This window comes from Amblyomma mixtum, chromosome 5, assembly GCF_055824585.1.
Source record: "Amblyomma mixtum isolate Tamu chromosome 5, ASM5582458v1, whole genome shotgun sequence".
Taxonomy (NCBI): domain Eukaryota; kingdom Metazoa; phylum Arthropoda; class Arachnida; order Ixodida; family Ixodidae; genus Amblyomma; species Amblyomma mixtum.
This window is the reverse complement of record NC_143016.1, coordinates 35,023,517-35,167,695: the sequence shown is the minus strand read 5'-3', so window position 1 is coordinate 35,167,695 and position 144,179 is coordinate 35,023,517. Positions and strand designations below refer to the sequence as shown.

Below are 144,179 nucleotides of genomic sequence, written 5' to 3'. Positions count from 1 at the left end.
TTTTCTTTTATGCGAAGCATACTAAAATAGCCCAACCCAGCTCCTCGAGCGTGGCGGTGTCGTTACCATTGACCTTTCGTGACCTCCATGTCATACCACGTGATGCGTGACGTCACAGCAGATTAAAAACGGGGGCCCAACTCGCGCCGTCGCGCGAGGCGTCGTGACCAAGGATGACCACGTGGTGCGTGACGTCACAGCAGATGAAAAACGGGGGCCCAACTCGCGCCGTCGCGCGAGGCGTGGTGACCAAGGATGACCACGTGGTGCGTGACGTCACAGCAGATGAGAAACGGGGGCCCAGCTCGCACCGTCGCGCGAGGCGTCGCGACCAAGGAGGACCACGTGATGCGTGACGTAACGACATAGGAGAAACGGGGCCCCAGCTCGCGCCGTCGCGCGAGGCGTCGCGACCGTGGCCGCCGCGATGCCACGTCGCGACCAATGTGTTTCCTGCTTCTGCCGCTAGGTGCGCTGTAGTGAACACGTGATGCTGGAGCGGCGGTATACAAGGGGGTGCGCCTGCCTCTGCTAGGCGTACACGGGATAGAGATGCCTCCTGGAGACAGGGCTGCTCGTTGGAATGAGAAGCAAAAGTTGCGGCGTGCTACAGAGACTGATGAAGAGCGTGAAGAACGTCTAGCCAAGCGGCGTGCTCGATATGCAACTCGGCGACAATATGCTTTGCATCTGACTAGGCTTAACCTAAGCTAAGCCTCAGCCATTTTTTTAGTTTGCTGTCAAATCGCGCTTAGCTAAGCGGTTCGGTACCAAAGGGAATGGAAACTGACATTGAGAGTGTGCCGAAAAGATTGTTGCTCCTTGTACAAGGGATTCGGGATTTAATGAGAAACATTTCTTTGAAGGACTACGAAATGATAAACTATGTGCGCGTCTGTTGCTTGAGTGGAAATCCTGAAAGTTAAAAAAAAAAGTTAGGACAAAAAAGTTTAGCGGCATTGTCGCTTCAGTAATAAGTAAGTGACAAGCTGTTTGATGAGAGTTTATTAGATACCGCCCCAAGGAAACAATTCTGACGCCTCTTAATGATGTGAAACAGCAGTTAAGGAAGCATACTGTAGGGGGAAGAACTGATTTCGCACCAATATAGCATATGTACTCTCAACAGTCAGGTGTGGGTCAATATCTGTTTCACATAGGTTGAAGAACGCTTCTACAGACTTTCACTGCAAGCATTTTACTTTCAATATTCAGAACAGAAAAAAAAAACGAGTTGAGCCCTGTGTTGTGGACTAATTTAAAACTATCGTTGAAAGAAAGCAAGACGTCTAAGCAGCTTACGATTCTAGTGAATTAGTTCGCTGGAATGGTATAACTTTGTTAGGGTTGTGGTTAACAGGTAAAATAGAGGAGGGTACCGCCATTGTACGCCCTCTTTAGCTTGTCGGTCCAAGGCTTAAGTGAACTATCAAATCGGAGCGTTCGCGCAGCGAAATACAAGTTGATCACTGACCTTTTCTCTAACAAATGTTTAGCACTGCCAAATCTTTGGTCTTTCGATAAAGAATGGAAGTCGTTAACTTATATTGGTCAACAAGAAACTTTGCATATTTTGGGTTCACATCCAGTACTCTAGCATTAATAAAGACGTAGTTGCCAATCCCAGCTTACGAATGCAATGGAGTGCTTATCCCCCAGTCCCCGCAGTTGCCGAGAGACTGCAGAGTCCGTGCTGTTCAGGATAATTGCGCGACGTCCTTCTCAACGCTTGTTTGCAACTAGACTGAAAATAAAACAAAATATGCTGTTTATTTTCTCTCGTCTTTAGCAAGAGAAAGAGAAAGAAGTCCGAGGAAGAAATAAACGGGAGAAAATACAAGCACCAAAAGATTTATTTGCAGCACTCTGTTTATCCTTCTTGCAGCATGTTTTAACTTTTTGCTGCTTTTAGCATTTGTTAAGTAGGCTTTGTCACAGTAATAGTGTCTTTGCAAAGAACCAAGCTTTGCAGGAGCTAAGACGATGTTGAAACTAGCATAAAGTCGCCTACAACTAGCTATGATAGTGGGCGAAGAAAACTAAAACGTCATTAAGACAACCGACAGACGCCGGAAGTACTCAGTGTTCGTCTAAGTAGGGCCACTGCTCGCCTTAGCGCAGAAAAAAACACGGCTGAAAGAAGAGGACGGCACACTGGGACGTGAAAGGTCGCAGAGTACTTTCAGCGTCTTTGCGCAGATTCAGAATACAAACAATGAAGGGAAGAAACACAGCAAAGACACAACGAAGCAAGCTACCGACGGTCTTACAAAGGGGACACTCTACCTGAGGCGTCTTAAAGAGGGTAGCTTGTGCTTGCGCAGGAAAACAGGCATTAGCGCTGCTGAAGCTATATCTTTCAAGCAACACTTAAGCGAGCTCTTCTCAGTAGCAGACGCCGTGGAATGACAAGTAATTCGGTGTCAGACAGTTCTTTCCTAACTTCTTGCGCCGCTCTTGAAGCAGCTTCGACAATGTGAGCAAGTGACATGCGAACAGCAGTCGTTTCTCAAACATCATTTAATGTTTGGCAGGATTAAATAGCTTTGCGCCTCAGACTGGATTCATAACTTATTTCCGGTTCCAAAATATGTTCAGCGATCGCTGTCTTACCGGTACAGTGGTATAGCGAATTCCCGAATTACTGCACCAGGTAAGCCAAGCTCGGGATGGGCAAGCCATCTTTTGTAATTTCTCTCCTAACACAAAGTTTCTCAATACCCATCAAGCTGTGTTCACTTTTGCCGACGTCATATGTTCGATGTTCACTGCCCTAAATACTCCTGAGACACCACGAATTTTCTTGCTTACATTTCTTAGGTGTCGCTCATGTAATTATGATAAAATGCTACAGAACGAGCTGTGACAGAAAAAAGACATATTGAAAGAAGTGAGTTATACAGTTATACAGTGGAACCTGGGTAGAAACAAGGAACTCAGTGACGCCACAACGCCTTTATCACATGGTAACGTTGTTACATTTGAGATGAAGAAATGCCGTGTTTTCCCTTGAGAACGCAAGGTCATGTTTTCTAGGTACGTGGTGTGTCAACTTAGCAGCGGGTCATTATAGGGGTACAGTTATCAACGTGAATTATACACACGCATGCACGCACGCACATGCACGCACGCACACATGCACACACACACACATGCACGCACACGCACGCACGCACACAGACACGCGCACGCACGCGCACACACACATGCACGCACACAGACACGCGCACGCACACACACATGTACGCACACACGCACGCACACACACACACACACGCACGCACACATACACACACACACGCACGCACACGCACTATCGCTAATCGGGATAAATATCTCTGAACGGCAGCTTCCACAAACACTGTCCTGAACAGCACCAAGAGCAGGACACTCAGGACAATTTTTCTGTTCAGAGCCGTCCATGTACATCCTCGAAGGACTAATTTGCTTTGCCTTCTGATATTTTTTGCCTGTTCTAAATGTTGGAACTCGTAAAACGGTCCTTAATGCTCCAGTCTGCTGATGGATGTGCTAGAGCCCAAAGGAAGCGCAGGCTGCGCAGCGAGCTCCGAGGTTTGTTCATTCCAAAGCGCAATGCAAAGAAAGCGTGACTTGTGCAACCACCATCCTCGCTAGCTTTTGCTTCAACAATTCAGCCCATATCGATTACGCAGTCATGCCTTCGAGCCTGCTTTTCTTCTTTCGACGCCTACCTTGTTGTTATTCAGTTGCTATGCATTGCATAGTAGTTGTGCAAGTACATCGTTCTTTTTAAACGCGTAATTTGAAGCAGGGATGAAGGCAACAGCGGCAAAATCGGGCATGGGCTTCCAAAGCTCTCGGCTAATTGCTTGTTGCCACGAAGAGACAGAGGCAAAGTTGCTTTGTAGGGCCTCTCTTTAATACGAATTTTGTAAGAGAGGATCTTGCTTTGTTTATTTTTGTTCCAAGCCTTCACTGAATATTTAATGGCATGCAGGCAATATGTGCCCGTATTTTCAGGTTTCTAATTTCCGTATAAACGTGCGGGTAAGCGCCGGTTCTGCGAAACAGAGAATTTCAGATGGGCTTGTCCTTTGTGTACGTGTGCTGCAATACCTGTCTTCGGAACAGCGCGCATGTCACTTGAGCTATGTATCCAACTCTAGGCTTTGCTGCGTTACCCACTTGCGCAGTCTATTTTGATAGACAGACCTTTTTCCTGTGAAGCTGCGGCAATGCCACGTGCCACGCTCCGCCGGAGCTGTGCTCCTTCACGCATGGTGCGTGCTCAAGGCGCTAAGGGCGTGTTATCGGATGCCGGCTGAGTGCGTGGGGTTTTTGTATTTGTTTCTTTGTTGAAAAAAAATATAGGCTTCTATAGCGTACGGTTCTGAAGTTTTTTCGCTCTTGGGGTTCGGGTTCAGATAAATGGAATGACACTGATGTCCACATGTGGTGGTTATGCGGTATCAAGTCGGGTTGGTGCAACGTCAGGACCAATGTGTTCACCGTACTCTTATCGTTTATTAAGCACAAAATGGAGTATCACGTGAAAAATTCGTGTACGTGCTAAAATACAGTATAGTTGTTTTAGGTACAAGACTGTCCTTAAAAACTGCCTACGATCGAAAAAAAAGCTAAAAAAACAAATATTAATAAAGAAGCGCAACTGGAAATGTGAGAAAAATATGTCAAAAGAGACAAAGAATTGAGGTGATTTGTAGGTAACCGCCACACCACCAATAGAAATTCATGTATTGTTCTCCTGAAATAGGCAGAGGGAATTTATACAAGCGTTAGCGGTCACGTATAAAAGCTTGGCAACCCACTGAACTGACCACGTGGTGTCCTGTTATGTGAAAGGGGAACGGCGTTTCTGTGCGATATAACAACACCATGTACGCTGTGGAAAAGGGGAATCTTTTTAAGCGTTTAACGAAACTACAGCGGATGTAGAAAGAAGATTGATTTCGAAAAATGCAGAAAATAGTTTTTTTTTCCTAATATGCGCCACAAATCGTCTTGCACCAGAATCATTAACGATCAGTGGAAAGAGGAACATCTTTCCAGTGATCTTCATGGCACCGGTTCGCAAGGACCTCCATTCTCACGCACATCTGTGCTAACGGAAGTGTGGAACCCGTACAAAATAATTAAAACCTATGCAGCGTTATAAAATTGACAGAAAATTTGTAAAAATTAAAAATAATAAAAGCTTGACCTTAGACGACGTAATGCCGCTGCCATGAGTAATAATTCTGGCTGAGGCACAGCGTTGGGTTTGTTTGGAGGAGTGTAATACGGTCCAGAATTACTGTAAATCATCATTTGCATATTGAATGACCACTTTTATCAATAAAAAGGATAAAGTCATGCTTCCATGAATGTTAGCTTGAACTACTCTACCATTAGCTTTTTTCTAGAGAGAAGCATTGCTGTTTCTTCGTATAGTGGCTGCACTTCTTTGTATAAATGATCGAAGTTCTATTTTGTGGTAGACGGTGCATATGTGTTACAGTAGCAGCGAAAATTGTGCTCGATGGTTTTCGTTAACCTTTCAGCTGCCCTCCAGTGTTTGCAGTGGGAAAGAAATCTGGGACCTACAGAGCACAATGTAGATTAAGAACGTTTCAAATTGGGCTAGTGGATTATTGACATGGTCATACATAATTACGCTTTTGAAATGACAGGAAGAACACAGGAACGACACAAATACTGGTGCGAAAACTGTCAACTTACGTGTGCACACCGCGATAAACTTCAGTTGACAATTTGCGCGCGAGCGTTTGTGTCGTTACTGTGCTGTTCCTGTCATTTCAAAAGCGCAATTATGTATGACCATACAATGTAGGTAAACGGTCTTGACAATTTTGTCGGTGACACGAATAAAAGAAGACAACGCGGGCAGCCGCACTCTTTCTTGAAGGGTCTACAAATAAAAAGCTGCCGATTATAAACGGCTTTCCAGTGGTGTCATTTGCTCCATTTCCCTCTGCAATATTTGGCATCCACTCGAAAGGTCATTATCGCTTGTCGACATCTTGTTTAAGCTTGGATGAGTGCGGTCGACCACCGTCGAACTCCCATTTGGTTTTGACCGATCAATGCTTTGACTCCTTGCTGCCATTCGATATGAAATTTCGAAGGAAGGGAGCTTCTTCAGTATGGACAGCTGAGAGGAATGGCTGCTCCTTCTTTTATTCATACCAGTGATGGTTGTAATTTTCATGCGCTCGATGCTCTTTTTTATGCTATGGACTCCGGGCAAAAGAAAGACGACCTATTTGTCAATGATTTCTTTGTCTTCCAGACTGCGACGATGCAAAGAAGAATCCGTCTGCGTGGTAGCAAAGAGTAGCCGCCCATACTTTATATCCACATATCCATAGCCGCCCATAGTTTTATTCTGATTCTTGTGCAGTATTGATTGACTGTGCCGGTCTCTGGCTTGCTCCATTCTGCCGAGCACTGCCGCACAAGCCCATTGTTGGCTTGGGCAGGCTCGTATTTGTACAATGTTATTTTTCAAATAAATATTTTTTATTATTATTATTATACTGTTTAATGCCCAGGTTGTGCGAGGGGCAAGAACAAGATCCACAGAAAGAAGGAAAAGTACAGTGGTGGAAAGGGAGGGCAAAGAGCAGATGCCTTCTATTTTATTTATTTATTTTATTTGGGAGATACTGCGCTCTCGGAAGACCAAGCAGGTGGGAGCATACAGATACAAAGTTTACAAAGCAGTGCAGTGCCTTGAATGTGATATGAAGTTGCCGAGGTTGCCCGGCGTATCATGCCAGTTACGTTTTTGGCAACACCCATCAGCCCATATTCGCAGTCTTCGAATATCCTAGGAAAGCAATTAGAGAGTTTTAGTATTGCGGGCTTTGCGTAATTGCGTGCATAGCGGAATAACGGGTCCAAAGTGCGCATGCGCAGAACGCTAACGGTAAAATAGCGTTAGCGGACGCACGCAATTTTCAGAAGATAGCGTTGCGGCTTTTGCGCGCTTAGCGTGAAAACATGGCGGCGTCCTCCCAAGCGAGAGCCGCCCGCTTCAGCCGATTCGGCAGTCCTTGCGATTCCGGTCGACATGTTTATCGGCAACTACTGATGTTTTTGCTTTTCGCTACGACTTATCTTGCTTCGACGATAAAGTTTAAGCTGAAATTCAGCCCAGTTATTGAGATACGCTCTCGATTCTGGAGCTTTCAAGCCTAATGGGACCTCAAGCTGCACTGCTACTGTCTGCAACTGCCCGAAACACAGCCGAAAGCTAACACAAACGTCCGGAACGGAACAAAAATAGATTTAGAGCTTTTTCGCGGTTTTTATAGACTTAAATGATGTAACGCGAGTTTATATTAAATTTACAAAAGTTTTTTTAACATTACACGTCATATGATGCCAAATATTCTTGCTTATATATTCTTAACATTGCCCTGACTAGATGGCGGCACTGTTTTATGTTTTTATTTTATTTTTATTTTATTTCAATTTTCGGGTCATTTTGCAGACGAAAATAAGCGCTGCAGTAATAATTCGTTTAAACAACTCGGAAATATTATACTTTTGCAAGTTAGCGGCAGTGGCGACCATGTTAGAAGGACTGTTCGCATCTATGTCAAGCAGATGGCGTTTAACGTTTTCAAAACGCTACACTAAATCTGTCCGTGAGGATAACTTGCTTGCGGCACGCTAACGTTATTTCTTTTAGGTCCACTATCACGTTAACGCTACACTAAAACTCTCTATAATATAACTAAGTGCCAGAATGAACTGGAGTTGAATGTGTGAGTTGGTAAAGGCCAGAAAATATACTTATAACAGCTACACTGGCAGTTCAGTGAACTCATGAACTCAAGTAGCCGCACGAAAATCAAAGCTAACTCTCACGACAACGGGCACACTGATTTGAAAGTCGTAAACGGATTGATCTGACTTCACATCTGTTTGTTTTGAACTTTTCGAGCTCTGTCCTTGACTTCAGATCTTTGTGCGCTCGCTGTCTTGCATAAATATCAGTTGACATCGATATTTTTACATCCTTTGCATAACCTTGAAAAGAGAAACGTACAGCAGAGGACAAGAGTGCTTTCTCCTTTGTGTGTTCCGCTCTACTGGCGTTTCACTGAGGATCTTGATGGAGAGAGTGACTGACCTCTTTTTCCTTTTTTTTTTATCTACGGGCGCAATTGAAAATACCATTCAAACCTTTCGACATGATATGTAGGCCTTCTGTCAATTAAAATTCTTCAAAGAGAAAGGGGCTATGTCAGTACTACAAAAAACCTATTTGACTACTGTAGAGCAGCACAGAGGCACCGGCACGGTTCACAGATGCTCTCGGAGGGTGTCGTATACCGCTTATCCTGAGGCGACCACATGACACATGGGTCTGTTATTTGAAGGTGCTACTCAAAGCTATCTTCCTACAGCAGCGCCTAAAAGCCGGGGGGAAGTCTCGACGCCCACGGTATATTAGATGATAAACGCTTCAAGGTCGATGGCTTCCGTTATCCGTTATCCGGAAAACTGAAAATTGGTTTTCGAGGAAAAGAAATGACGCAGTAATTGCCTCACATCCCGGTGGACACTCGAACCGTGCGGTAAGGGAAGGAAGGAAGGTGGGAGTGAAAGGAGGAGGAGAAAGAGGTGCCGTAGTGGAGGGCTCCGAAGTAATTCCGGCCACCTGGGATCTTTAACGTGCACTTACATTGCACAGCACACAGGCGCCTTTTGCGTTTCGCCTTCATCGAAACGCAGCCTCCGCGGCAAGGTTCGAAGCCGGGAACTACAGCTCAGTAGCCGAGCGCCCAACAACTGAGCCACCGCGGCGGGTTATTCCGTCATCCGGAGAATTAGTTTTTTTTCTCGTAAATGGAAGTCGGCACCACGTGGGGTTTTGTGCACCAATTCAGTTCGGTGATGACCTTCTTGACTCTAAAAGAGTGCTCTGAGGTCTTTCCGCTTCAGGGTACTTTTATTTGCCCTCAGCACACAAACTACTTTCTTCGCTTACTGTTCTTGCAGTTTTTTATGTGTGCTTTGCCCATAGGCGGTATGAACAGCTTGTACGGTTCTGGTGTTTGCCAGCAATCAACTCCAGTGAGTGAGCCCTTACTCACGTTTGTCCATTGGTGGTCCCATTTTTTTCAACGTATTGCATTCTCTGTGGCAAGCGCTTGATGAAAAACAATCAAAGAAGAGATAAGAAGAATAAATGCGCCGCCGCATGAAGCTTGTTGAAATATTGCTCTCACAGGAACAGGCTGCTGCCCGGTTAAACGACGGACGTCTCTGAGGGCTTTTTCATATTTTTTGTAGGCTTGCATCTGATGATCCTTCAAGCATGGATTGCTTTTAGTTTCCGTTCTCGGCAAGTTCAGGCGAGCATCGTCCGGCAACCGCGGAGAACCGAACAACCTGGTGCAGGGTCAACATGACGCCGAACCTGAAGAGAACTTTGCGAAACTTTCCGTTCGCACACTGATGGAACCGGTGTGCCGATTAACGAAGGAAGCCATGTGGCCTTTAGAGTCTGTATAATGACAGAGAGGCGAAGATTCCTCGGGTCACCGGCGCAGTGTATAACTCGAGCAACCCCATCGTTCGAAAGCCACGCTGCCAGGACGACGCACGTGGTTGGGAAAATGTGCACACAAGCTTGGGACTAAACAAAGAACAAATGCGGCGAGTCTATAATCGAGCAATTAGAAGCGCTAAGCGTTCCGTGCAGCAGGTTCATGTCACTTGTATTTGAGCGAAATCTACCGAACGACTCCTGAATCAACGCCCCTGCCTGTGAATGCGTCGAACCAGCGGTGGAACGCGCGCCACCCGAAGCCAACATCTTAAAGAAAAAAAGAAATAGTCGTCCGAGAGTATTCTGCACCTTTCCTGCAATTAATTTCATGCTTGCACCTACTCTCGACTACAAGACCGGCTACAGTTTTATTCTTGGGGTTTCTTCACGCCTATAATCCTAATCCCCTTAGTTCTAATGCTATCTTAAGCGCTTTCCGTGCTCAAAGGTTCCCTAGTTCCTTTTTCTAGACCGACTACTCTGGAATAGGGAGCGAGGTAATAGTTTTTCAGAACCATGTTAGATGCCATTCTTATGTATAAATGTCGCTTTTTATTTTCCCATCCGCGATATATCATCTTCCGCAGCCCCTTGCTGCACAGCATGCGATCGCTGGTCGATTTCTTTTTTGTGTATGCGCTGTGGACCATGGTTAGGTCCAGGCAGGAAGGACACGTTCATAAAAATCAAGATCAGAGCAAAAAATAATACAATACAGCAAAAATTATGCAATAATGTAGTCGTAGAATATATAGCAGAAATATATACATAATATACCAACATGAAACTTGGCGGAAGAACGTACGTTAGATTTTTTGAGATAGATAAGTTTCGTTTAAAGGGAGTATGCAATGAATTAAAAGTCACTTGTAAATGTTTTCAATAGTTAGAAATGATGCTAAGAAGCATTCACACCAAGTATGAGTGTTCGGAACTGAGCCGGCAATTTATTATGAATTTTTAAAAACCGCGTTTTTTAAAATTCGCGGGCCGATTGGTGTCTTCGTAGTGACCGACTGTGAGACTAAAATCGGGAAAATAGACGTCACTAGTCTTGTGACGTCGGCAGGCCACTACACTTTGTCATTCACTGGAGCCACGGCAGCCACGACGTCACGGGCACGCTTCCGGTAGCCATGAAAATCGTCTGCTCGAGCCACCGCGCGACCCCCTCGGGCAAGCGCGAGCCAGGGCATTGCCTTCACGCATATGTTTTCAATTAAGCTCTGCCGTCTCCTTCTGTCGTGAGTTCGGGAACCACTCGCAGTGCCTTTGTCGCGCTGACAAGCAAAGGAATCCGACGTGCGCCGCGATCCAGGAAGGCGAAGAGACACCGGAGAGAAGCTGCCGACGCTGCTACTGGGGTGCTGGGTGCGACAACCGGAAGTCGCAAACCGAAAGTCAGCGATTGACGTATTCATGGGCGGGGCCCAGTCCCGGAGCTGTTTTCTTTATTTTTTTTTGTGCTCCGCGCGTACGAGTTGAGGGAGGAGAGGAGGAGAGTGATTTTTAATCGTCTATAACTTCGTTATTATTGATGCTAGCTCAAAAATTCTTGCGCTGGGGTGACGAGTGATGGAATGCCTATCTCTCGTCTGCTTTACGTAATCGCAATTAATCTACTGCATGGTCCCTTTAATGAGTTCTAGTCGGTTAGGGTGCGTAGACAGACGCGACTGCGTTTCGTTGGAGGTGGAATGCGATAACACCAATGTGGCGATAGTTGGGCACACTTCAAAGAATACCATCTAGTCAAATATTGAGGAGCTTTCCCCTGCAGCACGCAACACAACATGCTGCACATGCTGCATAAAAATCCTGTAACCGTTAGCCATCTTATATTTGAATGTTGAGAGCACGTACATAAGTTGCAGACAGCTGCTTGCTTGCTTTTTGTTTTTTCTCATACATCCGCCTCAACCAGTCCAAAAAAGCGCACACAGAAGTACCGTACGTATTATAAGGCGCGCTATACCTGCACCTGATCGTGGGTTAGGTGCGACTGGCTGTTATATACGAGCCAACTCGGCACTGTGCGGTGGCGCTCCTATGACCAAGTTTGAAAAGAGCAGATTTTTTTTTTAAAGTGGAAAGGAACACAAATAGAATAGATTGCGAAATTGTCAAGCTGTTTTAGATAATCCAAAGGCAGTGCAATCTCGTAAGTCTGGTCTGCCCTCGTTCTTTGTTTCGAAAGAGGTGATTGCTTTTCTCGATGGTCATGGGCTTCCACGTCGACGCGCTGCACCGCTGCAATCTAGCTTTCTTGTCTGTTTCGCGACATTAACAACTCCTTTCTTTGCTCGATTAGACAGTAGTGCCACGATTTTTGTGAGCATTTCTTGTTTTGATATCTCCCCTGTTTTAGAGCTCCCGGGTTTCTGTGTTTACTCGCTGCTTTAGTTTGGCGCTTCGATAGTGCTAGTCAGCTTTTACACTTTTGCTCGATAGGGCTGCTGGCATGGTTGCGCCATACTGCTCACAACTCTGTCTTAATGTTGCCGGCATCTTTCCGTCTCTTTTCAATTCTCACCTTAATCTTTAGGCTGCCTTTTGATTAATGGTTTTTGTGCTTTGCAGCGTCTGCTCTTTCTATGGTTACCGAGTCTCAGTGTCCCTGTTATCACCCGGTGTGATCGTGTCCAGCGCGTTTCTCTATTGGCTCTGCATCTTGCATTTATGATTTTGGGTCCTGGTTTTTTGTTTTCATTCAGAGCGTAGTGCTTCTTTCGAAGTTACTCGTAACCTCTCAAACTCGCTTCGATAGAAGTGCCAGCTTAATTGTGTTTTTGAAGTGGAAGCGCTAACTTTGACAGAACGACACAGAGACAATGAACAGAACGAAGGGAGGGAACGAGGGATTAATTTCAACTGTTTTATATTTCGGACGAAAAAAAAAAGCTTTTGTAGCTTTTTAGTTAACATTTGCATTAAAAAAAAATGCTATACCAACTAGCCCCTATTGTCGGTTTCATGACTGCGTGCTTAGTTGCAGCATATTAACAGCAGTGGTATCCAACGAACGTGCAAATGTGAGCGCTGAGTTCGTCCTAATATACCGGCTGTTGAGCCGCTCATAGAAAGTCGAAGAAAAATTCCCTAAGCTTAAGCGCTGGATTGATCATGCCGAAATTTCACATAGGTGTGATAATTAGCGGAATTGTTTTTGTTTGATACTTGTTTGCTTGGGATAAGTTTCTGAATTAATGAGAATTAAGCTGGCGTTGTGTGCGGTGATGTCAGACCAAACGATACACTTTCACGACCGTGGCAATGGCAGCGAGCGCAGCTCTTGTCGGCGACAGAACGACTAAAGGAGGCAATATCGAAGCGTGAAGCAAAGAGTGGTCCTAACCTTTCGGGAGCGCGAGATGACGCTTGCTGTCACGACTGTTCCGAAATCATTTATTTTGGTCCAGCGTCGCCGCATGCAGTGCAAATTTTCGATTAATTCTCAGCGATTCAAACAAGTACCCGAACGAAAGGTTGTACTACAAAAACTACCACCAGATGCCACCACTAGAAGAAAGTTTAGCGCGATCAAGCCAGCAGTTCAGCGTAGAAAATTTTTCTTCGATTTTTTTTTTTTAGGGACGCAGCAGAATGTACACCTGGAGGGAGTAGCACCCCCAACTCTTTCGTCCACTGCGGAAGTGCGAAATCTGTTATACTCAGGAATGAACCGGACATTTTACTCTTCAGGTAGTTCAGCCGGAGCACGCTGCTTTTGGAGAGAGCAAAACAGCCTGTTCTCTTCTTCCGTGTTGCCCCCCCCCCCCACACACACACACACACACTCCTCCCTTCCGCGTTAAAGTGTGTTTATATGTGATTTCCATGGTTGTGTTTCTGCGCGCTGGTTAACACTGAAATGCTTCATAAACTATTCGATATCAGAGTACTTCGTTTGCTTTTGCAGAGGCTTCACAGATGCGGCCTTTAAAAAACAGAAAGAATCTGTGTACAGGATGAAGTTTGTGATTAACCGAGTCAAATGTGTTCAAGGGAATCCTCAAGGTGGGTTAAATTTGTCGTAAGAGAGTAATTACTCATTGGCATGCACCCAAGCGCTGCTAACGGCTACAAAGGAAGTCAACACCTTTCACATGGACCTCATGTGTGGAGAAAAATTCGTCCTGGTCCGAAGATCAAGCCTGGGACCAGCGCCTGTCCGGAACATTAGCTTTCCCAACTGAGGTAACCAGCACGGCTGGCGTTCAATCACCTTTGCAGCCGTTGGCTGATCTTTGTAGGTGATAATCGGCAATCACCGTCTTATTACATCAGGCACGTGCACCCCATGCGGCTTCATTAAAATTACAGCGTAAGCTTGAACTATTAAACACTATAAAGCCGTCCTGTTGCCATGCCGGTTTTACCTGTTACTTTGTGTTCTAGCTGCAGCAAGCTTCGCCCTTTATTAGAAAGAAAAAGGACTGGCAACGAACACTCAGCCCAACTTCGGTCCAATTCAACTTTTTATGCTCGATACACGTCCCCCTCTCCCCCCCCCCTTTTTTTTTTGAGCGCTGACCGTCCTTGTTCTTCTTTCTCTACACTGAGACTTACAAGACTAGGCGATGAGGAAGAACAATAATCGAGGAGCAAGCGTTCTTTGGAATCATCGGTCTTGGCAAATTGCCCGGCTCCTCTGTCAAAGCCAGCCTGTGTTCTTCAAACAGACAGCAGAATTCTTGTCCCACGCGTTTTCTCTTTTTGTCAAGACGGACACAAAATTTTCATTTTCTTTTGATGTTCATGCTGATGGAATGCTTAGCATTATTACGTTCGTCTTCATTCCGGAAAGTTACACGTGGAAGGCAGTAGTCACGAATGATATTAAGCCAGAAAAAATGCCTTTAGTGACAAAGACATTGTGTAACCATCAGCTAGATCTGATACCTTCTTGTTAAAAATGAATAAATAATTGCGGCTTTTTTATATCCTTTCTTTTTTCCGGAGACTAAAGTTTTTGTAGCTTGAAAGCGATGCTCTTTCCTGGAATAAAATACAAAACATAACTACTGTACCTTACAGCTTTCTCGGCCCTTGGAGATAATGAACGTTGATTCGCGCTCTTCAGAACGCATATGTATCTCGGGTTTTAGCATTACGAAAGTGGCAGAGAAATTAGAGGAAAATTAAAATCCTCCTTTTCCCTGCAGCTTTTCTAAAGTGCCTTAATTTTGCGACGCCAGTCGCAAAGCTTTGCAGGCTTCGTCTCAAATGCTAATCACAGAGCAGTTCTAAGTTCAATGACTCGACTAACTCTAATTTATTCCAGTCTTACAACGACAAATAGAGTGACGCAACCAGAGAACACGAGGCTCCAAAATAAAAGGCATGTAAAAACAAAACAGGCAGAAGCCAAGATCCGAATTGATGGAATTTAAGAAAGCAGCGGCATATAGGAGTTTTCGCTGAAAACATTGCCTCGTGTACCAGCATCTTAAGATCACTGGGAGTGGAAAGTGCGTAGTCTTAGAGGCGTCGAAGAAAGGTACGATACATAGTAAAAGCAAAGCGAACAGCTTCGGGCCATCGCAGTAGTATTCCTCCCGGTATAAACATGTTTGCTGGGCAAAGACAGTGAGAGAAATATGCATTCTGCCTTGCTTGAGGAAGATGCAGGTATTCAAAACAGAAAATTTGCTTCTTCATGGAGACGAGATGTGAACCGTATGATCAATGTCCGCTTACATACAAGCTGCTCGCCAGAGTAACGGCATACGTTCGCAGTTCTGCTACGACAGCTGCGTCGCTTGCTGACGCGAAGACTTTTCAAGGTAAAAAAAAATGAGGAAGAATTTTTGATGTACACTGCGCTGTAAGACATGGAGTCGCGTTGACAGCACAGTACAGCTGACTGCCTCAATATGCTTGACTTGCGACGACACGTACTTTTTCAGTGCTTTTATAATGTGCATTTCAGGTGAACGCCCATCGCGAGAGTTCAAAGCTCCGCACACTCAGGTACTGCGCATGCGCGGAATGTGCAGTGTCATATGCTCTGTGGGATCTCCCGCTTGAATAATGGAGAAAATGTGTTACGGTTGGTGACCGTGAATGTATACCAAGACATGTTTGGCACGTTTAAGAAATTATTAAATTTACCGTCTCCTGAAGAGATAAATGATTACCGTCGTCTGTAGCGTTTCACATAAAACGAATTCATTACGTCTCTCGCGAAGTCATTACGGTTAGCTCAGCTGATAGAGCGACTGCTCCAGTGAAGCGGTGGTCCCGGGTTTGAATTCCGGAGCAGGAAAAATTTCTCTTTAACTGCGAAGTTTGTGTGAAAGCTCTATAGCTTTTTTTTCGTAGCCCTATGGCTGCGCTTGGGTGGATGCCAAAGAATAATTACTCCCTTATTGCAAATCTACTCCACATGGGGGAATCCCCTAAAACATTTGACCAACACTATTCCCACTTCGAGTTATTGGTCAATTCTCTTTCGCCCTACCTTAAGCTAGCCGCTCCGGTTCGCGCGTTTGGAAGAGCGACTGCTGTGGTAAATCGCTGGCCCCGGGTTTGAACCCCGGATCAGGAGGAATTTTTCTTGAACTATTTAGTTTGTTAAAAATCTCTATAGCTTTCTTCCGTAGCCGTATGGCTGCGCTTGGGTGGATGCCAATTAGTAATTACTCCCCTCTTAACTCTTGACGAAAAAAAAGATACTCTGGTTATTTATCGGACATTGACTTTGTAATCAGCAGTCTACATGTAAATATTTCGTTGTGGCACGTCGACTCACTGCTCACGGAAGGCCCATGTAAATACTCTGGCTGTAAAGGCTGCCACAGCGCAAAATTTCATTCAACGAAACCTCAGGATCAACACCTCTTAAATTAAAAAAAAAAAATCTGCCTGTATTACCTTTATTCGAGTAATCGTGGTGTACGCGTGTTGTGTTTCACTTCAACCCCCGAAAATTCTGATTCATCAAAATGAGAAGATCCCGAACAGAGCGGCAAGGTTCGTCCTAGGGCGGTTCCAGCGTGGGGAGGCTGCAATAAAGTGGCAAGTGAGCTTGAATGGGAAGCTCCCTCCTCTCGTCGATAGAAGTTGCGTCTAAAATTGTTATTACGAGTGTTTAACAAGACTTGTATAAAAGTAGTTATAAAAAAAGAACTGTTCCGCATATCTAAACTTCCTGGCCATGACCTCCGAATCTGAGAACACACGACAAAGATGAACCTTTATGCTTACTTATTTTTTGCGCTAGCCATAACGGAGTAAAACGCACTGTGGCAACCAAGTGTGTTGCACGAAGATTTGTTCTTTACTAAGCTGTAACCTCCTTCACCTCCCCCCCCCCCTCCACCCCCACACTCTCCTGTTATTAGCACACAAAGCAGAGTATTTCTAAATAAAGAATAAAAAATTGTCATGGTTCATAAGCTAGAGGTAGAGATTAATGCAGACATTTGCCTACTTTGTGACTTCGGCAGAAATACTGTTTTAGCGAAGGTATAGCTGTTGCCTCATCTACTTTACAGCCACGCCTACTGACCCCTCTTGGATTACATTTACCAAACAAAAAGGCGTGACGGCTACATGAGCCGGGCAGAAATTCCGTCATATAGCATCGAAAGAGACTCTATTAAAGTTTCATCACCTAATCTTCCGCTAAAATTTTCTCTTAACGCATTAGAAATGTCTTCTTTGTGTGCATGCTTAACGGATTGTCATACACAAAAGGACATTTGATCGCAGAACGAATCATTCTTGCATAAAACCGGCTTGAATGATTTTTTTAGGTTGGCTATTAGAGATGCATGTTTTCAATTTTCGTTGAAGACAAGGCAAAAAGCTCGCTCTTCTACGTTTTCACAGAATTCCGAAACTCTAGTTTCGCTTAATGCTGGATTATTCTCAAGTTTCCTGTTTCCGCGTTGTCCCTTTCGCGCTGGCCTCTCGGAAGTAGAGGCTTATTTCGCTGGTTGCTCTAGAATTCTGGGGTATCTGTTTCGTGCCTTTTCTTTGCACTATATACTTTGTGGAACAAGTGTACTCTCCTTGACTTTTTTTCTTCAAGCCATAAAGCCGACATATACCGGAATGCGTATAGGCGCGGTAGCAAGCGCAAAAAAAAAAACAAGAAAGCATAGTCAGAGAAAAAATACATAAAAACTAATACCGCCCACATGTTTTTGTATACCGTTGCCTGAAATCTACTTCAGTGTTGGTTTCGTTTCGCTTTGACGCCGTCACTTGATCAATTGCTCAACCTTGATCGAACTCGTGTCCGCGCCGTCGTGGCGAGCCGCCCGTTCAATGCAGATCTCGCATTTTGCGGCTTCCCTCTGTCATCCCATATTCCACTATTCGCGCCAGCGCCTTGCGATTGCTTGAATGCCGCCATTTTTTTTTCTCCCGTCGTCGGCTCGTTTTAAGCTGTATTGGTCTCTTGGAGCCATCGATCCTGAAAGGAGTGTGCCGTTCGTGACTTACCTCGAGGAATGGAGTGAAAGAAAATCAGGAGCGGAAGGAAAAAAATTCGCTGTGGCTTAGCTTGGTTAAGCCCGGTAATTGCGAAAGCAATATCCGTACCTACGCCATGGTTCAGCTGGTAGTGTAGCTGGTGGTGGTGCTTCTGGTTAGACTTGTGGTGATCCATCGGTTATACAAACCAATCCAATCCAATCCAATCCAATCCAATCCAATCCACTCCTCTCCTCTCCTCTCCTCTCCTCTCCAATCAAATCCAATGTAATGTAATGTAATGTAATCTAATCTAATCTAATCTAATCTAGTCCAATCCAGTCCAATCCAGTCCAATCCAGTCCAATCCAGTCCAATCCAGTCCAATCCAGTCCAATCCAGTCCAATCCAATCCAATCCAATCCTATATAATCCAATCTAATCCAATGCAATGCAATCAAGGTCAAATGAAGGTCAATGGTGGTCACCGCCGCGGCACGGCAAAGGCGTGAAAGTGCAAGTAGTATTGCTTTCGCAATAAAAGAAGTGCGCGTAACAAGGCCGTGAAATAAAAGGAAATAATGGGAGAAAAGCGATCAAGCTGAAACGGTGCGGCCCCCTTCTCCGCTGCCCGCGCGTAACGTGTGCGCATGGAACGTCGCATGGCAGGAAGCTAGTGCGGGTTTCCTCCGCGTCAGACGCGGCGCTCTTCGCGTGCTCTGCATCTGAACGCCCGTTACAAAACCTCTCTGTGCTACCCGCACTTTCGCGGGGTGGTGGGAGCCGACGTTGAGGCACTTTTGGCCGTCTGGGCCTCGCTTACGTTCCCTAAAATGCGGTAGAGAAGAGGCCTTGAGAACCGTAAAGAAGAAAATCGGGTTAACGGCACAGCGATGTGTACCTTGCATCTCAAGAAAGGAGGCTGCGGCAGAGATGGGGGGCCGTAAAAGTGATAAAAAAAGAGGGTGGTTTCACAACCGAGGTTACGGATCAGTGAAGGCTATTTTCTGCTTGACTCTTCGACGCGTTAGAAAAGCAGAGAAGGAATGGTAATGATTTTGAAAAAGAGTTTTAAATAGGGTCAGTGGTTGAAAATTTTGGGGGTAAACACAAAAGTGAGCAGGAACAAGTTAGGGCCTGGGCCAACTCATTTCGACCAATGCGAGTTCAACCGAGTTGGAAGCAAAGAAATGACCCGAGCAAACAAAGCAAGGTTATGCCTAAATTCTTCTCGTGGTACACTTTTGTCTGGCCGTATGAAAAAAAATTGTTTGGATAGTTTTTGCGAGTTGCTTGGTTTAGATGGCTTTTAGCCAGTGAGGTCTTACTTAACTGGACACTTTTAAAAGAGGCTTTACCTAAATGTAACCTTGGTTCTTTGAATGTGGAGATTGGTGTTTCTATTCCAACATTCTGCCTGCTTACATGATGCTTGTGAAAACAGTGGCTGGAGTTCTTGTGCGTGTGTGCGTAACCAAGGTTACATTTATTTGTGTGTGTGTGTGTGCGTGTGTGTGTGCACGTACGGACACACACACGAACGCACGCACATACGTTCCATCGCAGATGCTGAAAAAGAGCACAAAGGCTAGTCGTTGATGCTATGCGCTCTATATTTGCAGCTCCATATGGCGCTTAAAGGTGCCCGCATTCTTTCCATTGCACGAAATGCGCTGCCAGCGTGTGATGGGGTGGGAAAATCTCTTGGCGATAGGGGTCGCCGATTGATAAGCCTGACTGACGTCATTTGGAAGAGGCACGAGTTTTCCCAAGCGTTTACGCGGGATGGGCGCAACCACACGTATAGTGAAGCAATTCTTCGCTCTACAGCGGCCAGCAAGGTAGTCTAAAAAAACATGCCAAGCCCGAGCTTCGATTTTATTCTAAGAATTGTAAGGTGTGTGCTAGGCATTAAAACCAAAGTCAGTTCCGCCCCTGAACCAGCTTTAATCAGGCGACCATATCTAGGCTGTGTTGCACAACTTCAAGAAATAAATGCTTGTTGACGTAGAGCAACAAGAAGGAAACAACAATAAACAAAGCCACCTTGCTGAAATCAAACAGAAGAACCGTTGTGGACAATGCTTGCCCGGCTGCACTGCCTGTTTATTGTTTTCTAGCCTCACACGCAGTGTTTTCTTTCCGAGCTGTGCGTAGACGTGTCAGTAGTGTGATGTTATCCAATCGGCGTCGGCTCCATTTTCTGCCTCACTGATGTTTCTGCGGACTATGTTGGGAAATCGCCATCGAAAGATGCGCTGCTTACCTGTAAAAACGGCGAGTAGTGCTGACAGGGAAACTGGAGATGAAGAGAAATATTTTTTTTTCCTGTTGTGGGAACAAAGAGAACCCTTTAGTAATAAGGGTGACCGAATGGCAGTAGCGTTCGGCGCAAAAAGAAATGTGCAGGCGCCTGCCCGCCATGGCCCGCGAGATGGCCGAGCATCCTACTCAAAAGAGGCGTTGCTGACACCACGACCGTTTTTTTTTTTTTCAGTTTTCGACGAACGGCTGTGTACGATTGCGCCGACGAATTATAAGCGCCGAAGCCTTGCTAGATTTAAGCCTGGCTAGCCATTGGCCTAGAGGCATGCAACGAGCCTCAAGTTGCGAATAAAATTTGGACAACAGGAACGAAGATGTTGGAACATTTCTACTTTGCTTTGCCGCAGCTGTTTTTTATCTGTTTTTTTTTTCCCGAAGGTGACATGAGTCATAAAATATACTTCACTTTTTCGCACAAAGAGCAATTATTTAGTGTTTACTTCTTCTGCACTTGTTCAGATCAGCCGATGCAGCGGTGAAAAGAGCTCGAGTAAAATATCTGGTGGAGCACTTTAGCGAACTCTCCTAGTCCTGGTGGGCGAGAATGCATAAAATTATGTTATAATCCTATTCTATTTTTGTTCATTTCTCCATTCGTCGTTGCGTCGAGCGATGTCACGCTTTCTCCACCGGCACGTCGAATGATAATGTTAGAATATAATCGATGATGATGAAAGGTACTGCAGCCAATCAATCAATCAATCAATCAATCAATCAATCAATCAATCAATCAATCAATCAATCAATCAATCAATCAATCAATCAATCAATCAATCAATCAATCAATCAATCAATCAATCAATCAATCAATCAATCAATAAATCAATCAAATAAATAAATAAATAAATAAATAAATAAATAAATAAATAAATAAATAAATAAATAAATAAATAAATAAATAAATAAATAAATAAATAAATAAATAAATAAATAAATAAATAAATAAATAAATAAATCAAACGTTTTTATTTTCATCACAAATTGATGAGGGTTGGTTCAGGCAAAAAAGTGGAAACAACTTCCACTCGAAACAGTCTGAACCCTCACATGACTTGCAGCGCGGGGGGACACGTGTACAAAACAAAACAAAAAAAGAACACGAATAAGATTTGCGTGTGAAATAAAGCGCAAAACATTAGGCACTTAAGCTGTACATTCTAGTAATTCAAAAAACATGTCAAGCAAAGCGGTCACTAGATCTCAAATATACAAAAAAAAAGTGCGTCAAGTGATCAAAATGCGGTCTCAGGCACAAACAACATAAATAACATTACAATCGTAAACATATGTCCCGTATGTCGCTCTGATTGCAGGCTATCACCGACTGTTGGAATTTCCAAACCCGGATGGGGTATTCTTAGCTTTTTTGGGGGCGTTAGCTACAGTATACACTTTACTAAGGGCCCGCACCCGTATGTGGGCCACTCTCCAAACATGGGAGCCGGTAGTATAGAGAAAAAATTAGAAGACGGACTTGTATATAAACTTCCACTTGTATATAAACTTTTTTTTCCGCGGCCCACTTCCGGAGAAGCTGCTGCATGAAAATAGCTGCTGCTGTTATCAGCATTAACCTCTTTCAAAATGCACTGCTGTGGTGCTGAGATCATTTAAAACAAAATTCACATGTTTTATGAGATTGCAATCGCTGACCATGAAGTGACGCCGACAGGACGGCTGGAAGGAGCATCACTTAAGCTAATCTGATTGTGGATTGTAAATTCATAGCGTACGGCAACCCAACATCGCTGTTTAAGGCTTTAGAAGTACATACATTTCGAACGCAGTGAATGGAACCAAAGAAGACTTCACTTATGAGGGTGGTGAGGATCCGGGCCTCAGTAGCGGGAACAGCTATAATGATGAAGAACCTTAAAGACAGGTGCAACTACGCGCCAGACAAGGTCACAAAGGCGGAGCTCGAATGGGGTCTAGAACCAAGCGCCAGTGACATCAGTAGGCTGCGGAACTGAAGCGCCAGAATGGAGTTGGCGAACAAGTAAAAATAAGAGAAAAATAATTGGCTGCATATTTATGATTTATAAGCTATTAAAACACAATTCTAGATGCCGGTTTTAAAAATGTTCTAATTGCGTGCATTCGCTTGGAAAGTACAACGCTTTTTTGTTAAGAAAATTTACGTTCGACTTGTCTCACAGCAGCGGGTATGTGTCATTCACCCGTGCTGTCCTGCGGATTATTTGCCGCTGGTTGCCGGCCTTGGTCAGCGTGTCTCATCTGCTCGAGACTCGACTGCGTGCGGCTGCTCGCCTTTAATGCACGTTAATTTTAAGTGCTTGGTTACTTTTTGTCCTTGTGCTACGTTCTTGTCGGTTACGTGTGCGTGGTTGTTGTTTGCCATACCCCCCCCCCCCCCCTCTCTCTCTCTCTTCATGTGGTCATCATTCGCATGAAAGGCATGACCTGTCTAACCTCTGGAGCATGAAATCTCTTCCACATCCGCCTCTCCCGTCCTTATAGATGGCACCCACGACCCCCTAACACAAGGCCTTCTTGGCACGCAACTAAGGTTGAAACATTTTTCTACTCGTTTGTTTTCCTGTCTTATACTCTTGTCACACGCGCACAAGAAATAGTAGTAAATGCTTTAGGCCTTAAGCTTGTTGATGCCATTATTTTCGGAGTTGGTGCTACACGTCCACATTTAATGCCATTATCGAAAGTGACGACGTCGATAACGCTTGCAAGGTAGTCAAAAGTTTCATCTGAATATAAAGATTACTAATGAGCACAATATATCGGGTATGTTGTTCAAATGTAATGTAAAAACTATATTCCAGAATATACGGCTGTTGCTGCTTACAAGTCGAAAAAGTAGCCATAAACTCGCATGTCAGCACACAAGTCGAGAGTACCTGTCAATAAGGCTGGTTAAAATGGCGCTCTTCGCATCGAAAATGCGGTATTGATACCTCATGCTAAGAATAACCACTTACTACTGGTTAGGAAGTAGTTAGTAACAAAGCTGCATGCTTTTCTGCGTGTGGAATGAGAACGAGAGTACGCATTGCACGGGCGAATGAGTTGTCGCGAACTCAGTAGGTCGCGAATGGCAGTAAGGGTAATGCCATTAAATTTATGCGTGTTAGGCACCGCACGAATGCCATCAAAACTTAAGGCAGTAAGCACTTAATGACATTAAATCTGTCCGTGTGGCCCGGGTATTACGTAGTTGCTGGGGCAGTTCATAATAAGAAAAGGGCAGTGTAAGATACGTCTCCCGTTCCTCCTTTCCTCGTGTTCCCTTTCTTCGTCCCGAGCTGCAGGCTCCGCAGTTCTGCGCAGAACCGAGCGGTTCGGATAGAGGCAAAAATATTGCGGAGTAGAGGTGTTGATGCAGCGGCTTGCTGACTCCGCGGCCGCGCACTCCTGAGGGTCGCTGCCTGTGTGTACGCTGAGACCGCTGGCAAACACTGGGCGACACGAAAGCCACAGTGTTGCGAGTAGCGAAGAACGGAAGGGCGAGCCGCGGGACCACAGAGGGAAAGCATTAGGCTGCCTTTTTATTTGGTCCTGCTCTCAGCTTACAAGTGTCTCTTTCGTTTGTTGCACGCTGGGTCTAGGGCTTATGGAAGTTGGTCAGTGGGGAAGGAGCTACGCTGACGATGAAATAATCGTCGCTACTTTTGTGGACGAGTGCTCTCCTCTGTTCATTTAAACGTCACGGCTGCCGTTTGCCACACTCCATGTCGTTCTTTTTTTTGTTCTTGGCCTTCTGCATTTCCGTTTTTCTTCTTCTGCCATTTCGGATAAATACCGCTATCATTTTACTTTTGTTTTCTGCCATGATCAAAAACATGTTTTTGCGTGGCAAGATTCCGTGCTTCCGCATTCGGCTCATTTGCCGCGTGGCCGAAATTTGGGCAGACTGCGTCAGCGAAAACACACCAGCTTACTACAGCTATTGATTCTTACTGCAACTGCTGCGCGACGTAATACGACGCTCACTGTCAGCGCTGACACGCACGAACGTGATATGTGTTAGGGCTTCCTCCGAGGCGCTGCTACGAATGTTGTGCGTCGGTACCCTGAATGCGCACGTACAGGGAGGTGAGGTGCAGCGTGCTCATCTAACCTGCTGGGGCTGACATTTCGTTATTGCCAGAAAACATTATTATCATGCCACCGGCGAAATATAGAGAGGGAGTGAGGAAGAGGAAATGCAAGAAGGTTAACCGGAATTATGTGCTGGTTGGCTTCCCTGCACTGAGGAAAAGGGAAGAAGGGATGTAAAAAACTGAAAGATCGGGATGGGGTGAGGACCAAGGAACAAGAATAAGGTCATGCGTGCTCCAAAGTCACAATCTGTCGCACAACCTCGGCGCACTCAGGGATAGAAACCGTGATTTGTACGCCCTGGAAGATGCCGATCGCTATGACCCTAGTGCGAGGATTTTACTCTTCGCAGCACAGCACAGCACAGCACAGCGCAGCACAACATTTTCTTTCGGCGCTAAACATAGGGCAGCCATAAAGCAGATCTTCTGTTGTGTCATCACAGACACATATGAATGTCACAAGCAAGGCTATCGGCCACACCAATGAGGAATTATTACCAGTTTTTGAAAGGAACACCCAGCTACAGATGCAAAAGCAATGTTGTTTCTTGCTGCCGCACATAAAGCGGAAGACGGAGGTGTTGTTGAGAGCCCAATGTACTGAGCCATGGATTGAAAACATGCCTGACTTCCATGCGGAAAGTGTGAGCTCCCGAACTATCCTGCGAAGGCTACCCGCTGCCTCCAACTCTTGATTTAAACTTATCAACCGAAGACCACCGTTGTTAACAAATCACGCGGATTCATGCAGGCGGTGGCTTTTTCTGTCATACCCAAGTGTCCGAGGAGCCGTTAAATAAGTATGTCGACGTAGTTTGCGGGATTGGTGTTGTGATAAAGGTTGCGGATCACTGAGGCGAGATGTTCATGCGATCCGGGGCGTAGAGCAGCTTGCAGGCATTGGCGGAATGTTTATAGCCCTGGAGGAAAAGCAAACAGACCATTGATGCGGGTTTCCTTTCCTAATTCAATGGAAGCCTAAAGTGCAGTGGGCTCCTCACCCGTAGAGGAAGTGTGGCACGTTGTTCTCTCCTTGATTAAAATAGACCGCGCAGAACTGGCGGGATCAACTGAGCTGTCTGTGTAGACGTGTAATTGGGGACTGGGGATGGAATGCATAATTTTGACGGGTCCTGTTTTAGAGTGGTCGGTGGTACCTCTGCTTTCTAACTAATAGCGGCCATTGAAAGGAGCACTAGAAGATTACGCACACTCCATAAGGGGAGTATGGTCTAGAGGCTGGGATAAACAGCGAGGGTTAAAAGACGAGGTGATCATCCAGGACTTAGGAGAAAGCAGTACGTGGCATGGTAACAGGAAACGTTGAAAGATGGTAACAGTGAAGTTAGGCGAAATGTCGAATTTGTGATCTGCTGGTGTCAACCTCTTTGTATGCAGCAAGGGAACGTTCCCGGGAAATGATAACACTTGCCGCCAACGAGGCACCTTTCGGCAGGCCTAAGCACGTACGGAGATCTTGCACATGAACTCTCCTAAGAGTCCAAAAATTTGTCTTCCTAATGTTTTCGGGTATGGGGAAGCTCTGGAGCAGGAAGCTCAAGTATAGCGAATTGTACACTTCTTTAATCGATCTTACTGATGCTCTCCAAGTCGTTCCTTAGAGAAAGGAGAAAGCGTGGACAATCGTACTCTGATCTTCTTTCATTCCCGAGTTATGGGGGCTTCATGCCAAATTTCGGTCAGCGGTTACTCCAGGAAAATACGGCTTCTTCTTTAAGAAACGACTTTACCATTAAAATTTTTTGTTTCCATGTCAATATTTCAGCTTCATATTTAGCTTTCATATTTTTTGTTCCCGTTTCTTTTCTTTTGTTTTGCTCTATGTAATTTTAACCACTGCAGTTGTGCCTTTTCACATTTGACGCTGTAGCCACTCAAGCACATAAGAACTATTACTTCAGCTGCCATCTGCGTTGTTTTTTCCGGAGAGGTAAAGACAGAAGTAATCTGATATACATATTTGGCTTAAGCTGACGTTGTTTTGCGTGTAAAGGCCTGCTTTGTTTAAATCGCCAAAACTTGCAGACGACGGTAAGACGTCAGTATGTAAGCCGCAGGCAGGGTATCTACTTTGGTGACGCGTCACACTCGATGCACAAAAAGAGATACGCTTAAATGGAGAGCTGCTCGATGTGCGGCAGTGGCCGCATTTGTTTTTCCAGTCCCGGACTACTTGCTGGCAGGTCTCGGCTTCCGCTCGGACAGGAAAAGCGTCATGGTCACATGACCTACTTGCCATAGGCTGCTTTCGAACACGGCGCCAGAGCCGGGCTCCCCCTCGGTTACCGTACAAGGACGCTGTCATCTGCTAGCAGACGATGCAAGCCACGGCCACTACGACGCCGAAGCAACGCCGAAGCAACGCCGTGCGCTCGATCATGATACTGAGTCGATTTAAAGACTGTACTGTCAGCTTAGCGTAGGTGCATTACAGAACTCAGCTTCGGAGGTATGCTCGCCGCTACTGCTTGCGGCGAAGTTCGCACAAAGTAGCCCAACTCGTTGCGGAAAGGCGGATAGACGAAAGCCTCCGCGAAAATGTTGACAACAAGCTCTATAGCTGCTCCAGTATACGAGTGGTTCACCTGCGATGCTTTCAGGTAAGCGTACAGACAGCATGTGGCAAAACAAGCGAGCAAGAACCTCTTGACGACACGAGCAAACAATACGCGCTCGCAGCTCCGAACGCGCGTCCGTGTGCGGTGGATTTCAAGAAAATAAACGAAGATGCAAGAACAAAAAGCCTTGCGATGGCTCAGAGAGGAGCTACGGAGCTTATGTGAAGGTTTAACGCATGATATCGACCTCCAGGGACACGAAAAGCACTCAAAATGCACACGGAGTCTAACTTAATATGGCTGCCAGCGCGGCGCGCAGCTATCGTCTGCTGCCCTCTCAGCAGCCCCAAGCAGCCCGCGGACTGCCATAGGCTAAAAACGAACGCGTTGCTATGGCGATGCAAGCAGGTGGGCGGAGCTTTCGGGCTGCCCGAGAAAAACAAATACCGGACTCGAGTCCGCAAGTAGTCCCGGACAGTCCGGGACTGAAAAACAAATGCGCCCAGTAATTCCACCACGGCGACAACGGCAAGGTTTAAACAGGGTTCTACAAAATCCTAAAGGGCAAGCATAAGCAAATTGGTCTGCGGCAAAGGCACCACACGCATGCGTACTGCACGCATTTACTGAAAATAATATAAAAAATAATGGGCGTGGGTCAACGCAGACAACCTATTTATGCCTCCTTGTTATCGTTTACACTGCATCTATTTTTTTCTTCGCCCCACCTGTCTTCCCTAGACCAGCAGTACTCATGACTTCATATCGTTTTACATTTGCACTAGACATTGGATTTAGCGTTCGAAAAATCTCTAGAATAAATATGTTCGAAACAATTCTAGACTTGTTAAGCCTTATAGATGGCAACTACAATACAGCGCAACTGAGGAATCCGGTCCTGACACACCGCGCTTCCGCGCTTGTGAATTTTAACAGGAAAATAGAAAAGAAAGCAACATCGTGGATTATTGTTACAGCGAAATTACATTTTTGGCCGTTGGAACCAGGCATGGTTCTCCACCACGCTGACCTGCTCCTACCCGCCACAAGCTGGCAGGTTGGTGGAGAGGTAGCGCTCGTAGGGAACACTTCTCACTGAAGAATCTGGCTCGTAGTTTAAGTACTAAAGCTTTATAATCAGGAACAAGGTGGTGCGAGGTAACAAGGGATTACGAGTGGTTTACTAAAGAAACAACGTCATTTGCTAGTTTATAAAGAGGTGTTACCCAGACGATGTCGTTAGCCTATTCCTTTTCGCAGGATCAGAGGTGTTGGTGCCGTCTTCTTCCGCTTCAGTAGCACTTTTGCCTCTTCACCAGTGTAGGACTCAATCCCCTGCTGGCCACCCGTGGAAGCTGGTACGATGCTGGCGCCGCCTTGCTGAGCGGTCTTCGAGAGGGTCACAGCACGACGTGCGCTGATGAGCCGGTGAGTGGCCTGCTTAGGTGCATCGTTGTTGTATACAAAGGCCGCCAGTTGCCGTAGTAGCTCCGGCCAGTTATTTCTGAAAACTTTCACGGTGCCTATGGGAAGCCCGTGGGTTCGACTGTCGCACTTTTGAGCTTGATTTTCCTCGCATTTGTGTCCTTTCCGAATATGTGAAGATAAGATCAGGGGTTTTGCGAAGTGGTTCTGCGTGATGATAAGGAGAGCAGAAAGTTGGGCTAATTGGTTCATATGCATACTGAAAAAGTTGCGCAGACACACAAGGACTAAGTTGAGAAAAACACAAGGACGAGCGCTTCTCACAACTCTTATTGTTAGTCGAGGGACTCACACGAGGGACACACAAACTAGTCGAGGGACTAGTATGAATAGAAAACTAAAAAAGAGCGCTCTAGAACTATACACAGATATGAAACTGCTGTCATATTCTCTACATCAACATATCATGAGATATAAATATACCTCAGCAGCTACCGCGGAATCTTGCGTTGCATCATGGTAACCGTCCTGTCACTTTTGTTGCTTCTTAAAATCCGAGCCGCATTCTCCTAGTCCCTTTAAGCCTTTAAAGTAAGCCTTGTGGTTAATATGCATTACGATTGCGTTATAAGTTAGGGTACTCACGGCTCGTCGATATTTGTCTGAACCCAGTTCCAGTGTATTAAGCGGAACTATTTTGACACGCAAAAGCTGCTCCCGAGAGAGCTAACCAGAATAAGCTTAACTGCTGCAGCTGTGTACTTCTTAATGAATCGAAGGCGCCCTCAGTTTCGGCCTACTTCATCCACGCAGCCTCGTTTAGTTGGAAGCCAAATTGCTTTAACTTCGTCTCGTGTATCTCTGCTTTTATGTGCGTATGCGCGTAGTGGTGAAAAACATTCAGACACCCACTCGGAATCACAACAGCGACGTTCATATGCGCCTCTGGTGGGAAATTACTCTATTAGGAAACCCGGGTCACAGTAGAACTCTCATTTCTCACTAGCTCTGGAGACGCAGGAGTTCGGAGTAGGAGTTTCAGCACTTTTGTAATGGACCGCTGGCGACATAGCGTGAATCTCTAGAGAATTTCTGGCAGGCTGGCTTCAAGTCAAGCGACGCCAGCAGTCTAATAAACCGGCGCTACCGAACAAACAACACCCAACTTACGCCCTTGCTTTTTGGTTCGCTTATTTCGTGATTAGAACTACAGGGCGAATATTTTTATTTAAGGCAAACAATTTTATTTTGTTAGCTTGTTTGCCTGACGAGCGTTATGCAGGCTTACTTTTGCACTATGGAATCTTGTTAATTACCTGTAGAACCGCTTCATTCGAGCTTTGTGCTTATTTGAACTAACGCATTGTCCATGAGGATATTCTGCGGTTAACAAGGACACCGGACAATTTCAACTCTGCAGTATTCCAAAAAATTTTGGCCTTCCTCTTGGCGACATTATGAATGCGCGTCTGTTTTTTTTAAATGTTTTTCTTTTTCTGTTCTTCTAAAACATGTCGATGACTCATGAGAGGAACTTAGGTGCATATTCTTGACTCTGAGGAATAAAAGCCGCTTCCGTGAAAATCATCTCTTTTGACTTGTGTTTCGGCCACATATTTCAAGGAAAGCAAGTAAAATGAAAGTGTTTTAAATAAGATGCGAAAAAATAAGATGAGGAAGAGAGGGCCAATAAACATTTCATCTTTGGTTACAGGCGCGAAAAAAGACACACCCCACTTCTTTTAAACAAAAATGTTTATTGTGTAAAAGGATACCGGAGCGGATTGTGGGTGCAGTCCTTAGTCCAGAACTCCAGTAGCTTCTGCCGAGTGTCTTCCGATCGGCCGAAGTTCTTGAGCAGTTTTCGCTGTCTGAAAGAGGAGATAATTTGGAAGGAAAAAGAGGAGTTTCTCGTGAAGAAGAAGATGAAGAAGAAGACCGATTGCGCTGCGCATGTGTGCACCCGCCTCTGTCACGCCAGCGTCCAAGAAATGATTGTGCAACGCTTGATGATAAAGTAGAATGGTGAAACAGGCAGGAAACGGCAAGCACTTTGTGTCCATGTGCGTATTCTCGCACAATTTACCACCTCCCTTCGTCATACGCTGTTTTACAGCCGTTTGTTCGACGCTCGCGTGATGCTGTTAAGGAAGTTGCCTGGTGTTCAGCCAAGCGAACATCGCGACCACTGCGGCAGAAAGTAAATCGTTCATTTGCCATGACGTCCATTCGAGAATAAGAACTTGCGAAAGTCTTCGGCGAGCTCTTCGAGTGAGCTAAAAGGAAAATACGCGTCCTCAAGCTGTCCGGGATATCTTTGGCGGGTGTCGCCTCAGCTCGAGAGGCACGGTTTGTTTTTCGAAAGAAAGTGTGAGTTTGGGTCCCTTTGGTCAACGTCAAATAAGGCAGCTGTTATTTTTGTTGGTTGACCGTTAGTTACAAATGTTTCCTTCTTTGCTGTCGTTGTTTCTACCGGGCAGGTTTACAAACGTCGGCATACCCACGAAAAAGTAAAGGCGCCATTATAAACGTTTGATGCCATATGTACTCGTCTTTCGTCGTTGTCCAGCCTTGTTTCATTTCAGCGCGTGTTCTTCGTTCTTCTAAGGCTAGCAGTAAAAAAAAACAAAAAAAAACGTGATATGTTCGGGCTCACGGCGAGCTCTTTCTGCGCCAAGCGGTTAATGAAAGCGAACACCTTATACCATCGCTGTCTCAATCTCACTTTCTGATAAGGTCGTCTCTCAGACGTCAGAAGTAAAGCAAGAACTGCGTTGGAGTCGCAAGAATGATTCATCGGGGCAGTCTTTGAGATCCCACACGTTCGGAGTTCGGGCAGTCCACTGCCTGACCTCTTTGTTAGTGGTGTCGGAGGCAGGCAGTCCCTTACACTTGACGCTCCCTCTTTATCAACCTGCTTCTATCGGCTAGATTCTTCCCCGCGCGGAGGCGTCTGCCGATGTTTGCTTTGGTATAATGTCTCAATAGCGACAGCCGCCCTACCGTTAGCAGCTCCGTGGATCGTGTCTTTCTGCCCCTTCATACACTTTATGACGCAGTTCAGAGGCTTACTGAGTCAGTGCTTCATCTAGCTGCAGGGGCGTCGCATGAAATAGGAAGAAAGAAAGAGCAGCTTCAAGACTACGCGACCAAACACAAGGTTAGAATCTTTTGGGTTGCCTAACGTTTGTGCTTTCTACCACTTGCATATGTCAGCGCTATCCCGCTGCTACACGATGTTGAGTGTCGAAGGCACCCAAGAAGCAGGTTTGTGTTCGTGGTAGGCTCGTGTCTTTAGCTTATTTTTTACTATGCCCTAAATGAACATCCTTTGCTTCGACTTTTAATTAAATGGCGCCCTGGTTTGCATTGATAAAGCGCGAGGAATCTGGGACCAGATGGCGCAGGCGGTGAGGGGATAGGTCTCGTGCTCTATTCTTGAGGCAGTGGAATGTGTAACCGCGACAGTTTCAATATCCGGAGTATAAACAGCGAGACGGATACAGGCTCAAGAGAAGCAATCTGCAAGGAAAAATCGATTGACGGCGCAGATAACTTAAGGAAAAAAACAACAGGGAGATTTCTCGTCCCTCGTGGCCGTACTCCAATCTCGAATCCCAGGCTTGAGTGATCTTTCTGTCGCCAAAGAGGGCTGAGCTTACGGACCTGGAGATGGTTCTCTCCAGAGGCACAATGAGACGATGGGATCTGCCGCTCGGTGGCGCGCTTGAGGAGACCTTGATGGTGTCGCTGCGAGCTTGTACATCCTCTGAGTGGATGCACGGTACATTGTGACCTTAACATTGACCTATTCGCCGGGGGAAGCTGCTTTTTCATGAGTTGGCGATACTTTTACCCTTGTGAATATTTTGACTTATTGCTTCCTAATAGGCTTTCTTGTTTTCCCTTCCAACCCGTTCAGTTCTTTTTTTGCCCGTTCCTTTGCCTGTCTTCTCTTTCTTTCTTTCTTTCTTTCTTTCTTTCTTTCTTTCTTTCTTTCTCTCTTTCTTTCTTTCTTTCTTTCTTTCTTTCTTTCTTTCTTTCTTTCTTTCTTTCTTTCTTTCTTTCTTTCTTTCTTTCTTTCTTTCTTTCTTTCTTTCTTTCTTCTTTCTTTCTTTCTTTCTTTCTTTCTTTCTTTCTTTCTTTCTTTCTTTCTTCCTTTCTTTCTCTCTTTCTTTCTTTCTTTCTTTCGTTCTTTCTCTCTTTCTTTCTTTCTTTGCTTCTTTCCTTCTTTCTTTCTTTCTTTCTTTCTTTCTTTCTTTCTTTCTTTCTTTCTTTCTTTCCTTCTTTCTCTCTTTCCTTCTTTCTTCCTTTCTTTCTTTCTTTCTTTTCTTCTTTCGTCCTTTCCTTCTTTCCTTCTTTCTTTCTTTCCTTCTTTCTCTCTTTCCTTCTTTCTTCCTTTCTTTCCTTCTTTCGTCCTTTCCTTCTTTCCTTCTTTCTTTCTTTCTTTCTTTCTTTCTTTCTTTCTTTCTTTCTTTGCATGTTTCTCATCATTCAGATGCACTTGCCAAATGCGTCAGTGGTCTCCTTTTTTTTTGCTTCGTTCTTTACTGCAGAATTTTAGGAGGCGTGTAAGAAAGTGGAAAACGTATACGAGTGCATTTGCCCGCAGCCGTTGCGTATTATTTAAGAGGTATGCGTCGGTCAAGTTAACCGCCAAGGAAGAAAAAATAAAAAGGAAGAGCTGCTCAGTGGTCTGCCATCGATCTCCAACTTCGGATGGAGCCGTGTAACGGCTATACCAGCTGAAACTCGACGCAGATGTCTCTCCCAGCACACTCGCCATGAAGGGAAGTTTCTGAACGGGCACTTGCTCACTTGGCCAGGCCGCCGACATACAGCCGACTTGCAGAGTATTTTCGATCGTTATCGACCTAAACTATGTGGATACGCGAATATGTACGAAAGGGAGGGGGGGGGGGGGGGGGTGGGGGGAGGGGGGCTCTTATGGGGTGAAAGAATATCAGGCGCAAGTCTACGCCGCACCCACTCAGTAGCGGTCGTCAGCCGCAAAACTTTAGAAGCCCACTTTGGGAACAGGAAGGAACAGGAAAACGACTCGCTAAAGAGTCACAGCGGTTCCACTCATATTATCAACCCTTTTGAGCGTGTGCTCCGAACGTGTAGAGAGTTTCCTTACAGTGGCTCACACCTCACGTGGGGAAAAACTGCCGCTCAGTGGAACTGGACAAACCTATACGTAATGTGACGCAAAACGTCCCATTTCAGAGACAAACCGAAATTGCATCAACTCTTTAGTTTACTTCTTTTTAAAAAGTGACAGTTTCGCTAGATGGTAACTTGGTTTTATGACAACTGTGCAGTAAAATGCACGGACCGAGGAAGAGGGCTGGCCTATGTTGTGAGTATCTCCATCAAGTTTTTCTTTTTTCGAGCAGTAATTATGCCCGTCGTCTACAAAAGGTACGAAGCAATGTACATGATCGCTATAGAAAATATTTCCACTCAAACTTGTTTCTAGACCGACACATCCCATAAATTATGCAGAAACAAAAATTGAGAGACTGAGTAAAAACGTCATGCAAGCTTTATGCCGAATATTTCGATGAATAAACTTAAGCCTCTAGATTACTCTTGTTTCGGTGGGAACCTGAACTTCCCGCCCAGGCGCTGCCAGCACCTCTAATTTTTTTTTGTTTTGTATTGTTCTTTTCAACGCGATATATATATATTTTTTCAGCACAGTCAAGAAAGCAAGGCATCGCAAAAGAGATTAAAGCCGAGGCACATGTGAGGTCATCAAAACGTATTTCTTCTTTGACCAACTTTTTCAATGATTGCGCGCTAAGCCCTAATAACGACTGCAGAGCCTGCCGTGCCGCTCTCCCTGTGGAATTTTGCACACAAGGCCACAATCGATCGTCACGAGAGAGTTCCTTTCATCCAGTCATCTCGCTTTCGTAATTTTGTGTTTGCGTCAGTCCTTTCAAGGTAATGACTCATCATAATATCTATCGCCAAGCTCTCTTATCACACAGATCAAATAACTATCACCGAGGCATTAACAGAGTTTTTGGGTGCGTTTCAAGTCAATTAAATTATCGCTTAATTAATCTGTAAAGCGGCACTGGACAAAGCGTAATCGTGAATCGTGAAACACCGCAGAAAAAAGAAGTCTATGGGTGAGTAGGAACTGGTGGAGAGGATTATAATGGATGCCGCAACGTGTACACCACGCAGCCGCCTCTCGTCGTGTTGATTTGTCGTTGTTCGTGACTAGGTAGATACAAAGAAGCCACCTTCGCACTGTGCCCTCAAATATTTAAGGTTCTATATTATTTTCTTATTTGCATTCGTACAAAAATAAGAGCCCTGTGGATCAAAATAGAGAAGCATATGCAGGCACGACGATCAGAATCCTGTACTCTGTATAGCCTCCTTCTATTGAAAGAAACCACGCGTATTGAGTGGTATTCTGTTTCTTGCTTATTTCAGCGCCTAAATATGAACTGATTTTTGAAACAGCGCCTGCTAATGAATTACAGCTACCTTTGTGGTTATGCGTACTTTTCCTACAAGTTGGACGGTTTCAAGAAAAGTACGCCGCTGTATCCTGAGCACACCTTTTGGGTGAACAGAGCCAGAGAGACTGGGCCCGAGTAAAGATGTACCAGTCAGTGTTTATCAGGGGTCGGTGGCGTCCTTTAGTGAGCTTTTGCTTTTCTGTGATTCGAGCGATCGCACTTACTAAATATATATCGGCACGATAGAGACGGCGTTACGAACTTCGCCAATTGCGTCGGTGGCTCGTAATTTTACTCGTTTTGTTTTTTTTATTTACGTTTTTTTTGTAGCCTCATTAACTTCTGGGCGCTAAAAGCCGGAAGCATGACCGACAAACAACGCCGCCTCAGCGCCGCCAAAAACGGCGATTTCCGGCACAGTGACCAGTAGATAAAAGAGCGCTTCCGGTTCAGGGGTGGTATAGTTGTTTTCGGCTCGGGAACCACGTGTTACCATGGTGTTCCAGTGCTCGCTTCCTTTTTCTGTTTTGTCACTTCTGAGGTCAGCCATACAGTAGAGGAGATTTTCGGTTTTCGGCCACTATCCCTCTATTTTCATTGCCGTTTCGCGTTTCCGCTCCGAATGGTCTTTTGAGAGGTACATTTGCAGCGATCGTAGGTGGGGGCGTTCCGCCAACGCTTCCTGTGCCTGCCTTTTAGCCGATGAAAAAGGCCGGAAACTACTGGGGGTCCCGGGACTCTCCGGCTTTCCATCTCGTTGTGTTTTTTCCTATGCGTTCACCGTAGCTTACCTATTCTTCCTGGCTGGTCAGCTGTGAAACCGATTGCAGACGCGGGAAGCATATGGTTTACTTCGCTGTTTAGGTGGAGGTTGTGTATTTTTGTCGCTGTTTGAAGACGAAATGAGGTTATCCTGCTAACCAAGGCGCTGATAGTGAAGCACGTACTCTACAACGGGCTTTTCTAGAACGGAGAATACGTTTATCTAATTTTTTTTTTCTTTTGAGATGCATGAAAGCACCATATTGCACGCAATTTCACCGCATTAAGCAAAGAATGAGGTTGCGATCAAAGTGTGTTGCTTGTGCAGTTGTATGCACAGCTTTGTACGTAAAGTCGGGGACAAAAGTCTACGGGCCACGTGATCCGCAAACGAAGTGTATAGCTCTATTAATAGCCGGGGGCTGAAGTTTGCACTTGTGGAGGTAAAAGATAAAATCCTGCTCTTTCACCTCCACATCTGTGATCTCTAGCCGGCTACTATTAATAAAGCTATGGGCTTCGTTTGCGGAGCACGTGGTCCAGAGACTTTTGTCTCCGACTGTACACCATTCATAAAGCGGCTTCAGGCCACAAATCTCATTTTTAACCCTCATTTGAGGGCCTTTTTCGAACAGTTCCAGTTTAGAAAGTGAAAAGAAGAGTGCCGTAGCTACCCAATGTGCTGCATGACACAACTGCAAAAGAGTTCGGCCTCAAGAAGTTTGGTTGAGGTTTTACAAAAATGTGGAAGTTGTACATAGAGCTCGCAAAGTACTTCACATCACCCGTGCTAAATAATGTGCATTTATTTACACCGGAATTTACGACAGGTCCCTCCAATAAGAAGGTATCAAATTTTGAGCAATAAATTAATGATCACTCCATAATTATGTTTGACGAGCACACATTTTCTTTTTTCTAACTAGTTTTTTCTGGGCTCTTAATATCTGTAAGTAATTTTCAATTTTATTTGCAAAATTACCAAAAAAGTCATCTTTTGTGCAAGCTGGTTGTTTCATTTCATATTGGAGGGGCATGTATATTAGATTTGTGTGGAATTGGTTAGGTTTAGTGTATATCATGTTCAGCGACAATCTCAGAAACGCGTAGCTCCAGCCGAGTTTCTGAAATGAAGTTTCTACCTGAAAATGAAAACAAACATCAGCGCTGGATAAACCTTAGTTTTGCGAAGGAAGATTAAAATACATCGCCCTAGTACTGCGCATGCATGCCTGAGGGGATATGCGTTGCGCAGCAACCAGCTACAATTTAGAGGTAATTTGACTGTAAGGTTTCATTGTCAACTTATAATTGTGACGATGATGATGACAGTGCATTTTTGTGGCGCAAGGGGCCCAAAGTGCCATGGCACAAGGTATTTTTCGTTTTGCTCAAGGTGGAGTAGAAGACCCATTTCCCATGCATTTGATCCTGAATAAGCCGAACACCAGGCCAGGGGAAGCTTGTACCCATCGTATCACCGGTGGGTACCCGGCGGCACTGGGGATCGAACCCTGCAGCTCCCGTATGCGAGGCGGATGCTCAACCACTAGACCACCGCCGCAGTAACTTATAATTGAGATTTGCATAAAAGAAAGCGACTGAGTAAAGAGGGGAGGTTAATTAAACTAGGTTGCATTTGGCTGCCACGCGTTGGGGAAAGCGGAAGGACGCACGAAAGGAGAACGAAATAGGAAAAACAGTCATCATATACTGACTGTACCATCTGAGCTGATTAGCACTAGGACCTACTACTGTTATGAAGCTTGTGTTTAGTCAGCAGGTGGTGATCAGAATGGTCTCGTGGACAACGCTAGCACTTTCACAAAAAGCAAGGGCACGAGCAAAAAGTACATTGCCGCGAATGTTTGTAGTGTTTGTTTGTTCATTCTTCAAAGCTGCCGGCACGCCACTTTATCGCTTTGTCTGTGATGCAGGACGCGCCTTATATATCTCGATCGATAGCATCCAGGCGGAGCCGACTCTACGTTGTTCCAGAGTGTTCCAGTAACTTTCCAAGCTTTATCTCGAAAGTTCGCTAACAGCTTTAATAAGAGCACGGCCGACAGCCGCGGGGATTCCTGTTCGACGACCGCTGAGCACGCTTGTTGCTACGCTGCCGTACTTTATCGTCCTGCGCGGCGGTCGAGTGTTGGCTCTCTTACTGCCTTACTGACGTGCTCAGTGCTGCGTCACTGCGCATGTGCTTGACTGATCAGAGCATTGAGTTCAGCCGTTTTCTTTTGTATTTTTATGTTAACACAGAAAAAAATAAACTTCTTTTTCCACGCTGCCGCCGAGTTATTCAGTTCTTTGCGGGCGCAAGTCAGCCCGAATAAAGAGTTTCGTTTCGAAGACATTCTCGCTGTTTTCCTGTTCGCCGCACTGCAGTCACCACTATGTGACAGTATTCGGCTAAAGAGATCATTGCTTTTGTTCGAAACTCTCTTTAGTCACCCCGACCAGCGATGTTGAGGCGTGACTTGCGCTTTTTCTTTCTGAAGAGCACTTCAGCTTAACACACTCGTGTGGAAGTTCGTGGATGGGTGCCGCACTCTGTTGATTCGCATGCAAATGACTTCCAGCTCGGGCAGCTAGTGACTTCTCATGTGAGCCTCATGTTTTTCAGTTCGTTCTTATATTTTCGTCAACAGATTGCCGTTCTTGGCGAAAAAAAGGACAGAAGAAAATGAATCGCAGGGTATCTCGTATGCTGATGTTTGGGCATAGTTGACGCTCTTTCTTTCTCTTTAAAAAAACGAACACTAACACGAAGAGTTTTTCTTTTTTGCCTTATTTCATAGGCATGGAAATGCGTGGCAGCAAACTAAGCTCTGCATATCATCTTCCTCGGCAAAGGAATGCTAGTGCACACTGTAGCCCGCAGTGAACTGCGTTGCAAGGCGACATTCAGAGCGAGGCCGTAAAAAAAAACAACAAAAAAGGGACGAATGTCACTAAAAGTTTGGCGAAAGGTGCCTCCAGCGTTAAAAAAAAAGGGGAGGGGGCATCATGCACGACAAACAGTGGAAAAAGCGAGAGCCGAACAAGAAAATCAATACAAATAGGAAATTGTGTACTGTCTACAGCTGGATGGATAGACGAATAGGCGTTGCTCAGCTAGAATGTGACCCTGAAGCGCGCAACCAGTTGCCGATAAAATAGAAAAACACGCTTTTTGTTCTCCATACTATGAGCTCTGTATAGAAACAGTGAGGACAAATTAAAGTTGGTCGCTATCACTAGGTCACCGCGTCCTAACGGCAAATATGCTTCTTTCACTTAATAATGAGATTTAATGAACTGAAGACGTCCATAAAATAAAATGAAGATGTCACCACTATACCGGCCGTTAGCAAGCAACAGAGATGAAATCGAGGCAGTTTTTGGTCGCGGATGTTTGAGTCTCCGCTACAAAAACCTTCCGTTTAAAAACGATGATCACGGTTTCCTTTTTTTTATTTACATTACAGGTTCGAATCAAGGGCCGGGGAAAAATGCCCTATTTCCAAATTAAATTAAATTTTCTCAGCAATACACTCGTATTTTGTTTCTGAACGAACCGCAACGTAGCCAGGACGAGTTAGAGAATTCATTTTCGCTAAAAACGAGAATTGAATGGAGTTGTCCTGACTTTCCCTGATTTGCAGCAAAACATCATAAGTGAGTTTTCTCCACCGGGAACGAAAATGCAGCCCGACACTAAAAAGAACTCAGAGAAATGAGCTCTGTTTCTTTAGTAGGTTTTATGCATGCTTCGTGCTTTTGGGGCTTTGCTTTTCTACCTTTTTCTTTTCATGTCTGCCGCTGAATCCATTCATGCCCCTTGTGCAGAAGCCCAGCTTTCTTGGATATCGCTTTTAATTGTGAGGCAGCTATGGAATATAGTAAGATATTGTTGTGAACGTATTGCTAGCAATGGATTAGTCTTTCGACGTGTATCATAAACTTTCTTTTAATGTTTGCACTGCCCTCGCAACGAGTAGGTGAGACTGCCACAGAAAACCGAAGAGGAGCGTTTTTGAAAATGAATGGCAGAAAACTACAAGCGCCCTTAGAGGGCTTGTACAAATATATTAGTTCTTATGATGCAATATTACGATATGCGAAAAACTGGGTTCGTAAACAACCTCCCGTTGAAAAATGCGCTTTTCAAGAGTTTCTGGGCATGTGTACAAGTATTTTTTTTGCACATTTTAGGTTTATCTTGATTGTACTGCTTTGTTATGTTTGATTCCAGCACAGATTTCTGAATACTCATTCTATAAGGTAACCAACGAAACAGAAAAAAATGTATTTCTGGACGCGTGGGCGCCTACGTTTCGTGCTGTCGTTGCCTTGTAAAGGGGGCTATGGTACGCGATCAAGCGGCCGTTTCCCGCGCAGCTTTTAACTACTGCCTGCTCCATCGTCTCTATAAAAATGAAATAAAATATGGCGGCTGCACTTGTTTACTCTTGCCGTCTGGTTGAACAGTAAATTCAACTTACTATTAGACAAAACGTTGTTGCAGCCTTCCTAGCGCTAAATTCTTACAAACCATGCTTTCTAACCACTGGATGTACCTTTGTCAAGGTTTTCATTTTTTTTTCTTTTGCTGGCAGCAACCGCGCCTTCACCTGTGCCTGGGGATAGGTGCGCCAGACACTGATTTCAAGCGTCGTCGTGTTTCTGAAGCTTGTTATATTAAGCTAGCAGCTTAGTACAGTATTCAGATGCCACAGATTGTGGTAGTTCTGAATCGGCTTTGTGGATAGAAGCCTTATTGCACGACGCTGTTGGGCTTGATACTATTTTTATAACAGTTAAAATTTTGTTCTGACATTGAGCTTAAAGTGTTTTTTTGATTTGCAGAACATGCGCTACTTCGAGAGTGCATTATGATGTGATTTTTTCTGCGTGCGCCCTCCCTGTTTTGTTTGTAGTTTTGTTTGCATTACTAAAGCCGACAAAGCAGTATTGCGTGCTGTTTATTTGAGGACGTACTGGAAAGTAAGGTGACTATAGCGGCTCTAAAATAACGCCAGGCATTTTCGGCGTGCGCGGTGCAGGAAGAGAAACAAATTCCTCGAACGGATTCCGAAGCGGCCGCCAGCACGTCCCAGCTCACGGCCCTGTTTCTTCTCTCCCCACGACCTTGCCGAAGCGGCGCGCGCGGGCCGATGGTTCAAGATGGTTATAGCCCTATCGAGAACGCAGGTGGAAGGAAACGCAGTTTAACGCGTGGTACGGCACTTAGTGTCTTTTTTACTGCCGCCGTCAGCTTCTAGAGATTGCGGGCTTGCTTATAGAAGAGCGTGTTTCGTAGTGTTTAGTGGTTCCAGGTCAGGCTTCTTCGAGGAAAGTAGATAAGCCCTGGCTTTTGAGAAGCTGTGAAGTATGAGCAGTGAGCTCGCTACTGTGCCCGCTTCAGCAGCTGACCATTAAGTGTGCATTCAGCTTCAGCAAATATGAGTGAAGCTTCAGTTACTTCTCTATGTCGCATCTGTCCATAGACTGACTTTGTGATACCCGTCCTACGCCAAATTAGCGTGCATTTCGGAGAAACGAGTTGAAGAGAAAGAACCTGATTTCACTGGCGCAGCGACGACAGCATTTGGCGACCACCAGCACTCCGCTAGAACCAGACCCTTGCGCAAGCCGGAGTAACGTCTTACAGCACTGGTAGGGACTACCGGTCATTCATTGATGGAGCGGAACCTTGCACTCATGGAATGAGCCTAGGGAACGCAATTAGGGACGATGCGGCGAGAAAGGAGCAACGGCTGTTCAGGTGAACGGGATTTCTTGCGACCGTTTGTGCGCGTGGCTCAGACATTAGGAGCGGGAGGTGCGTGGTGTTGACGAGTAGCACGACAGTGGAGTTGATAGAAAGGAGAGAGAGGGACGGGTTAGACTAACGAAATAAGGCGGCTGGAGTACTAGTTGAAGCATCGAGAAATGGAGATCCGGACGCTTAAAACAGAGCGAAAAGCCTGCAAGGCAGGAGGAGAAGTCCGAAAGGCAGAAGTAGAAGAAGCTCGAATGGCAAAACCAGAAACCCGAAGAAAACAGATCGAGTTTTATGAGCGCTTCTAACTGCGAAAGGTTACTTTGAAGCTGGAGAATATGAATATGAGTAAACCAGGGCTCAGGTCGTGACGTGAGCTCACGGTCGGACATAGACCCGGTCAGTCAGTGCGTAAAATTCTTTGAGGTACTTGCATTTCTGGACGATTCGTATGTCCAGTGGTTGTTTCGGAGATCGAAAAGTTGTTCGAAGCGTACTACGTGCTAGACAATACGAGCGCGCAGCTAAAGATGACGGCCTTGACCGGATGAGACAGGAAGCCTCCGAACGATCGAATCACAGAGGAGTGCAATGACTATTACGCAGTACTTAATGAAATTAAGCTGTCTGAGTCCGCAGCTGTGAACGGCACGTTCGGCGCCGCGACATCAACAGTGTCGGATGCAACCACTTGCTTTGACACAGCCGAGGCGGCCTTCGACGCATTGAGCACAGCAGATTTCGAGAACGACGCAGCTGACCAGCCTAGATTGGAAAACGGGGAGCAAAGCACCTCGACGGCCCTAGAGTCAGAAGTTGCCGCGTACGCCGTAACCGAAGAGATGCTCCCTGGCCTGTTGAGCGGATCGAATGGCTGATGTGTGACGACGACCTTCATGGGGTCCGAAAGCGAGTGACGCAGCGGACTTATACGCTATGTTTTAGATATACACTTTAGTTAGCTGTTAAACCCTGATACATTATTTTTTTTTCGTCATTTTGCTATTCTTGGAGCCTTAACACAGAAGACACCTATCAGAACAAAATTTGCATTTAGGACAAGTTCTTTTTCGAACTTGTCAGGCCTGCGCTTTTTGAATTTTTGTATTTTGGGCGGTGCTGCCTCTCGGCTTCACTGTTTACGTTACAGGCAGCAAACACCTAGCCCATGTTATAAATTTCCCAGCGCGTATTTAAACGAACTTTAATGCAAGGTTCTTGAAACCTGCTAAAGGTGTCGCTCAATCGTTAAAGGGGCTCTTGAGGGGACTCTTAAAAAACGCTGTATTCCTGGGATGTTAAAGGACGCCGCTTCACTAATATTCTCCAGGAAGAATTTTTTATAATGCGTTTTGTAGGAGTTGAGTTATCTGCAGGCATAACTTGAATTTCAGCGGCGTTTCAGCACCTTTAGCTCTCCTCTCGTCACTTTATGCACGCTCAAAGGCCAGCGCTACTCGCGCGGGAATTCCCGGGGGGGGGGGGGGGGAGGTGTGGGGGGGGGGGAGGCGAGCTCCCTCAGCCGGCGGAGCAATGCTGCTGTCTGGCCGCGGCCATGGTAGCTTCATCATTCCTGAAAAAATCTTGACCAATGTCCATATCTGAACAGAATTATTGCAGGAGCGTGCGACGGAGGAGGACGCGAGCATGAAAAAGTTGATGGAAGCACTCGCCAACTTCACGCACGATTGTGGGTTCTCTGCTGCGGGTAGAAGTGCATTAGCTGGCTCAAGTTTTCATGGCGAGATAATGTACTCATTGAGCGAGTTTATGTACTCTAATTAAAAGGTGTTTCAGAGGCCTTTTAAGCGCAAAAGGCCCCAAGAGCTCATGTTTGATAAAGAATCGCCGTAGCGTGCCACATCAGCCAGGTTTCGCAACTGAGATAACTGGACTTTTCGGCCCTCTAAGCGCCCCCCACGCGTGTCTGTGACTAGGGCACATGCATGAGAAGCATTGCAAAAGCACAATTACTACGATAAAAAAGCTATCAGTCCAGCTTTAGTTTATACCATCCACGTTGCACAATCAAGCAATCAAGCGTGCCGCCGCGGTGGCTGAGCGGTTATGGTGCTCGGCTGCTGGCCCAAAAGACGCGGGTTCGATCTCTGCTGCGGCGGCTAGAATTTCTTTGGAGGAGAAATTCTAGAGGCCCGTGTACTGTGCGATGTCAGTGCACGTTAAAGAACCCCAGGTGGTCGAAATTTCCGGAGCCCTCCACTACGGCGTCTCTCATAGCCTTAGTCGCTTTGGGACGTTAAACCCCATAAACCAAACCAACCAAACCAAACCAATCAAGAAAACACCAATTCGTAGAGCTTATTTTTGTTTCATTTTCATTCACAGGAGTGTAGACGACAGTGCGGTTCATTAAGGGTATTACATATTACTGCTCATCATAGGGAAGATGACGATGAAAAAACACATGCAGTGGAGCAAGTTTAAAACACTTATAGAAGAAACGCCTGTCGAGGCTACAAATAAACTAGACATCATAACCATCTTTCTATCGCTATTTCTGCGTCGGTATTTCACCGCATAGTTTAAGCAATGTATTAAAAGTTGCGAAAGCGCCCCGGCGAGAAGGGCACCTTTAATTAACGATTTCTTCCTGTAGGGATAGGGATCAGCGGGCGGGGGTGTCCGCGTTGATGAAGACGGCTCAACAGGCGCGAACTTTCGTGATAGCTCATTCACACTAATGCAGTTGGCCTGTGATACGAAGGAATGGGTTTTTTACTGAGCCTACAGCTGCCCATTCAAGGGTAAGTTTTGTGGGGTGACGACGATACGCAGTGTGGGTAAAATGAGGGTAAAGAAGTCTTATAGTCCCACGGACATCATAATGGAGAGCTCCTTGAGTTTTACTCTCGAGTACTTTTCAACTGTAGCTGCAGTGTGAACGAATGGATGAGTGGAAATGGGAGTACTATACTCTCTCTCTCTCTGTGTTACTCTCTCTTAGTGCGCTTCGTTTCTTTCTTCTTTTATCTTCGCTCGCTTTTTTGTGCTCCATATCAATTTCCCGAAATCATTTCGGTTATTTGTTTCATTTAACGCGCCTTCTTTTTTCAGTGTTCTCTGTTGTTGACACTTCGAAAACATTTTATTTTACTCGCGCAGTTGAACAAAAAAAATGGCTGAGGCTTAACTTGGTTAAGCCTGGAGAATGCGAAGCATCATCGTGTCGCGTAATTTGGAGGCGCACAACCACAGCGACGGCGCGAGGTGGGCCCCCGTTTCTCTACTGTCGTGACGTCATCGTGTCACGTGGTGTGACGTCATGTATCACGTGATTTGGAGGCGCATAACCACGGTGAAGGGCTGAAGTGGTAGCTAAAGTAGTATGCTTCGCATAAAAAAAAAAGGCACGGCCACCGAAATGAAAGTGATAAGCAGAGCAAGAAGCTTTTGGTGCAAATATAGATAGATAGATAGATAGATCTTTATTTAGACAACAAGGTCTCGGATACAGGGGCAAAAGGCAGATGCACTCTGCCTGACGGGGCCCAAGCACCCGACACAATGCTCAGAACAAGCGGCAAAAGAAGCAAGAGCTTCATACACTCTCATTACAAAAAACAACACATAATTATACAAGGTAAAAGTAGGAGGAAGGTGCATACTTTTGCAATGACATAATTAAAGTAAATATTTACAAGGCACATCACAACAAGAAAAACACGAGAATTCAAAGAGTTGACGGAAAAACAGGGACATCAAGAATTTTAATCATTCGGGCGAGAAAGGAGGTAAGCTTTAGCATTTCTATTGAATGACTTTTGGGAAACAGATTTCTGAATAACTTCTATGGCCTGTGTATGATTATTTAGAAGACTGGGAATTAAATATGAAAGCATTTCGGTTCCATAGTTAGTCCTTACGAATGGTACTCTGTAACTGACGTGCCTTAATTTATAAGGTGCGTCACTACTAGAGTTCAATTGAACATATTTAGTGGGATGATGTTTGAAATCGTTAAACACATAAGAAAGCAGTTTCAACTCAAATAATTCATTGACTTTTAGAATAGAATGCTTAGAGAAGTACAAACCTGTATGATCATTGTATGCAAGGTTTTCGACATATCGTATTGCTTTTTTCTGTAATGTTATCAGCCTCGTGAGGTTAGTTTTCGTTGTAGATCCCCAAACAAGTAAACAATAATGAAGATGTGATTGAATTAGGGTATAATATAACTGCCACTTCAGCCATTTCGGAACAAGGTCTCGAAGTTTATATAATACACATAATGACCTTGATATGCTGGCATGAATCTTATTAATATGCAGGGTCCAACTCAAGTGTTCTTCAAAGATTATGCCTAAAAATTTGTAGGAAGAAACACGCTCAATTACGCTATTTTTGAATATAAGATTAATTTCACTGTTATCAGGCTTGTTACGTGTCTTAAATACAATAAGCTTTGTTTTATTAACATTTAACTCTAGTTTATTTATATTCAACCATAAAGACAATTCTTGTAACCATGCATTTGCCTCAGCCTGAATATTACTAAGATGCGTGCCAGAAAAAAATACACTGGTATCATCTGCATATAAAATTATTGTGGGAGTTCGAGGGATGGCTATTATATCGTTGATATAAAGAATGAAAAATACTGGACCCAAAATAGACCCTTGTGGGACACCGTATATTAATTGACCAGGTTGTGATTGATGACCATTCAAACATGTATACTGAACGCGACCGGAAAGATAAGTACGGATCAGATTTAAGGCAACTCCTCGAATGCCATAAAACGGTAGCTTATAAAATAAAATATCATGTTTAACTGAATCAAATGCCTTCCTGAAATCTAAAAAAAGTCCAACTGTAAATTGTTTGTCATCCATATTAGAAAATATTTTTTCCTTTATACTAAGCAATGCCATTTCTGTTGACTTCTTCTCACGAAATCCGAACTGTTCGTTAACAAAAATTTGTCTGTCGTCAAAGAACTTACACAGTCTGATTTTGATCAAATATTCCAGCAGTTTAGAAAACAAAGGGAGTACAGATATAGGTCTGTAGTTGTTTATATTTTCATAAGGGCCACCTTTGTGTCAAACAACCACTCTGGCAATTTTCATACCATCTGGAAAAATACCTTGAACTAACGCGTTGTTACATATATGCTGCAAGGGCAAGCTAATTAGATCGGCAACAGCAATAATAGGCTCGGCCTTAATTTCATCTGCGCCTGCCGCAGTGGATTTGTCTAGGCTTCTAAGAAATGTGAATACTTCATGTTCGCTGCAAGGATTCAAGAATATGGAACTACCAAAATATTTCACTCAGTCCCGCTCTTTCAAATGGCGAAAGGGTGTTTTAATTCTGGGCTCAATGAATGAACGGACAGGACGTCAGAGCTGTTTCGATTATCCTCGCAGTGTATAGTGCAGAAGATCTATTCAGAAAAAAAATAATCGGTCCTGGCTTAAACGTTCTGGGGACAATGATCAGTTGTGCGTGGTTTGTACCCGAGGAGCGTGTTGTGTAATTTTATACTGAGCATTACTCCATTTTGGAGTCGCCATTAATAGTCCACTGTTAGGCAAATGTTGAAGATAGCCGCCGCGGTGGCTCAGCGGTTATGGTGCTCGGCTGCTGACCCGAAAGACGCGGGTTCGATCCCGGCCGCGGCGGCTGGAATTTCTTTGGAGGAGAAATTCTAGAGGCCCGTGTACTGTGCGATGTCAGTGCACGTTAAAGAACCCCAGGTGGTCGAAATTTCCGGAGCCCTCCACTACGGCGTCTCTCATAGCCTTAGTCGCTTTGGGACGTTAAACCCCATAAACCAAACCAAACCAAACCAAATGTTGAAGATATTCGTAAGTTGTAAATCATGTTCAAGGTAAGTTCTAAATCATGTAAGGCAATACGTTGCCTCAGCATTGGGGGCGTAGGGTGCCTCTCAAGCTGTATTCAAGCAGCTTTTTTCTCTGCGTCCTCTCTCTCCCAGTGATACCTGTACCACTAAGAGCGAGAAATAAACTTCAACTTCAACTTCATTTTAAGCGTAGTCAGCCTGCACCATTTAAGCTCAGGTAAGTTTTAGATCACATTTATAAATGGTACGTATGCACTTCGACAAAATATCCAGCCCATTATTTCTACTTTATTGACGTGCGAAATAGTGAATTCTGTGCATTGTTGCGTGTTGTAATTATGTCTTTCTGTGGGCTGTGCTGCCTACCCTGGTTTCTTTTATTCATCGTTCTTGGACATCTACCTCTCCTTATGGGCTCTCCATTAAAATGCAGCGACTTACTGCAAAAAAAAAAAATGGGCGATCAATGTGAATGATGCGGCAGAGCATGCGGTAGCTGCTGCTGCCGGTGGAGCAGCGGTGAAGCAGCTGCTGTCGCTGACGGGTCCAGACAGTGGGAACGGGTGGCGTGAGCCAATCCAACAATCACAGTGGGACACGCCATACCCTCTGTCCACTCTTCGCCACCCCTGCAAGTCACCTCCCACCCTCTTTTCGCCCTCCCATTCGACCACCCCTCTTCGTCCTCCCGCCAGTCACCCCCCTCTCTCCACTTTGCCACCAACCGAGGCTTTAGATCGACGGACGGACGGTTGAGCGGGCGGATTTTGCCAACATGGGGGTCCTGATGGTAACGCATTAAAAACACCCCCGTCCAGTGGGACGTCCGAGCATGTATGAGAACCTCAGGTGGTCAAATTTTATCCAGAAGTCCCTGTTACGTTATTCATAGCCCACATGTAGCTCGAGGACGTTAAGCCCACGATACCGTACCGTAACATACCACACCACACCACACCACACCACACCACACCACACCACACCACACCACACCACACCACACCGCACCGCACCGCACCGCACCGCACCGCACCACACCGCACCGCACCGCACCACACCACACCACACCACACCACACCACACCACACCACACCACACCACACCACACCACACCACACCACACCACACCACACCACACCATACCACACCACGCCACGCCACGCCAACACCACACCACACCACACTATACCATGCCACGTCATGCCATGCCACGCCATGCCACACCACGCCACACCACGCCACACCATGCCATGCCACGCCACGCCATGCCATGCCATGCCGTGCTATACTATACCATGATGTTTAAAGCCATGCTCTTTCAAATCAATTCGCCGACTATGTTAGCATATCTCCTGGTAGTAGTACGCATGCACGTACCGGGAGACCCCGAAGAGGAGTGAAAATTTCAGTCACCGACACATCAGCTACACGTCCTCCGTAACGTGGCACGACACTGAAGAGAGGGGAGTCACTTCATTGGACGTCAACGGACTTCACGCATAGCTGAGGGTGTTTTTCTGACGAACTGTAGCACCGAAAGCCACTGAAACCGCTGACGCCTGATAAATCGGGAAGCGAGCAATCTGCTGCAGTGCAGTGCTCCTGCCCTTGTAGCCTCCATTATAGTAGAAGCGTCAAGAGGAGCGGGACAACATTGGAAAGCACAACGAAATATTGCGCCTTAGGGGCAGGGTGTTTAAAGGCTTCTTTCATGCCGCACATGACGCAATGTACCGGGCACCAATGGTGAGCTGTACAACATTTCAATTACGCTTGAAGTTTTTATTCACGCCTCCTCCATCGTTGATAGCAAATATAGCTTATCTATTACTAAAAAAAAGTAAATCTTTCCTTTTACAGGGTGTATCACATTAAATATATGCATTCCTTAAATTTCTATTTTCGCGGCTATTTACCTGTCTACGCAGTCCAGCCGCCGTGTAATAACGCCATTCATTAGCTGCTTCAAGGAACCTGCAGTTCGAGGTAACTTATTATTGTTACTAGAATACTGATTTTGTTTTGAATTTAATTTATTAGTACTTAGCCTTTCCCTTCTGTTCTTTTAACGTTATACATAACTTTTGTCCGTCCTAAACTAGAATATGCTTCGGCAATATGGGATCCTCACCAGTCTAACTTCTCTTTAACCTTAGAAAAAATAAAAAATCGAGCTATCCGCTTCATTTATTCTGACTATTCGTACTACACTAGTGTGTCTGCCTTAAAATCTAGAGCTAACTTACCCAGCCTTGAAACGCGACGAAAAATTTCTCGATTGTGCCTCTTTCATATGTTTTATCATTCATCTTTAGGAGAATCAGTCATATCACCTGCTTATCGCCTCTCAAGCCGTATTAACCACCATAAGGCCGTCTACGCCCCCACCGCAAGAACTACCGCTCATTCCCGATCTTTTTTCGTCACGTCATCCCGGGACTGGAATGATCTACCACAGGACGCCGTGCATCACATCAACGCCATCCATTTTAAGAGCGCTATCAAGACCATAGTTGTTTAACTGTCATGCCCATCCCTCATGTAATGCCCCACACCAGGGGCCTTTTTGAGGTATCAAAAAGAAACTGTGCTCTAGCCTGGGAAAGCCAAGCATTGTGGCAGTATGAAACCAGTCATGATGCGGAGAAGAAAAAGAATCACTTTATTTTCCCACCATGGTCTACATGGTGGCAGTGTGTCTGTAGTACAAGTGCGAGCTCCTGTTTTCGAGAATGTATTCTAGCATTCTAGGTTCTAGCATTGAAGCAGTTAACGCGATGGGTCGCGTGAACACACTGCTATAGCGACTGACGAAATACTCAGAAGTTGTGGAAGATAATGAGTTTGTAGTTCCGGTCATTCCTCGCGCTCGCGAAGAAACGAACATCATTGTTTTGGGTAAATGTAACGACGTATGCGCCACAGCTGAGCAAGAACTTCGCGTCCGACGCTCTTTCTTAGCGCAGTCTGGGGCGTCCCATTCGTCAGTGAATAAACAAGCCAGCGAAAGTAGTTTTTCGTGTTTGCGTAGACGCAATTCGAAGCAGGCTAGAGCATCTTATTTTGACATCTGAGAATCGCCAACGTTGATTCCCCTGTACTTTAAAACTGCGTGCTATGTACTGGCAACTTCAGGGTTAACCGCCGGATTGAAAAAAAAAAGATGAGGAAAGAGACATTGCTTCGGACTTTTAACAGAGCACCACCTTATAACAGCTCTGATAAGAGTGGCGAGTTTTTCTGGACGAATAAAACACTGACTTAATGCAGCTTCTTGGAGCATTCACTTCTTTCACTCGTTTTTCGTTGTCTGGGCGGACAACAATGAGCCCTTTTCCCCACGAACGTTTTCTTCCGCACGAACATAGCTGAGAGTGTACATGTACAGAAAACAACAAAATCAAAGAGGAGGTACGCCAGGCATTATTTTTTCGACGTATGAGTTTTCAATGTTGCATTTTTTCTTTTTTCCTGTTGCTAAGAACCTTCCTGGCTCATTGCCGTCGGCACAACTCAATTGGATGGTAGGAGTGCAGTTCTTGAAATTTTTTCTGTACTCTGTTTCTTTGGCTTTCTCTCGAACAAAAACATGGGCATACATAATATAGCCGCAAACTAGCAGTCTAATTCGGCCTGGTTAGAGGCATTCGCACTCACGCGCGGGCGTTCGTTGTTTATTTGTCAATTTTGCGGTAAAGTGAAACCATGTTCGTTGAAGTCCCAGTGGAGCTAAATTTTCGTAACTGAGGAGTCGCTTACAGGCTATACTTTGATCTGCTTCTGAAGGCTTTTTCACGTGTTCCTTAGATGCAGGGACAAAATAGCAGCACTGAAAGATATGGCCATTCTTCCACTTGATCGCGTGTTCATATGCACGCACGCACGCACGCACTCACGCACGCACTCACGCACGCATGCACGCACGCTCAGGCACGTGCACACATACGCATACGCAACTACAATGAACCGACTAGCTCCAACTTCCAATCTTCCAAGCTATTTTTTATGTCAGCCCATATTTTACCTTCACATTCTATTTATACGTTAAAACAGCAGAGACAATTCATAAAATGCTGCGATCCAATGATCCGTTTCACCATAGTATCTTTATAACTCCTAAAAGGAACACCAGAGCTGCAAGTGAAAACTATTTTAACTTACCAATATGCCGCAATACTTACGGAAAAAGGCTTATTGAGTTCAACGGTGCACTAATATGGAATGTAATTCCGAATGATGTTAAAATAAAAGTTAACTTTTTTACAATTCCTCAAAATGTTCTCGCTGAGTCTGCAAATTTGAGGACGATTGAGTGTGTAAATTTTGCGCCGAAATGATTTCGTGAAACTGTTATGGCGTTAAGATTACAATGTACAAAGAACGTCCGCAGGTAGAACAAATGTATATACAGGCATATTAATGAAATTGATGCCCAAAGAGTATGTTGTGATTTTATTATTTCAAATTTATTTAAGTGAGAAGTGTTCTCTCCACCTGCTGCATCTGCGAGGTACCTTTGTGATGGACCCGACACTAGCCTTGGCTATGGGTTCAGTACCATTGTGCATAGTTTCATTGTACTCATTTTCGTTTCCAGTTTACACCAGTTGCCTTCTTACAGTTTATTCAATATTCCAGATAGTAAACGTCCTTTTTATTTATTTTTATTTCTTTCCTCTCAGCGCGGTAGGCCTCAAAGATTTTATCGGGGTTAGTAAAATCGAGACAGAGGGAAATAAAACAGGCTCGACCTCAGTGATGCCGAATATTCGGCTACAGTCTTCTCTGGAATGTGCTGCAAGCGGACGGGAAAACAACCGAACCGTAAATCGAACCCAAGTTCCAAATGAAAGCACTACTGAAGGTGCACGTAGCTTCGTTTCGTTCTATTTTTACTACCGTTTTTTTGTCGATGAGGTTTTCATGCCACGAGGCCGTCTTTAGCGGCGTCCTTGCCGCGCATTTCTCGCCATTATCTTTGCTTTAAACGGCGACGAAACGTTTTTGTCTCTGTCGTGGATATTTTTTTACGACCTCAATCGGAACGAATTCGCAAGGGACTCGTACTTCAAGCCGATGCCCTAACTTTTAATTTGAGAGAAACTCTTTCTCGGGTTAAGTATGTATAAGGCAATGAGAATTACTGTTATTCAAGTGACATCTTCCATATGTACCGAAGTGTAAGCAGTACGGGTCATACAGTTAGAATACTATGTCTGCTCTTTGGACGGTTTGTTGTGATTGCAAGATTAATAGTTTGCGGGAGATACAAGGCCCGGGAATAAATTTGCAGCAAAGGAAAAATGATAATTCATCTTGGTATACATCCAGAGCTTCTCTTGCAGTGCATGTTCATTTGTTCTTCTGATGTGGTTGGTCTTGTTAATTCGTATTCTTCACCCGTCTCACAGCAAACAACAACCCATCTCAGCATTGCAGTTAATGCACCAAGGAACCTTAATATATAGTTTGTTCAACGCTCGGCTCCCTCTCATGATGTGTCGCATGTATTGTCTTCGCTATTCCGTCTTCCCATAGGCTGCTCTCTCGACAGTTGTGTTTTGATTAAGTATATATCGGGAGATAAAGCGAAGAGCAGAAGTTTTGCTAATCATGTGGCGGGGCCTTCATGGCACTGCCAGAAAGCTTGTTCAAAACGAGGAACAAAACTAACGACTCATTGCCTAAGAAATGATTGAAATCTGTTTAAAAAGAATATTTCAGTTCTTCTGGGCACCTTGATAATGAAAAAGTTGCGGGAATTTTGTTAGTTTTGCTTTCACGGAAGTAGCAGCCAATGTGGTGCAGGTTGAAATCACGTGGCCTGCAAAAATTGATACTGTCAGATTAGCACCGCCTCTATTTTACTCCCAGGCTAAAGGTTGGTTGCCAAGAGGCGTTACCGTAATGGCTGCCTCAATGGGTAGCAAGAATATGTGGAATGGGTATGTATGGGCCGCCCCTTTCGTCGTATAGTCAAGTTTTGCATGCTGGACAACTGCAGTTCATTTAGTTGAGTGCAGCAACGCGTGTCACTTGGACCCATGACAGATTACATTGATGAGACGGAAATTCCCGCGAATTTATTTGTCACATACTAGGGGCGGGAATCCACTTCTCGAGAGCTCAACGAGTTTGATTTCGCCGAGGCGCGTACCATACAAGGAAAAATTATGCAGCAAAAGTCTACGCGGAATAGGTTTCAGGTTCAACCGGTTAGGCTGCATCGGTCACTTAGGAGAGATTTTATTATATTAATAAAGCGACAGCGTTAGGAGTTCCGTTCAGCGGAAAAGACGGTGTTGCAATGAATATCCCCTGTGTGTTAAGAAAATCCAGATTGGCCGAGTTGGTCAACATGACAACCACATGACCGCGCGCGGGTAATTCAAACACTATACAGTGATCCCATAGTACACCACTGATGGCATCACTACACAATTCCTCATTGGCATACAGGGGCCTGACGTCATTCCCCCATCATTACGTAGTGCACGTGTAGAAAGAAAAGCAATTGCACTGAAAACAAAAATGGTCGAGCCAGGACCATAACCGCTGCCCATTGGGTCGGGGGTCGGGTGCGCTTCCCCTCAATCACTGAGGTACGCTAGTTCGTCTTGGTTGAAAATAAAAAATGAAAACAAAAGACAAACATAAGGCACAGACATATAAAAATAAATAAATAAACAGCAGTGCCCGTGTCTACGAAGTGATATGAAAAGATGACCCCAGGCCACTGAAGAGACCCATTAACGCCATCGCGTGAAACCTTTAAGACAGAGCTTGTGTCCCCCGAATTTTTGGTGCCTTCAAATCTCTTTTTTTTTTAAGGTTTCAGCTACGTTGAGACTACAAAACGCCCTAGGTTAGAAATCTTGTGCTGCTTTAGGAAAAGCCTTCTTACACCCCGAGCGTTTTTAACAGATCCGAGGCCCGCTCTGCCGTTCTCTTCATCAAGTCACCAACGGCAGCATTCACACCTTTGCGAAAGCTTCCCACTTTGAGCAGAACTAAAGCAATGTTCACGGCTAAATTATAATCATATTCGCATCGTGTTTGGAGCAAACGCTACGCGAAGTGTGCCACCGAGTTCCGATGTGAATAAAAGAAACGAAGCTTCAAAGCAGCACTGAGAAACAATCCTGGAAACCAATGCTATAACTCTCGACCCTAACTATGCTAAATTACAGGTGTGCAACGCTAAGCAACGAATGGAGACCAGATATATGGGATGCATGTGTCAGTCGTAACGATGGCTTGTGTTGATAGTTAATTCTGGGCTTCAGGATAGTTGAATTCTGAGCAGCAGCAAATGACATACAGTGGCGTACCTATATTAATGGATTTCGATTCCCGCTGCTGAGAGTTGTAGTAAAAACGTGGTGTGTCCATGAAACCGCGAGTTACACTTTCACTTTTCTTCACGAGCTCCACGCCGGCAAGTTTCTTAGTTGATATGTGTTCTGTATTTAATGAAAATTTGTGTCTGATTTTCATGTGCTGGAACACAGTCGGTTATTGGAAGGGAGGGCAGCCTATGGGTGGATCTTGAGGTATTCGATAATTTATGTGTTCCGCGCCCGGTGAACCGAAAATAACAGCTGTATTTGAAAAACTCAGTCACTGACACGCGCACGCGAAAAAAGAATAAGATTGGCTCGTGCGTAGTAACGAAAAGGACAAATTGTTATAAGCCGCATTCATACTATTTGCGAGAGTGCCTGCAGTATTTTTTATGAAGGTAGGTGGAAAGTTAGTAAAAACAACTAGAATGCTATCAATCCGAGAGAGCATTTTTTGTCCTTCAGAGCAGGGTACGTTTTTAATTACTTCACTCAACATTAAAAGGAATGCAAATGTAAGAGGCCAAAGCACTAGCTGGCTACCTGGCTGATGCTGTTACCCAGAAAAGAATACAGCAGTATAGGCTTCATTTGCCGGTGAGGGACAAAGATAAAGAATGATTTTGTCTTACGAAATCCTTCTAAACCACCCTAGAAGTGAGTTTTGCAATAAATAATTGCTGAGGGTAATCTTGTTGAAAGGGTACGGATGTATATTAAGGGCATGGGAGAGGAGAAGTGAGCATGATCGCTCATTTTAAAGGCACTTCTCCGCTGAAAGAAAGTGAGAACTCGGCAGTGCGCGCATTTTCCCACGCAAATGGTCTGTTTACATGCAAATATACCCGCAATTGTGTAACAGGCAGTTGAGCTAGAGTTGAGCAGTTTATGCAGCACAGTCCTCCAGTGGCCTCTACTGAGTGGCAGCTAAGTCCTATTTAGAAGAAATGCTTTATGTTCTTCCCTCATTTTAGAAAATGTGCATTGACTGTCAGCACAACTGTTAAATATTCAATCCGTTTTTGGAACGGCAGCGAGTTTAAGGTAAGGCAAAACTGCCATGTTCGAGTTTAAATTAGCAATGGGCCTTTCCACACACGCTTTGGACAAGGCTCCTGTAGACACCTCTGAATTAATTAAGGCTTGCCGAACCACATCTCGTACTATTGTTGACTAAGCAATGCTGAGAGGAGATCGTTCTTCTGAAAAAAGTGCTGAGAAAGAGAACAATGGAAGCGAATACAAATGCGCGAGAGGTTTGCACCATTCTCATATTCTCGGCTTTAGCACGTCGCCGGTTCCACGCGCAGGGGTTTTGGTTTTCAGTAAATAGACACGTAGATACCGCCTGTTTAAGGAAGAAAACAGAGGCGGCATCGGGTGAAGGAATATTAAATTCATGCGTTGCTCGCTAGCGGAGAGGGGGAGATTCCGAAATATTGCAACATTTGCGCCTTGAAAGGCAGACACTCCCGTGGCCCGCTAAGGGTCTCAGTAAATCAGAGGAATGTCACCTTCGCAGGCTACAAACTATGTCTTTCAATAACCCAGCTACGCTTCACGCCATTGAGCCCGAGTGCTTTTCGGCACAGTGCAAATTTTGTGGCCAGAAGGCAAACTTGTACCACATGGTATGGGCTTGTCAGAAAAATGACAGCATTGAGATCATAAATCAGCCAACGCGGGAGGGCTGGGAGGCGGCCCTGTCCAGCTCGGACCTCGAGGAACAACGAGCCCTCGTCGCCAGAGCACGGGCAGCGGCTTTCACCAACGGCGTCCCGGACTAGGGACCCGATCAGCCTTCCCTTCAACTAAGGCTTTAATAAACGTTTTCATCATCATCATGCGTTGCTCGCCTAATGGGAGTCGAGTGGAATGCTGTGAACCAACATATCTGCTGCGACCCTTGCTTCGCATGCTATCATGACGTGTCTGTGATATTGCTATTTGCAATGGAGAATAAATACGCTAGGTAGCAAGCAATTTTATTGAAAACTTCATGAAATTTCCTCGTGAAGTGTAAAGTGTGTGTATGCCCTGTGTCGGAGCTTTTTATTAGAGTAAAGGCTACATGAACATGAGGTTTCATGCGGAACGAAATGAAATCAGTGATAGCAGGAAGCTTCGCGTGTAACTGATAGCGAGTAAGTCACGAGCTAGCGTTGACTGAGTGCCGTACTCGGATACAGCTACGGAAAAAAATTTCCACAAAAAACCTTGAGCCTGTGCTAAAGTTCCTTCGTATCACTTTCGTGTGTAAATGTTTTGAATTTCATATCGTCCAATAGAGGCGCGCAAAAAAAATGTGTTTAGTTTGCTCATGGCTTGTTTTTTCTTTTATACGGAAGTGACATGAGTAGAGTGAAGAATACCAAGTTACATGGGGCAGCATAACCACGCACTCTCGTACGTGATGATGATGTTTCAGTTGCAGAACTGCTTTCCCTAGCCGCCTAGACGTAACCTAAGCTCGGATGGGCGTGCTCGCAAATTTGTTGCTTCATAAAAGATGAGCAGCAAGAGGAAAAAGACGCCTTCAGCGCACGTCATATCCATGGCCGTGCACTGAACTGGCATCAAGTGTTGTACAGAGATAGGACGTACAAAGAGCAAGGAAACGCAGTCAGAGGCGCAGGAAAGGGGAGGGAGGGTGGCCATTGTGGTATTTTCTGACTTGTCGCAGATCCCTGCAATGTTCCAGGCTGCTCGTGCACAAAAACCTTTGGCGTCATTGATCATTGACTGAGTTCTTTTGGCTGTTGTATCGTTGCTTGCCGTACTGGGACCTAGACGACCTGCAGTGACGTAGTAAGACTTCGAGTTAAAAGGAGCTTACTACAAAACCCTCTACCTTTCTCTCCCTTCTTTTATTAAAGCTTTGAATGAGGTTGTATATCTGAAATTAAACACTGGTTGCTTACCTCAGTACTTTAAGGGTGATATATCACTAAAATTGATAGGCGTCTTTACATTTTTCTAGAAGATTTTACTCGTTTGCGGAGTTTTCCGAAGAGCAGTTCCAGATTCTACACTCGCCCGAATAATATTTACAACTGAAATCCTGTCCCACATCGCGTCAGATTATGAAGAATAGTATGTAAACGGCAGCATCACTGACAACATGAGCACTACTCATGTCCGGAGTGATATCTGGAGAAACCGGCTGGTAGCGAGTTCGAGGCACCAGCTGAGAAGGTAGCCGGCACGAATGCTGCCTTGTTTCTTAATGCCTGGCAGTCTCAGTCTGTGAGCTCGAAGAAGGAATTGAATTTCGTGAGCGAGGTAGAAGGATTAGGCTGCTCGAACTTCGGCGCACACTGCTTGTGTTACCTGACGGCGACCGGCGGCAGCACAAGAAAGTAGCGTAAAAAAAATTGCTGGGAGCTTAGCTCCGGTTAAACCTGGTAAGACGCGATAGCTTCACATGTTAAGCTTGGTAAACCTCTCTATTCAGCATACTTCATACTGCCGTTGTAACTTCGCAGCTCGACGAGCTGATATGGCGGGGTGTTCGTCGTCTTCCATCGCGCTGCATATGGCTTGGGGGCGCTACTCGCTTCTCCTTATATTCACAGGTTATGATGTCATCAGTCACGTGGACTTTGTCATGTCACGCATGCGATGACGTCACATATCACACGACGACCTTCGTTTGACCTTGACCTTGGGTAACATGGGGTAGCACACCATCGTAACACCATAAGCTCTTCATGGTTTGACCTCCGGCTCGCTTCAAGGTCAAAACTGAAATCACGGCGACCTTGGCTTTATATGGCCTAGTGAAGTTGTTGGTTCAAAAACAATGTCCTTTTCCCCTTGGACAGTTGGACAGTATGAATCCGTATGAATCCGTACCAACTCACGCTCTATTCCGTTCTCCTTAACAATCACTACCCGTTGGTAGCTGTCGATTACAAAGAAATGAGTTCATGGCAAAGAGACAAAGGGATAAATTGAGCAAAGAATCCTTACAGATAGTACCTCCGGTTTTGCAATAATAACGCTTATTGTGCGCTCGAATTGGGTGAGTGCGTTGAAGCGATGAGAAAGAAATCAGAGAATAAGAAGGGTTACTCTGCAGGAATTTCAGTGATCAAAAATCGACTATTTTGGATTGAGGAAAGCGTGCAGAATAAGGTTATTTTAGTCGCCTTTTCTTCTCGTGCTTTCGGTCTTACATGCGCAGAGTGTCTCCCTCTACCCCTCTGAAACCATTACCCATTGATTTCGCGGATCACTTTGGGGCGCTGTCTTCTGCATGCATTTTGAGAAAATGATATCTCTTTACCACGGCAATCGAGACTCAAAACCGGCTGTCTCAGAAATTTAGAGCCAGGACGTAGGAATCACTGAGATCAGTATAAAGAACGTGGCCCACCAAGCAAAAAAAAAAATCATTCGACAAATGTAAATATGGCTGCTTCGAAAAAGATGTACTCAATATAAAACGCCCATGCTATGTTTTCTCAAGTAGAATAGTTTTGCAACTGAGAGGTTTGAATCTCCCTTGTAATATCCCTCTAGGAAAGTGAATTCCCTTCCTGGTTGTTTTTTTTTTCACATAACATCCGTTTCCCCCTGCTTATTGCTAGCATTTTTTCCTCTGTTCTCACTAGTATTTAATACCTTCCCTGGCGGGCATCCGCGCTTCAAAAACTTTGCCCTTGACGCAAGCACCGGAACTAATCTGTTTCGAGCAGCATCCGGTAGACGCTGCCTTCCGGGCCAAGATTGCTTCCGCCAATTTTTATCTTCATAAAGGAAGGAAAACGCCGTTTTTGTATGTACTTATATGTTGTTTTTTGAATCCGGCGTAAATTTTAAATGCGGCTTTCTTGTCCCTGCACTTTTAACCCCCGACAGATAGGTAAGTACGTTATGCGCTCTCGATTATATTCGACGCACCAGCTCAGCTGAACGAAGCATGTAAAGCAGGTAAAAACGTTGAAGTTTATTTCTATTTCAGTAAGAAATGGAAACGTCGAGCCTGGAACGTACAGGAACGTCGAACCAGTAAGTAGTTAGCATTTTTTTCTTGCTAATTTCAGTCTTCTAACGAGTAGCACGTGCATTTAACCAGCTAGAAATGATTCAAAATAATGCAGCTCGTTTCATCTTCTCTAATTATCACCGCACCGCTAGTGTATCCTCAATGAAATCTAATCTCAATCTGCTACCCCTCACATTTCGTCGAAAGCATGCACGGTTATGCCTCTTTCATAAGATATTTTACCATGATGACTTACACGATAAATTGCTCATTCCGCCTTCATATGTATCATCACGCATTGACCACGCTCACAAGGTTGGCATAAATTCATGCAACACTAAATGTTTCTCCGATTCTTTCATACCCCACACATCTAAAGACTGGAACCGCCTTCCCTCTTCCGTTGCAACAATTAAAAAATTTTGGTTATTTCAGTCTGCCGTGCGCAATATAGACCATGCGAGTTCTTCTTAACATTGTATAAAACCTACCTCTTTCCTGTGTGTTCATATATTATTTAATTTCACCACTGTGTACACTCAAACGATTTTCATTGTGTTATATTAAGTGTTATGGGACTTTGTTTAGATCATTTTTAACCAAACTTAACTGTCACTTACAGTATTACTTGTATGTTTTTGTTGCCGTGCATATCTTTTGTTTGTTTATTGATTAAAACCCACTCCCCTCTGTAATGTTTATACCCTGAGGGTAACAATAAATAAATAAATAAATAAATAAATTAGAAGAGCGAATTTAACGTAAATACGTGTCTCTGATGGCAGCGTAGGTTTAGATTATGCTGTGCTCGATATCAGGACACGTCGGCAATAAATGAGGCCGTCTACGCGGTGAAGTATAGCTGCGCCATGCGGTGTTTGTATCAGGTAGTTCGCGTTGTTATATCTGACCGCCTAGCCACCGCGGTGGCTCAGTGGTTATGGTACCCGGCTGCTGACTCGAAGGACATGGGTTCGATCCCGGCCGCATCGGCTGCATTTTGGTGAAGGCGAAAATCCAGGGGCCTGTGTACTGTGCGATGCAAGTGCTCGTTAAAGAGCCCCAGGTGGTATAAATTATTTGGAGCCCTCCACTACGGCGTCCCTCATAGTCTGAGTTGCTTTGGGACGTTAAACATCATAAACCACAAACCACATCTGACCGCCTGTATCTTAAAAAGACATTCTCGATATCTCTGTTTCAAGAGTAGTGGGGATGACAAAAAATAACGAAATTTTAGTAATCGGTTCAACACATTCCATGAACTTAAAAGCAGCGCAAATAACGAGACGCAAAAAAGAGAAGAAGCATGAGATTTGTTACAGAAGAGGGAAGCTCGGTCTGAATAAACCAGTTCTTAGCAGGCGCTCGTCCCGTGTTCTTCTCTTTTTCTGTGTCCCGTCCTTTGCGCAGTTTTTAAGTTTACAGTATGTTATACCAGCTAGCCTTCTACCGCACTCTTCTGGTTGCTCAGAACAGTTGTAGCACTTCACCAAGGAAAGACAGTACTTATCATAAATGTTAATGATACAAAGATATCTACAAAATGTGCTGATTTCTGCAGCTTTTAAACATCAGAAGGGCACCTCAGATATTAAATCCTCATTGAAAGAAGGAATTAAATCAGGGGTTGTAGGAAAGTGAATGACAAAAAAAAAAATGAGACGTGATGCGTTTTAGAGCGAAACCTAAGCACAATAGACGTAAATATTTTCTAAGGCTCGAACTGTGCTTCATCCAACAGAAAAAATTTGTTAGAGTGGCACCGGACACCGGAGTTGGACACCGGCCGTGGCGGTTGTATTTCGATGGAGACAAATTAATGCAATGTGATCTAAATTAATTAAGCCAGGTGGTTCAAATCAATCCGGAGCCCTCTACTACAGCTTCCATCAAAACCGATGTGTTGCTTCGTGACGTCAGTCCCCATAATTTTAAATTTGAATTAAGCGAACTCCTTTACTCTCACTTTTATGGTGCCTTCACCAAAAAGAAAGAAAATCTGGTCCATTTCTTTTTCTCTCTTTAGTCTTTTCACCACATTAGTGGGGCCGCCGCGGTGGCTCAGCGGTTACGGTGCTCGGCTGCTGTCCCGAAAGACGCGGGTTCGATCCCGGCCGCGGCGGCTAGAATTTCTTTGGAGGAGAAATTCTAGAGGTCCGTGTACTGTGCGATGTCAGTGCACGTTAAAGAACCCCAGGTGGTCGAAATTTCCGGAGCCCTCCACTACGGCGTCTCTCATAGCCTTAGTCGCTTTGGGACGTTAAACCCCAGAAACCAAACCAAACCAAACCACATTAGTGGGAGCAACGTGATGAACCATCTTGAGCGCCCCAGGCAACGAATGTCACTAGCTGATTGTGTAATGTTTGGGCCAGAACCGATATCTCGGTACCCGATCATATTCCACCCTTTGGCCGTATTAAGAACATCTGCCACGCACTGGCAATGGGTTCAAGGTGCGTTCGCTGAACCGAAGGGATCTGTATTGACCGTGGAAGCGCATCGCAGGCAAAACATTCAGTTTTGTTGGACTGAAACGCTTCCTACGAGGCATAAAGAGCTCCGTTCAGCCAAGGTTGCTAATAATTTTAAATATATCTTTTAGGTATACAAACGGCTTTGCGACACAATAATACCAGCTGAACAGTGCTCCTGTCTTCAACAAGAAGTGTTTTCCGAAAGCGGATGGGGAAAAATTACAGACACTCGCTCATATAGTCCGTCACGCTATCAAAAGTAAACAGAGTGACGTGGCCAATTTTGTCCATTCGGAGGACGAAGGAGTATGTGCTGTGTTTTAAAGCTTGTACTGCTAATTATAATTGCTAAATGAACTTTCTGGAAAAAGATACGCACCCTGTACGAATCATTTTGGTGGCCTCGTCTGTAAAAGTGTTCACATGACTTAGAAGTGCTGTTGAATTCTCTTCTGCCAGTCACGCTTTTCTACAGGCTTCGAGGTCGACCGTAGGAATGCTTGCAGCTGGTGTTTAGTGGTAAGAAAACGGGTACCGGACCTATTCCAGACAGAAATAATGCGATGGAAGAAATGTGCGCAGCACTGCCATTCTCGTAACACAGTAGAGCGAAAGTGATGGAGTTTGGCTTTCTCGGTAGCCGCACACTGTAGCTTAAGCTGCTCTTGATACAAAGAATATTTCCACGAACGAAAAGTAGACAGCTAGTTAATAACCCGACGCTCGAGTCGACAAAGTCTGAACGAAGTGGAGGCGTCTGTCAGGGGGTTCTGCGCTACAAGTGGAAGGAGCACTACCAGGGGAAAAAACGTTAAGCATCATGTGTTGCGGCGCTCATCTGCGGTTAAAATACTTTTTTTTTTACGCACCCAATGACGACGTGAAAGCCGAATTGGTAGAAATTCGCAAAGAAAAGCACCTGGAATGCTTTTAGATCAGCGACAACTTGCAATGACGTCATTTATTCGGCTTCGCCAAGGTAGAGACAAGGTTTTTCCGGAAAGCTCCCGTGGGCTCTGTAACTGCCTGATAATCACGTTACTGTGTTTTTCCAAGCCTCGTCAACAGCACGAGGCCACACAGCAGCAAACTCAGTAATTTAATTACGCGGCGGACTCTTCCGATCAAAGAGACTGCTGAAACCGGTAGCCGCTGTGCGCGCAGAGCACCTTGCATAAGGACTCAACGGATATCAAAGAAGCTTTTCTGCTAAGTCATCGTCTTGAAGGAGCTTCTTTTTAATCTGACTTGATTGCACTACAGTGTTGACGAGCCTGAGTTAAAGCCTGTGGTGACTTTTGCCTGTCGTCATACATCATACACAGCGCCAGCACTTTAGTGAGAAGCTGTCCCTTTTGTCTTTCCACCAAGAACAGCTGACAACAACAGATTGCAGCGTAATTAGAGTAGTTTTCTTCCACGACTGCACTTCCTCGGGTCATGTTACTTTTATCATCGTTGTCAGAGGACAGTAATGTATTTGAAGAGGAACCCATAACCTATGTAGTTTGTTCACTGTTCGTTACATATTCGGCCGACTTTTAGGTTTCAATCTTATAGAGTGACTTTGCAGGTATCTTTGAAATGTCTCAGCCCTTTAAGACTTTAAGACGCTTTGTACGTACGATCGTGTACATTTAGAATTCGCAGCTTCATTTCAGAGCGAGCTCTAGCTAGCACCATGTTGTTCGGTTCAGGAGAATTCAGCACCCTACACACAACACACAGGGCGTTTTTTTTTGCGCCAGCTACCGAACGCAGCTGAAAATATTTGGCAGAACACTGAGTTGGTAGCAATGCGTCATTTTCTTGTTAACAGATCATGCCACCAGTACTAACGTCTACATTTTTTTCTTCGCTGCTTGCTTCATGTGCATCTTGGAAACTAGAGGGCGGGTGTAAACAGGAGGGTAAACATGTTTTCCCCGCTGAACCGCGGCTGGCACAATTCAAAACTGCCGATCCCACCACCCCGTGATCGCGAGCGCTACCGAACGCACGCCGGCCACTGCGGGCCTTGGTCTAAGGAGGAACAAAGGAATGAAACTGTGGTTGACTCAAGCAAGACATTTATTGTTACAACAGCAATAACGCCAGCTGGGAGCAAAATTCGCTAAAGAAGCGGGGTTGTCCTACTCAACAGCAAGGTTACGAGCGAATGTTCGCCCCCGCTAAGGCAGGAGAGAAGCTCCGAGGCAAAACGAGAGGAGTTCAAGGGAAAAATGGTCCCCTCACGATGCCTCGGCCCGCTGGCGAAGAGCGGAGCGTTGCGCCGGAACGTCAGTGCGCGTCTAGTTACCCAGCCGAAGAGCTAGTCATCTCTCTCTCCCGCGCGCGCGCTGCAATCACGCCGTCCGTGGCGCTCGTGTTGCTAAGGTAATCAGTAAAGACACCACGGAGAAGCAAACCAAAGAGGACGAAACGGGGTGAGCCCACACATCCCCGTAACCATAAACAGGCCCCTGCGCTTGCAAATACGTGCTATGGAGGCTTCTCGTAGCCATCATGAACTTGAGACAGGTCTTGAAACAGAGGTCGCGCCGATGTTATCCACTCAGACTTCCGAAGTGTTCCGAATGCGGCGTGAAGTCCTCCGCTGGGACGACTCGCATGGCCCGTGGACAACGTGTCCACAGGTCCGCGAAGACCGGTAGAAGGCCAGTATTCTGCAGTGGTTGTCAGGGTAACAACAGCCGGAGGTGGCTGCTGACGGGGCTCGCCACAGCTGCTCCAGATAGATGCGCCGAACCAGATGCAGACCGCTCCGTCGCAGCAGGCGGCAGGGAGACGATGTGCGCAGAACAGCAAGCCTGGGTGGCTCCGCCGGATCTGCAAGATTGCCAAAACGCTCTCCGCATGTGTTTAACGTAGGTCACCGGTGGGGAAACGGCGTCCGTGAGGGCTTCCTGGCGCCATGCTTAATTCGCCAGCAAAACGTGTTGGGCGGCTGCGCAAATACATAGTTCTAGTGAACAAATCCATTTCTTTAGTTGAACGAAACTGCTCATTTCGTGCGAGGTAACCAAACAGATAGGCAGCAATGTGCGCCCCTTTCAACACCATGGTCCGGTGGCCGTGTCTCTTCTGACGTGATGCAGGCAGCTCCGAAAAGCCTTAGGCCTAACTACCCCTGACAACGCCAGTCGACAAAACAAAACAGCCGCGAGAAGACGTCCGTTTTGTGGGGTGGTCCGAAGCAGCTTCTGAGCGGTCGGCGCCTACCATAACGGACGGTGTCGAGCTGCAATACCAGCAAGCTCGGAGCGGCGCTTGCGGCCCCAGGTCACCCCGGCTTCCGGAGCCGCGACTCCCAGAGTCGAAACAGAGAGTAGAGAAAAATATATACAGGAAAACTCCGACCACCTACGCAGCTTTCGTACCCACTCGCTTCGGGCTTGACAACTCCGCGGTCGCTAGGCCTCGCGCTCTCGATGCGGACCCCGTAGGTCTCGTGATGAAGTAACTGTGGGGTAAAACTTGAATTGAAAACAGTTGCTCTAAGCACGTCCAAATGTTCAGGCATGCTGCAGCACAATAGACCTCGCACTCAAGGAAGCATGCCTCAGGTCCTAGCAATCAAAATCACACTAGGCCCAGCACTTGCAAAGTCCGGAGAGAGAGCGTTCCTCGGACCGAACACAGTCGTCCAATGTTCCAAGAGCAGGTCACACGATGGGCTCCAGATGTGGGGGTGCAAATAGGCGGGCATATATGTTTTCCCTGGTTAATCGTGGCTGACACACCTCAAAACCGTCGACTCCATCCCGTGATCGCGAGCGCTACAGAGCGCTCGCCGACGACGGCGTGCCTTGCTCTGAAGGGGAACGAAGGAACGGCACACACGCCCTCGGCACGTCTTGCTGGCCGATGTAAACTGCAAGGAAGAATGAGGAAGGGCTAATGCGATCATCATACGTAATTCGGCTTAGGCCGGACTACGTTCACAATTTCGGGGTGGAGGAGCGACGTGATGGCTATCGCGTTCCGCCGGGCTATCGCGTTCCTCAGCATCTCTAGTTAAGTTTACCGATGCAGGGAATAACCGCGTACGGGCCGATGCGCCACTTCGTGAGTTTTTCTGAGAGACATTGACGCGTACCGGCGTCCACACCCACCCAGGCCTTTTCCCCAAGTTGGAAATGAATGTCATGTCGATACAGATTGTACTAACGAGCGTCGGTATGCTGTTGAAGTTGGATGCTGACTCTATCCAGCTGCCAGGCTTCCTCCGCTCTCGAAGACTAGTCGGCCATCATCGGCTACGTCAGCAGGCGGCTTGTGTGGCATCATAGCATGAAACATAGTCCTGTCCTCAATGCACCATCTGGAAAAGGGACCTACTTGTCGTCACCTGGACATTGGCATTATAGGCAAATCTAACATAGGGCAGTATCTCGTGCCCGTTCCTATCGGCTACGTCCAAGTGACATTGGGTCCAGGTGCTTAGTGCTCATGCAGCGCACCCCACCTTGTAATTCGAGCCCGGTATTAAGTCCTGGCCGTCGGTTATCCTTGGAGCTCTCGGCAGAAACTGAGATTCGGGCTAGCCGACGTCAGCAATGCCAAGCGCCGGAATTTGGGCTCCTGCCCGAGGGAGTGAGGACATTTAATACAATGGTAACTATGGCTTCTCAGTCACAACAAACAAAGCCGAGGCTCGTATACGTGCCTATCACCCCAAGAGCTGTCGCCCTATTCCGTGGTTTTGCATTCGTGATGTTGACGACTGGGCCGAGTGGGCCCAGTACTATGAACGCGTAGCTAGACGTGACGTACGGACAACCGACCAATGCCGGCAGGACCTCTACTTCTCCCTGGATGCAACAGCAAAATACTAGTTCGAGAATCATGAGGCTTCGCTGATGCCTTGGGAGAGGTGCAAGAGCGAACTGGCACTCACGTTCGCGAACCAGCACCGGCGATAGCATGTTGGAGATCTGCTCCAGGCTCGTATCCAGGGCCCAGCCGAGAGCGTCAGAAGCTGAGTACTGCTGACCCTCAGGCTATTGAAGAGAAAAAGATGCGTGCGTTGGTGAGGGGAGTCCAGAATGACATTCTGGAGGCCTCATGGCCTCAAGAAGGAATCAGTTTCAGCAACAAAGTGCCTTTTCTGCCACTTCAATCCTTGCCTCGTTTGCCCCAGATGGTGTTGGCCTCGCCGATGTTTTCGAAATAATTCGCGAAGTCATCCGCGGGGAGCTGAAAAGGCTCTTCCCAGTTCGTGAGCAGCTTGCATCGATCTCCACCACGACACCTGTTCGGGAAGAACTGTGACACACGCTTGCGCCAGAAGTCGTCCCAGCTGTGGCTGCAGCCGAAGAAGCAGCTGTGAGCTCTGCCGTCGCCGTCCGCCTCCCGTCTATCGCCAGTACCAGCGCGCTGCCGATACCAACTCGCAATGCCGCAAGTTTTGCCGATGTCTGATGCACGCCCGAAACTGTTGGGAGGCAGCAAAACCCACACCTGAAGGGCTGCAGGCAGGAGGTCATTGTATTTCCACTGGGGTGAGTCTGTCCTTAGAGGTTTCAAACGGGCTGATCCGCGTCCTCACCACAGCGAAGAGCCCGAAGAGATGCAGGAGTACCTTCGACGTTCTCCACTATGAAAGGGTAGTCAGATCTTGAGAATACGGCTCCCGTAGCCTCCTTCCGTCCACCATCGCACAATAAGAATGCCAAAAGCTTTCCAGGCCTCTGCGCGGGCTTCAGTCGTCTCGTTCGGAACTTCGCATAGTTTACGGCGCCACGTTTCCGCCTTAAGAAGGATACCGTCGCCTCTGAGTAGGCCAACAAGCCAAAGTCAGAATTCCACCATCTAGAACAAGCCCTTGAGCACTACCTACACAGTCTATTTTGATCAAGACGGCGAAACTGAGCTCCACACGGACGCCAGCAACAAAGAACTGGGGGCAGTGCTTGTGCAATTCCAGGACGACGCTTAGACGATTATTACGTACTATAGCCTCTCGAAAGCAGAGGGCAATTACCCAACAACTGAAAAAGAGTGCCTCGTCGTCATCTGGGCTTCTCCAAGTTCCGGCCCTATCTGTACGGTCGCCCTTTTTGGTGTGGTCACCGACCGCCTTTCACCGTGCTTACTCGCTAATCTCAAGAAGTACGCAGGTCGTCTTGCTCGATGGGGCCTTCGGATACAGTACGACGTCAACATCATAAACAAATCCGGCCGCAAACATCATGATGCTGTCTGCTTGTGTCGAGCCCCCATGGAGCAGGCGCCAGGAGGCGATGATGACGACGAAGATAGCTTCCTTGAGTATTGAGAAAGGCAGATATGGCCGCTCGGCAACGCCATGATACTGAAATTGGTCTGCTGATGGCGCACCTGGAAGGCCACGAAGCTGCGGTTCCCGCGTTTTCCTGCGTATTCTGCCGGCGTTCAGAATTACTCACGATGCCTAGTACAAGCAGAACTTCCACAGCAGTCATAGGTCGTAGCGCAGTGTTGTGGTGGAAGACCTGCGCAGCGAGGTCACCGAAGCTTGCCACTACGATGCTACAGCTGTTCACTTCGGTTGTAGCCATGCATTCACGTACTCGAGAAAGATACGGCTGGCCGAAACTTGCTAAGTACGTCCGTCAATACGCGAGTACTTGCCGAGCTTGCGAAAGGCGGAAGACACCGCCCACACGACCGGCTGGTCTTCTCCAGCCAATCGAACCACCGCCTCCTCCGTTCCACACAGTCGGAATGGATTTTATCGGCCCATTTCCAAAGTCATAATCTGGGAACAGATACATTCTCGTAGCGATGGACTACCGTAAGCGGTGCGCAGAGTTCCGCTCACTTCCGTTGACGACGGCTGCTGAGACGGTAAAATTTTTTATTGAGTGTGTTGTGTTCTGTCACGGTGCACGTTCCGTTTTGAACACTGACCGTTGTGCCGCATTTCTGGCAAATCTCACGCAAACCAATCCGCAAACCAGTGGGTTGACGGAGAGACTGAACAAGACGATGGCCGATACGATCGCTACATACGATATTTTCAATTTTTTTTTCTGATATATTCAAGCTGTAGTGGATATAAAAGACTTATTTGCTATTTCTGAATACAATATGATGCAATATTGCCTCCTTCTTGAGCCGCGCCAGCAGTTGTTGGGAGCGTAACTGTTTGCCTTAAGTTCGTTTTTAACTGCTGTCCTTTTATGGGCGTTCCCAAATTGCGTTCATTTAACACCTGTTCTAAATTATTAAGCTCTTATCATCTTCAAGCGACATATTTTGCACTTACATGCATTACTGAATATCTTTATCAGTAGTGGGCGGAGTGTGAGCTTAACAAGACATCGTTAAGACTTCTCAAATGGCAGTTATCTGCTGCCACGACTATGGAATGAAAACAGAAACACAAAAAACATTAGTTTTCACTGGTTTTTAGAGTAGCGTAGTCCACGCGTTGGCAAATTTTGAAGTGGTACAGATTCAGAAGAGGTTTGGTTTCTCGATCTTCTCAGGAGACACGCCTGGTCTGAACGGCCAACCAAACTGTCGAGAAAGGCATTGTGCGCGCGAGGTAAAAAAACTTCATACAGTCTGTTATTGACATTTTCGAATATTTTTGCCCTGTTAACCGGCTGTGCAGTGACTGCATTCACTGTGAGACGTCATGTGCAATGTGTTGAGCCAAACGACAGGAGCCAGCTCCGAATTCGCACATCTATAAAAAGAATTTGGTTTCCTGGATGGTGAAAGTGAACGAAAACGTGGTGTCAATAGGTCACGAATGAAAAACAGCGATTTCATTAGATGAATCGAATTTCGTATGATGCGGGAATGATGGGATTCTTTGTAGATGTCGCCACAAACGCAGTTTATGTAGACCTCGTCACCAACTTTCTACAATAAACCACAGAGGCGGGAACGAAACGGCATAGGACTGATTCTCCGCTCGTGGAGTTCATCTACTTGACTGAATTCAATGTAGCATAAGCTAAGAGGTCTCAGAGAAATCTCAGTTTTTGGGCATCCAGTCTATGGGTTCTAAAATCTCAGTGCTTGAGTGCCAAAAGCAGTGGCTTCCGGCGCCAACCCTCAAACTCGTGGCGAGTAGCCGAGAACCGCAGTCGTTGTGCCAATGCGACTGAGAAATACTAATTGTCCCCGTGTCAGAGTTGTCAGTGCCTTCAAGGCCCTGAAATATTTGTTCCTCTCGTTCACAAGTTCTACCATACGCCACTCATTGTTTCAGCAATCTTACCAGTTCATCGACAATCAAGCCTCACCAGTCATCCTCCGCACTCAGCACAACACTCCGACCCACATTCCTTCAAGAGTGCCATTGAACCACTCTTCATTTGAACATTATGCCTATCCCTCATGTAATACTCCACACCAAGGGGCATTTGATGTACTAATAATAAATAAAGAAATAAATTCTGCAAGCGGCGCTTACTGTCTCGTGCGGACAATTAAGTGAGTCCTAGCCTTTTCTTGTTTCTGCTTGGTTTGTTGCCGTTTAACTGCCGTCGTTTGCTCGTAGATAGCTCGTGGAGGAATCGCAGTTTAATTTGTTTCCCTTTGCCACTTTGCAGCTGAAATATTTGTTTCTGATGTACATTATCTGCATCCCTCCTATCGAGCTCTGGTCCAACAATTCCATCGAGACCATGCAGATGAGATGAGCTTAGCGTTTCATAACCACAAGAGCAGATTATCGAAACGATGTAAGGGAAAGGCATGCTTTGTTCACGCTCCGGTATTAACTGCACTTTAGCATAAAGAAATACAAGGAGATGCCCTGCACTAACAAAAGCTCGAAATGTCAGCCTGACTAATTACCTAGTGCGATATCTTTCTATTGAGTTTGCTTATGGTTTTTTATCCTTCGCTTTATTAACCGGTCGATCGTATAGGTAATATCAGAGCGGATATCTCCGCGAACCGATCGCGGTTGCGCACCAGAACTGAGGAGAATTGAAGCAGTCGTTATGCAGCGTTTCCATTCGGTAATTAGCGGGAGTGCAAAGAAGGAAGGACATAAGGCGATTATGGATGGGCCCACGCACACACGTGCATAAGCGTGCGTGCGCTAAGTGTTGTGTAAGATGCTACGCCCCTGCTCGTAAGCTTCGATGACACGGTTAATGGACCCGCAAGCCAGTACTCTGGGACATACTCAGGCTTAATTTCGGGTAATGGCACTAGGTTACTAGCGCTTGAACACGCCTGAATTTTACCGATACGGCTTTGAAACAACGCCCCCTCCTGAAACGGCGTTACCCACCCACCCCGTGTTTTTCAAACCCACGCGTGTGTAAAGCTTATGATGATTTGTTTCAAAATGGATGCTACGGTGCATTTAAGTTAAGTCATTTTGCTTTATCGCATAAATTATTGTCATTGGAAGTGTATCTCAGAGCGTGTTCAGTTGCTGCTTTTCTGGCTAAAATAAAAATGAAGCATTCGGGGCTCGAGAGAGCAAAAAACTGTTTATGGGCAGTCAGGTAAATGGCGAAAATTATTATGGACGCAGCTCGCTCTTTCTTCAGCTTTATTATGAGCTCCAGAGTAATCATAAACCTTTAAACTGCCGTTGTACTTCGAAGGCTCTCCAATGGCAGTTGGCAACGAAGAACAATTTTCTGACTTTGCAGCACCTCCTGCTCCTGACTTAAAAAGGCAAGCGATCAGAATAGCTGACTGGTCTAAACGTTGTACTAATGATCCCCACCAGGCTCGACTGGCTTGGCGCTGGAGGGGAGGAAAAACAGCGACTTCTGGTCGCCCAGGCGGTCGACATGCTCGGCCTGTCGAATAAAGGCCTTCTACTACTACTTCAGAAAAACCACGAAATAGAAAGGAAAGGAGGTTGCGGTGTGAACCATGGTCACGATCTTCCTCGCCCTTTAATCACGTGGCCGGTAGACTTGCTCTTTTTGAGGTAGTGGTCAGAGTGGCACCCGGAATCACTATCTAAAGTAATCCGGAGCCGGTTCTTGGCTTGCGTGTACTGATTCAGATAATTATACTTATCCGGAACATTGCCCTACGGAGGTTGTCGACAGGCATTACGTTTTTTAATTAACATAAACAGAAAAATTGTTTATCACAAAAGTAGTGTCAGTTAAGTAATTTTTGTCGAGTGTTTGCGTTTTATCTACTTCGTTTTACTTTAACATATTGAAGTCTGGTGGATCCACGGATGCTCCACAGTAGGGAGCCGTTCGTATATAGTAGAACTGCATAGGGATCCCCCCCCCCCATATTTCGGAAAAAGGTGCCCATAGCGACAGCGCTGCTTGTCCCCCTTTTGGGCAACACGCATCTCCTTTTAAGCATCTGCCCGCGACACCCCTTCAAAGTCACCTGAGTCATCTGCAATGACTTTCAGTCGTCGAAGTATGCGTCCGCCACCAAATGCTATCTAGGGATTTAAGTATTCAGTACAACACAAAACTATACCATTTGTAATCTGCTCCGCTTTGCCCTATATACTGTGTATACGTAATCCCTGTATATGATGGGCCACATTATCTTGATCATCACCTGGCTGAATGTCCCTTGGCAGCACGGCTGATCGGGCTAGCTGGTTGTCCATGTCAGCGAAAATCTCCCTACTGCCCAGCTGTCATGTGTCAGCAGAAAGTCAAGCAAGGAGTGTTGCAAGTTCTGCAGCAGATTTGTAGCAGCAGACACTTTCAACATGCGTGTCGTTGCCTGCACTAGACATTAGTAATTTGTGCATGCATCACATCCGTGCTTCTGGGATAATGTAGGTATTTTAGCCATATTGGTGGAGTAAAAATTATCAAGTAGTTTAGTAGATAAACACCTCTGCGCTGTCGTATTAAACTTTTCCAGCTGCGCATTCTTCTGCTTCAAGCGTAAATAATAAAGTTTTCAAACCATTTAGAGCGAAAGTTCTCATCCGCTTTCCTGCTGCTGTTTCAGATATTTAATATCAATTATGCTTCTTTAAGGTTTATACCCCTAGGCAGGTGTCCAAGTGACACCGTGTTCAGAGCATATTCACACATGCGCAATGGGGATGGGTTGTAAAAGAATTCCTTACAGGGTTCTCTTCTTGGTGCCCAGACAGCAGGACGTCCTATGGGACGCTTGTCTCTGCAGAGAGTTTCTTTTGCCTCTATCCCCCGATGTTCGGTAAGCCCAGCACTGTGCTTATTTGTGCTCTCGTAAGTAAGGTGGGACGTAGCTGAGGCGATTGGCGAAGCTAAAATAAGCCTACTTACCGATTTTTTAACTTATTCTGCCCTATATAAAAAAAGTCGTGTTACTTATCTTTGGTAAAAGGCACGAAACGCACACGGACACAAAAAAGGTAGACTGGACGGAGCGCTGCTCGTCTACTTTCCTTGTGTCCGTGTGTGTTTCATGCCTTTTACCAAGCATGAACAATTACTGAACAAACATGAACAATGAACAATTACAACTAGCCCAACAATACTTGATTTGTTTGAACGTTGTTTGAACGATAGGCTGAGGGAGCACAAAAATGATGTCAAGAATGCTGCCCGCCACATCGGTGTTCACTGTCGTGATTGTTCTTGCCAGCCTTTATATGACAAAAGCAGGATTGTTGATAAACACAAACATCAGCTGACTAGAGAAGTTATCGAAGCGTCTGAGATCTTGAAGCTGGGTCAGAGGTGTGTAAGCACCCCTTCTGTCGCTATCTTGCAGAAAGAACATGAATGTTTGCACACGTGTTAGCCTTGTGTTATCAAATACGTGCCTGGTCGGAGGGATATCTGTCACAGTTCTTTGTATTTTTCTGTTTTTCAGTGTCGCTGGCGCCTTTATAAGCATGGCTTACTGAATAAACATTCTGTTGTTAGTCAGCGCTGTGTATCGTCCCTTCCTTTCCTCTGGCCTTGTGTCATTGCGCTGTCTCACAAGAAATTTAGGCCGCCGCGGTGGCTCAGCGGTTATGGTGCTCGGCTGCTGACCCGAAAGACGCGGGTTCGATCCCGGCCGCGGCGGCTGGAATTTCTTTGGAGGAGAAATTCTAGAGGCCCGTGTACTGTGCGATGTCAGTGCACGTTAAAGAACCCCAGGTGGTCGAAATTTCCGGAGCCCTTCACTACGGCGTCTCTCATAGCCTCAGTCGCTTTGGGACGTTAAACCCCATAAACTAAACTAACTAAACAAGAAATTTAGCCCAACAAGACGTTTGTGCTTGTTCGTACTTACTAAGGCATACCTAGTATGTGCTTGTCACGTAGTATGTTGCCAGGCTCTTAGTAACTGCAGATAGTAAAGGGAATGGTAGCAATCGTTACTAGGTCAGAGAGCTATTAACTAACAGCACCAGGAAAACCTAGCAACGAGCACTATCTTTCAGCCTGTCACGATCACTACCACTTTTAGTAAAAATAGCCATGAGAACAACCAGAACCAAGTATGCATTGCTAAGCTTCTTCTAGTAACAGAACCATTAATTAACAGATGCCGCCTCGGAGAAGGCAAGCGTAGCAGGGGGCGGCAGAAAGTTAGGTGGGCGGATGAGATTAAGAAATTTGCGGGAATACGGTGGCTGCAACTGGCGAAGGACATGGTTAACTGGAGAGACATGGGAGAAGCCTTTGTCCTGCAGCGGGCGTAGTCAGGCTGATGATGATGGTGATGATTCCTCTAGTAAAACCTACTAACCTGTAGGGTGCAATTGTGCACACATGCCAATTAACTGGAAGTCATTCGTTGCATTATGTGTATATAACCACACAACGAAACAAAGGTGTACGTGCTTTGTGCACAAGAACACTGTGTCGCCATGCATCAGGACAAACGAGCTGCCAAATGAAATTTATTTTACATGAACAATAGCATACAAAGTGCTTACTGAAGGCTCTAGTAGACTTTGCGAGACACGTGGTGGCGGGGGCGAGCAGGTCAGCTCGCAGAAGTGCTCTAGCACTAGAAATCACTTCTTTAGTTTTTTCAAGGAATATCTGATATCAAATATCCATTAGATCTCTTAGAGAGCCTTGAAATCCGCTATAATGCTGGGAAAAATCAATCTCCAGGCTTTCGAACCGGTTCAAAACGTCGGCGGACTCATGAAGCTTGCCTTCTTCAATAAACAGTGAAGGGCGTCCATGATGTAAAATTTGCATTTATGAACATTTCATACCAGCTACTTCCGGAATCTTCGCTTTTCTTTTATTAGTGCTGGATATAATTGCAATAAACGAATATGCTTATGAAGAGAACGCCATTTCAGCAACAAGTGCCGCAAATGGTATATTTGCAGCTTGTTAAGAGACGTCTTTTAGCCATATAGATATTTTTGTGCAGCCTTCCAATGCCTCAACGTCCTCAAAAAGCCCATGCTGAGCTTCCTTTGTAGAGTGGTACGATTTCAACAAATAAAAGCACCGCTGTTCATGGTTGGCTAAAAAGTGGAGCAGCTTCAGTTTTTTTTTTTTTTTAACGGAAGTCGGCGTATTCACGTATAAAAACAAAGGAGCTCGTGCGTCCATTTCAGGCATTTGATTCCGGGCAAACCCTTGCGGGCTTCGTCCGCTTGCGATTGACATCATCTTCCTCGCGCGCTGCTTCCTCTTCGTCATTTCTGGGTTGCCATCGGCGGATGGTTTCTCTTATCTTCTTTCTGTTATTACCGTCGTTGCTTTTTTTTTAATGAGATTGGATTAGAGTCCACATTCCGCAAAAATGGCGCCTTGTGTCATGGGATTCACTGGGTCCAGAGAGGGGAAATGAACTTGCGACGTGTTCACAACTTGCCCATTGAGGCAGGTAGCAACCGGGCCACTGGACTGAGCGATCCCGCTACTTTGTGACGTTGACAGAACCTGCTCGCCGCGGTAGGTGGAACTGGCCCGTCGGATTGTGAGCACCATGCAAATCTGGTGCACGTGGGAATTAAATTAGTAATTGAAAGATAAAGGTCATATGACCTGGTGACGTCAACTTAGCCTGCTCACGAAAGATGAAAGAGAAGCAAGAAAAAATGGCGGAAAATTTGATTAGAAACAGGTTTTAGTTTCGGCTAGTCTAAAGTAGCGAAAATTCGGATCTGTAATGCTACCGCGTTCCATTCTTAAGGTGCGTTAAGTGCCCCTCAAGTTTTTCTCTTCGGTTTTATTAAAGATTCCAAAAGAAGCACCTTGCCTACCCTATTAACCAACCCTCGCTAATTCCCTGGCTGTATAAGTAAGACGAGCCATTTGATTAATATATTTCTTGACTCCTCCTTCCAACATGACACCTTCGCAAATCCAACTCTTCCCCCCGCCTCTTTCAGAAGAAACTAGAAAAGAAAACATCATGCCCATGGAAATGCAAGGAATCCTGGTTTAGGCAGAACGGAACTGTCCAAAGTTTCAGTGGCGCTTGCCGGCAGTTTCAACAACAATGAATGCATACAATTTTATTTTCCTGTGGCAAACTTTCTTTTGCGTATAAAGAGCCCCTGCGAGCTCAAACCAGGTGAAAGGGCAGAGTTATGGCAAAGTAGAAGCACAGAAATATTTCGAGATTTGAACGTCCATCACTTCTGAAGGTTACGGCAAAATATAGTCTGTTCCAAACACCCCTCGGTCAGAATGGCTGCGAACACTTTCAGAGAGAAAGAGAAAATATGAAGTAAACAGTGTTATAGTGATTTCTTTGAAGCACGCCACACAAGACCCGCTGAAACGTGCACAAGCTTTTGATTCTGACTGTGACGAACAAGGACACATTTTTCTCCGCTTTGCATGACCAGTAGGAATGTGAACACGATTTCCAGGCTGTCGCGTTCCAAACACATCTCTGGCAAGATTCCAAGCGTAGACTGCGCGACAGTCTGCGCAGAGCGCGGGTCATTGGCTGCTCCCATTTCCTTTTCAGCGTTGTCAAGGCTGTACGCATTGCACCTTGAGAGAAGGAGCGGAAGTTATTGCTCTTATTTCAAAGCAACGTCGAGTGCACAGATACAAAACAGTCGTGTCCGGGGACTCAAGAAAAAACAGTACGGCAGTAAAAAACGAATGCCTTCGTTGAACAACAAGGCACTGAAGGCAGTGCTTCGTCAAACACGTGCTGCGGACTGCATCTGTATGCGACTTTCCTCGACGAGGTTAGAACTCTTTGAAAGCTTCTTATTGTTCCTCTAAGTTCTTCCAGCTTGTAGAAAGAAATAAAATAGTTATTTATAACTAACCTGTGCATTAGCGAGTGTCAACCTTGGGTGATTCCCCTGAACACAACGATGTAACAAAAGCCACATAGTTTTCCAGTGTATAACCACGTGACTGCGTTTTGATGCTTGCTAAAGAGTAGTTACTCGCTTATTTCAAATCTACCCCAAACGCGTACACTGCACTAGCATAGTTCCCACTTCGAATTATTCTTTAATTTGTCCCAGCCCTGCCATCTTTTAACCATACTAGTTGGTTCAGTTCTTAAAGCGACTACCCGCACAAGCAGATACCCGAGTTTGATCTCCGAACCAGGCCGCGATTTTTTCTCAACTTCTGGAATCATGGCTCTCCACCACTGTCAAGGCGCGCCGTCCAGCTTCCCGCGGTGTCTTCCTCTTTTCCTTCCCCCGCCTCAGAGAAAAAGAGGTGGCTGGGTGACTAATCACGGCCATTCGCCTACAACTACGTTCCCAATGTCCTTTGGCCGTTGGCCAAAGCATTGGCTAAATCATTGGTCAATAACCTCTGGTCATAAGAGCATTTAGGAAGAATTTCGAGACTCACTCTGGCTGCAGCTCACCACGTGACCGTCCGAGTGGGACGCAGAGGAAGACATCTCCGAAACGTCCCGTGGTGCATGCGCTTGCTGTTCATGTCCGCTGACTTGTGTGGGATCCGCTCAGACCAGAGCATACTCGAGTTTGCCAACTGTGGATCCTGTGACCTACAGCTGCACGAGCCTGCCGACGGGGTCTAGAGACCTCCAAAGAGAGGCCTTACCTTGCGCTGACTGCCAAGTTGCCACCGCGAAAGAGATCGCGTATCTGCCGCGGTTATCATTACTACTCTGCGAGGCCATGCAAGCGGCTCTATATGCTCGTGTCTCCTTGTGCGCGCTTCGGAGCCTTGCACCGATTCGCACGAGTTTGTGTGTCACCGATAGATGGTGTCAGTGGCGTTTGTGAACTTGGGGGGCTGTTTCCTTGCTGCGAACCGCTGTTCTCTCAACGGATCTTGAGCCGCCGGAGCGACGCTCAGCTCGCGTGTGCTTGCGGCTGGTCGGGGCCTCTGGCTCGCGCGAAACTCTAACTTACAGTAGTTGGTATCCTGCGCACGCCGTAGCAACCACAAAGTTTTTATTGCGAAAGCAATACTACGCTATGTTTTGAGCCCTCAGCGTGGTCCCGGAGGTAACCACGTTTGACCTTTAGACGACCCCCGTAGTGACGTCACACCGAGCGGAGGAAAAACTGGAGACCAGCTCGGCTCGTCGGCGCGGTCCCAGGGTAACCACGGCGCGCCACGCATCTGCTGCGCGTCGCAGCCGCGAGGAGGCGCTCGCTGTGGTGACGTCATACCAGCTGCGAAAAAAAGGGCCCCCCAGCTCGGCTCGTCGGCTCGGCCCCAGGGTAACCACGGCGCGCCGCGCACCTGCTCCGCGCCGCAGCCGCGAGCAGGCGCTCGCTGTGGTGACGTCACACCAAGAGGAGAGAAAACTGGAGACCAGCTCGGCTCGTCGCCGCAGTCCCAGGGTAACCACGCCGCTGCTGCTCTCTCTCTCCTTCCCTTCCTCTCTCTGAGAGAAGATTTCGTGTGGATGTGTATATATAAGGTGTTTCGACCAAGGCCTCGTTTGCTTTCGCAACCTACCGGGCTTAACCAAGCTAAGCCTCTGCCATTTTTTTTGAAAGCTGCTTAGGTTTCCTGCCTAGTCGTAAGTACGGCTGAGCTTGGGTGAGTGCTAAAGAGTAATTTCTCCTTGATTTCAAATCTACCCTATTTCGGGAAATTTCGCTAAACACATGGGGCTAGCTGGTAAAAAGATGGCACAGTATTCCCCACATGATTATGCTGTGTGTCTCCAGCATCAAGGGCTGTAGCGAGGACGCGGCTTACTAATATTTGCCCTGTGTTGCAAATTGGTATCGCTCCCAAAACCATCATCGTAAAGGAGCTAGCTAGACCGGAACACCTCAGGCCAACCTGTCTGCCTTTTGTTTCTTAAAGAAAAGAAAATTAGCCTCTGTAGTTCTTCCTTGCGCGTCTCTGCCTCTTCTTACGGCTCCCTCTCTCCGTTAGATTCCTCCGTGTTTGTTCCTCTTTCAATGTTGTGCATAAAGGCAGCGCAGCTGTTGAGTGCTGTGTCATAAATTCCGGAACCGGACAGAAGTATTCCCCAATGCCTGCCAAAACAGCTGCTATATTGCAGCAGATGCACAGAAAAAAAAATTATCCGTCGCTGTCCGGCGGTCCTAATAAATTGAATTCACTTACGCTATGTTACGTAAGTAGCGAAACTCAGCAACAGCTATAGCGTAAACGCTGTCAGTTAAAAAAAAAAATCTTCCTTTCAAGCCTTTCTTTAATACTTTACTTCACAGTACGGTCCAGGTGTCCACCCACTGCAATAACGCTACCGTGCCTTTTCTTCTTTATAAGTATTTTTAACCTTTACAAAATTTGGGCATCGGGCAACGCGTGTGCGCGCATCGTACATCGCGAGCGCATGCTCCTTGAGTTCAACCATCTGCATTTTCCCTGGTTCTGTCCTCCTTTCTACGAGCAACGTCCGAGAAGTGTTTTGAAGCGTTTGGCAGGTCTTATACGACGTGAACCCCACCTGTTGACAACGAAAATTACACAAGACGTGAAGTGTAATTTCTATATTATCATGTTGTTAAGAACAAAGAACAGAATGAATGAATGAATGAATGAATGAATGAATGAATGAATGAATGAATGAATGAATGAATGAATGAATGAATGAATGAATGAATGACAGAGGTTACACAAGGCGCGAGGAACGAGATGCGTGTACTAGACTAGGTGGTCGGGAGTTGTCGGACCGAAACCGCACTGCAGAGGAGGGCGTGCCAGTAAAAGTCCTCGCTGTAAAAGTTCCTCCTTGCGTACACACGACGCGTGTAGCGGTTACCCTCGCCGAGCTACAAGATGTGACTGACCCAGGCTATCGGTGTTTTTGCCAGCTGAGTCACTTGAGTAGAACACTTAAGCCACTCCCGTGCCCGCATGACTCTCCAGTGAGTGTTTACGCAAGCCCCGTTTATGCCGTGACCCTGGATCTCCTACTCCTCCTTTTCCTGGGGCTTTACGGTAGCTTCCAGTCGACAGTACGACGCATCCGTGGACCGGGCCATGAATCAGCGTCCACGAACTCCAGTTACCTTTTTCTTGATACTGGTTCATATGTTGCTTCTATCTTTCGGCGTCTTACATGACGCCTTCATCTGTGCGATGTAGAATGCCTCAAATCTAGCGATGCTGCTCAACAACAGAGGCATATGTGTTTTATTTCCCTCGCTTTTTCATTGCCGCTCCCCTCGACACATGTGGTCCGGGCCGTTGTCTCTTGCGTTTTCCCGCTTTATCGGAAATCTTGTAATGGAAACCAGGGTGGCTGCAAATGATGTTTACTACAACCATAAAAACGGGTTTAGCTACGCTAGCGCATGACGCGGCGAGGCCGTTGGCGAGAGGGCTAAATCAGCAAACGAAAAGCGAATTACGCTGACAGTTGGAGATGGAAGTTCTGTTTTTATTTTCCTGCATCTCGGGGTTCATGGACCGTGAAGTGCAAGGCTGTGGTCCCGGATGTGAACGAACCCGCTGCCTTGTTTTGGTCTTGAGAGAGCGGCGAGAAACGCGGCAGTCAGTCGTTCAAGCGGAAGGGAGGACGGGATGTGTTGGGGCTTAGCGCTAGGAACAGCGGCGCAAGTCTTGGGAATCAATTCCCCATTTGAACGTCATTGCCACCAGAACTGCTGCCTCGGTCTGCGGCTCCAAGTCAAGAAGGCCGAGCGTACGGCTTCTCTTCCTGAGAGCTAAGATTTGCGGGCCTCGTCAGTGAACGACCCAGCAAAGACCTAACGATTTGTTTTGCCTTGGGGCCCTCATGGTTGTCGGGGGTGCGTAGATATCGGGATAATTGCGCACCTGCGCGATCAACCAGGCGGCGGAATCCCGTGCGGCTGCATAGGAGAGAGAGAAGGAGCCGAGAAAATACCCGGCCGCAGTAAGACATCATCCAGAAATCGATGGACGAGAACGGCATTGCGCACCTCAGGGGTTAAAAAAAAGCGCCTGCGGTTAGAAAAAGCGCAGCAGCCGACCACGCCGCCTATTCTTTTCTTGAGGCTGTTTTAAATGCGCCAACCCATTTCAGTTTCGTGAGGTTGGCTCCCTCACTCCCGGACTCTTTTTTTTGCTTTTGGTTGGTGCCATTGGTTTGTGCATTGTTAGCGCGTTGCCCTTACAAATGTCGACGAACTCTACGGCGAGCCGCATGCGCTATTCATTTGAAATTTGCTTTCGATGTGCGTGATAAGTTATTGGTTTTTGCTACCGCACTTCTTTTTCTCACAGATTATTCTTGCCTTGCCGTGGCTGCCACGCCTTCAGTGCAAAACTAGATAGTGAACTATTGCGTTTTTCGAGAGTGAGAGGATGAATTTAACCGACAAAACACTGTAACATCTTGCAGCTATAGAGTAGCCACTTTCCTCACATTGTTGAGCGGATCGCTTTATGAAGCAGTATCTGCCGAAGAAATCACCCGTATAAAGGATTAAGTGATCTGTTAAATTTGTAATGATAATGATGATGGTGATTAACGGTGATGACGATGATAAATTTTAACGGCGCAAGGACAAAGTATGGACAACGAGCAGCAATGTCGAAAAAGTGTAACACTGAAGGAACTTCCGTTAGAGAAGGAAGGTGGGCAAGTTAACGGCTCGACTTGTGAAACATTCGTCATGGTCTGGTGCGCCGGCGACATGGATGTGTCGCTGGCTTGGACTATAGTGAATAGTAATGCCCTCCTGGGAAATACAAGAATACAAACTTTTGTTTCAATCAGTTTCATCGCCTAATAAAAATTTACAGCCCGAGAAGTAAAACTTTCTGAACGCCCTTGCAAAGAGGAACATGTTACGAAATAAATCGTCTCTCACTCTTTCGTAACCCGTTACTGCGGACTGCATGCGCATCGAGTAGAGATCATGTACATTTCATTCTGAATTGCGGAATCACGTTTAAATACTAGTTTCTTTGTCTACTACGGTTTTATGACGTTTGAAGGTTCCGACATGTTTTTCGTCATAAATCAATGGAATAAAATTTGCTTTGTTAGTGGAAACTGTAATGGGGAGGAATGATTTCCTCTAGGTTTGCCTTATCATAGACGGACGGACTTTGGCTACTGGCTTAGGATACTGCCTTATGGAACAACGGTAGAGACGCAATCCCTTAAATTCTGCTCGCAAAAGAAATTTTGCTCACTTAACAGAATATGCACGATTCACAAATGTGCTAAATATGCGTTTTTTTCACCAGACCTTAAGCTAATCAACCTCTACTCTGCGTATTTTTTTTTCATTTTGGTCGTCTTTAGATCGCCTGTTATAAATTTCTATTCACTGGAGCCAAAAATTTCTAGGCAATTTCAGAGAATTAATGGTTAATTTAAACATGACACAAGTAGCACTATTTTTGGTGCAGTAAATTTTTCAAAAAACTTGGCTCAGGCAGGCAAGTTGCGCAAAAGTATTGTTTTATACACTCGTCATTATAGTGGGGAGTGAAAAAATAAGCTTATTGCTGTCATTTCACTACAGATATTGTTGTTGCGGCACCATCTGAGTTTCACACTGCTCATGGATAACAGTGCAGGGCTAGTATCACTTGCTCCCTGCGATGTCCGCACATGAAAGCTGCATTATTCCGGATTTATAGCTCTGCACCTACCTCCACAGGTTTCACATAAGCTCCTAGAGCATTAGACCTGAAGCTTATGGCGGATGCCTAACAGGTTTTGTACTTTTCATTAAAAGTGTCTTGAGATAGTATGTTTCATGTACACCGATCCTAAAAAACGATTAGTTTTTGTGTGCTCATGCTTAGCCGAAAAGCAATGACGGGCATCAAAAAAGGTGAGAAAATAACTTCCGTAGTAACTGCGGATGATAATTATGGCTATAAGAAGTCATTTTTTTTTGTCGTACGTTTATACAAGGTCTGCAGTGAGCGCCTTCAAAAGTTTCCTTTTAAATCTGTTAGGTGAGCCTATTCGCATCATAAGCGATATCACGCCGGCATGACCATGACGTCACGACAATCAGTGGAGGCCATTGGCTGGACGGTCTTTATTCGGGGGCATTTGCTGCCTCGGTTTTGAGTTGCGTCTGACTAGAGCGGATTACTCAAATGTTTAGGGGAATCCCCCAACGGAATCCCCCCAGCGGATTGCTACACCGTTATGGTAGGATTGCGCAGATGCCACGGTGGGAAGCCAACCATACCGGCTCGCGGCGGCAGAACGTTCTCCAAGAAAATTTTCCTTCAAATGCCCTATTGCAAAATCTGTCGCTCATTTTTTTCGGGAAGTAGTATAAAACATTTAGAAGGCAAGCCACAGATCAGTGATGCGCTTGGTCGGGTATTTCGAAAGTACGGCGTGCAAGTTGCGCACATTCCAACAAGCAAGCTTAGACATGAGCTCGTCAATGTGAAAGACCCGCTTCCCCCTGACAGATATCCTGGGGTCGTGTACAAGATTTCCTGTGAAGATTGCGACCGGAATTATATCGGGGAATCCGGAAACTGGTGCAGACGGATCCAGCAGCACAAAAATGACGTGGCGAAAGGACGCAGTGCTGCTAACGCTCTGGCCGAACACGTGCAAGAAATTGGACATGTCATCAATTGGGAAGGGGCACGTGTGCTTGCCAGAGAACGAATCACTTCTAGACGCTTGTATCTAGAGTCCTTGATGATACAAACCACTCCCGGTACACTAAATCGGACGCAAGGAAATCTGCCTGCTGACTACGCAAGATCATTACGACGCATTTTTGAATAAGATATAAACGCATGCTTTTGCCTGGTTTCACCCATTGTGAACAAGGAAGCCGTAGGGCTTCCGAAACGTTAATACGTTTCATTAAAATTTTGACTTGGTCAGTGACCCTATGTTTTTATTAGAAGGCAAACACAAAGGCGGAAGAAGGACACGGGACACAGTGCTTGTTCCATCTTGATCTTGTACCTTGGTGTGTATCCAGCAATTGCGCTGCACCCATTTCTGAAACTGAACCGCCTAGCACGTCTGCAGGTTCTGCTAAATGTCTGCATTTACTGCAGCCACTAACCTTAATTCTACCTTAGTGTAACGAGGTTAAAACTATAATAGGAGGGCACGAAAGTTAACAGCAAATCCTTAATTTTGTGGTCATTACACAAATTATTACGCCGGATTTAAGTACACTTTCTATACAGGAAGCAGCGCTAAGCAGACATGTCTAATAGCAAAAAGAAAAAAACACAGTCCGTCCGCGACAGGACTCGAACCTGCAATCTTCTGATCCGAAGTCAGACGCCTTATCCATTAGGCCACGCGGACGAGATGTCAGTCTCGCAACAGAGGTCAGTGTAGCATCTGTAGCTGGACAGCGCTTGTCAAGTTGTGCGCTCCAGCGCTTTGCCGGCAAAACGTCATATTACTGCGGTTGCATAAGTGGCATATGTATTTGAAATGAAAAGAAAAGGCTGCAAACGTGCTGGCTGTATTAGTCTTGCTGTCTCTGCTAAAGAGGGAATGCACTCCTTTTCATTATCGTTTTCACCCACAGGAACCATTTTCTTCTGTTAAAAAATCATGAAACAAGGTATACATCGTCACCTTAAATTCATGCTTCGATCTACTTGTGTTCTCAGGTTGAAAACAAGTGCATTGTCTTAAACGGCAGCGTTCGCCCATGATCTTCAGTTTCAACCATGAATTTGTTGGAATAGGTGGCGTCCAATCTGAACGAGCCGCAAGGCATGCTGGGTACTGCGACTTCCGGGTCGTTCGGCGAGATGCCCGTGTATGGCGCTTTGCTTGAAATGCGAAATTGTCAAGCTTAAATTCGCTCTTAATAGCTTAATACGCGCGAATGAAGTCGTAAATAAGGTCATAATGCTCTACGTGCATTATTATGTCCACGCTCGACGTTCCGTATTGGAATTAAGGGCGAAAAAGCGTTGTAAGTGCGAACGGCCTGCGTCGTCTGTTCTCGCTGAAGTTTCGCCTCCTTCACTCGCTAAAAAGTCCGCCTCTTGCTACTGTTATCGTCTGGATGCTACATTGTTCTCTAATATATATTAGGTTACATATTTCCTAGAGGTTATGCTCTTTCAGGCACTGAATATACGGACTACCAGCAACCACAGCCTAGCATTACGTACGAGTGCACTGTTGCGCACATTGTAGCAGGGTGGCTACGACGGTGAGGAGTTTGAACTGCTTGGACCGTACAAATCATCGGAGGACTTTCGGGACTTTTTCTATACTCTCCGCTGTGGCCTAGTGGCTAGCGCGTTCGGCTACCGAATCGGAGGACCCGATCCGGAACACGGCAGTCGCGTTTAGATAGAGGGGAAGCACGAAAGGCGCCCCTGTGCTGTGCGATGTCAGCGCACGCTAAAGAACTACCGCTTGTCTCAATGAATCCGGAGCCCTCTACTACGGCGTCCCTCATTACCAAAGTGTCGCTCCTCCTCTAAAACGTCTGTGTACTTACCAATGTTTTACAACCTTAGCAAGGGGCACAATCTGTTTGATTGACGGTTCCTGTTCTTGTCAGCTTAATTGCTTTTGTTGAATATTTGCTATGCTTTAATGGAATAATTACTGCAGAAGCTAGCATGCTTAACAACTCTCTAAAGTGATTTTGTTTTAGTTCAGCTGCAGTGAAAAAACGCAACTGCATTTCAAATGTGTTCAATTTTCAGGACTACTGTAGTCTTTCTGCTCGTACGAATTATGACCCAACAAGCATGCACTGGGAATGTGTGGCTGAAAACCTCTACTAATGTACGGCAAGAGCCTGCATGGGCAAGTGAGATAGCAGCTATTCCAGCAGTGAGAGGCACCCACTTACTGCGGCTTTGATTGATGCATAAGAACTTTACTCACAAACAAAATTAACCATGCATAGTTATGCACTGCAAATGCACTGCAATGAATTTCACATCCTGCTGGTGGTGCGGGGTATTACATGCCATTTACGTATAACTTACCGCTCTGAATGTTACGAATTTCTGTATTCGATTTCCCAAAGCTGGTTGCTGCATTATGTAGATGAAACAAAATTGTACAAAAATGAATGCTTTGTTTTGTGTCCTCTCTTGAACGTTCAGTAGCTTTTGAACGTAAAATTAATGTTCCTTCCTTCCCATCAAGGCAGACGAGAGTCTGTAGCCATTTTGCTGTCGTGTACTTTGTGCTCTGAGCCTAGTCGAAGGACAACCACCAGCCTGTTTACGGACAGATGTTCCCAATGGTTGGCACCTCAGCTGTTGATGGCTATGTACAGAAATGTGAAAATGTATAACTTACGCATTTTATGCGCAGTGTTCAAGATAAGGTAGGTAAGTAACAAACTAGCAGATAGGCAAAAGTTGAGCTTGCCTTGTGTTTTTCCTATTGAAAACCTAAAGCCAAAGCAAGACATCAAAGCCTGCTGCACAGCTTCGTTAGAGGCACCACGATATAAACAAAGTCAGGCACAAGGACAAAACAGTAAGAAAACCGCAGCCAAAAGCAGAACAAGCTCTTGAAATAGGCAGCTTTACTGTTGAACTGCAAGAGGAGCAAGTTTATCAGTTCTTAATGAGAAACTCTTGTTGTCCTGTGGGTAATAACATCTGATCTTTGTCTTGCAAAACCTTTTGCAGCGAATTTTCTAGAGCATGTAGTAAATGAGTTTAATGCAGGACATGTCAGTGACAAATACTAAATTTTAATGCATATTATGGTAGAGCGTAAAAAAAAATTACGAGGAACTTTAGCGGCTAAAGTGGTGAAAGGCGAAAGCCTGAGTGCTGCATTCTGCTACGCGATTGTTCACTGCACATTTTGTTGGTGCATTAATTAACTGCCATTTAATGACGCTTAAGCTTCGCCTTTATGACTGGAACGCGACAGCGTGTTGTAGCTCTGCCACGGAGTCCAAGGAACGCCACCACCCGTTCGGCGCGATGCGTTGCCCTTCGAACGCAACGCTTTTTGAGGAAAGGAAATGGGGCTGTAATTCTCTGTCATCTCGGTGGACAGCTGAGCCGCACCGTACAGGAAGGGAGGAAGTGTGAGTGAAAGAAGAAAGAGGGGCCGTAATGAACAAAATGAAAATTGTATTTGAGGAAAGGAAATTACGCATTAACTGTCTCACATATCTCAGTAGACACTAGTCGAAAATTGTATTTGAGGAAAGGAAGTTGCGCAGTAACTGTCTCACATATTTCGGTGGACACCCGTCAAAATTCGCCCCCAGTGACGTCACGACAATTTGTACCAATCTGAAACGCGGACAAATACGCCTTGCTCGTCGGTAAATTGGTTTTTGAGCAAAGGAAATGTACCTGTCTCTCATATCTCGGTGGACACCTAAACCTCGCCGTAACGGGAAGGGAGGAAGATGGGAGTGAACGAAGACACCGTATTCACTATATATAGACGCACCTTTGTTTATTCCGGACCATCGAGCTGGCATGGCGGAGTGGTAGCGTGCTCGACTCGCACTCCGGAGACCGGGGTTCGATTCCCAAGCTCGGCCAATTTCTTTCTCGGTTTTATTTATTTATCTGGTCTGACTGGTTAAACAACTGACTGGTTATCTGGTTAAGTAAGCAATTAACTAAGCTCAGTCAAACTTACTTGGAGCATCACTATGCGATCCCTTTAATTGGTTGCATGGTTAGTAGCCAAAGTACGATTGGCCCCATTTGAAATTCGCGCACTGTGACGTTACGACCGTTTCGACCAACTGAAAAGCGTGACATTTCTGTCGACAGCTCCTGCTTACAACGATGAGGCATTAAAGGCTTCCGCCTTAATATTATGCCTCGGCTTTTACAGCACACACAGAAGCTTGATCGAAGTTGTTTTCAGCATTTTCTACAAGTTTCTGTTACTAAGTCTTGCGCAATGTTGAACAAAAGGGATTCGCATCCAGTTTTAGTTTTGGCATTAACAATGCGGCACAGCTTGCATGTTAAATGACTTTGATAAACCATCCCCAAGACACTGGTGATACCAGAAAGTCTAGAATGTCTGTGACACAATGTGTTCCTTGACTTTTTAACACTAGCAATTTTATAGCATGATTATTACTCTTGATCCTTATGGACCCAATGACGACCAGCCTCTGCCTTCCTTGTAGCATCTTGCACTTGAAATCATCAATGTCTTTCTCAATTAGTCAATCATTATGTTTAATATTACTATATGCAAGCGTCCAATGCATCACATGTAAGCTATAGACGTAGACATTTATTCACTTCACATGCATGTTCAACACCTAGACGGTTTCAAAAGATGCTTTGCTGCACAGTGACAGTTCAGTATTATAACATTTGTCTGAGATGTCAATACTTCTCATTTCTGCACAATGAATGGTGAAAAGCAGTTAAACTATGTTGGCTGCTACTTTTTTAATTATGTTATCCTGAAGTGAAGCTTTTCACAACTTACTGACTCATACTATGAAAAGAAAGACGGTAAATAATTCTTATCACTTCTAATGCGATAACGTTGTCTGTCACCCTCCCTCTTCGCCCACAGGAAACGAAGAAACATTACTGGAACATGCGGGTCCACGCAAACACGGAACTCAAATGTAACAGCTTAATTAATTATAATTTTCCACACTTGCTGCGTGGGCATGTCGACTAGTCTGCTGGTGAAAACGTGTTTTACGTTGAGCATGAAATTAGCGAATATGTTTTCATATAACAATTTATGACCCTTAAAAGTGCTCGTAAACATACCTTGACACTGCGTCCAGTAGTGCCAGGGAACAAGACGGCGCCGTACGTGGCCGCGGTGTCGCCGTTTAGGCAGCTGACGGCAGCGGCCACATACGCCTTAAGTGTTAGCTATGGATTCGAGCTACTCTAATACAGCACAAATTTCCGAGGAATAAACGGTTCTCTCCTTTAACATATTGTCACGCTGTTCTGACGGATGCCGAACAGCATATATTTGCAAACATAGCCCGCGCGGTGCTGCCGCCGTCATGCGAGAACGATTGTGGAACATAGCCGAAGTTGTCCGAACGAGAATTGGTGCTCCTCAACCAAAGAAAACAACCTACTTAACCGAATTCTTCAACTTCCACAACGCTCTCAAACTCTGCCGCCAACAAAATGCTCGAAGCAAAGCCTAGGGTTCACCGTCGCAGGCAGTCTGCCAGCTGATCGCAACGGCGTACTGTTTTTGCCGTTCACTTTACTTGATGGCACTCGCAACATGTTGCATCCCGTTGCATCCCGTTGCAGTTAAGTTGCTGCAGTTTGAGGCAGCTCCACTTGCACTCTTTCGCAGATGATAGCGGAAGGTTTCGCAATTACGGTCCAGTGGATATATAGTTCAATACCCCTGTCGCCCAACCAGTCTCAATGGCCATCGAGTCGAGAGCATTCCAAATTCTCAGTCGCTATCGAACTTCGAACTCGAAGGAGATGCGTCGCTGCTACACGGCAAATCTCAATGGCCACTGAAATGATCCTCGTGTTTTTCGCCAAGCTTGTGTGGCGCCACAATCACTCCGTTCGGTTTCACGCAAATAACAAAAATATTTTTGTAAAACCTAACTAAATATTGAAATACACTTTATTGCAGTCGTAGGAAGTTTTTAGTTATTATTAAAGACCAGTTGCGTTGTCTTGAAAGACTACATTTGGTATGACTCACTGTCGCGGTTTTGCAACGCTCTGGCAACGCTAACAGCGCTGGCGTTTTCGGCTTCTGCGGTGGAGGGCATAAAATTAATGCGCTTTTAACCAGACCAATACAATTTTTATATTATTGCGTAGACTAATAGTCTACTGGTTTCATTAAATTTTGAAAAAAAATAATGTTTGTTCATGCGTTTGTACCGTGCTCTAAAGTGCGCGTTGGCGCCGCTCAAAGGCCCTCGAAATCTCCGTAGAGTTCCGCGTTGCTCCGTTGACTCGATGGACTCTTGACTCGATGCCCATTGAAACCGGGCGTGTAACAGCGCTCGATGGCCATCGAAACGCCCGCGTGACAGGGGTATAACACGGAGAGAGAGAGAGAGAGAGAAAACTTTTATTGCTCTTTCAAGAGATTCGCGGAGATGAAGACTTCTTGGTCGTCCTGCTTGGGCGCTGGCGACTTGAGTCTTCGAGCAAGGGTGGGCCCTCAGTCCAGGGCTCCACTGAGTCGTGCCGCTTCAATAGCGTGCTGTACCAAGGCCCTCTGGACCTCGAGCTCGCTGCTGGAGAGACAGCTCTCCCATTGCTCCTCACTCGGTGGTTGATAATTGTGGAATGCTATGTTTCTTTCGCACTCCCAGGTAATGTGATAGAGTGTAGGTGTACCGCCGCACCAGGGACAGTCTGATCTGAATTGCGTTGGTGACATTTTGCTGTATATGTACAGGTTAGGAAAAGTGTTCGTCTGTAGCCTACGCCATCCTACAGCCTCTTCCCTAGTCAGTGCTCTGTGTGGTGGTGGATACCTCAATCTAGTTCCCCTATAAAGTTGTAGGGTCTCTGCGTAGCCTCCCTCGCACGTGAGTAGCCGTAACTCCGGGGCGTCCGATAAGCCTGCTCGGTAAGTGAGCCCTCGAGCCAGGCTGTCCGCCCTTTCGTTTCCTGCTACGCCTGCGTGAGCTGGCACCCAGATGATATGCTGTATAGGCGTTTTTCCAGCGGAAGCTGCCGCCTCGCCGATGATCCTAAGGGCGATGCCGCTAATGTTGCCCTTCGTATAACTCTTGCATGTTTCTTTCGAGTCCGTTAGAATGTTCAGGGAGCGGCCTCTTCTATAGCCTTCGGCTACCGCCAGCGCGACGGCAATCTCTTCGGCCTCCGCTATCCCCGACACTCCCACTGAAGCGCAGGAGGTCATTTCCCCTGTACCATTGACTACCACTACAGCGGCTGTGCGCTTCTCTACGCTTGCGTACATAGAAGCGTCCGTATATAGTGTGTTTTCGGATCGGCCTAGCCTTTTGTCCATCTGCTCGGCCCTAGCCCTCCGCCTCTCCTCGTGTAAGTTGGGATCCATGTTTTTAGGCAATGGCCCTACATTGAAAGTCCTTCTGAGGTCGTCTGGTACTTCTGTGTATCTGTCAGCCAGACCACCGGTGTTCCGACCCAACCTCTTCAGGAGCGCCCTTCCTGTGGGGGAGCCTCTGAGTCTAACCAGTTGTGCACCCGTTTGAGCCTCTGCGAGCTCGTCGAAGGTGTTGCTGACTCCGAGCTGGAGCAGTTTTTCGTTTGATGCGTTCCTGGGTAGGTGCAAAGCGATCTTGTAGGCCTTCCTGAGGACACAGTCGGCCTGCTCCCTCTCCGCTTTCGTTGTAGCGTGGTAAGGAAGACGTTTTCAAAAAGGTTGCCCTTTTAAGTACTCTTTTACTCTAAGCTTCTGCTGAATCGGATGACACTTGCTGCATTTTTGGCAAACAGTGGAAACATAGTGACTACTGGAAGTGCATTTTGATTCAAGCTTGATGTTAAAAATAAATAAAAGGGCAGAAAATTGGTGCGCTTTATTATTTGTTGCACATTTTTAACCTCTCGCAGCTCCGCAGAAAAAAAAAAACGTGTCTCGTATTGTATAGTATAGTACTATACACCTTGTAGATCTTTAGGATAAAAATGACATCGTAACGTATGTTGTGCATAATATTGTTCAGTCAGTGACATGATTTGGGAATTTTTGCTAATATTCAATTTGTTAAATATAAACCACCATTTAAGGATATTCAAGATTTGCATGAAATGCGTTTCGGACTATAGCCGGAGAGCTTTACAAACGCCTAATATTATATATTGTTTATTTAAGACCTCCCTGAGTGTAAAATTCCAGGATGTTGTCGTTTTACGAATTTCAACCTTCTTTTCTTTTTTGGACTGACTAGAACCGCACTCTGCTTTTCCGGTCGATAAGTAACAAGCCCGCTCGTTTAAATGCCACAAGAGTTCTCCTGGTCGATTATCTATGTGAGATCAAGAGTAAAAATGTGCACATATGTGTGCGAAGCAAAACTTCTTAATTCCGAGATATTAACACGGAATCACGGAGATAAAGGCAGGAGACAGGGTAAGAGACTGTTGCAAATACTTAGTTAGACTCGAAGATGTGCGAACGAGTCAGGGAAAGAAATAGACTGATGCAAATATCACAATATTAGAAAATAATGTAAGGCAGCGCGCTTAATGAAGTGAAATGTAAGTCGATTCGCTGAATTTGATTTGCCCGCTTATATAGAAGCGAGCTATTCGGTGATGGCAAGCCAGAGACAGTACACCTCCTGCCAGTCAGGTGCGAGAGAATTGCTATCGGCACACATAGAAACAAACATTACACGAAACCAAACTACTGTTTCATTGTGATATAAATTAAACTAAGAAACCGTTTCCTCCGAAACATCTTCGAAAGCAGTAGTATTATGCGTCGTACCTTTTACGGCACATTTTATTGAAATGAAGAGATTTTACACAGGTGCATTATAAAACTCGGCAATTATCGAACATGTCCGTGCAGTGTATTTAGGATCTGAAAGCTCTCATAAATGAACGTGTGTCCAATCTGACGGTCATTTGAGGCCTAGTTGACCCGCGTTCTGGCTCTTCTTAAGCGAAGGAAAGGAGAGAAGAGGCTCGGTTTATTGATGATATAACGTAGCTCGAGAAAATTTGACGCATTCAACTCCTGCTAGCTTATCTCATTTTTTCATCACGCTTTAGTCATTGGGCTCTTGGTTACACTTTGTTCCTGGCACATTTTTTGCTCAAAACCGCTGCTACACGAAGGCTTTTGTCAAACACTGTGGCTGCTTGGACCTTAGGGGGAACACTTCTTTGCGAGCAAAAACATGGCTTACTTGGTCGCAAATAAAAATTGTTGTATATTCCACTTACGAACACATGCGCATGTACTGAAAATCAGTACATGTGAAAAAAAGAAAAGAATAACGCCTTAGAAGGACGTGGTTATAGGCCAGTTGGTAGGACGTCGTGAGGAGCAAAATCGCAAAACAGAACTGGACAGAGGCAGGCGATGACGCAGGGCGTTACTGACAACCGAACTTTTGTTGACGAACAATAAATCTTCAGTACGTGGAAGGGAAGGTACCTTCCCTTCAACGTACTGATCTCTTTCGTCACGGTTGCCATTGAATTGTTTTCTCATGTTTCATCTTCATTTTGCGATTGTTTGCCAGACTACACGCGCGACTGATTCACTATGCCCTGCTGTTCTTCAGTAAATGTTCAGTTGTCAGTACCGCCCTTTGTTGTCGCGTGCCTCTGTCGTGTCCTGTTTTGTTGTCTTGCTCCTTACGAGGAATAACGCCGACCAAAAGGAAGCTGTTAAAAGATGGAAATGAAGTTTCGGCTTGCGTACGGCAGCCTTGTTCAAGCCTTGTTCAGTGAACAAGGCTGTTGTTGATTTCAAGCCTCGTTGAGTCAACAATGCTTCCGTACGGAAGCCGAAACGTTTATATTTCTTAACAGCTTCCTTTTGGTCGGCGTTATTCATTTCTTTTTTCACATATGAATCTATTACCCGGCCAGACGAGATTTCGTAAAACCTTAGATTTCAAAATCAGTGCTTATTGTTACTTACTAGTCAGTTAATGAAGAATGGTGGGATATTGGCGCATATTCATGTGACAATAAAGCGCGGTGGACAAACATGGAGAAAAGAAGGCGCAGACGGGACAAGCGCTAATTGCAACACGAAGTTTATCAGAGAAGAGGCAGAGAGAAACTTTGTGTTTATTCTTTCAAGTTAGGAGGGTGGTTCTCCTAAGTCTGTGAATCCAAAGGTGGTTGCGGTATGCCAAAGCCCTCTTCACCAGCCAAAGCTGGTCGGTGGGGTTCGACCGCCTTCCACTGCTCGCGACATGCCCTGCTGCTTTCTAGCTCCGAGCTCTTTTCCTCACATCCCAAGACCGTGTGGAAAGCAGTGCAAAAGAGCGGAAAATTGGAAAAATTGCAGATATGCTTTCCTTTTAAGTGATATTTTGCACAAAAAGGACGGCAACAGAAAACGCGCGTGAAATCCAGCGCTGTTTCGCAACTTAAGGATATAATATCCAACACAAAAGAACGCCTGATGAGAGCAAGTAAAATACCACACCGGGTCCAAATTGAGAAACCAAAGAAAGCAGGCCTGAACCCTCAGGTCATTGCCATGTGTTGTGCAAATGCTCAATTTTTTCTTGCCGTGGTACGACTGATTGCTTGCTGTGCAAGTAGTCTTGTTTTTTTTTTTGTTATGTGGAAGGCTTCGATAAAAGCAGAGCTGTACACGCAAACAGTGCAAAGAACAAAAAAGTTGAATCGGATATCGACGCGGCCAACCTTGCGGTGTAATCATATGGCCTAAAAGAAGGAGGGAAATAGAAAATACCAGCAATACCCAGACGCCACAAAAACATGATATCCTTAGTCTCACCGCGATCACTGCTAGCGGAGATAAGCGCTGCCTAAAAAATTCACAGGGACACCTAGTTAGAGTCTGTCTTGGCGACGCGATAGCATTTGAAGCCGTTGATTTCTTGCATCGGTCATTCCTTCATGGCTGTGTTTGCGGACCCCCTACACATCTGTCTGCACACATCTCTTCGGGTCACCTAGTTGGTAGTTAGACGTTTCTCCGAAGGAACGTGGAGGTGGCTTCCAACCTGGTGACATCATTTATGATCAGATGACGTCACTTCTTCTTTGGTGACGTCACTTCTGGTCTTAGGAACTACGTGACAGACGATGCATTTATTTCACGATGAGGCTTCTAATCTCATCGCATTAAAACTGCTGCTCTTTTTAGCACCAAAAACTGAAAGGTGACTTATGCCGGCAGTCTTGTCGATATGAACGCGATATCTACCCATGATATCTCGGGGAAGCTAGTCTTTATGCTTATCAAGCATAGCCACCCTTTCTTAAACATAAAGACCAGATTGCCTGAGTATATGAAATCATAAACGAGCGGTGGACTGGCTCGAATTGTTTCAGCAGCGAACAAAGTTTTTGAATGAAAAAAAAAAAATCTGTTTTTGCCTCTGCGGGCATAAAGCCCCGGAAGAGAGTGAGAAAATCACTTTACGGCCACGGTGTTAATTTTGAACGAGCGCAAAAAAAAAAAAAAAACACCATGCACTGGACGAAATGAGAATGACACAGATGAACTCGGTGAGAAAAATAAAAATGGTGCATTTATTTGTGTTATTCTTTTTTCGTCCAGTTCGTTTGTGTTCTTTACTCTGTTTCGTCAGATTTTGTAATACCAGCTTGTCGAACAATAAGTGTTTTACCATGCTAATCGATAAGCAGGTCGGTGGCTTGGCGGACCAGCGCTAGCTGATCGTCTCGTTGAAGCTACGCCAGTCAGCCATGCCCGGAGGATGAAGAAAGGTGAGAAAAAAAAGGGGGGGGGGGGACTGAATTTGTGTGTTGCAAATTACCCCCTAGCGAGAAGAACACTTGAAGCATGAGGGGTGCGAATGGAGGCGTCTCAGGTAGAAATGTGTGAGGGTGAAGTGCATATGGCTGAATTATACGAAGGATGTATGACTGATGTACGATAAAGTCGGGATCGGACACAGGGGGATGGCGAAATACAGACGGGAGCGTTTTATCTGCCCCGTCCCCAGCGGCAGCCGAAGATGTTATCCCCGTGCTCGGCCCCTTTCATCGTCGACAGCTATCGCCACGTGTCATTGCGTAAGCACTGATGCTCTGTTCGTCGCCTTGCACGCGCGTTGTACGCGCACGGAGCCCATAGGATTGATGGGCGACTGATGCTCGCGTCAGTGCCTCGTCGTCGCAAAGCGCCCGCAGCGCCGCCACCTCTTTCGAGCGGAGCCAGCGACCGGCCCAGAGCCGGACCAGGCGTGCTGCTCCTCGCACTGAGGTCCGCACCCGCGCAGGGCTCCCAAATCAAGTTCCCTCCAGTCCGCGCTCTGATTGGGCGCCGCGCCGGCCGCTTCGGCCGAAGTTCTCGCGCTCCCATTGTTGTCGTGCCGCCGCCGCGCCGCTCCCGCTGAGCGCTGAAAGTTGCTTTGTTTCTTCCCGCGCTACGCCTTTGAATTTGGACGCTGTTTGCATCGTGTCAACCTTTTGTTCTACGGTCTTCTTCACAGCGCTACTTGTGCGCGCCACATAATAATATTGGTGCCGCGGCTTAGTATTGTTGCATAGGAGTTAGCAACGGACAGTGGTGAACCGGTCGTGATCATGCACCCTTCTTTGTCAGTCGCGCGCACGAACAGTTCGTCGACGACATCTACCATGAATGACCACGAACGCTGTAGAGAGATGTACAGGGACGTTGCTCAAGTCAACGCCGGTGCAGGTATGTGTGCATACGATCCCTTTTGGCTCTCATTTATTGCTCAACACGCGAGCTTTCTTTTTTTGTTGTTAATGTGTTAGCGTTTAACGTTGAATAGAGCGCTACTCATCCCACCCTGCGCCGTTTTTCTCAGGAGTCATTCGTGTCTCGATGAAAGCGTGTGAAACTTTGTGAGCGCTGTCAAGAACGTGCACGTGGCCTGTGCGGCTAATCCCAGATGAGGGCAGCAGAGGCATGGCAGGCGTTTCGCGGGATAAATGTGCTGGCAGACGGAGGGGAGCTAATTGAAAGAAAACAGTGAGCGGCGTCGAAGAAGCTGAAAATCAATTCCTATTAACATTCACTGTGGTCAATGCATTAGCACAGCGTCTTAAACCTCTTTTTTTTCTTTTCTTTGCATTCCCACTCGTGAGCATTGTGTTCAGCTAGGAATAATTTGAGTCAAGCATTCTGAGACGTGAATCGTCTTTCTAATGTTGAGCCGTTAACATCGCTGAATTATTACTTTTGATTCATGTTTGGTGAGTCACCTTCTGAATCAGTTTCTCGAAGAAGGGATCCTCGGTTAATAGGTTCGTGTCTGTCAACTAGCTGGTATCAGCGACAGAAGAGAACAAAACCACGCTAACCTTTGCGCTTCTAATGCGGCTGAAAGAAAAATTACACTATTCTTGCGCAATCATTCCTGTATGTTCTGCGTCGACGTCTTTGCTTCCCTTTCTATGAAAGCAAATATGATTATCATTATTATTATTAGGCGGCACTGAAGGCAGAACTGCTCAATTTTTGTTTCTCGTAAAAATTGAAAGTTTTAGCAGTTTTAGTCCGTGGCTTTCATCATTTAACGTCTTTTTTTTCAGTTTCATCCACACGTGTGATCATTGTTTAACCCTCTCTTCATGCTTGTTTTCCAATTTCGCATATCATATCACATTTTACGCCTTTGCATTCGCCTTTACTCCGGTTGATTATTGTTTTGCATTCCGCCCCCTATTTAGACACATCACATTTTATTGCATCTCCTACACCTTGATTATGGTTTGCATATGTTCTTTTACATTCGCCCATCTATATTGTTACAGCGCATTTTAACGCCGCATATTTCGCCTTTTATCAGGTGTTTGTATCCTCATTTTGCCATCTTCGTACCTTTCTTGCTGTATTTTTTTTCTACATGAAGCGCATCGTGATGTGATATCAGGTTTTGTTGTCCATTCATCTTGCCTCAAGAGATGGTTAATGGTTATATCGTTTGTCTCCCGTGTGCGACCCTTTCCTTCCTTCTTCTTTTCGAGAAATCAATGCTTCAGCGATCATCTGCACCTGTGCGAGTGACAAAGGTGGTCGCGCATGTTGGTTCCCGCTTTATATGGCCTGTGCTGTCGCTACCGTGAATAAACAGTTGGCAGTCTGCGCCCGTTCTCTCGGATTCATTTCTTTCCTTCCTGACCTCATCCTTTTTGCGTGGTCTTAAGCTTCCTCGAAATGAACCAACTATAGCCCGCAAGAACGTTCTATCAAACGTTTCTATGGGTGTTTCGGGGTATGTTGATGTTTCTCCGCCGGCAAAAGGCGCATTTATTGGCGAGAAATTTGAATTCAATAATTTTCCCGTTGCTTGGTTCGGACTGGTGACGTCTACAGATACACAAAATAAGGCATCGCCTTGAAGAGAATGGCGGCTTAGCCTGGCCTCCGAGATCCAAGAAAAACTGCCGACGACGGCAGCTTACCTGCAAAATCGGCCGATGGTGTCGGCAGCATAACTAATCGTTTGTCCACCTGTAGGGTATAAAACTGCTACACAGCCTGAAATTCTGGATCAGAGCATTTTCCACGGGAAGTTGTTGGTGAATGCAGTTTTCACATATCGTAAGATTGCGTCATGAGAATCAATATTTTCGCAAATACCCTATCGGGACGCTTGCAGTTTTTTGCGCTTCATTGATAAAAACTCACAACATTGGTTTTCTAATAATTTTCAACAGCGCATGCTACACACGGACACAGGACGAAGAAACACACACACGAGTGCGGAACTGCAACTGCAACTGCAAAAAAAAAAAACTGCAAAACAACTGCCAAAAAAAAAAAGTTGCAGTTCAGCGCTCGTGTGTGTGTTTTCTCGTCCTGTGTCCGGGTGTAGCAAGCGCTGTTGAAAATTATGAATGACCAACTAGCCCGTCAGCTCACTATATTGGTTTTCTACTGCAGTCTTAACTGCTGATTGTGTGTTAAAAGTGCTTTAAAATCAAGATTTTGCTGCGCATCGCAAGAATAGGCCGTGATCATTAATATGTTAATAACAGTCTCTTACAATATTCCACATCTGCTTCACAATTAAAAATGATGTCCAAGACAGCTAGACTTGTTTGGGTAAAGGTAGCGTCCTTGTTATTAGGAGGAGGTAATTTGTCGATACAGACCAACTTCGGTTTGTCAGAATAAGTACTTCAGTGTCGTTTCAAACCATCAAGGATGAATTTTGTGGTGAAACTGCTGCAGCTTTCATGTTCAATTTCGCAATTATTCTAAAGCCTTCCCATGATCACCGTCATCAATCGATCGATAAATCTGTAAATCTACAAAGCAACAATAAATAAATAAATAAATAAATAAATAAATAATACCTGCGAGTTGGCAGGTAACAAGCGATAATTGACGGGCGACCTCCTCCCGCACAAAGTGCTTGATGTGCTGAAGAAGGGCCGGCTGATCGTGAGCAGGACCGCCTACCTCCAAGCTCGAAAGGTTGTCGTCCGGGCAAATGGTACGGCGGGTGACATGACGCTGTTTGCGTAGCCCGTCGTAGCTCCGACAGAAAGAGACGACATCGGAGACGGTTTGAGGATTTTTAGACACCAACATTTGAAACCCGTCGTTCTCAATCCCTTTCATAATGTGTCTGATTTTGTCAGCCTCGCTCATGGATCAATTGAGCCGCTTACACAAGTCAACGACGCCCTCGATATAGCTTGGGAAGTTCTCGCCGTTCTGCTGGGCACAAATGCGCAACCGTTGTTCAGCACAAAGTTTTCGGACAGCGAGGTGGCTGAAGACGTCGGTCAAGCTGGTTTTGAGGGCCGCCCAGGTAGTAAAATCCGCTTCGTGGTTACACAAGTTGGCGACGTCGGTCAAGTAGAAGATGACGTTCGTGAGCTTAACGACCTCGTCTCATTTGTTATAAGTACTCTCGCGCTCGTAGGAGGCGAACCAGTCTTCTACGTCGGTACCGTCTGTGCCGCTGAAGATCGTAGGGTCGCGCTGACAGACGGCACCGGAACAGATGACAGCGGTGGGAACATGCTGGGCAGGTTGGGCCGGTGTGTCGGGCGTCGTGGTAGAGCCTGGTAGCCTGGGCATCGTGGCGTAGCTTCATTGGAAGAGCAGGCAGCACCTCCACGAAGTGTAAAGAGGCAACTCGCACAATTAATGTGGACGGCCACAGTCTTTGTTCGAACGATGCTGCTCAACAGACCAGCGTTCGTGAGCGCAAAATGATGATGATGATGATGATGGTGATGATGCCCCTTAATGGCACATACCCACGGCGGGGGATTGGCTAGGGTGCATAGCCCGAGCTTCGTCAGCTTCGTCTTCCTTCTTCTTTCTCTCCTTCGTCGGCGCTAGCCGCTGGGGCATCGAACCCCAGCTCCCTTTCTTACAAAATAAAGAAATAAATCCACTCCCCCCACCCACCTTAACATCCCGACAGAGAAGAAAACAATGACCAATTAAATTACCACGCAGTTGGCGGCTGTCCGACCATGGCACTTGCAAGGCCTTATTGCGAAGCCATGTCTTAACTGCCAAGGTCGATGTGTGAAGTCTAGAGAAGAACGTTCCTATGCCAGATCGACTGCTTAATTCGTGTTACGACACTAGTGCCAAGATTTCTCATATAACGCAGCCGGTATAACGGCAGAAGAAATAAGGAGTCGGGTAAAACGTGTGTCATCTGTGTTCGATACAGGCGAAAAGATATATAAACAGAAAACGCACTGTTAGAGAACTGAAAGTTCCAGCAACCTTCTTAAATAAAAATAAAAAAAAATATCCGAATTCTCTCACAAGGCTGTCCAGTAGGAGAGAGCAGAAAAGGAAAATGAGTGCTTAGCTGCACTAAGCTGCACTGAGCACGGCTACTAAAAATGATTCATTTGCCGATCTGAAGCAGGAAATCGTTTATGAACCACCAAATGTGCAAGTCATGCTCCACCATATTCTAGAGGAAGAAAAAAGCTATCGCGGCACGTGGATTCCCACTGAGAGTGCCACACAAAAGCAGCTAATATTCTGTGCAAGCCCTGAGTGTTTTTAGTACATTTGCACTAGATGCCTCGCTAGCAAGAAAGCCGTCCCGTCATGGGGTGAAGACTCTACCTGCCAGCTGCCACCGTTGGGAGGCGCAGTGCACTAGCACAAGGTGGGTCCCTAGGATAAAAGCCGTTATGTGTCCTGGTGAAGCCTTCATCTTCCAGATGCCTTGTGATTGGCAGGTGGAAAAGTGAAGAGAGAGAAATCCTCCTCTCCACTTTCAGAGGAGAGAAAAATGCAAGTAGCAGCGGGAAGACGAAGAGAGGGTGACAGGCGACGGGTTAGGGGTGAAAATATGGAGAGAGAGAGAAATCTCCCTTTCCTTTTTCGTGCGCTAGCACTATGTGTGTCAATAGCTAAAAAGCCGTTATATGTCCTGGCGAAGGAGAAAAACCAGTTTCGCGGCAGCCGCAGCCACACTAAAAGGACCAAACCCGTGCTCGCCAGCTGCAGCGAAGTTGAATGGAGAGTACAGCGCCTGCTGTAACCTAGTGGACAGGGGGCAAACCGATTTCGCGGCAGCTGCAGCCAAGTGAAAACGCAGAACCCGCGTTGTGCCAGCTGCCGCCTACATGACCTGTAAAACTGTCATAAGGAACCTACGTCGCATAGAATGTAACGAATATAAATGGGGGGGGGGGGGGGGGTTGGAACTGAGGTAAACAGTAGCAACAACGCTCAGTGTTGCAAACGGTAAATCATGGGAGAAGTCGGTTCTACGACAGATTCCGAAACCGAATGACGTGCAGGGTGAGCTGAGCAGCAACGGAAAAGGAGAGAGCGTCAACGTGAGTCAACCGATCCAGAGGACATAGCTAGGCGGCAAGCCGAAGCAGAGCGGCGAAGAAAGAAAATAGATGAGCTCAAAAGAGGAGGGCTTCCCGCTCCGCATAAGTACCGTGGGTAAAATCGGGGAAGACAGTATAACCTTGCTAAACGAGGTGCGGAAACATATGAATAGCTAGAAACGTGAAGAGCGTGAAAGAGGAGAATGATAAAGTCGCCTAATGTTTACAAGTGGCTTCTGAGATCGCCGAACAGGGGGAACGGCATCTCAAATTGCAACCAGCAGCTCAGGTGTACTATCGCCAGAGGAAAGCCGAGGAACGACTGCAGGAACATTTGGGTTCAACTCAAAATCTCAAGCTTAGAAAAACCTATACAAAGGCAAACAAAGCTAGACAATGGCAAAACTGATAACGCATCTCAGTCGCATTTAGCTTAACTAGGTAAATCGGGGACAATTTTTTTACTTGCACAATGCATGATCTGCAAGTTGTGGAACATCTTTTGCGACCAAGAAAATGCTGCAGATTTGTACCAGAGCGAAAACTAAGAATTCCTGACGTATCCAGGATTGCGTTTGCTGCACCGTAGACCATGCAGACGAGATCATTGGACTGATACTGAGGCCAGACAACGGTCGTTACCTTGGGCGCCGTAGGGGTGTGCTGGTAAAACGTCACATTAATACGATTACACGAGAGGCCCGACTCTCCAAACAAACAAACAAAAAAAAACGTCTGTAATTCTTGCTCCAAACTATATTTACTTCAGGGATAAAAGCAAATATTCTTCTGGAGCTGGACCTTCTTCCCATCATTTGTGATTATGATTTAGGTGCAAAACTTTGAATTTTGTTTTAATAACGCGGAATATAAGCTTTAGCTTAAAAAATAGTGTCAAGAAGCCTTTTATATTGTATAGACTAGGCGTGGCCAACCTGCCCAGAACAAGGAATAAGCACGAACGATGCGGTCTAGCATTTTTTTGACAATCACACTAATCCCCATTAACACTTCTTTTTGGGCAAGTTGGTTCATATTTGAAAACTTTAAAAGGGCGCAAGCCTTCGATATCTCTCTTAAACGCTGAGGCCTGTTTTTTAGATGCGACTAATCTGTTCACCCCTTGAGCGCCTTGCTTGGTTTTTCGTATCTTTTTTTCCGCAGTGTCTCTTGCTCGCACGTGCGTTCTGCAACTTCTTATCTTGTGTATGCTGCTGTGTATATAAGGTGTTCTCTTGCTCCAATAAAAATCAGTTGACAGTCGGCGCTTGTGTCTCGTCTCTTGTACTTTGTGGTCGTGTGTGTTTGCGCCCTTTTAAAGTTTTCACACTAATCCCGCACGAGAAAAGCGTTAAGAAGCGTTTACATATGAATTCGTCAAACTTAATAGAGCATTCCTTCTTCTGAGGCGACGTCATAGAGAGCAAAAATTGAAGATCGTGAAGAAAATGGGTAAATTTTGGTATATGCTTTCATAAATTTTTTGACGTAATCCTTGAATTGGCACTGAAAATAATAACGGAAAAATTCAGCAGAATGCCAAAGAAAAAGAACGGTAAAAAGGAACATTTTACAAAATCAATTGTTTTTAATGCAGTAGGACGCAACCGTTAAGTATAGCCGCTGGCACCAGCCGCCCATGGCTCGCAGTTGTCCTTTGTGCGTCCAGGGTGCGCCAGCTGCTAAAATGATCTGCAACTGCGAGGCAAGAAACATTTCCTTCATTCTCGATTTTTCTCTTTGCTCATCTGTGCTGTGCTATTGTGTTTTGTGGAAGAAGAATCGCACTCTCTCTGTTATGATCCAACCGAGTCCATTTGAGCAGTGGCTGCTTGCAAGATCGATCCATGGTGTTGAGCCGGAAGGGCAAACGGCTGAAATCGCTCAAGGACTTCGCAGAGAAAGTGTATTTGAAAACAGGGTTTCGTAATATGAAGAAAAATGAGCAGCTTAGCGAAAGGCCTTGGCGCCGTGCCTTACGGTAGCGTATCGGCTGCGTGGTGGCAATGGAAACTTCGTTCACGGCATCCGGTAAGGAGGGCGGCTGTGTGGCTGGCGTGGAGAAGCGATTGTAGAAAGCTCAAAAGCTTATCACTTCGGTAGGCAAGGGCAAGAACTGGGAATAAATAGAGACAGACATCTCCGAAATTAATGCTCTTTTAAGCTCTCACAAAATCCGCATAGCTCTCTGGGCAGGAAAACGTTTCGCTCTTTTCCTCGAATCTGTTATACCCGCGATAAATAGTAGTTGTGGTTATTATTTATTTACTTTACTTCAGAACGGAGCAGGCTCTTCAAGACCTTTACAGGAAGGGCGATACAATGCAATAATAATCAAAAAGGCACTTCAAAAAAATTTAAAACACAGTGCCGATAAGTTTGATAATGCCAATCTTCTTTTTTTCAATGTAGTCTGTTTTAAGTAGTGTAGTCAAAGGTAAAGCATTCTAGTCAGTTGCGATGCAAGGGAAAAAGGAATGTTTATTTAAATACGTTAGTTCTGGCGGTGAATCATTTGTGAATAAGAGATGGCTTGTTCACCATGTCGCATAATATGGAATAAAATAGGAATCTGGAGGCGTTCACAACATATCCTCTTTTGAGAAGTAAAAAAAAATTCAGTATCACAATTTTTCACGTTACTTCTAAAGTTTGAATCCTGTGTGCTCGCATTATAGCAGTTAGTGAATCTGTTGAGAGATATTTCATAAAAAAAATATTTGTACGGCCTTGAGTTGAATAATTTCAAGAGCCTGAAAGTTAGTTTCAAAAAGTGGGTCCCAGGCAATGCATCCCTATTCGAAGTTGGATCTGATTATTCGTGAATAGACGAAAAATTTAATATCTACAGGTACAATGTTCAGTGCTTTATGGTTGTATGGTTATCCAAGCTACGATTTTTAGTTATCATCACCTCGAGATATTTATACTCATTTACCTCCTAAAGCGGAAAGAGCTTAAGGATATAATAGACTTAAGCAAAACCTCGGTCATTGTCAAAGCAAAGCAATGATTTTTCGAAAAGAAAAATAATCAAAATCTCCTTTACTAAATGTAAAACACAAACTAATCAACAATAATCAAAATAAGTGGGTAACACTTGGTTTATTCCTACACTTTAAAAAAGCTCTTGGTTCCGCAAATCATACCGTATTGCAAAACAAGCTTCAGTATGACGCAGTACGCGGTATTATTTATCCTGAAAAATTATTAATACTAATAAACTTAAAAAAAAAGCTTTAGGTTCCGTAAATCATACTATATTGCAAAACAAACCTCAGTACTACGGAGTACGCGGTACTGGACTCCAACTAATTCTTAGCTATCTAGAATCGAGAAAGGAGTGTAGCATTGGTAATGGTATTCGTTTGCAATACGATTTAATACGCACTGGTGTGCCACCGGACTCCGTTGTAGGGTCACTTCTCTTCCGGTTGCGCATTAATGGCATTATCAGGATTGCGAAACCTCCTGAAATAAATCGCCGCCGCGGTGGCTCAGCGGTTATGGTGCTCGGCTGCTGACCCAAAAGACGCGGGTTCGATCCCGGCCGCGGCGGCTAGAATTTCTTTGGGGGAGAAATTCTAGAGGCCCGTGTACTGTGCGTTGTCAGTGCACGTTAAAGAACCCCAGGTGGTCGAAATTTCCGGAGCCCTCCACTACGGCGTCTCTCATAGCCTTAGTCGCTTTGGGACGTTAAACCCCATAAACCAACCAACCATCCTGAAATAATGTTCTTCGCGGACAATATTAATGTGTTTTTCAATGAGAAACTTATAATCGGCAACGTATTAAAACTATAGTTAATAACTGCAATATGCGGCTGTACGAGCTCTATTTTTGGTTAGACGTCATCGATATGAAATTAAATGACAGTGAGACAAAGCATATATTTTTAAGCCAAGAAGCAAAGTTACACAGTTGAAACAAAACTTTATTTTTCAGAACAGTGTTATCCAGCATGCTGAATCAATAACTTTTAACGGAATTATATTTAACAAAAAGTTGTGGAATGAACACGTTAACTCTGCGCGATTAAAAGTCGCACGCTTCATTAGCTTCACTACTAAATTCGGGTCCATTCCACCACTTTGAAAAAAACTCCATCCTGTCCAATACTGCCTACTAGTTTGGGGCAGTGCATCAGGAACAAATTGGAAATTCACTATCCCTATTTAAAAAAGGGCAATAAGAGCGTTTACTGACATCCCTTACTTTGCGAGCACATTTCGACATTGGGGTAGCTTAGAGATAATAAATATTTATAAACGAAATACGCTGCGGCTTGCCACTCATGCTCACCTTTTGTTTTACAATGAAACACTTTCACACATCCTGCACACTGCTGATTTGAAGGAGATGTTCTCTATATTTGTGGAGAAAAAAATTCTTGGAAGTAGCCTCTTTCAAACATATCGTTTTCGAAATTTTTTCTACAAAGTGGCAACTTCCTCGCATTGGTAGAAATAAGCCTGTCATATTCTTTCTCAAATGTACTTTTGGCATGCGAAATATATCAATCATGGCTCTTATATCACGATTCTAAGTCACTGCAAAAGCTCCCAAATTGAGGCGTGCGCGAAAACGCTGCCTCTGCCACAACGTCGCTTGGAATTTGTTTCTCCTAATATATTGCCATTTTTCACAAAACGAAAATGACTATGGCTTACTGAATAGTGTGTGCATAATATATAAAATAATTGAGAAAAGTGAAAATTTTTTAATATTTAGGGCAGTTTGTTCTTTCGTAACTGGTTCTTGTAGGTCCACCTCTCAACCTTCAATGAGAACAATGCCTAAAAAAGTAAAAAAAAAACAAATTTTAATTGTTTGTTCTCTCTTTTCCATGACGTGCAGCACCTTGGAAAACATGGGCAGCTGCGTAGATTGCGCTAGAAAGCGGTAAAAAAATTATAATTGAATTTTTTTCATGGTGTTTTGCTTTCAACGCAAAACGACAGTTGTTAGGTAGCAGTTGATTTGAAATCACGTGAGGAGTACAACAACTGCACTATGGTTGCTGCTTTCTTTGTTTTAATGCACCTAAACTCTGACGCAAGCGTATAAAAGTGTTGGAAAGGAGAAAAAATGAACAAACAGTATTATATCGCCGTTTTTGCCTGACTCACGCCACCTGAAATTGTCTGCAGAGCCGTTGTTCAGCCGTTGAAACTGAAACAAAAACAGCACGGGAAAAAATTTCATTATATATTATTCGACTGGCTTAAGTGAATTCCACGCATGTACTCTGTTGTCCCGCGCACCATTAAAAAAATACTCTAAAAAAATTTGGTGTCCATTCTTTAACCCTCTCCTAGTACAAATGGCCTAAAGGACATTTAAGATGTGCTCCCTTGTATCGTTCCAATAATGACACTCGTCGGGGACGCCCCTAGTTTCACTGATAGCATCCCACTCAGGAGACCACGAGAATTCTGGCAAGAAGAAGTGGTATCGTGCTGGGTCGACCCGCAGGAAGGAGCAGCCAAAAACTCAAGAATAACGCTACTGACCAACTTCTGTCAGAAAGTGCATGGCTCGTTGCATCTTTCCTCACGCGCCTTCCGCCCTTTTCTCCCGCTGCATGTCGCAACTGCGGGAAACGTGTATTTATTTTATTTTTTTCTCCCCGCTCTGTCCAGACAGGGGGCTGTCTAAGCATGGTACTCTTGCGCAACACCTTCCAATACGAATGACGTGATTCCGCGAGAGCGCTCTCAGAATTCAGCAGGCAAGCTCCACTGAATAAAACTGTGAGCGGACGTATTTGGTAACGTGGCATTTTTTTTTCTTTTCCTGCTGTTTTCTATTAAGGCGTTGGCATGGAAGAGTGCGAGCAAGCAGAAATGCCGAGCGCCGTCTGTTAGTAGCCATTGGCAGACGGCAAGCTGCCCATCGGGCTACGAACCAACTTAGTATGCTTTACCCAAACGAGTTTGGTATACATGTATTACCTAAGATAAAATGAACCTTAGTATGCCACCTAAGATACAATAAACTTTCGTGTGTTAATCTCGGATAGAACGAATTTAACTATGCCTTCCTGGACATAACAGACTTTCATGTTTGGATCTCGGATGTAACTAACTTGATGTGTTGACTTCGTACATAATGTGTACCACATCGCATATAGCGAACTTTAGTGCGTAAACTTAGTTTATAAGGAACGTTTGGCTGCTAACTACGGGTGTGCGAATATCAAATTCTTCGAATACGAATCGAATACGAATACTTGGCTCCGAATATCGAATCGAATATCGAATAATCAAGGACAGACGCATTTAACCACCACAAAACATTTATTTGAGCAGCCAAGAACATCACAGTTCAACTTTCGATGATTAAATGAACACAAAAGGTGAGTGTGGCTGCACAAAAAGTATCAGTCCCGAACATTATTTTGGAAGAGTATAAATATCAGAGAAGATGGCTGGTACACAGCATTGATTAAGGCTAGCTTGCCATGAGCACGAACGCGCGTTGCTGGGAGGAACATAAAAGGTTGTCGTGAAAGAAAACCCGCTGATCCACATGGTCAGGCAGAAGTAGTTCCCATCTAGCTGAAACGACTCCTCCAGCCACATAAAATGCCCTCTCACTTGGCACTGAACTGGCACGTATTGCGAGGAACTTCGTGCACAGCTCTGACTATACCAGCTTCGCAGGTATAGCCACAAAGAAGCTCACCTGCGCACTCAGCTACGGCATGGCCCTTGGAAGAAGGAATGCGCATTGCTCTGGGCGCCGCCTTGTTGTTATGTCTCTGTCAATAGGGATTACGGACCGATATGAACGCCGGTGCTCACAATGAATATTCGGCTAGATACGAATATTCGCATCGGGTCGAATATTCGAGACAACACGAATACTTGGATTTCGAATCGAATACGAATACCAAAAATTTAATATTCGAATTATATTCGAAAATTTCGAATATTCGCACACCCCTACTGCTAACGCATTCAAACGATCCACAGAGGATGGTCGAAGAGTTCTTTTTCTATTCTTTGTTTCCGCAAGTCGAACAGGGCCTGCGCTGAAGACCAAGCTTGCATAAAACGAGCGCCTGCTTAAATGGCGTGTAGTCGCGATCGCAGAAGGATTGGAATGACGAAATATTTCGGGATGCACTTGAAGGTAAACAGTCGTATGCACTGTGTATGAACTGCTCCGTCCATATGCACTGCCCTTTGCTGAACGGTCACCCAGCATACGCATTAGTGACATTGAATATAAGAAATCATGTTCTCTGTGGCGATTACCATTACTCCTACTGCTACTACATTTCTGGAGACATTAAGGCCAGAAAAACAAAGGTTGGAACGTGGGACTTCGTGAGATTATAAGAGAGTTCAGAGATGACCATTGGAAACAATAATAATTAACTAAATATAGCTGATTACCTTTTTTAATTTTAGTTTTAGGGTGCAAGGTTATATTGCCAAACTGAAGCCAGTCAAAATCGAAGGTGAGCACTCTTTTTGAAATTTCATCAACAGGGCAATGCTTTGAGATAACGAACGTTAAAAAAAGAAAAAAACGCTTTTTAAATCTCTTCAAGTGGGCTTTTCCGCGTTGCATGTTGATAAAATGGCCGTTACTCGAATCAAATGAAGTCGCAGTTTGCTTTTAGGGCGTAGATGATGTTGACGTGATTCATGTGACGATACCACGTGCAGCTACGCCATTTTATCAACGTGCAACGCGGGAAAGCCGACTCAATGAGTTGCTAAACTCGTATTTTCTATGCTCCATATTTCGAAGCACGATGCTGATCCAGAAATTTTATAAACTTGGCTCCCCTTCGATGTCGAAGGCAATTAGTTTCTCAATATAATCTTGTGTCCTAAAACAAAAAATTAAGAATTTGAGGAATTTATTTTATTTAATTACTTGTCTTTTAGTTGCACTGTATTACGTGATTAATGTCCGCCATGCTGTATAGTCAACCAGCACACACCTCACATTTGTACCTTTTACGCCTTTTCACAGAAAAATCTGCATCGAATAATTTGAAACGCCCTGAATGTATCTGGGGACAGACAGTGGCTCGCGCCGTTGGCAGATAATGTCCCTTACTTCCTCTATGCGGTACGAGATGACCCTCCGCTAAGCAGCTCATTTTCGCGCAAAAAGAAAGAAGAAAACAAAGAGGAAAAGAAAGAAAGAAAGAAAGAAAGAAAGAAAGAAAGAAGGAAGGAAGGAGGAAGGAAGAAAATTAAGAAAGGAATGAAGAAAGAAAAGAGAAAACGAAAGGAGGAAAGAAAGAAAGGAAGAGAGAAAAGAAGGAAGAAAGGAAGGAAGGAAGGAATGAAGAAGGGAAGGAAGAAGAAAGAAAGGAAAAAGGAAGAAAGAAAGAAAGAAAGAAAGAAAGAGAGAAAGGAAGGAAGGATGGAAGGAACGAAAGAAAGAATGAAAGAAAGGAAGGAAGGAAGACAGAAGGAAAGAAAGAATGAAAGGGAGGAAGAAGGGAAGAAAGGAAGGAAGGAAGAAAAGAAGGCAGTAAGAAAGAAAGAAAAGAAGGAAGAAAGGCAGGAAAAAAGAAAGAAAGAAAAGAAGGAAGGAAGACAGGAAGAAAGGAAGAAAGGAAGAAAAAAAAGATAGAAAGAGAGAAACAAAGAAAGAAAGAAAGAAAGAAAGAAAGAAGGAAGGAAGGAAGGAAGGAAGGAAGCAAGGAAGGAAGGAAGGAATGAAGGAACGAAGGAAGGAAGGAAGGAATAAAGGAACGAAGGAAGGAAGGAAAGAAGGAAGGAAGAAAGGAAGGAAGGAAAATTTTACCGCAGCGGCGGTAACAGTGGCCGGCTGGTCAAACGCCAAAAAAAAATACCATGCGGTAGCTTTCGGTTTCTATGGCATTGAAATAGCTCATATATGTGCTTGTTTCTGCAGAAGTAGTTTCCCCGCTAGTCTTATGGAAGGCGCTGCGATCACGCGCCTAGTTTGGAGGTGTTTGTGTGAGTGTTACTCTATCTGGCCGCTGGCGTTCAGATCGTTTCCCGTGCTGTCGCCCCACTTATATATCTTACACCATGCTCTGGCCTAAGTTAGCGAACACAAAATTTGCTTTGTTGGGCGGTTGGTGGCAGAGGCCAAGATCATTGGCCTCTGAACCACCACATTAAGGAAATGTATTCTCTCGCTGACGAATTAACAAGTAAACAAAGAAGTGGACAAGAAGGGGAACAAAAAAACGGAAGTTTTAAATAAGATGTAGATGTGACGCTCAGCACAACGAAAACGGCTCAAAGAACTTAATGATTAGTGTCCAGAATTCTTAATGCACCACGTCGCTGCCAAACTATGTAGAAACGGAACATATTATCTTAAGCGACAACAATGTAAAATAATTTCCAAAAGTTACTGCGGCGAGGTGCCGCTGCGAAATGCTGACACACGGAAAAGAGCGATCAGAATTGAACTAACTAGTGGATACAGTCGAGTCGACCTGTCAGTGAAGTGTCGCATACAAAATTTCTTCACTCCTGACCCCATGAAGCTGACTTGCCGCCGCTCCCTTTCCATTTTGGTTTCACCACTTGAAGTTTTCATCTGTTCGCAGTGACACAAATCAATTCTCGGAGCGACAGGCGAGCACTTCCAAATACTTTCTTCATGCTTTTTTTTTGTCATGAACTTCCCTCTTGCAATGGAACCCGACGTTGCCACCAGACGCCCCCGCTCGATTAGCTAAAAAATCGCGCAGTCTGTTTCTACTTGATTGTTCAGTATCGATCCCTTCTCCTGTCACGGTCTCTCGAGCGGTCGGCGAGGCCCTTTTGGCAGCGGCGCTTCGCCAACAGACCCTCGCTTAATGTTCTGGAATTTCGAACGGTTCTGCGAGCACTTCTGCGGCGGCCTTTGAGGAGCATGTTATGTCCGATCGCCGCGCCCATTTGTTATACGACCATTTCAACGAGGAGTGCTGGACAGCTTTGTTCGGTGCCCAACTGGCGGTGACTACAAGGAGGGTGCACCACCAATTGAAACCAGCGAAAAGGAGCCTGACTCAAGAGAAAAAGCGAAAGCGTAGCTTCCTTGTAAAAAAAACAACAAAGTTATATAAAGCTAGCGGGAACAATGCTGAATTGAAAAAGAAGTAAAGCCTGGAGCTTCCAGTAAATCAAGTAATGAGGTCAGCATCTTTGCCCTTTCCTGCCATGTAACTTACCTAATATTAGAAGCAAATGGGCCGTGTCATTGTTTATAAGTTTATAAACTCAACTTACTTTTCCTTTCGAAGGTATTTTAGTAATTTTGTGGAAGACAAGCGCAGACAAGTCGTTTAACATATAGCAACTTTGTTGACTGTACTGGTTTCTTCTGGAGCTAGTAGAGAAAGTTTGAAGTGAGAAGGAAGGAAGGAAGAAGAAACCGGTTTCTCAATATACTAGCGCTACAGAACCTATCGTTCCGACAATAAAACGAATGGAAGTACCGAGCTCGACAAAGAAATAGAGAAGAGGATAATTTCAGGCCACAGGCTGCACTAGGAGCCTCAAAATGCAAATGTAATACCCACGCTACCCTGCACGTTTAACAGTTGAGAGGTAGGTAGTAACAAAGGGCATGGGTCGGCTGTGCACGCCTTACTTTCAAATTGATAACTTTTCATCATCATCATCAGCCTGACTGCGTCCACTGCAGGACAAATGCCCCTCCCATGTCACTCCAATTAACCCAATCCTGTGCGAGCTACGGCCATCTTAACCGCGCGAACTTCTTTATCTTATCCGCTCAACTAACTTTCTGCTAGCCCCTTCTACGCACGCCTTCTTTTGGTGTCCAGTCCGTCGCCCTTAAGGACCATCGATTATCTTGCCTTCGTTTTACATGCCCCGTCCAAACCCATTTCTTCATCTGGATTTCGGCTAGGATGTAATTAGCCCGGACTTGTTCTCTGACCTCCTCTGCTCTCCTCCCGTCCCTTAACGTTACACCTATCTTTTTCCTTTCCATAGCTTGCTGCGTTGTCCTTAATTTAAAGGAAACCCCTTTAGTTAGTCTCCATGTCCTGCCCCATAGATGAATATTGGTAAGATGTAGCTGTTGTATTCTTTTCTCTTGACGGATATTGTTAACCGCCACTATGATCTGAAAGAACCGGCCAAATGTGGTTCGCCCCATTCTTATTAATGCGAATGTACTGTTCCGATGGGTAAGCCCCGAGCAACATCATGCGATGTTCGAGAGTTTGTGGCAAATGAAATAAATAATACAAATAATTGAAAGAACTATCGCGCTACTGCGATTCAAACCCGTGGCGGCGCGAACAGATCATCTTCGCTGGCCACTGCAGGAGAGCTCTAGGATATCGCCGCATTTTTTTCCCTTTCAGCATGGCTTTGGTTTATCCAAAGGCTTTCTCTTAATCTATGAGGGATTAAATCTTTACAGCTTGTACTCAGCGCAGGTTTCGACGCCAGGAGAAAGGTAGACTAATGTGTATACAGCAACGCCTGAAACGCAGTTCTCTACCAAATGAGGTCTGGTTTCCAATTATCTGCCTGAAAATGATGCGCAAAGACCCAGTGATTGTTACCAGCTACACGAATGGGCGCGAGTGTTTTTCGGAAAAAAGAAAACGAACAAAGAAATTAGTTAATAACATAGGTTTAAGAAACATTTTGAGATGCATTTTACATATATGCAAGGCGAATAACACATCCACTAACATGGGCGCACTGAAAGGCACTGGCCTTTTAGTTTCACGGACGCTGTTTATAGCTACTCCCCGATGGTAGCACCGAGGTCTGGTGCTGCCATCTAACGTCCGAGGTCGCGTGGCCGGGCGCCTCTGTGGCCCTGCACTCGTCCTTGAATCTCTCGGTGGTCAGTTACGACGGTGCAACAGCGCTTACAGGCCAGGCATCCCGCAGCACTGTTTGCGTTGGAGTGAGCCCCGTGCGTGCCCGTTCCGCAAGTGACCCTCAGCGAGCGCCGGCCGTTGACGATGAACCGGCCGCAAATGACCCGCCTGGGGCATCGCTGCCATTTACTCCACTCCCTGTCGCACTCCTCGTTTGTTCTCCCCCTACCCTTCCGACTTCTCCCCCTGTGCGCGGGTTCCCAATTCATTACCGACCGAGTAAAATGAAAAAAAAAAGGGAGATGAAAGAAGAAGGGAGCGCTAGGTGTAGCGGATGCCTCTGATCGTCGTGCTCTTTCGGAGTTGGCTTGCCGTGCTTTGCATGTGACGGCCACATCTGGCAACGGAGCAGCTGGAGAAGGCATGAAGGAGCGTCCGTGATTTGTTCGCCGCTGAGGCTTGCGAATGAGGTGTGAACATAGAAAAACAAAATGTGATAGGAAAAGCGAGGAAAGACGCTTCGGTCGCGGTCGACGTAGACGATCGCGCAGGAGGAATGGGAGGATCAAGGAAGAAAATTCAGGCGTAGGCGGATGCAAAAGGAGTAGGAACATTTCGTAATCTAATGCACAGAAGTAAGCGTCATTAGACTCTGTGCTCGCATGCAGTCAGAAAGGCAAATAATTAAAGGAAAAGACAGAGGCATCTGGCGTGTGTTTCCACGTTTATTTGTAGTTTCTCACTTGGTGCTGTTCATCGCTCAGAGCATCGGATCGATGTTTTAGACATCTGTTTCTACCCTGTACTTTCACTTTGGGAGGACTAACAATGTATTCAAGCAGAAATGAAGCAGGAAACTTGAAAGGGCCTCCCAGCTTTTAGCCCAAAGCAGAGCAAACAAAACTTTAGTGCACTCATTTCCAGGTACAGCTGAAACATATGACTCCATGGCCACCTGATATTGTGAGCCCGCTACTACAGTAATAAGCAAAGTGAATGAAGAGCCACTGAAGCTCAGAAAACCTTGTACAGCTGCATGCTCAACGAAGGCGTACTTTACGATTCGGCCTGTATACAAAGAGCCTGTAAACAAAGCTGGCTGCCGAAATGTTGCCCTCGAAGTGTAATCTCTTGTCAGAGCAGTAATTCTCTTACCCCGGAACACCACACGCACACACTGTTGTTCAAGGATCAAGCGAATGGGGTAATGCGAGAGTAAATAAACCATTCGTAAAGGCGCTGTTTATCATGATTCATGGCGTGCACTTAGAACCTCAGGAATCCTTTCTCTACAGCTTCGTTTTCCTGCTGTATCTTTGTTTCCGAGCGGGAGCTGTTGCCAAACGCAGCTCGTCCTTTTTTTTTTGCGCCAGTTGCTGCGTAGAGCTGGGAGAGGACGCCTCTCCGTAGCAAATCTTCGCCTGGATTTGGCGCCTCGTGTAACAATCTCTTGTCTCCGGCTCGATGGCGGCAATTTGTCAATCGTGCCGCTTCAGAGAGTATCGTAGGGTTGGTAGATGCAAGCGCCTTTGTTTAAGGGTAGTGCCAGCCATTACTCGTCCGAGAGACGCCATATTGCTGCACAAGATTATTATGAAGGAACACAGCTGAACAGGAACGGCACAGAAGACAGCAGACACACACAAGCGCTGATAAGCAACTGGATGCATTTATATCGCTTGTTCCTTTTCCGTTCATTTTCGCTGTGTTTCATTATAATGTTCTGTCACCAACTCGCCCAACAGTGCACTTTAATGCTGCACCAGAACTACCTATAGCATCTTGTATGGACACGAAGCATATCAGCTGTATTTAGCGACCTCGTGGCACATACAGTCGGAAATGCTGCTTTTAAAGTTAATAATGTGGAACCGCCTAATTATTAATAACAATAATTTATTGCACGGAACAGGTCAGAGTTACAAAACAGATTTGACAAAGCCTTATCGGGCTTGACAGGCAACGGCTGGCAGGAAGCAGAAAAACGTAAACACTGCACAAAAACAAGTTATACACAGAACGAGAAATTAATAATGAAAACACTGCACCCCTCTTAGCCTTCTTAAGTTTATTCCGAATAATTGCAGAGTATACGTTTGCCGGAAGCTAGTTAAGTAGTGCTGGGACATAGTAAATGGACATTCTCGTTCCATATTTTGTAGAGCACCATGGAATGCGATCACGGTCTTTCAGAAAAACGTTGAGTTAGGAACATAGCGATGCTTAAAGTTATCGGTCCAGAAGTGCCTCAAAACAGTGGTCTCTGTCAGAATAGCACGGAAATTTGGCAATGTCAAAGTTTTCAGGATATTATCATCTTTATTAAGGCATATATCGTAAAAATAGTCCGTAAGACAGAACGCGAAATTTCATTCTTTCTTGCTAACTAGGCGCGCCATGTATGTATATTGTAACACCATGCCGCAGAACGCTTTAACATAAAGCATGTACAATTTTGCTAAGGACAAAAAATGCCATGAAGTGCCGAACATTAATTACTCAACAAACCATACACACTCCGATGTTTTTGTAGCGAAGAGCAACATGAGATTTCCATGACAGATCAGTATCAAGGTAAGGGCGAAGGTATTTAATACACCATGAGTATTTTAAAGGTGAATACTTGCAATACAAACCATCAGATGTGTGTAACAAGGCATAGGTTCGAATTATTTTTTAAAGGGTTATTGAAAACTGCGACCCCAAGGAGTCACAGTAATTTGTTCTTGCTATTGGCCTTCACTGGGACTTGTTTTCCAAGCAACAGGTTAACAGGCACAGGTGAAACCTTGTTCATACAGCGCGCGTCTATTTCATCGTCTTTACAGCGGTCCTGCAGGTGCGGCGAGTAAAACTGAGAATACAGACTCGCTGGAAGATCAACTCAAATATGACCACAGTCCGCGCCACCAAGCAGGATGTCTGTCAGCAATAGCGTAGCCTTCTTCGACTGAATTCTCCGATCCGACTAAACACCCCCGTGTGCGAGTGCCGTGATGCCAAAGGCGATGCCAAAGACGCCCACCTGTCGCGCGCAGCCTTATACATAGAGCTATGAGTGGGAAGGGGGCCCCAGGTTCGGTAAAAAATGTCCGCTGAAAAAAGGAAAAAAATGTCTCAGGCAGAAATGGCATCACATAAAATGTCCTTTGTGCTGAGTGGAAAAATATGGTCCAAAAGCTTCGAAGATATCAAAGTCTATGGTTCAGATGGCTATGTCTGGCAGTTGGAGTTGGCCTTCTGATTCTTGCTGCTCAGTTGGTGGTTGCAAGGTTGGCAATCGGCAGCTTCCGAATGCTGGAGTTCCAGCGCTCGATAAAATGAGTGACACAAGAAAACGGTACTTTGAAATTTAAAAGCGGAATGTGAAAAATGATGTGATCAACAGTCGCGTTACCAAAATGCATTCAGGCGTGCCGTGAACCCAAAAATATAGGCGAGGAGGAGGAGGAAGAACTTTTGTTTAACCAGTGTAGACTTCTAGTTGGTCGTCATCCTCTTCGGGTGGTGTCCTGAGTCCACGACTACGTTGGCTACCGCTATTCTGCTTGCCCTCTCGGTCAGCCGTTGCCATTCTTGAGGGTCAGTGCTGGACAGAGCAGCCTCCGAAAAAGAGAAAGTGGCGTGGAGGATCGGTGCTTGGTGACGCAGTGGGTCGGGGCATTCCCATAGGGAGTGGAAGAGCATGTGTGTAGGGGTGCTGCAAAGTCCGAGATTCTAGTTATCAAATGACTGTCTACACATTGGTCAAGTGGATGTTGTTCATAACGCGCAGGTCATTGGGAGGTGAACTATTCTATTAACCGGGTGCCCTCACGAAAAAAGAGCGGTCTTTATTTCCGGAGTTATTTTTCGTGGAGAGGACGTGGATGCAGCATGCAGGGCATGCGTTCTTGAACGTGCATTGACATCGCACAGTACACGGGTGTCTTGCATTTCGCCTTCATCAACATGTGACCGCTGCGGCCGGGATCGAAGGAACTAAGCTGCCCCGAAACACGTAAAGGGTGCGGCTTCCTCTTTGACCAAAAGCTAGTGGGCGAAACAATGCGTCGAACGCCTCATATCAACACATCAGTAACGTATATACGACCAAGTTCTGCACGCTCTCCAACACGCCATCTAAGCTGCCCACCTGTTTTCGCTGAACGATGCAGACATGCTTAACTCATACTGACAGTCTGTGCTTGTTTGTGATATATGATGGTATATAACTGACACGGATAGGGTGAAACACACAGCCATTCCTCAGTGCGCTTAGAGTTGTTGCTTGTACTTTTTCTTTCTCTCATGAGAACAGATGTCATGCTACTCAGCTTTCCACCGGCTTAATTATAGGGCGCGTAGTTGAGCTTTGCACATGAGAGATGCTGTATAGAGTGGGTTGGGCAGCGTAATGAAAGCGCCACTCGTGAGACTGTTTGCATTGCAAACAGAGAGCTTACACAGGAGCTAGACATGTGCAAGAGCGGTGCTCCATGAGAAAGCCAGAAGGCGGTAAGGAAAGGCGTACTTTGAGCAGCGTAACTGGTCGAAGGTAATGTACATGCCAGCTCCCATTGACACTTACAGCTTACTCTGCGTGCGTGTTTCTCACCATCACGATCAGATGTGTACGATGCGAAGAATGTGGTGGCGTCAGGTTCCCTCCTATGTATGCACCATGCATTGCTTGTTATGAGTCACGCTCGGGCATTATGCTGATACGCCGCAGGGGATGCGTTTTGATGGAAGAGAAACGCGAAAGGCGGGCGCGCTATGTGGTCTCAGCGCGCGTTAAAAACCCGAGGCGGTAGAAATTAATCCGGATACCTCCACTACGGCGTCCTTCATAGCAAATCTGCCGCTTCAGGACGTTAATATCCACTCTCTGCAATATATTTTACCTGATTAATTTGTCAGAAAGAGGCAAACTGCGCAATCTCACTCACTCACTCACTCACTCACTCACTCACTCACTCACTCACTCACTCACTCACTCACTCACTCACTCACTCACTCACTCACTCACTCACTCACTCACTCACTCACTCACTCACTCACTCACTCACTCACTCACTCACTCACTCACTCACTCACTCACTCACTCACTCACTCACTCACTCACTCACTCACTCACTCACTCACTCACTCACTCACTCACTCACTCACTCACTCACTCACTCACTCACTCACTCACTCACTCACTCACTCACTCACTCACTCACTCACTCACTCACTCACTCACTCACTCACTCACTCACTCACTCACTCACTCACTCACTCACTCACTCACTCACTCACTCACTCACTCACTCACTCACTCACTCACTCACTCACTCACTCACTCACTCACTCGCCGCTACCTTTTCCTTGCTGCGTACTTTGCCAATGTAAAATTCGTTGCCGTTAATACCGACTTAGGTACAGCTTGGATGAGCGCTCTGAAAGAGTCTCGATGTACTCAAATAGAAAACAAGACGCAGCCACTTTCCACAGAGGCCTCTCAAAGAACAGTGAACCGTGAAAAAAAGAAAGAAAAAACGTGTGAGCGAACGTTGACGAGGTGCAGGCACTCGCAGGACGTACCCTCGTTCTGCCACGTGCCGACCAAATTATTCGCTACGCATGAAAGGTTCTGCAGGCTTCCAGGCATTACGGGTGCTATTAGGTGCCCCGAGCTGCTTGCTCACGAAGCAACAGAGATGGAGGCAGTTTCCCATCTGAACCTCATGAACATAATGGAGGTCACGCGTGTGGAGGCTGATGTAATGGGGTCATACAGAATTGGAGACCCTTTTTGATAGTGGCTGCAAATGTCTACCTGACAAGGCTGATTACCTTGGAACAAAGGTCAACACGAAAGCTCTTCCAGGAGAAAGAGTTTGGACTCTCTGTGCGTATGCGTTTGAGGACAGGTTAGAAGGTACACTCCCTTTCGAAGGTGATTTATTGAATTGAGTGAAAGCTACGAGTGCGTGACGACGGCATCTGAAAGGAGGCAGTTCTCGCGTTTTGCAGAGCTAACCACGCCCTCCTGAAAGCCCTCAATTCGCATTCGTAGCTTCCACTCGACTGCTAGAGCTTGTGAACTGTAGTGTTAAAATGGGGAAAGGAAAAATGCTCATACATCTCCTGATACCTATGGAAGCGGGAAGACGCCTCATGTCAGCGTCGGTTCGCAGCTTTGAATAACGATGAGCTGTTTTGTAACTATGACGCTATTTATTTGCCTTCTGGGCGGCTCTCTTGCAGGCTTGGCACGCAATTCGAGCATTACACCTAGCTCTGGTGGGTCCGACAGATTGCATCGAAGTTTCACAAACGCTGATTTGCTGCGTGCCGCGTCAGAGAGGATGCTCTTCGACGTAGTGTTTAGTCGCAGGGTACCGCAGGCGCACTGCACAGAATGGACCGCTCATGCCGCTCGGTATAGGCTTAGAAACCGGCCTCTCTTCAACCGGCGGCGCAGTTGACTGTGATACACGTGTTACACAGTTGTTGAAGAGCCATATGATAGCTTACGAGATTCTTCGTGAGCACGCAGAAAAAAATAGAAACAAAATAGATTACACAGCAGCGAAAAAACATTTTCCGGCATAGTGAAGCTATACAAACATGCAAACCAACTACATGAGCGCTGCGTTGTTCTTGTCTCCTTTCTTTTGGTGAGAAGAGTTCGCACAGATTTCACCTGCTGGTACAGGAGATGCTCAGAGGCCTGGGTTGGGAACGGTTAGGATAATAGTTGATAGAGAATTTCTAAGTAATTTGCAATTCGCTGATGACATTGCCTTGCTAAGTCACTCAGGAGATGAGCTGCAAAGCATGATCAGTGAGTTAGACAGGTAGAGCAGAATGATAGGTCTCAAAAACTAGCATTCAGAAACCTAAGTAAGGGTCAACAGTCTCGCGAGGGAACAACAGTTAGGAGTTGGTAGCGACGTGCTGGAAGTGGTAAGGGAGTACGTCTACTTAGGGCAGGTAGTGGCCAGTGGTGCGGATCATGAGAGGGAAAGAACTAGAAGAATAAGAATGGGGTGTAGCGCATATGGCAGGTGCTCTCAGATCATGAATGACAGTTTACCAATATCCCTCAAAAGAAAAGTATACAACAGCTGTATCTTACCGGTACTCAAATACTTTGCAGAATCGTGGAGGCCAACGAAAAGGGTTCATCTTATGTTAAGGACAACGTAGTGAGCTATGAAAAGAAAAATGACAGGTGTAACTTTAAGAGGTTGGAAGCGCGCAGAGCGGGTGAGGGAACAAACGCGTGTTAAAAGACATCCTTGTCGAAATGGAGAGGAAGAAATGGGCTTGGGCAGGGCATGTAATGCGAAGGCAAGATAACCGCTGGTCCTTAAAGGGAACGGAGTGGATTCCAAGAGAAGGAAAGCGCAGTTTGCAGCGCGGCCTCCTCATAGAATTTGTGGAGGGATCAAAAGCAAGAATAATAACTGTATTCCCATTAACAATCACGTTGTGTATTAGATAATGCTACTCGCTGTCTTGGGAAGTGAAATATGTATTTTTTTAAATAAAAGAATGTATATTCGTATGTCTTAGAAATCGTGGCCGACACACCTGATACCAATGCTTCCATGTTTTTGCGTATTTAAGAAGGAAAGAAAATATCACACGAAGTCTACAACTATATCAGTCCGAAACCAACAAAGCAGTGCATGCCACTGATGTGAGAAACGTAAAGGCAATGAAATGAGCAAGTAAAGGACAAATATTTTAATGAATGTTTGTCGTTCAAGAACCTTTACACTTTTGTACATATGCAACGGCCAGGGAAAAATCTAATTGACGCTGTCCTTCGTTCCAGTGTACTGCGCAGCAGCAGCTGTCACCGGTCATGTATTGAGAGTAATTGCACCGAAATTTTTGGTCGCAACAGCGAGCACATGAAGAAATGAGGAGTTCTGCAAAATATGCACTAGATGTGCGAAGATAAAATGGACTATTAGAATTGCGAAGATACAACTTGACAACTTGAAATTTTGAATGAAACCACCTTGGCACAAATAATTTCACAAGTTTAAAAAAGAAGAAATTGTGAAGTTGTTTGCGCCAAGGTGGTTTTATTTCAAATTTCAAGGTGCTAAAGCAACTATCCCGGCAACATGCCTGACTGAACAACTTGAGAAAGGACAAAAAAGTGTGGCTGAAAACAAAGTCACTCTATGTATACACAAAACCTCGCAACATGATATTTAAATACCTGTATGCCTTCATTACATCTACGTGTCTAAGCAAAAGTCACTCCATATAGTGCGTCAAACAAGGCAAATAAACATCTTGCGCAATCACAGATAGTAAACTTTACGTACGGAAAGACAGACGACCCAGGCAAGAGCAAAGCTATGATAGCAGAAGTCGCGATATGTACTTGGGCCATGCTGCGGTCGGTGGCAGTTCGAAAAAATTTCGGGTGGAGGAAGCCCCCCCTCCTTGGCTATGCTTCTGGTGGAGGGGAACTTTCGTAAACAGTTGTCGAGCGCTTTTAAGAAGAGTGTGACAAAGCATGAAATGTCCTTTCGAAGCTATATTTTCAGAACATGATGATAAATGTCTCTTGGGGAAGCCGGGAATACCCCCAACGTGAGCTCTATCTGCTCTGTGTTTTTGTGGGTCACATAAGCTTCTCGTGGAGTCCGACATGCTGCGTGCGCTATATTGCCCACCAACACATTCTTTCAAGCTAGACAGCCTAGACAGCACCATACGAAAGCAGTTCTCAAAGGGCACGATAAGGGCGCGATTAGACCCCGCCGCCTCCGGCTTCCGCAACACCCCCTAGGTTTGTAAAGAAGGTTTTGATTTATTGATCCACTTAAGAAAACATGACACAAGAGACCCGGCGCTTTGTCGTTATAAATGCGTCGTTCTAGACTTCTCCAACACTTGTCCAGCCTCGTTTGGTAAATGTATCTTTAAATTCAAGGCTATATTGCCAGTTCTTGAAAACTGCTGTAGTGCAGTTGTCATACCGTTGTCATACCGTTGTCATAAGGATGACATACGTGACATTCTTGTTGTCAGTAAGGGTAGATGACAAACATGCAAATGACGCCAGTAATAATCTCTTAAGGGGCTTGCTATATTAATACAACCCTTGCGTTTTCCGCGTGGAGATGCAGTTTGGATTTTGCTCATAAGACACGAAACACGAAAAAAAAAAATCACAGCGATGTATAGACAGCTAGAAATCTCGTTCTGTTCAATTCTGACTCTTAACAATACTATATGCAGAATATTAGTGCGTCAAAGCAGGGAAAGAACAGAACATGGTTTTAAGAGCATGCTGTATAGGTTTCACATTGGCCTTCAAACACAGTCCGCAGCAGCTTTGTACACTGGATAAAAAGAAGCGAAGCTGTAGCGCAGCTGTTAACAGCTCATTTGGAGGGTGGGCGACGTTGAATACGGCGGTGGGGCAACCAGATAATGTACCCACTGGCAAGACACTTCCCTCGTGTTAGCTTTATCGTTATCGGGGAAGAGCCCGCTCAGTCGTCATACATGGTTGCGCGTAGCTCTTCTCTGCATGCAGCCTCCTTCGGCTACATGACGTGGCGTGGCGTTGCGGACCACTGTATGCAGGGCCCGTCGCTGCCGTCGTTCTACTTCGCCTGCACCGACCGGAAGTTTTGCAGAACGCGCCCCTACACTGTCGTCGCCTTCGGATGATGGCCCCGATGTGTGGATTTTCTTGGTTGAGAATTAATTTAACAGCTGAATTTTTTATCGTGCATTTGCGAATGACCTCACCACAAGCCGCTTCTGTTGCTTATTTCTTTTTACTAAGTGCGCGGAATAAACTTAATTTATTCCCTTGTTTTCCTGCTCCATCTCTGGCAGAAAAAAACATGACCTGCGGTTATGTCGATGATGTCACATTGAAAATTATTTCGCGGTTAGCAACAACTTAAGAAATATGATCCATCAAAAGACAATCAGTATTTAATATTTATATCGATTTATTCAGTTACCAATTTATAAATGGCCGAAGAATGGAATAATACATGAGGCGGGGGGATTAGTGCTATTAGATTAACCGTCTTGACATCCTTCAACTGAATACAGCTGATAATATGAATTGTATAGTGAAGTAGATGACTACAGTATCAGGATGCCTTGACGAAAGAGGCCAGGTCCTCTTTCCGGAGTCCTTTTTCGCCGGCACGAGTTGGGCGGAACATGGCGGGAGTTGTGCAGCAGGAGCGAAGCCGGCCTCTTGATGATTTATGTGGTTTGTAACACGGCTGTCTAGTGATATGACTGATGCTCGCGAAGAATAATGGCCCAAGTTACCAAAAGACTTGCTTCAGAAACGTTCCCGCATGTCTCCTCTGATTCCTTGTGCAGTGGAAGTCTGGTTGAATACGCGTCCGCTGCAGGTGTTCGCTGCGTGTACTTTTATTCGGGGTTTTGGTCTAGGATGATTTATGACTGAGCGTAGCTGTCCCGAAACGCGTAAAGTGACGGGCTTTGTCTTACGCCAAACGGTGCTCGCACTATGAGTGCACTGCTTGCTTGCAGTACACTGAGTCAGACCCTTCATGTCAACGCCCAAGTTACGTTAATACAAGAATGTTCTGCACACTCTCTAACGTGTAGCCATAGCTGCCCACCTGTTCTGGCTGTACGAGTCAAGCAAGCTTATATCAGTGTGGGAGTCCCTGCTTGTGCGTTATACGTCATGGTGTATAAGTTATATAACGGACACAGCTAGGGTAAAACACCCAAGCAATTTTCGCTGTCTGTATGCTTATAGAGTTTTACGGCTCATGCTTTTCACTTCTCTGGTCTGTGCGGAGGCCATGCCTCTTAGCGTCTCATCGGCTTGATTAGAAGACACGTAGCTGAGCTTTGGATGCTTGACAGATGCTCACTGGAGTGGGTTAGACAACACAACTAAAGCGTGGCTGGCGCGAACGTTGCGTGGCGTATAGGAGATTTACAACTGTGTTATGCATGCAAACGAGGGCCCCCACGAGAGGACCAGAACGCGGTACGCAAAGGCGCCCTTTGAGCAGCGCAAGCGGCCGAAGATTGTAGAAGTCTGCGTCGAAACTCGCACCTTACTCTGCATGCGTCTTTCTCAGCTACGTGCTCAGCAGTGTACGACGGGACGAGTGTGGCCACATGAGGTTTCCTGCCGTGCATTCACCGTGCATTGTTTGTCATGAATCCTGCTCACACGTTATGGTGATGCACAACTATATGATCTATTACCTCATAACCCGCCCTGCCCAGACGAGCTGCGCACTTTATTTCAGCCACTGGTTCATATCGCTTAGTAGATGATTTTGCATGCCGGTCCCCTGTACTTGCCGTAATCTTTCATACTTTCCGAAGAAAAAGTTTGGTACCGTTAATAACGACTTACGTACAGCTCAGATGAACGCTTTGCAAACGTGTCCGGGTAATAAAATAGAAAAGCAGGCGCGGAAACTTTCACAGGGGCTCCACACAGAATAGTGATCCAAGAAAAAAAAAACGAAGTAGCGGAAAAGAGATCGCTGGCACGACGCAGGTTCCCACGGGACGCTCCCGGGTTCTGACTCTTTCAGACTAATTTATTCGCGGCTCGTGAAAGGCATGGCAGGCTTTCAGGCATTACAGGTGATATTAGGGGCGCTTGGCAGCTTATTTACGAAGCAACCGAGATGAAGTATCGTAGTGGTCCGTTTCCCAGCTTAACCTATGAATATAAGGATGGCCACGCGTGTGCAGGGTCATATAATGGGGCCATATAGGAATGGAGAGACACTTTAACAGTGGGTGGAGATGTTTGGGTAGCGTCGCTTGATAGTTTTGGATTAGCGGATAATAGAGAATGTCACGGCGGTAAAGAAATTTTAACTTCTTATGCGGTACGTGTCTGAGATCAGGCCTGTTGATTCAGTCCATCTCAGAGGTTTTGCAGTAAAGTGGAAGCCGCGAGCGTGTTGCAACGGCTTTCACAAGAAAGCAGCTCTCACCCGCTGGCGAGCAGACCACACACTTGAAGAAGCCGTCGCCTCGCGTTCGTTTGTAGCTTTCACTCCAATATCAGGAGGAGTAAGCGGAGGCTCGCTCATGAATCTCCTAATACGTGATGAGTGCAGTAGGGCTCCTTTTGTCTGATCTGCGATTCGCAGCTTTGCAAGTCACCTCTCTTAACTCGATGGCCAATTGGTTTTCATGCATAGCAGAAGAGTGGGGACATCGGGCAACAGAGCATTGAAAACGCGAACAAAACGAGCACTGCGTTCTTGTCACCTCCCTTTTTCTGTTGTGCCGTGTTTTGCATTGATCTATTTTCGACATGAAACAAATAACTCAGCTGCAAATGCTGGCGCATGCTTTTAAGCAATATACAGCTCCGTCGACGTCCAACTGACAATACTTAGTTGCTGAGACATTACTTCGCAAAATGTGAGAGCTGAAACTAAAAGGGCAGCAGTTTTGCTGTCGTTTTTCAATCCTTCACGTCTGCGTTGCTGCATTTTAGCCATGCGGCGTGTATCGTTTGAGCGACGCACTTGCTAGCAAAGAGAGCGACACCATGCTGCAGTAGCTAGATAATCCAGAGGCACCTCTAGCACGAAAGTTAGGACACACACACCTACATGTGAAGCATACGCACGGGCACGTTGTCTCAGCCACCATCAGCCGCTGCTTAATTTCGACTTTTGTTGCCTGCTGCGCACGGCTTGAGGGGTCTCACAAGTTTGACGACGACTGCGCACAAGCTTTGATAGAGGACGCGTACATAAACTTGTCATAAGACGCTCAGCGCTGTGACCTTATTAATTTCTTGCTCAAGAATTTTACGTTACTTTTGTGGACGCGCTCGGCCGAAGTTTGCATGTTGTCGTTAAGACCTCGGCTACATTGTTTAGTTATCCTAGCAGGCGATAGTGTTGCTATAAGTCTTTCTCGGAAGAAAAGCACGGGTAGAAATAATTGGCTTCAAAACAACAGCCCTATTTTGTGTCTTGATCCTTCAGTTCTGAACGCACAAAAACGTGCACCGTTGACAAAAGAGGCCCAGTGTGTAATAAGGTGTGGGCTTGGGCTAGTTGGTAATCCATTCCTGGCAACAATACGCGCAGAAAACGAAGACGACGAAGTTCTGTGTCTTTTCTCGTCTTTTTCCTCGTCGTTTTCTGCGCGCTTTCTTGTCAGGACCCCGTTTCCCTTGCTTAAGTTGTCCTTTGTTTGGCGAACAGACGCATCTGTTCTGCATCGCCTAAGCCTTGTCTGCGCATTTTATACTGAATCACCGGAAACATTCTGTGTACAAATAATGACAACGAGTGACTTGTTAGCAAGTAAGCAGCATGGTTCCCGAATCCTCAGTTTAATTCTTTTCGGGATGGTCACAGAATGCAAATTTTTTGTTTCAAAGGCGTAATTTGCAGGCTAAATTTTATGGAATTCACTGCGAAATGTCATACGGAATTCTCGCTGTCAGAAAAGACCCAGCACAGCCACTCATATGACGCGAGTTAAGCTTATGAGCTGTGCTCATATGAGGCTTCCTATTAACCTGCGCCTGAAGTTCCCACGCGGTGATGTAGTTAAGATTTTTTCTATAAGGCAGGAAAAAAGTTTAAAGATGTGAGGTGGAGTGTGTACACAGTGTACGCGGAGTGGGACACGCTCAGTTCGTTGTTTACTTTAAAACCCCTGGAAAATCTTTGCGCGCCGATGTAAACTGAGCAGGGCGTGCTTTTGGGAGCTATACTGCACGCATGTAAAGTGGCAATTGAACAGTTCACAGTGGTTTACAGTTATGCAAAACAAAAAGAAAAAAAAACACAGGAGGGAGTGGATACTGCCGTGAGGCATTTTACAGTGCCTTTGACAACTACGTTTCTTCTTTTAAATGTCCCCCATATTATATACTATGCATGGTCTGATTGAAAAGGTTCATTGTACTGTGCAGCCACGCAAAATAAGTACAAAAATAAATAAAACGCTCCAGAAGGACTAACGTCCTGAGCGTACAAACCTGTGCGAACAATTTGCCTCTGAAGAAGCAACTCTTTATTTTTTGGTACAGTCACAGTAAAGTCTGAAAAAACGTGCCTTGAACAGAGGCATGGGTGAACGTTTATAACATTGCTACGTTATTAAAATCTTGTCTTGCCTGTGGCGTTCTTGAAAGCCCAGACTAAGGTGGTCTTTAGAAAGCGTACGTAGGGTTTCGCCGCTAACTGTTAACAGCGTATGGAGTTTTGAATTGAAAGTGTTCTTCACCTCGCAATATGCAATCGAGCGACTGTGCTATTTCTTTGGGTATACATATGCGCGAAAGGAAACGGTAAGCAAATCTCATTCTCCATTATCCCTTTTCACCCATCTTGGACGAGGTTTTGCAAAAATAGACCAACAGTAGTCGAAACACCATGTGTGAATGAATGAATGAATGAATGAATGAATGAATGAATGAATGAATGAATGAATGAATGAATGAATGAATGAATGAATGAATGAATGAGGAAAAATAAATAAAAATGAACTTTTTTAATATTTTAACACTGAGAGACGCCTGTGTTTGTCATGCTTGAATCTTGACAGACAGGAAACACATCCCTTTCTTTTGTGAATTTTAAAGTCGAAGCTATAATAAGCTACTAATATGTACCCGTAATCTTCAGATTAATGATACAAGAACTACATTTCATTTATTTGTCCCTTAAAGGCCCGGAGGCATTACATAAGGGGGGGGGGGGGGGCGTACATATAGGTTGGAGGGTAGTGGCAGAGAACAAAAAAAAAAACAGAGAGGCAGAAAAATATAGGGGATACAAAAAGAGTGCAATAATATACAAACTAAAAGCAAGAAATAAACAAAGAAAAGAAAACAGGGAACAGTTGGCACTTCAGTGTCGCAGTATGAATGATGTTTATGAGAAATGATTAGCCAGTTTCTCGCGGAAAAGGTGGCGATCGGAGCATGTTATTATGTTGTCGGGAAGGCCATTCCAGAGCACTATGGCGTCGGGAAAAAATGAACTGCTCATTGCGGAGGTGCGGGTTTTAATGCGTGCGATTGGGTTACTGTAGTTTAGGCGGGATGACGTACGTGGGAGTGGCTGCAGCAACAAATGTCTTGGTGAGCGATAAAAGAAAGAGTGAAAGAGGCATAGACGGAAAATTACGCGGCGAGTTGCTAGCGTTTGAAGGCCGAGGGATCGTTTTAGTAATGTTACGCTGGCATTTCTTGAGTACTGCGATGTAATGATACGGGCGGCGCGATTTTGAATGACTTCAAGGTCTGAGATGAGATACGATTGTGATTGATGCCAGACAGATGACGCGTACTCCAATTTAGGACGTACGAATGTTATGTATGCCAACTTTTTTACTTCAGGTGATGCAGATTTTAGATTGCGCCGGAGAAAACCAAGTGTGCACGATGCTTTGGAACAGATGGTCTGAATGTGTGTTGTCCATGACAGTGATGATGTGATGTGTACTCCTAGATATTTATGAGATGATGTTCTGGTAATGGCGACCGATTTTATGTTGCAGGTGCCATCAATAACTATGTTTTTGCGGGAGAATGATATGGATCAAGAAATTTCAAACTGATCATTATCAGTCAGTCAGTATTCATAACTATATTTTAAAACCCACTTGTAACTATCCAGTGTTCCTTCAGGGCTCGGTGTTAGGACCGTTTTTTTTTTACTTAATTTCCATAGACGCCATGTAATCTAACATCACTTCATGTATGCGCCTTTTTGCAGAAGGCCGTTTAATTTACAAAAAAAATGACCACCTCCATAGATGTTATAGCACTTCAGGCCGACTCAGCAAAACTAACGGAGTGGTATTCAACTCCGCAAATTACGCAAGAAACGCAAGAGGTAAAGCACACATGCGCTGCTCAACATTTCCTGTCGCTTATCTACTCGTAAGTATGTGGGCTTTTTCACACATGTGAACAAACCTAACAAAGGTCCAAGCTGAAACAGCGGTAGCATAGCAAGGCTGTTGCTCCTTTTTCCTAAATGTGAGAGGCGCATTGCTTTTAACGGCCAGAGTGGTGTATAGGTGAGCTGCTTGCTCATCACGAAACTTGTAGCACTTGAAACTCAAGACCGGAAAGAATAAAACGGCACCTGCGTTCAGAACTACAGCCGACAAATAGACACCAACTAGGGAAGAACACACATACACGAGGATGTACGTGTAAGCTTTCTTAAGTGACGTCTTTTTTGAGCTTTAGTTCTCTTGGATTATGCAGCAACTAGCTCTGAAACAAATGCATTCATTTCATTTAGTTCCGTCACTTTTGAAGAACTTCCGCGCAGCGAAAGCAGAGACCCTGTTTTCTGCACACGTGCACATGTCTTCTCTTCTTGGGCTGGTGAAATGAGAACTGCATTTAGCCCATTGTTTCCATCACCCTCGAAGCAAAACCAACAGAGAGGGTCGTAAATCGCGCCTTAATGTGCTCTTTCAGCTTCAAAAAGGAAAGAACAGAAAAATGTGAAGCTTAGTATCCGGAAATGACCTCGGTATTTTCATGTATGTATAAAGAGGTGGGCTTCTTTAGTAAACACAATAAGGGTTCGTGCATACATGAATAAGTGGAGGAGCTCTTTTCGTAGGTGCCTTTGCATTTGTCCTCCTTTATATTTTCGACTTTTCTGCAAGTCAGGGATGACCTGAGGGCCTTCAAAAGACTCACGAGGTCGTAAAATAAGGACGGTTGTACTCCTCGCGTTTCCACAGCGAGTGAGAGGAATGCCGGGCTGCCCATTGCTCGCTCTTTTCTGCTTTTTGTTACTTGAGAAAGCATTACGTACGTGAAAATACAAAACGACATTTGTAGTGGGCGTTAAGGCTGACCGTTGAGCCAAGAATCCAGTGGTGCTGATGTAGTGTGAGAAAATGCGGATCACCTTCGTGAACTCGGGCGTACTTTAGTTGAACTGCATGAGTCAGAGAGGATTACCGCAGGTGCCTATGTAGAAGATATCACTTAATAGCAGAGCTTCAACAGTGTGAAACCGAAAGATACAAGAAGGCCCTGATAATGTGTAGGTCCAGTAGGCTTCTGGATGATCAAACATCTCGCCCGGCCCTGAGGGGTGAAAGGCAGACTGCTCTTGCTAAGGAAATATTGAAAATTCAATATGAAGGTTGCATGACAACGATGCTCCTGGTACTCCCAATGCTTTCTTTGACAATTATTTGAAGCTCTTTGAGAGTTGGAGGGGGGGGGGGGGTAAAAATGAGATATCCGATTATAGCTGCTTACTCGAAGGCTTCCCTTGACTTGACTATGAGCAGCGTGCTGTAGTGGAGGGAACTATCATTTCAGACAAAATTAAATCTGCTATTTCTGTCCTGCAGAATGAGAACTCTCCTGGCCCAAATGGTACTACCAGCGAGTTTTATTAGAGATTTTGCTCTTGCCTTGCGCCTGTTTGGATGAAAGATGCCTCCCACTTTCTATGCCGGGCATACTATATATCAATTGCAAAAAACACAGATATTAATCGGTTAAAAGAGTTGAAGGATATTGTCTAATTTCTCTCTGTAATGTAGATTGCAAACGTTTTGCTAAGGTTCTTTGTGGTCGTCTGCAGCTAGTTGTCGCTGACTTAATAGGCTCGCATCAGGTCAGCGGTATCAGAGGCCTCGCATCCAAACTCATATTCCTATTGCACGTCCTGTATTGAAAACAGTATCAGGTGAAACTGGGTAAGTAGCTCTTATTCAGATTGACCTTGCACAATGCATTTGATAAAGTTCGTCATGATTTCTTGTTTGCGCTCTTGGAGCACACTAATGTTGGGGGCGTTTCGCTCAAGGGTATAAGGATGTGCTATAAGGAGTCCTATACAAGACTAGTTGTTAACCAAAAGCAAACCAAACCTATACCTCTGAAATAATCTGTTCGCCAAGGTTGTCCATTACCGCCTTTGTTGTTTGCCCTGTATCATGAACCCCTTTACCTCAGTATTGTTAACAGCTCAACTATCCGCAGTTTCGCCTTTGCTCAATTATTAAGATTTTACCCTATGCTGATGATGTCGCCCTCTTTTGTTCTGGCAAAAAGAGTGTAGGCCACAAAGACACGCTCATTTTGCTTGGTTAAAGAGACACCTTGTGTGCCCTGTCCGGCAGTGTTCGTGTCTGCGAAGTGATATACAAAGAGGACCCCCGGACACTGACGGGAACCATTAACGCCATCACGTCATATCCTTAAGACGGAGCTTTTGCGTCCCTCGAATATTTTGCTAAAAACGAAAATTCGGGGGACACCTAAGCTCCGTCTTGCGCGCCGGATGCTGCGTCTGCGCTGTTTGTAAAAAAAAAAAAAAATGGCTGAGGCTTAACTTGGTTAAGCCTGGAGAATGCGAAGCATCATCGTGTCGCGTAATTTGGAGGCGCACAACCACAGCGACGGCGCGAGGTGGGCCCCCGTTTCTCCACTGTCGTGACGGCATCGTGTCACGTGGTGTGACGTCATGTATCACGTGATTTGGAGGCGCACAACCACAGCGACGGCGCGAGGTGGGCCCCCGTTTCTCTACTGTCGTGACGCCATCGTGTCACGTGGTGTGACGTCATGTATCACGTGATTTGGAGGCGCACAACCACAGCGACGGCGCGAGGTGGGCCCCCGTTTCTCCACTGTCGTGACGCCATCGTGTCACGTGGTGTGACGTCATGTATCACGTGATTTGGAGGCGCATAACCACGGTGAAGGGCTGAAGTGGTAGCTAAAGTAGTATGCTTCGCATAAAAAAAATGAAAACTGGCTAACTTCAAGGCGTTGCGTTCTGGCGCTGAACTCGCAGCTTTCTTAGCGCGCGGTAGCTCCGCTTCTTGAGAAACGAAAGAAAGCAGTGCAGTGTGACTTCATGCGCAGTAAACAATTCCTGAGCCTGCAAGCTGCGCGTCTTCGCTGCACTCTTCACTGAGGCGTTGCTGTGTGAGGCAGCGAGCCATATTTTTCTGACTTCTAAAGGAGTATTAAATGCGAGAGTCAACAATCTGTCCATATAGTTGTCATTGAAGGTCAACTTGCTGAAGGCACTTATTTCTCACATAATGAGCTTATGTACCAACTAGCCCAATATGCAGTGTTAATATACATTGAAGAACGTTGAAATCCTTTCTGAGTCAGGGCAGTAATTACGACATTCTTAGAGCGTAAATTAGGTTCGTGCTTGGCCAGTAGAATGTCTGGGGGTTACACTATCGTAATGAATAGCCTGCTCCTGAGAGGCCCCATAGAACAAGAACTTTATTTATGAACTATATTAATAAACAAACATTATTTTAGTAATGAACCAGAATAAACATGTGTGCGCTGAAATGTTATATTTCTGTCAGCTTTTGTACTGACGTTTTGATGTGTGAGTTCGCGCCTGGGTCTCATTATTTGCTTTTTTATCTTTGTTTACGTGTTAGGTTGGTCGAACATCCCTTGTACGTCGCGCTTTTCACGTGCGTCGACATGTTGGATTTACGTCTTGACCATACCCAACGACAATGGTTAACCCGAGTAAAATTTAGACGTGCAAACCTCCTCCAAACCCGTTTCGCTAGTTAAACTCACTGCTACGGAAATCTCTGAAGACATAGGCCCAGATATCCAGATATAGGAGCACACATACGGCGAATTGTGAGCGGGTTAGAACAGAAGATCTCGGTACTTCCGTCTCTAATATACCAGCATGACCTGCTCACCGCTGTTTGCAAGACTCTGAAAAGATTAAATACCATGCAGGCGTTTTATGTATACCTGCTTTGTTAAAGAGACTTAGGCGGAACTCCTTAACATTACGCTTTTTTAGTGGAGTCGAACAGTTATGCCGTCCGGTATTATTTCCCCTAATGTTCGGCTCTCAAAACTGTTGTTAGCCGACGGACTTTCTGTGCAATAAACGCATATAAATTTCACGCCAAAGCAGTAGAGAGCTGTTTTGAAAACGTGTGCTGTAAATGCGTAAAATCGAAGTATTGAACATTTTGCGACATTAGACTCCTTAGCGGCAGTAGGAGGCGAATGCAATTAACACAAGTCGGTTAGTTGTCAAAGAAAATATTCTTGAAAAAAAAAATCTTTGGCAAAGGTGGCTTTTCACGTTCTGTTTCTTCATTTTACTTTTCTTTAAATTTAAGCCAGACTGTACTGACCCCGTAAATACCAAAAAAAAAAAAAAAACGTTGGCTGCTCTAAACGAAGCTGCCCGAGTCGATGACGGCACGTCTAACGTTTCGAAACATTGAATAGACTGCGAGATCAAAAAAAAAAAAAACATTCCACGAACGAGACGACCCCTCGATGTTTTCGCAAATACCTAAATGTTCCGCGTAATGAACCATAAGCGCGCAGCGACCAATTTTCTATCTTTTTTTTCTTTTCTTGAAGTATTGATTACCGGAACAGGGAGTGCTGAAAATGATGAGAATCAATAATGTCCAGAAAGAAAATTTGTAACAGTTCATCAATTTGGTTGAATGCTTTGAATCTGAAAGCGCTGTTACAATGTGTCGGACGCTGATCGATCATATGCGCTGTCTGCGATTTATAAGAACGGCGCGGACATCGCTCTGTAGGCACTTGGCAACAATTTTTGATTGCCACTATATACTCGTACCACACGAATGTGTGGGCTAGATGACCTTTTCTACAGCGGTTTCCTCCTGCGGCACTGTCTATTCGTTGTCGGCAAGATTGCTGATTGCTCCGCCCGCTTGTTGAGAAGATCTCCCATGAACTCTGAGAGGAAGCGTGGAGTAGCCGCCGCCGACTGTAGAACCACGTCAATTACGTAGGCGCATCTGATAAAATCTTTTGTCCTACTTGCTACGCAGGTAGATTGACCGGTCTCTATTCCTTGCAGTAAGAAAGTATCTACATTTCGTTCAGAATTCGTGGTGTTAAGTGTAACGTTGCGGCGAGTGTTTTCGAAGTGGCATAAACTGCCTTTGCGGCTTGTCCACACTGAAGAGCAGTCTTGGTGAATCGAGCGCTTTTCCACCTGATCCTGCCGAATAAACTTTAGGCAGCATATTAATGGGATCGCTGCTGTTAAATTACGACGACTAGCCATGAAGGGCGGCGCGACACGGGTGCTGTTCACTTATGAGTGCTTCTTCTTAACCGCAAACTGTCTTACTGGGAAAGCAGTGGTAGTTTACACCCCGCTTGCCCCTCGCCCCCCGGAAATTTGACGTCTGCTGAAGTGAAATCTGCAGCCGAAGCGAGGAGCCTCCGCCCTACAGCCTCCAGATGGGACACTGACCACCCACCAGCCCGTGCGCCTTTGCCTCGAGAACCGCCATACACATCCATCCAACTGTTCTCTAAGCAAGGCCTCCAGCCGAGTAGCATTTTGGGCTTATTGGAAAGTCATAATGAGGATACGAAAGCACCAAGGCACAGGGGCTGTTGGAGAGTAGTGCACGAGGCGATTTCTCTGCTGTGGTCCTTGTGCCTTTACATCCTCATCCATCCGCTAGAAACGTACGCAGCGGCGGAACGAAAAAACGGCGGCAAAGTTGGATTCAGCGAGACACTGTGAAGGCCAGGTTCTCTCCCGAAGCATCGCCTTCCCTCCATCTCTCCCCATCGTCCACCTAGCTGTCAGGCTAATCCACTGCCACAACCTTCGACACAACTCCGCCTGCGTTTATTTTCCAGAAAACATGTGTCGCGTGTGGGAAGCCTCGGCACAGAGTAGAAACATTCAGTAGAACAAAGCATCGAAGTAGTCATCGAGGGTAAATCAAACTACGGTCGCAAAACTGTCGCATGGGATGTCTGATCGTCCCGTATATTTTTTTTCTTCCGGAACGCTAAGCTATTTGGTGGTATCCGGTTAACTAGCTCTGAACTGTTAGAGGTGCTGTGAGAATTATCTTCGTCCTGTGCTTCTAGGCTACTTCTGCTGTAGCCCGACGACGAGCTTGCATTCGCCACCTTTTTCACGCTGCTCCTAATAATTTCCCCGTCTCGTCATTGCTCCGGCCGGTCGGCGACAACGGACCCGCGTCCCGACGACAACTGAGGACCCGCGTCTCAACAACTGGTGGCAGGGGTGGGATGAGAGGACTACAGACGGCACTTGCTTTGTTGTGTGTGGCTTGGCGTTTGCGGTTCCGTTTGACTCACCTCGCAGAGAAAATCCCAGAGCTGGACTTCAGTGGACTTCAAACACCACGACCTGAAGAACTGAAGAAACCAGTCGCGAGCCATTGACGGCCGGCGTACGAAGACTTTCAAGCCCAGACTTCGGCACTTCAGGAAGTGGCTGTGGACCTCTTCTCTTCGTTTGTGATTTTCCGGGCGGGGGCGAGCTGTTGTGAACGTAAATTTCCAACACCGGGACACTACCAGGGAAGGCGCCCAGGCCTGCGTCTCTCCGAGCCTGCGCGTCGTCGTCGTGGAACGCGTTGTGCGTTCGGGCCGGACAGCTACCGGGACGCTACCAGGGATGGCGTTCAAACCTGCCAGGCCAATCAGCCGCCAGGACGCTGCTGATTGGACGAAAAGGGGCGGGAGTCTGTGCCGACTCTATTTAAGGGCTCCCGCCTCCTTTGTTCTTGTCTTTTCCTGTTGTGATACATCTCGTCATGTAGCGTGCTTCTCGCTGCTGCTTGTAAATATGTGAATACATTTATCTTTTTTATGCTGCTTTCAAGATGGCTGATGCCGGCTTCACTTATCGGGCACCGCTTTAATCACAGAAGTTCTGTGTAACCTCCTTGGGCGAGGGCGGAGGAATGCGCAACCAGAAGGTGGCTGCAACAGGAAGAACACTGAGGGTGGCCGCCGTGGACGGAGGAGATTACGACGAAGGTGGTGCAATGCATAACCTGAGGGTCATTCCACGACAGAATTCAGGGCTGTATGCCTAAGTCAAAGCTATAACAGCTTTCTCTTATTCATGCGGTAAGCTGGCGAGTCTAGCTTTACAAAGTTCTTGCCTTCAAGCGGGTGAGAAGTGCCTCGCAATAAGCTGTTTCAATTCACAGCTGAGCAAATAATTAAAGCTAATAGTGCGAAAGCACTACGCACCAACTCCGAGCAAGAATCTTGTCTTGTGGGATCGGAGTAAATCGGATAAGTTCTGGTTAGTTCGGAGGAGCGTTGGGCAAGCTGCAGCCAATGGGAGAAGGGCGTCGCGCCAGCTGCCACCGAGCGGAGCGAAGACAACTCATAGAGAAAAACACTGCTGCATGCACATGCAGATGCCAGAACCAAGAGGCGTAGAGTGAGCACATGTTTTCGCACGTCCACTTGGTTTAAATACGTTAAAACACACCACTTTCTTGCTGACGCCTCTTGAAAGCCATTCGGAAAGTAAAAAAACGCAGATCAAAGAGGTTCCCACTCACGCGGACTACGTGTGGCAAGATAGCAAATCAACACTGGAACTTTCGGATCGGTGTGCGAGCTTTCTCTTAAAAGAAAACGAATTACATTAATGCGTGAATTGGACGCTTAGCAGCCAGATCTTCTGCTGTGCGGATTGTCAGCGGTCATGCGTTCATCGCAATTTGAGATCCCCAAATTCGGTTTGGTTTATTGGGGTTTAACGTCCCAAAGCGACTGAGGCTATGATAGCCGCCGTAGTGAAGGGCTCCGGAAATTTCGAGCACCTGGGGTTCTTTAACGTGCACTGACATCGCACAGCACACGGGGCTCTAGAATTTCGCCTTCAAGAAATTCAGCCGCCGCAGCCGGGATCGAACCCGTGTCTTTCGGGTCAGCAGCCGAGCGCCGTAACCACTGAGCCACCGTGGCGGGGCAGATCCCCAAATTCAGTGAATGCCAATTTGGAATTGCTACGTTACGGTCAGGTACACAATCTTGATATCATTCCTGAACAGGAGACAGAGGGAAAGCATTGAGGGAAGGGGGGGGGGGGGGGGTGATGAATTTCGAGATAAGAGCATGCTTTGTGTGGTTGTTGAAAAGGAAGAAGAGAAAGACAACACGAAAAAAAAGACTGCTATTTTGGATGATTGCCCGAGCAATGCTTTAGTTTCACTTGCCATTCCGGTCATTGTGAAGCCCCTCGACTCTTCCAGTGAGCTGTTCGGTCCAAATGGAGGATATAAGTGCAAAGAAACGTATTTTGTGAGGAAATGCTTATGACCACATCAGACACTGATGAATGCGCTTCGTGGTAATAAATCATAGGCTCCCATTTCACAACGTCGGAAATCGTTGATTTTTCTCTAGGCGTGTAGCAGCCACAACGTGGATCATGCAAAAGGAGTGAGCTTCTTTGTCACTTAGAATGATGAGCTCATTATTCACCGTCTTCCCACCCGCAGTTATCACTACTGATTGGTTCGTGTAACTACCCCTACTGAAACAAAGCAACAGAGCAACAAAGAAACAAAGACACAAAGGAATGGCAGCAGAGTCTATAGCAAGTCCTGCCCTGCTCGTAACAAAGTACGGTCTTGCACATTAGTGTGGTCTATGAGGACCCACGGCAGCGTGGCTTATATTAGCCTTGAAACGTATGCGTGACGCAACAAGATGGAAGCGCGGCAATTTTCTTCTGTAATTCCTTGGCAACTTTTGCCAGAGTAAGACTAAATGTCTCGTTGGCGACATTCGTTTTGTCGGAGAAAGAGCAAAAATCCCTGCAAGAGCAGCTCGTGCCTGTCATGCCTTCCTTTGGCTTTCTTTGTTGGAAACAAAGCCCCACTCTTCGGCGGGGCTTTCGACTGTCGCGCGCCTAGATACGCCCTCATTAACGACGGCTTTATTGCGAGCGCTTCTGATTGGTCAGCGGACCACTTGGTTTCTTTCTATCTCTTTGTACTACCTTTTGCTGAACCTGCCTCTATTATTTTTGCAGTGCTCGAAGAGACTCGAAAGAGACCACCTCTTCTGTCTGAGGGATTAATTAGCAATCCATATTATTCAGGGTACTTCGAGTCAATAGCGATATTAGCCGAAGAAGACACACGCATGAAAGCGATAAACGACGTGTCATGGATTGTCTTTTCAATGTATGCGTCACGGCATCGCCGGTAACTTTGAAGCTAAGCTATTCGGCCAAAGAATACTATTTTTATGTCTAATGGAAGAGTAAAAAATAAACGTCTGTGCACGAAAGCTCTGCTTCTGCTTTCTCGCGAGAATTTAATCTTTGAGCTTAGTCTTCGTCTTCAAGCATTTGGATATAGCATTCATTTGTCTTGAGCACGAATGGCAGACGTGGTAATTATGTTCCACAATATAAGTAATTTTTTTTGTCAGGCCACTGTTTAATATACCTCTGCTAACGGTTTTCTGCAGTTCCGGAACTTATTTTCCTTGTAATCCAACTTTAGCTACGTACAGTAAGCGATTTTTCTTGGTCAGTACTGATAAGCTGCTGCTGAACGTGCGTAGTATGGAGAAGATTTATTTAAAAAGAGACAGGAGGCCGGATCTAATAACCGAGCATAACACACAAAAGAAGTAGCGGAACCTAGTGATTGCTGGACCCCCGTTCCACATTCTGTTAAGGTCATGTCCTCTTGCTTTAAATTCCCACGATCCTGTTCAGAGTCTACATGAAAAATTCATAGCAGGTGTTTATTTCCATCTCAAATATGCTTGACACACATGAACGCCCAAAGGGGGAGGGCACGGTGGCGCAATTGGGTTGAAACTCTCCCGTGAAAGGGATACCGAGCCGTAATGTGTGCTAAATAAAAGAAACAACAAATACTCCCAGTGACAAGACTAGAATAGGGAGAGGAGTTTGTTAGGAAGCGCGCGAAAGAGGGAAACAGTCAGTTAAGTCATACTGCTGACATTAAACATCCGCGCTTATTTTGCTCACGTTGCTTAGCACACATTATAAATAACGTCTTCGTTGTATTCTGTGAAACACATTGCAACTAGAGAGGAATATTGCATGTTAAGATCCGTTCACAAAAAATTACCCACACTCAGTACGAAGCACTGCTCGGCCACATTTTCTTCGTCTTATTCGTCTGGTCATGCAAATTGTGCTGATAAATAAATATAATATCTCGCATGCTGACTACTCAAGTGAGGTACAAATGAAGAAGTAATATCCACTAAGGCAGAAAGACGAATGTTTCAAGAGTAGAGTTTATTGGTTGAACTTGCGTACAAAAGACAAGAAGTGCTCGCTGCAGCGATGTCAATGACATACACGCTTGGTAGTCGGCGGAACTAGAATCGAAGCATGACGGTTAGCCTAACCCTAAGCCTAAGCCTAAGCCTAAGCCTAAGCCTAAGCCTAAGCCTAAGCCTAAGCCTAAGCCTGAGCCTGAGCCTAAGCCTAAGCCTAAGCCTAAGCCTACTAAGCCTAAGCGTGCCTAAGCGTCACGGTTAACCTTTCAGACAACCCAAATGCTCCTGCGGAATGAGTTGTTGATAATCGAAGGATCAGGCGTGCGTGACCGCGGCCCTTCGCCAACGACCTAGTCGATGTCGTGAAAGAGTGCAGGAGATGAATCGTCCCAGTTTGACCGGCAGAAAAAAAGATGGGGTCTTGTGGGGGTGATCGAGCAAAACTACCGCTTCAAAAATAAACAAAAACTAAACTTTGGGATGGGTGGTCTCAATACGCCAGTTAAGTCACGTGCAATACGTTCTTCGAAAGCAATCTTGCGGAGAACGACCAAAATAATGACGCGGCTTTTAGTTCCACTCAGCGCAGCACCAAAACCAGGTCAGCTCGTGAGCTTTTCCAAGACGTAGTCGGGACGATGTCCGTGAAGTAATGAAGAATAAAAATTCACAGGGACACTTGATTACCTTGAGTGGTGGCAATGCGTTGCATTAGAGCGTTTTGATACATTCCCAGGAACTGATGTCGCTTCCGCTCTGGTGACGTCACTTCCCATTAGCCAATGGACAAATTTTATGACCTACGACACATTTTTGTTTCGATGAGGGTTTGAATGCTATTGGTTTAATAAAAAATAATGAAATATTCAAGGCAATTATGTAAAATAAAAGGAGTGGTCTTCACAAGCGCAGTGACCCGTTGTAGTCCGCTAGGCTGGAAACTTGAACATGGTTGCGCGCTAGTGTTTACTACACATCTCTGGCCATGCTTGGAGGGATTGAACTGAAATTTGCTGCGTCCTGATAAAAAGAAAATAAAAAGCAGACTACAGCGTTTTCTTCCAGTCCAGCTGATCACAAATTTTCTTCCCTGGGCTAAAAAGTGCCAGCCATCGGCTTCGAGTGCTTAAGAGTGCGTTCAACTTGCGCCCTAGTTTAAAGAGGTCCGCAAATCGATTGAACAACTTTTTCGGTTTAACTAGAAATAGCGTCGGTGGCTATAGAGAACAGGAGGGAGAGCACGAGAATAGAAAGATTGCCCATGTAAAACGAACTTGCATTATATACGCACTAAGACCGTTTTGAAAATTTTCTAGCGTTCGGTCATTTTTTGTATAAAATTCGGTAGCTCATTTTCCACTGACACGTTGTACCTGATCTCCGTGCTCTTCAAAATGCAGGGAGTACAACTTTCAGCGCATTCAGTCGTTGTAGGTTAAATTAACCAAAACAGTTGATGTGAGTCGATACTCTCTGACAACGATTAAAAGAGTGCTTTATGACGCCCTTTTCGGTTCTTAAATGTACTATTGTAAGCTGACTTGAGGTAATGTCACAGCTGAGAACCTGCATAAACACTCTCTGTGTTAACCTAACGTGCAAGTTAAAAAAAAAAAACAGAATCATTCGACTACACTTGCATACCATTGCGTTCTTATAAGAAAGCATTTCAAAGCAGCTTGGATGTTTTTTCACAGTTGCGCAGTCCTTTTCGATGTCGGTCACCCTGGCATGCCCGTTTTTCGCGCACTCAGTACGGCCGACAAATAATTTAGCATGCATTGCAAACGACATCAAACCACTGTGACTAACTGTAAATTGAAATTACAACATAAGCAAAAAAGGCACAATTAGTTTATTTACTTAAAAAAATAGTACTCTTGTTCATGTGTTTAAGTGTAGTCAATGTTTCCGTAATTTGGTTATGGGTGGTAGTATTACCACACTACTTCCTATTCCTCAAGGTTTGTACTCAGGCTTTATTTTCAGTAGGGGCTTTTGCAAGGGTTTTGCGGTGCTTTACTGCTTCACTATGCTTTACTGGTTTACTATGTGCCATGTGCGCGGATTATTGCCCCTTTAATAGAATTGTTATGAGAGGTTAATCCTTTACAATTTTTTTTTCGTGTAAAACGATGTGCCTCATAGCTACTCAACTCATCTAGTGAAACATCATGGTGATTCTCCATTCCTGTACGTCTATATCTCTTTATTGTGACGCATTTTACTGATATCTGTGTGTTTTATAATGAGAGTGCTTTATTAATCAAAGTAGACAATGACGACGTTCACACAGCGCTCGTGTCTACTGCTCCTCTCTGGATCCTTGCCTCTTTCTCGCTATTTTAGGAATGGTTTGGTTTGGTTTATTGGGGTTTAACGTCCCAAAGCGACTAAGGCTATGAGAGACGCCGTAGTGGAGGGCTCCGGAAATTTCGACCACCTGGGGTTCTTTAACGTGCAGTGACATCGCACTGATAAGAATCACCTTTATTATTGTTGAAGGAACATCATCATCGTCAATGACTGCTTCTACTGCAGGACAAAGGCCTCACCCATATCTCTTCAATTAACCCTTTGGTGTGATAGCTGCGGCCACCCAATCTCCGTAAACTTCTTAATCTCACCGGCCCATCTAACTTTCAACCGCCCCCTGCTACGCTTTCCTTCCACTAGAACCCAGTCTGCTACCCGTAAGGACCGTCGGTTATCTTGCCTCCTTTTTACATGTCCTGTCCTAGCCCTTTTCGTCCTCTTGATTTCAACTAGAATGTCATCAACCCGCGTTTGTACCCTGGCCAACTCTGCCATCTTCTTGTCCCTTAACGTTACGCCTATCACCTTCCATTCCGTATCTCGATGCGCTGTCCTTAACTGAAGTTGAACTCTTTTCGTTATCCTCCATGTTTGTAAAGCTTTTTGACGGGCTAGTTGGTACATATTCATATTTGAAAGGGTGTGCGCTAAAAAAGACGTACACAGGAAAAAGATAGAGACGACAGGAAAGAAGCGCAACTTCCAACTTTAATGACGACAAAAGAAGCCAGGCGCACATATATATCCGCTGATAAACAGATATGAGCTGCGTGATGGAGCGTGACCCCAACAACCAAACATAAGACAGCGCAAAAAATGCATATCTAAGTGACATTAAAAGAAACCCAAGAAAGTGAACATATCAAACACCTGCCGAGGTAAGGTAAAAAAGTGGGATTCATATCGGCTGACAACAATGCATAACAACATGGGAAAACAGAGCTGTATGAAAGATGACACTGAAAAAGAGGATAAGACCATAAAGAAGGCTAACAACATGACGAAATGACGCCAGACAAATTTCGCATAAGACCGGTGCGACTGAGGAACCTATACAAATTCCGGCTTTTTGCAAGTAAAACTCTTGAAGCGCCTTGAAGCTAGCTTGAAGGACACAGGGATAACACGTATTTTCAGATACGTCGACGATTATCTTGTCCTTCTTAACGCACCTTCATACTGTGCTGCTGATACACTTGTAGACCAAATTCTCACTACGTTCTGTTCTTCATCGAGGGGTCTAAAATTCACGCATGAACGAGCAGATCATGATCGACTCCAGTTTCTTGACTTACAGCTCATTTTTACAAATGATCATGTGTGTTGGTCTTATCAGCCGCGCTCAAAGAAGTCACTTTTGCCCTATGATAGTGCCCACTCCAAGCTGGTAAAGCGTGGCATAGTATCTCTTTGCATGAAATCTGCATTAGAAAAATCCTGCGCCCATAAGATAGGTGAAAGTTTCCAGTGCCAGATCGACCGAATTTCTGCTGCAGGTTACCCTGCAAATCTGGTCACCAACATGTCTGAAAAACTTTTGCAAAAAATTAAAAACTCGGAGCATGCTAAACATCAACCAGAACGGAAGCCTGTGCAGGCTTCTTAACCTTACCTGCATGGTCTTTCACACAATTTAAAGAAAGTTGCGTCTCGTCACGGGGTTAGGCTGGTTTTTTCGGCTCCTTGCAAACTGGCGAAATTATGTCCGATGGTGACCAGCAAGCGTGTTAAGAAGGCCTGTAATATCAAGCATCAAACCGTGTACACGCAATGCACTGCCAATGTTGTGTACGAGATTCCCTTGACGTGCGGCAAAGTGTATGTGGGTAAACCGGGAAATGTTTCAATGAGCGCGCCCGCAGGCACAACGTCACCATGAAGAACAGGTCTGGAGGTAACCTTCCGTTACACTGCAGCAGTTGCCAGAACTGCTACCCGAAGTTTAATGAAACCAAGTTTCTAGCTAAGGCTCAGGACAAGACAGAAAGAGAAGTAATTGAGGCCTTTTTTATTCACCTCAGGAAAGACAAGTGCGTTAGCACGCCTTCTATTAACCTGTCTAGAAATGAACTTGCCTTTCTGGATGGGTACATCTAGACTATTAACCCGTTCGCCTCTCTATGTTTTAGTGTCCTTTTAGATGTTCTAATGTGCCTTTATTTACCGCCCTTTACACGGTTTTTATCTCCATCTTTCACTTGTTCTTTGTTAAAAATTTCGTCATGTTGTTAGCCTTTTTATGGTCTTATCCTCTTTTTCAGTGTCATCTTTCATACAGCTCTGTTTTCCCATGT

General features: G+C 45.5%; 1 non-coding gene across 1 annotated transcript; it reads right to left on the bottom strand.

Annotated features, from left to right (window-relative positions):
- Positions 1-84,538: 84,538 nt before the first annotated feature.
- On the bottom strand, positions 84,539-84,611 carry TRNAR-UCG (transfer RNA arginine (anticodon UCG)). The gene has a single exon. It is a non-coding gene; the product is annotated as a tRNA-Arg (tRNA).
- Positions 84,612-144,179: the final 59,568 nt, after the last annotated feature.